Consider the following 104,126-nt stretch of genomic DNA (forward strand, 5'->3'; position numbering starts at 1 on the left):
TGCAACACTCAAGGACTTCAGAATACAGCCCTATCAGACTCTGAATGGGCTGGTTTTTGCACATCAAAGGAAATGGCTTTGGCTAAAAGAAAAAAACATAGTTTCCTAAACTTGAAAAGGAGGCACGGATGCCATGCTAAAATGCTAATGTCACCTTTATTAAAATGCTAATCATAAACCCTAAAATTCCAGATAATTACAGGCACAAGGAGGAGAGAAGGGGGAAGGAAACAAAGCCTCCATTAAAGAAGCAGCATCTTCACTGGTGAGGGAGAGGGCCAGGCTTTATTTTTCCTAGTTTTATCCACGCTATGTCACCCTTTCACTCAGATCCTGTAAATCTCACATCTACCAATCCTTTATTTAATATGGAGTGGGTTATTCTGCCATCCTCTGTGGAGAATTCCCTCTATCCAGGAAAGCAGCTACACTTTTTAGAAAGTAAAAAAAAAAGTGTGTAAACATTCTAGAGGAGGAAACTGGTTTATTTCACACCTCTTATGGTGGTGTTAGAAGATGACGCTGTTCTGAGGGTGTATTTCAGCTATTTGATACACAGGACAGGTGCTTGAAGTCGTTAGGATGTATGGAGTACAAACATATGAGATAGTTTAAAGCCGGTTCTTGTATTTGAAAACAGCTTTTACTGTCTTTTGGAGCTGGGCGGCCTAACAAATTCAGTGGGCAAATAAAGTATACATTCGCCGTACGGTAAATATCACTTAATTTAATTCTACGTGGACAATCGTGTTTCCTTTGACTCAGGGAAATATTTAGAAGCGTTTTGGATTATCCCAAAAACCAATTATTAACGTCCCTGTTGTCATATACAGTATACCTATAAAACACAAAGGACGCTTAAGAATGAGACGTTCGTATTAAACACCATTGCGAGGAAACCAGCGCAACCGCGAGGAATCCTGGGAAACCCCTTCGGGCCCGCCCACTTTCCATTCGCCTCAGGAGCGACGCCGCCTCCTCAGGTTTCCCGCTCTTATTAATATTAAACAGCCCTCGTGACTCGCTCTTCCCATTAAAGGAAGATGAGTAGGGGGAAGAGGTGGGAACACCACTATCCCCGCCTCACAGACCGAGTCTGTGTGACCGTCGCCCTCCGTGACGTCATCGGTCGGGGCCGCGGCCTTTTGCACAAGGGAAGGGAAACCTGGGAATAGGATGGCGGCGGGGCCGACGCGGCCCCCTCGGCCCCGGAAGGAGCCGCAGCCGCTGGTCATCCCGCGGAGCGCAGCAGAGGAACAGCGCCTCAAGCTAGAGAGACTAATGAGGAATCCGGTGAGGGGGCGGGATATGTGTTGGTGGGCGTGGCTCCCTGCCCCTTGGATCTCCCCAGCCTTCGGAGGGTGAGAAATGAGTCCTGGCTGGCCTAAACCAGCTGGGGGCACTTAGTTCTTTGTTACGATCATCTTTTGTTAGCCTGTTTGAACTGAACAGAGAGGGAGATTTCCCCTCGTCATCCAAATCGGTCCCGTTTTTCTTACGATTGCGAATGGGTATCCCCTCCTTCAGATACTTCTATTACGTCCCTGAGTAGGAAGGTTAGATGCTTCCCTCTCCTCAGCAGGATGATTAGTGTCACTAATTCTGCCCATCTCGCTGCTGGTTGGTGGAATATGGGACTGGATCTGTCAAGGCGGTCTGATGTCTGTGCATTCAGTATTACGATGTTTTGGATTCTCTCTCTGTAGTTAAGCATGGAATACATGCATGGGTTAAAATTAGTCGTCTTTCTTTCCACTGTTAGAATCTTTCTACATTTTAATAGCTCTGAACAATTGCTCTCTTTAGAAGCATCAGAATGTTACTCATTTCTCACTGCAGGATAAGACAGTTCCAATTCCTGAAAAGCTCAATGAATGGGCACCCCGCCCACCTCCAGAATTTGTCAGAGATGTTATGGGTAAGTTGCGGGTTTTTAGTTTTGGTTTTTGTTTGTTATTTCTAAAGAACAGGAGGGAAAATAGGCTTGGATTTTGAGGAGTAGGGTTGATGGTGTCAAGCAAAAAAGTTTGAAACATGTTTCAGAGGTAATTCTTGGTACCATTTTGCACTTTGCTGTTGGCCTTAACAAAATACATTGGATTTCTCTGATCCATGGACGTTATTGTAGTGAGTTACCTACAACTCTGAATCCCCTGTTTTTTAAGTAATGTTTCAACTTTATAATCCTAAATGGAGAGATTTTGAAGAGTGACTTATTCATACCTCTATATGTGTTGTGAGAAATTCTGGTGTCCAGTGATGACAATTCATAGTATAATTTTAATAGGATGCTGCTTTCTCAGAATCTTGCCCTTTACTTAAAAGCAAAGATAAGCCTCTAGCCCTTATGGCAAAGCTACAAAATGGATGAGAAATGCCTGCTATATGAGCAGCCAAAAGTATTTGCTGAATAAGATGACTGGGGCTTTGCTTTGCATGATTTACTTCAATGCTTCACATAATCGAACTTCTATGTACCTAACAAATTTGTATCAGTTATACAAAATTATTTTTAAGTGTATAATTTCACATTATTTAATGCACAGTCTTCTGCCTGTGATGAAACCCAAAACTTTTTCCATTGGTGCTAGGGAATATTAACAGCCTCTGTCAAGACAAAGACTAATCATTACAACAAAATCAGGGAACATAACTGATCACATTTGTTCTTTTCTAGCTAGAGGAGGGATAAGAAGAGAGGTAGAGCAGAGGAGAAGTAGAGTAGAGAAGGGAGGGAACAGTTTTTCTAGATGTCCACAGAAGTCCATAGTAAGCTGGTATTAGCAAAGTGAGGAATCCCTCTTATATTTGCATTTGTTTTTAATTTTTAATAAAGTAAGTAGCCACATGCTTTGTAGAAGATCTGCTAATGTCTAAAGGTCTTAGGGTTCACATGACTGTTTTATTCAGTCTCTAATTAATTTTAAATTCATAAAATGTAATGAATTCACTTTTTAAGTTGCCATGGGGATTGCTGTAGGCAACATTTAACACTGGGGACATTTAACATTGGATAGTGGGACCCTAGCAAGTAGGGTGATCATACAAGTAAGTCTAGCCAGGATTTAAAAAAAAAAAATTCCTGAATTTTGAGCTCTTTCATAGTTTCAATTATATTAAGTCTGTTTAAGGATTATGTTGGAATTTTCATGTATTTCCTGTGGTCAAAATGGTGTTAAACTACATCAGTGATTCTTGGCAGTTGAGCTTGGGGTGAGCTATGTGGATTGCAGATAAAAATTTCAGTGTTTCAGATCCAACAGAGTTGGGACCCTTGAACTGTTGGGGATTGAGATGGAATATTTTACTTCTGTCATATCTGTTCTTGCCCTTTTTTTTTTGGGCAGGTTCCAGTGCTGGGGCTGGGAGTGGGGAATTTCATGTCTATCGGCATCTGCGGCGGCGGGAGTATCAGAGGCAAGATTTTATGGATGCCATGGCTGAGAAGGTAAAGTGACTTTTCCCCAAAAGCTTTGGTATTGATATTGAATACCCTGAGGAACCTCGCTAGGCTGAATCTACACAGTGAAACAAAAATTGTATTCGATTGATTGTATGTCCCTAAGTTGGTATCAACTCTTTTTTTATATATGTCAAGTTTATTTACTTATCTTAATAATTTTTACAAAAAAGAATATAGAAAAACAGAAAAAAGAAAACATAACAACAACAAAAGAAAACAACCAACCTAGCAAAAAAGGGGAAACCCATCTCTTTCTTTCTCTTTCTCTCCCCATCAAATATCAACAATACTTAAATGTTTCTAAATCTAAATTAAAGAAAATAAATGATGATTCTGATTCTCTAACGTTACAAAATGTCATAAAATCAATACCAAACAGAACATATTGCATTACTTTTTGATTAGTAGCAACCTAACTTTCCCCAATATATATTCAGCATATATACATAGCAGTCCAGCCTTCCTCAGTATATGTTCAGCATACAGACTGAGTATATAAGAAGAGAATATACAATTTTGTCTTGCTTCTTTGCTGACCTGGACATAGTCTGTTTTGCTGTGTTCTGTCTGGACTGTGACTTCCTGTCTTAATTATAGGTTTTTCATGTAGACAATGAGTTGTTCTGGGATTCCTGTTTTTCTAAACACATTCCACAGGTTGACAAGATCAACACAATCAAAGGGCTTTCTGTAATCAATGAAGCAAGAACTCACATCTTTGGTATTCTTCGGCTTTCTCAATTATCCAGTGTGCAGGAATATATCTCATATTTCTCAGCCTTTTCTAAGGTCAATTTGAACTTTTGGCATCTCCCTTTCCATGTAAGCTCTAATCTATGTTGGATAATTCTAAGCATTATATTGCTAGGATGTGAAATTAAGGATATTGTATGATAGTTTTCAGACTCTGTTAAGTTTCCTTTCTTTAATTGGTATGTAGATTGACCTCTTCCAGTCTATTCTCCAGTTTTGCTAGCATGGTTTTATTAGAATCTTTACTGATTCTTCTTCTGCTTGTTACATTTCTGTAGATATTCCATCAGTTCCTAGTCTCCAACTTGGTAATGACCGGAATGCTGATTTAACTTTATCTTCCAGTAGTTCTTGTAAGTAGGAATATCTTCTAAGGTTTCTTGGATATTGACATCCCTACTGTACAGAATTTCAGTATGCTCCTTCCACTTGGTTTGTTCTCCTTTGAATCAGTTACTACCTGTCCAGAGGTATCCTTTAGCATACCAATTCAAGGTTGGAACCTCCTGAATTTAGAGATCTTTTGGAAGACTTTCCTTGTTTTTCTATTTTTCTGTTTCCATCTTCAATCTTCTAACAGCTCTCTGAAATTCTTTGTTAAGTTCCTTCCTAAGATCTTGGCCTTTCCTGGCTTTGAGTTCTCTTCTCTCCTTGGCAATTTCCACTATTTGTTCTGACATCTAGTTAGCCTTTTTCTTTTTCTTGGGCTTTGGCAGTTTGTTCTCATTCATCCTTAGCAATTTATTTGATTTCACTCCTCTGATTTTCTGTCAATGAGGTTTAGGACTTCAAAGTGATTTTTGACATTTCTCTTGTTTGTACATACTCAAGTTAATATCTGGCTGGCTCTCTTCTTCCACTTTAGCATCACTTGAAACTTACACATGAGTAGTTTATGATCTCTTTCACAGTCAGCCCCTGGCCATGTTTTGCTGTTGTAACTGAGCTCTTCCACTTCTTATACCAATAATATAGTCAATTTAATTGCTGTGTTCTCCATCTTATGATATATATGCATAATTTTGGTTGTTTGAAGAATGTGTTAGCAATGAAGAAACATTGTACTGGCAGAAACATATAAGTTGGGTCCTGCTTCATTTTGGTTTCCTGGGTCATACAGTCCAACTATGCTTTCTTTCCTTTGGCATTTCAGTCTCCAACCTTAAGTAGCACATCTTGCTTGCGTGTTCTGTCAATTTCAGATTGAACTTGATAAAACTCATTAACTTCCTCTTCTGCATGATCGGAGCATATAATATTGGATAATCATCATATTAAAGGGTGATTTGAGAAATTTAATTAATATTATTTGGTCATCATTATAGCCAAGCACTGTCTTTGCTTTTTCTTTCCTGACTATGAAAACAATACCATTCCTTCTTTGTTTTCCATGTCCTCAGTAGTAAATAATATGATCTTCTGACTGAAAGTGTCCAATTATGGTCTACTTCAATTTGCTGATGCCTAAGATATTAATGTATATTCAATTCATTTCATCTTTAACTGTGTGGAGCTTTCCCATGTTCATGTTTCTTACCTTCCATGTTCTCATGTAGTTTTGTCTTTGCATCTTCAGATTTTCTTTTTTTAGATGGCAACATCAACCATTAGGCATCCCAAAGGCTTTAATCTAGCCATACTGTAAACACCATTAATACTCTGAAATATAATACTCCACTCTTCTTCTGCAGCATGTTCAGTGTCATCCAGCCTGAGGGGCTTATCATCCAGCACCATCATCAGTCACTTTATATTTTCTGTCCACATGGTTTTCTTGGTAAATTCAGGAGTGGTTTACCATTACCTTCTCCTGAGCAGTATGAAATGATGCCTTTGCCATTGTCACTGAAGTGATCATCTGCCTCCAGAATCTTCCTGTATCTCTGCTGCCCAGTATAGATGCCTGCTTGCTTTAGCAAGGATTACCTTCAAGCCATTGCTGGGAATATTTACTCTTGGAATACACTCCTAGTGTTCTTCACTCATCTGTCCCAAGGAATACTCCCACACACGCATACCCTGGTGCCATGATGAAGCAGCATAGCAGGACTTGAGGGGAGGCAACAACTGTATGCCAAATATAAATTCATATTGACATAGTCTGTGTTAAAGTGCAAATCTGTAAGAAAATATTGTAGCATATCTGGACTCCTCGAGTGTTTTTATTCAGGGCTATGGTATTTTTTTTAGTAATCTTGGAATTCAGTTTTGGGCTTGCAGGAAAAGTTAAAGTTTGCAAACTGGGGAAGCAATAAACTGTTCTGTAAGCTACAAAGAGGTCTATTGTCTCTCCTCTCTCCCCTTCCCTCTTTGATCCTCTCCAAAAATAAGTTACTAAATACTCAGATTATTTATACCTTTTCTCTCCCCTTCATTTTCCTTCGTTTGCTCTTTTTTTCTCACCAGAATACTTTACTGATATTGTTCCTTTTCAACCCATTTTTTCTTCAGAATCTTTTAAACTTAAATTTACAAGCTAACAGTCTCCTGGGTACTCATATTCTGAATGTGCAGAAAAATACAGTTCCTTATTTTTGGATGATCACGTTGCCCTTACATAACATATGCAGCCTTCTGTTCCCAAAGCAGCCAGCTGGGTGTCTCTGGGAAATCCAGAAGCAGGACATGAATCAATAGCATCCTCCTGCTCATGGCTCTGTAGCAGCAGCTGAAAGAGAGCCTGTCTTCAGCCCAAAAGACAGAGAAAACATGGGAAAGAGAATGAATGATCATAATTAGTAATTGTCTGAAATGATGTATTCCTCTCTTAAGGTAGTCAAAATTACTGACCTTTGCCACTTCTTCTGGTAGTAAATATTCTCCACTGCATGGTACTAAATATTTTGTCTTGTATCTCTCACCAGTCATTTGATTAGGTGACTTCAGGTTCTAAAATTAGGGGAGGGAGGAAAATCTCATCCCCTATTTACTTTCTCTACATCATAAATACATTTATATGTAACTATGTTAATAAGACCCTTGTTTTTAGAACCTTGGCAGGAAACAAGTCTGAGGTTTATCAAGCCATTAAATAGCTACTATGGCTGGCAGATAGAATGTGTCCTCTGGGTATCAGTAGACTCATCCTAGTTCAGACGTAGAACTATGAAGTCTTGGAAAAAGAAATAGAAAAGCAGAAGGCTTTTTGAGACATTGAATTTGCTTATTCAGAAAGTTATTTATTTTTACTATGGTTTGTTGAATAAGCCATAAAGGTCTGGTTCATACAAACTATACTGCCTGTGTTCATGTGTTATAAATCAAAACTAAAGACACCATGTTATAGATTAGTATCTGAATGGAGCTATTGTATAGCAGGAAGGTTTTTATATAAAACAAACTACAACATTGGAGTAGTGATTTTGATGTAACTACTAAGTGGAAGTGTATGTTTTCAGTGTTTTAAAACCGTCTTTCCAACTTGGCACCCTCTGCATATTGTAGTTTATCTCCCATAATCTCCAGCAAGTTTCAGATTGTAACTAGCTTTTTTAGATGAGATATAATCACAGCTATGCTTAATTAGATTGGAACATTCATACTTTCAAAGCTACAACTTAATGCAAATCCATTTAGCATCATGGTAAATAAGGTGGCTTTTTTGAATAAATGTGCATTTTTCTGGTAAGTTTTATAAATTTACTTTAATAGAATTGTTTACAATTTTAGATTTAATTTATTGTATCTATTTCTTTTGATTCTAGCAAAAACTAGATGAAGAATATCAGAAGAAGCTCGAAAAGAACAAGATAGCTGCAGAAGAACAGACAGCCAAGCGTAGAAAGAAGCGGTAAGATCAAGCTGTTCTTGGTGGCTGATACCGAAACTCTAAAGGGCTTCTGTATTATCCACAGCAGAGCTATTTTTCCAATCCGTTCTCATGGGCTTTCCCATCAGCTTCTGCACTGCCCTGATTTGAGGGACATGCCTCATTTCATACTTGTCTTTTCTTTGTTTTTGGCCAGGAATATGAGTTACTTAAGTCCTAAGCTGTACAATTTTTCTTGGCCCATCTCCCTTTGCTTCCATTTTCAAAGTGCTGTTAATGGCGGCATTGTTTGCCTAATTGTGCAAGGTGAGGGATAAGAGTTTTTGTCCACTCATAATTAGAGCAGTTACAGTATAGCAGGGATCGGCAACATTTTCTAGCTCCCAGATGCAATGGCCTGTGCGCAAAAACAAGTAAGCATACTAAAAATCTCATAATGTTGCAAAGTATTTGATTTGCAAAAATTTGAGTGAAGAATTTATTTCAGTGGGAGCCAAAAAGAGAAATGGAGTTGTTTTGTGTATAGGCCCCCAGTTATAAACAGAACCAATATTGACTGATTATGGTAGATATGTGGAGTTTGAAGCTACTTCACATGGGACCAAGACTCTGATAATGGGAATTTATGCTCCAAATGAGGATAAAGTAACATTTTATAAAGAACTTATGGATAAACTAATGGATTTACTATATGAAAATTGGTGTTTAATGGGAGATTGGAATGGGGTAATTTGTCCACCAGAAGGGTAGAATTTCTGAGAAAGATATTAAAATGACAGGGTAAACTACCAAAAGTTGTTTTTTTTTAAATATATGATGGACAATTTACTGCTTGTAGATGGATGGAAATACAAAAATGGTGATGCAAAAGTATATACTTATTTTTCTGAAAGACACAGATCTTTTTCAAGAATTGATATGCCTTGCATATTTAAGAATTTGGTCACTAGTATTCACAAAGTGGAGTTACTGCCAAAAACCGCTTCAGACCACAACCCAGTGACTTTAGCATTAAAAGGAAAATCACTTCCTTCAGATGGAGGTTAAATGAAACATTGTTACAGAAAGAAAAAGGAGTTGAAATAATTTTTTGACAATAATCTTAATAAAGATACAAATATAAGGATGGTTTGGGATGCAAGTAAAGTTTTATGAGGGGACATTTTATATAATAGCAAGCTCAAAAAACAGACAAGAGAAAACACAAGCGATTTTAGATGAAATAAAAACAAAAGAAGAATTAAAGAAATCCTTAGAAAAGAAAATTATTTCACAACAAATTAAACTTTACCATGACAATTGTCCATGTTCACAGTAAGAGAAATGGAAGTAAAAATGAACTATGCAAAACAAATGAATTTTGAATTTGCAAATAAGCCAGGGAAATGGTTGGCATATAAATTGAGGAAAGAAAGGGAGAGAAAAATGATATTAAAAGTGCAAGATGGAAAGATAATAACAGATAATTAAAAGATGCAAAAATATTTCATCAATATTGTTCTAAATTATGTAAAGGAGAAGAGGTTTCCCTGGGAATGGTTGATGAATATTTAAAGAAACAAAATTTACCGAAGATCACAGAAAAACAGAAACAATTAACGAATGGGTCTATAACAATAAGGGAAGTGTGAAGCCATAAAAAAGGCAAAAGTAGGGAAAGCACCTGGACCATTGCAAAAAATGATGAATTCTATTTTACAGACTGGAAAGATAACGGACAGTTGGATAGAAGCAATTATAGCATCAATATCTAAAGAAGATCAAGATTTGACTTCACCAAAAAAATTACCACCCAATATCATGATTGAATAATGAGCATAAATTATTTGCGATGATTTTAGCTGAGAGGATGAAAATGGTCTTACAGGACTTACAGGAAATACTTCATGAAGATCAGTGTGGGTTTTTACCCAAAAGACAGTTGAGAGATAATAGAAATGTGTTAGATATTTTGGAACACTTAGAACAACATAATGAAAAACAAACTGCATTGATCTTTCTAGATGCAGAAAAGGCCTTTGACAATTTGAACGGACTTTCTTGTTTAAAATTTTGGAAATTATGGACTTTGGTGGAATTTTATTAAATGGGTAAAATCAATTTATACTCAGAAAAGGCACAGATAAGTGTAAATGGAGAATTAACAAAATCTTGTGAGATACAGAAAAGGACAAGACAAGGATGCTATGTGTCACCATTGTTATTCGTCTTAGCTCTGGAAGTATTAAATAGAAACATAAGATGAAAGAATTGCTGGAGTGAGGATTAAAAGGGAAACAGAAATTACAGGTATTTGCTGCTGATTTTGTGATAATTCTGGAAAATCCTTTGGAAGGAATAGAAATATTAATGGAAAAATTAATAGATTTTGGTGTGTTAGCTGGATTTAAAATTAATAATGAGAAAACAAAGATACTAACAAAAAGCATGAGGATAGAAGAGCAAAAAGAATTGAGGGGAAAAAACTGGTTTTAAGACTGACAAGCGAAATACTTGGGTATTACTATGACTAATATGAATTGTATGATATTTCAGAACAATTATGTTAAAACATGGAATGAAATTAAGAAGGATATACAGTACTAAGATGAGAGAAATTACAATTGTCATTGTTGGGGAGAATTTCTGTGATAAAAAATGAATGTATTGCCTAGAATGATGTTTTGTTTCAAACAATATCTATTTTGACAACTGATGTACCATTTAAGCAATGGCAGAAAGATATATCTAGGTTTGTATGGCAAGGGAAAAACCAAGGGTTAAATATAAAATGCTCCAAGGCGCAAAGGAATGAGGAGGATTGGAACTGCCTGATTTGAAATTGTATTTTGCAGCCTGTTGCTTGGTTTGGATGTGGAAGTGCGGGGTGCTGAGAAATAAGAGAATTTTAAAACTAGAAGGGCATTTCTTGAGGTTTGAATGGCATGGATTTCTGTGGTACAATAAAGTTAAAGTTAATGTAGCTTTTAAAAATCACTGTATTAGAAGTGCCATATTGAGAGTATGGAATAGATATAAACCCAGATTGTGCCTGAAAATGCCTTTATGGGTCTCAGCACAAGAAGCCTTTTATAGGAAAGAGACAGCAGGCAAAGAGAGATGGTTCACCTATTGCGAGCCGTTAGAACAAGAGCATGGAGAATATAAGATGAAATCAAGAAATCAACTGACTACAGAGTGACTTAGTTTTCAGTGGTTTTCATATTAAGATGAAGACTTAAGGTAGATAACAGTACATTTGGAACTGAACAGCACAAGACCGAATTTGAAATTGAACTGTGTAGAAATGATGAACATGTAATTGCTAAAATATATAAACTTGTGTTGAAATTTGAAACGGAAGAAGAACAAGTGAGAGTATATGATAAAATTTATGTTGGAAATGTGGAAAACATTAATGGTCTTTATCATGCCTGGTGGACTTGCAAAAAAGCCAGAAAATTTGGGGTTCAAATTCAGTGGGGCAAAAAAGTATTTAGTCAGCCACCAATTGTGCAAGTTCTCCCACTTAAAAAGATGAGAGAGGCCTGTAATTTTCATCATAGGTATACCTCAACTATGAGAGACAAAATGGGGGAAAAAATCCAGAAAATCACATTGTCTGATTTTTAAAGAATTTATTTGCAAATCATGGTGGAAAATAAGTATTTGGTCAATATCAAAAGTTCATCTCAATACTTTGTTATATATCCTTTGTTGGCAATGACAGAGGTCAAACGTTTTCTGTAAGTCTTCACAAGGTTTTCACACACTGTTGCTGGTATTTTGACCCATTCCTCCATGCAGATCTCCTCTAGAGCAGTGATGTTTTGGGGCTGTCGCTGGGCAACACGGACTTTCAACTCCCTCCAAAGGTTTTCCATGGGGTTGAGATCTGGAGACTGGCTAGGCCACTCCAGGACCTTGAAATGCTTCTTACGAAGCCACTCCTTCGTTGCCCGGGCGGTGTGTTTGGGATCATTGTCATGCTGAAAGACCCAGCCACGTTTCATCTTCAATGCCCTTGCTGATGGAAGGAGGTGTTCACTCAAAATCTCACGATACATGGCCCCATTCATTCTTTCCTTTACACAGATCAGTCGTCCTGGTCCCTTTGCAGAAAAACAGCCCCAAAGCATGATGTTTCCACCCCCATGCTTCACAGTAGGTATGGTGTTCTTTGGATGCAACTCAGCATTCTCTCTCCTCCAAACACAACAAGTTGAGTTTAGACCAAAACATTCTACTTTGGTTTCATCTGACCATATGACATTCTCCCAATCCTTTTCTGGATCATCCAAATGCTCTCTAGCAAACTTCAGACAGGCCCAGACATGTACTGGCTTAAGCAGGGGGACACATCTGGCACTGCAGGATTTGAGTCCCTGGCGGCGTAGTGTGTTACTGATGGTAGCCTTTGTTACTTTGGTCCCAGCTCTCTGCAGGTCATTCACTAGGTCCCCCCATGTGGTTCTGGGATTTTTGCTCACCATTCTTGGGATCATTTTGACCCCACAGGGTGAGATCTTGCATGGAGCCCCAGATCGAGGGAGATTATCAGTGGTCTTGTATGTCTTCCATTTTCTAATTATTGCTCCCACAGTTGATTTCTTCACACCAAGCTGCTTGCCTATTGCAGATTCAGTCTTCCCAGCCTGGTGCAGGTCTACAATTTTGTTTCTGGTGTCCTTCGACAGCTCTTTGGTCTTGGCCATAGTGGAGTTTGGAGTGTGACTGTTTGAGGTTGTGGACAGGTGTCTTTTATACTGATAACAAGGTCAAACAGGTGCCATTACTACAGGTAACGAGTGGAGGACAGAGGAGCCTCTTAAAGAAGTAGTTCCAGGTCTGTGAGAGCCAGACATCTTGCTTGTTTGTAGGTGACCAAATACTTATTTTCCACCATGATTTGCAAATAAATTCTTTAAAAATCACACAATGTGATTTTCTTTATTTTTTCCCCCATTTTGTCTCTCATAGTTGAGGTATACCTATGATGAAAATTACAGGCCTCTCTCATCTTTCTAAGTGGGAGAACTTGCACAATTGGTGGCTGACTAAATACTTTTTTGCTCCACTGTATATACAGTGATACAAAGAATTTTAAAGATTAATACTCAATTGAAACCAGAACTCTTCTTGTGGGACTAATGGATAGACAATTAGAAAAGAGTCATGGAAGATTGTTTTTATATATGATAACAGCTGCAAGATTATTATATGCACAAAAATCTAAAGTCTCTGAAGGTACCCACAACAGGAATGGCTGGTGAAGATGACAGAATTAGCAGAGATTGCAAAATTGACTTGTTTGATTAGAGAAAGGACAATAACTACATTTATTAGTGACTGGAAACCCCTTATGGACTTTTTGCTGAAAAAAGAAAAAAATGAACTTGTGATTTATGGGTTTGATAATTAGAAAGAGTAGACAGACTATGGAAAGAAGGAAATTATGTTATAATATTAGAGAGGGTAAAAGTTTCTTTAATAAAATATATATATATATATATATATATATATAATCTTATGATGTTGCAAAATCCCATTATAAGATTTTTAGCATGCTTACTTCCTAAGTTATTGCATATGACTGCCCAAACTCACTGGATTTCAGCATTCTAAATCCTTTATTTGGGAGGGTTTGAGAACCTTGTGGTTTATTTTATAGCTATTCCTGATGTTTGCTTCCTGATGTGGCTTAGAATTGGAAAGGCAAAAATTATGATCCCACTCATTTTTCTTTTTTCTTGTCTGTTTCTTTGGTATCTCACTCCAGTTTCTCCAATTAATGAGATACACAGTGTTAGCCATTAGAAGGGAGTTGACTCCTTGCGTCCTTGGCAGGAAGAACATGTTCCAAAGGCTGTTCTTTTAGAAATGTCATTGTATAAGAGGCAAAGTCAGTAGCAGTATTTATGATTTCTTAGATATCATTGAGAGTAGTGTTTTAGTGGCCAAATTTAGATACAGAAAAGGACGGAAAGAGTGTTCTTCACATGAGTCTTTGGATGCCAGCTTAGGCATCTTTTTCTAATGATAATGTCAAAATGACAAAAACTGCATCATGGCATCACAGCACAAGCTCTGTCTTTTCATATTTTCTCCACAGTGTCATGCCTAGGAGCAGAGTTTGCATTACAAAGTCATGATGCATATTTTGTCCCTTGCCCCTCTTGATGCCTGTGGGTACCAGGTCTTTACTAAGGAGAAGAAAGTGGGGAGGGAAGTAGGGAGCCAGTACCTGGAAGCAGGTAATTAACCGAGCCCCACGTAGATGAGCAAAAATAGATGGTTGGGACCTAAATTGGTGGCTCATTGAGACAATGTAAATCACTGAATGAGTAAAGAGGAAGTATGTGATCTATGAAAATGTAGGAATAATGGGTGTTACAAATCATGGAGAAGGCTGCTGAACATGAGGAAATTAGGCAACTTTATGATACAAATGACTATTCTGTGATGCAGTTCCTATATTTTTCTGTAGGTGGCCACAAGTCTTTGCAACTGTTAGAAACAGTTCCCTAACTGCAGCTAATTTATAGCCCAGTCTTGCCCAGTCTAGCATGTAGATGGAGGCTGAAAAGAATAAGATGTAGCCCAGTATTTTGGATTTTGGGCCACTGGGTAGAGAAGGCTTCTCTAATATAAGAAAGGGTAAAGGAGATGGAAGGAGAAAATATTTAATTGCTATTTGCATCTATTCCCTTTAAGGATGAACTTGTTTGCAACATTAAGGGTTATATTTGAACCTTACCTCTTTACCAGCATTGGTGTTGGAAACTAAAGTTTGAAAGGGGGGGGTTGTTCATTTGAGTATTTAGTTTCTCTTTTGCTTTATTTACAGCCAGAAATTGAAAGAAAAGAAATTGCTGGCAAAGAAGAGTAAACTTGAACAAAAGAATGAGCATGCAGGTAACATGAACAGCTGTAATCTTGAGATCAGCCTATGAGAAAATTCCTTTTCTCAATCTCAGCTTCTGTGCAATTCAACAGAAATTGAATGTCTGCAGAGTATGGGCACACAATGTAGCATATACATTAGTGTGGATGTCTTTCAAAGTGGTCTTCCCCAGCCAAGTGCCTGTAAGTGTTGGACCCAGAAGCCTCAGACTTTTTGGGCAGTGTTCATATTAATACAGTACATTGGGGACTACATGCTGGAGAAGGTGGGTCTTAGAGAGAAAAATCCCTTGGAAATTTTTCAGGATTGTTAAGAACAAAAGGCTACATGTCTTCCAATGAGGGAAAGAAGGGCAAGTGATCATGGAAAGATGTTTCCACGAAGGCCGTAGGAAGTACAGTTCGTGTTTGTATTGTAGTAAGCAGGCCTGAAATGGTGGAAGGAAAAGATTTTCCTTAATAGGGAAAGTAGGCTTGTCCTTGACATGGGAAGAACGTGTCCTACACACTGTTGCCCAGTGGTAAACACAACTGGGGAGGCAGGAGAGTCCCCTCCCTCTGCAGGTACAGCAAGGGGGAAAAGAACAGCTCTTCATTAACTCATCCTTCCTTAAGCTGGTGCCCTTGGAAGAGTTGGGACTAACTCCCAGAATTCTGGCTGCCAGGTTTGGGGGGGGGGGGGCAGATGTTGACTAGATCCAAGGCTGCCAAGCTGAGGAAGGAAGACTAATCCAGTTTGAGGAAGACTAGGGACTAAATCTAAGAAGTCTGCAGAGGTTTCTGGTATTTCTACAGCGATCATAAAGAGGATAGCCTTCTTGTTTTCTTTATCCTAAGTAAATACTCAGATGCAGTATGCTCCTGAATGTGAAATTCCACTTGGCTCTGATGGCTAATGAATGCGAATATAGCAAACTTCCATTAGTTTAACCAGATCTTCTTTCCCCTTATATTTATCTTCTACAGCTGCAGATTCTGACCATTCCCCCAAACAGCAGACCAGTGAAGATGAGGCTTCTGAGGAAGAGGAGAAAGATGATGTGGAGGAACCCAGCTTTGTGATGAAGAGATGATGGTGTTGGTGCTCTAGTTAATATCCAGCTAGTGTCAAGGAGCTGAAACCCGAGTTGAACAAGAGGGTTTTTCTGCTCTTTTGGACTTCACTGTGGCAGCAATATGGCCATAATAGTCCCATGGGATATCATTGCTGGATCCAAGTCAGATGAAAGCTGATTTCAAACTTTCTTGTATAACTGCTGTGCAGGGTTTCAGGGAAAAGTGTCAGCATCATATAATGCTCTAGTTCCTCTGCTATTGGTCCAAAGTGACATTTCTTTCTCAGTCTATGTCTTTAAGTAGATCTTCTCCTGAGAGACCTAAATATACAAAATGGGTTTATGTGGCTGAGAGATGGACTTGACTTTGAGGCAGGAAATAGTCTGTACTTTCCTGCAGGAAAAAAAGTTAATTTCTTGAGTATTTATTTCTTGCATTTCTGCTGCAAGATAAGATTTTCAGGAGCATTCATTACATTCAGGAGCATACTGCATCTGAGTATTTACTTAGGATAAAGAAAAGACAAAGGCTATCCTCTTTATTTTCCAACAACTAAGATGATCTAGTGTTTCACTTTAGAAGTGTGTTGTTAATTTTTATTATAAACATTTCTGAATAAAAAAGAGGATATCCAACTGTTTTTGTTTTCCTGCCTCTGAAGGATACACACTGTGCATTTTATATTGGACTTTTCATCTGTGAATTTGTCTACCAAAAACATTTAGCTGTTTAAGATAAATGGAACTTCCATATTCAGTGGACTATACCTTTGAGCACCAACTGTTAGGAAATAGCAGTTCATGAGTTTTTTAGGGTTATCTGGCTGATCAGTATGAGAAACGAGATGCTCAGTTAGATACGTCATTCTCAGTTTTAATTTTTGTATAATTGTTAAGTGTTCTGTTCTTGAAATACAGTTGCCACATTCCCACAGAGTGGCAAGCCAGTATTCTTTCTTCTGTTCGCTGGGGAAGAGAGGTGTGTTTGTATATACGGTCTGCCAATATCAGAAATTATGTCTTCGCCCAATGTGTGAATTTTGCAGTCAAGACCTATGCAAAAATAGGGGCTTCTGTATGACTCCCACTTTACTTGATTCATCTACAAAATTGAAATAGAAAAAAGTGATACTGATAAAAATTTCTAATAAAGGTTTTAACTTTGCAACAGAGCATACATTAGTATCTGCTTCCTGTCTGATGAAATTGTTTTGTGACTCATAAACCTAGAAGTGTGTTGATGTAGAAACTGATTGCCAGGATGTTCATCCTTTCAGCACTAGGAAGAGGAAGCAAATGCCTTTCTTCAGTTTATAGGCCAACCATGCCTAAATTCTCATGTTGAATATAGTTTGAATAAAAATAAATCTGTCCAAGCCAGAACTGGGTTCCTTTGAGAGCCTATCAGCTATGTATCTTTAGAGACAAGTTCTGTGAAAAAGCAAAATAAATGGTATTGCTTGGGAACCAAGATCATTGGGGACCAATTAATGCCAATTTTAGAATAGCTGTCCATGCCAAGCTCCGGAAAAGTAGGACTTGTTGCAATTCAGTTAAATGTTGACTGATTAGTTGCGGGGGAGGGGGATGCTCTTGCCTCCAGACTAATTTTGGGTTAGAGTCAAGTTCTTTATTCCAAATCGAAAAGGAGACACATTTTCCACATGCTCAGATTAATATGAGCCTGCATCCTTGGAGAGCAAGTGCCAAACCCCCTTTTCTGAGGGAGGGAGGGATGGTTTGCTGGTAACGCAGTGTCTGCTTCACTGAAAAAAGGGACAGAAGAGAGATGCTCAAAGAACTCAAAACATTCTGGTCCCAGCTGGGGAGGGGGGGACGGCTCAAAACGAGCCCATTTCCCAATTAAAAGGAAATATTCGCAAAGGGGCTTGGCGGCCCCACCCGCCACCTCATTCCCCCGAACGGTTCGGCGGGAGAAAGTCTGCAGGGGCAGGAGAAGGAAAGGCGAAGGATCCCTCCGTCACATGCTCGCTACTATCGTGAGGTCACGTGGCAAGGCCCTGGCGTTGCCTTGGCAGCACCGCAGGCGACCGCACTGGCGTTCCTGCAGCTGCCGCCGCCGCCGCCGCCGCCGCCGCCGCCCGTCGTCCATGGGGTAAGTCGGCGGGAGGGCTGTGGGAGGGGGAGGGCTCGTTTGCATATTCGCATATTCATAGATGCATAAAGAGATAAGAGCGGGCGGTAGGCTCTGCTCGCCCCAACGCAAAAAGCGAGGCGAAGCGTGGGAGGGTTCCGACGAGCTTCCTCCCCTTCGCGGCGAGGTTGTGTTCGCTGATACGCTTAACCGGCTCAAGGAAAGACTCAGCGGATGGCACAATATGCATAACCTGGTCAGCATTAAGCCTGCTTTCTTGTCTCGTGGCTTAGCGTGTGCTGCGAATCCAGAACCCTTGTGTTCCGCGTATTGTGCGGAAGGGTTAACCCAGGAACCGTGTTGTGCGAACGGAGCCGTAGAATCTTAACTGTAGGCTTGTAACTGGAGGTCGGCCTGCAACGTATCTCTATGGTGTAATGCAATATATAATAATTGATAATGAAGTGCTATCAAATTATTTTTTTAGAAACTGCCTTGCCTGGAAGGATCAACATAGATGTTACATCTGCATATTGTACTTTTTGGGAATATTTTTCAAATAATTGCAGCCACAATAGGGGCATTTTCATAGTATTCTTAATCTGCTGCTGAATTCATTTTCTTGGTTTGTGGAAGACAACAATTAACTAGATTGGATTTGCACAAGATGCTAAGGCGCAAGGAACCTAACAAAAGTCAATACTAACCAAGCTTAATATATTGCGCAAATGCAGCTGTAGCTCTTTAAATGATCTAGCAAAAGAAGTTATACTGTAGTGTTACAGTAGTGCATTCCTGCTTTGGACAGAGGGTTGGACTAGATTATCACTAAGGTCCCTTTCAACCCTTACCTTCCATAATTTCATGTAAATACAGCCGTTCTGTTCCCAGAAATCTAAATATATATGTTTGTAGGAGTAGAAGAATATAGACTTGTCTGTGTATTTTGGGGCAGCAATCCAGTATTGCCTATCTGGATTGACCATATTTTTTGAAAGATTCAGACCAAATTCTTCTGCAGCCCTATGTGAAGAAGTAGGATTGAATGTGGCAGAGAGCTATGGCTTATTTCCAACACGCTGCCATTTACTTCCACCTAAGAGCCTACTGTAAAATTGTAGCCTCCTGTTTTGGTTTATCTAATCTCTGAGGTTCCATTATTGTATGCAAATACATGTGAACATCTCTCTGTCATTTCTAAGGGCCAGCAATATTCATTATTGCTTTATAGAGTTTTATAAGCAAAAGGAGAGGTCCATGCCTGCCAAGAGGCTACTATCTGAAATAGGCAGTGAGAAAGCAGTATTGGGTGGGGAACGTTAGGAATATTCAGCGTTTGCAATAAAGGAGCAAGCTGAAGGCCACTAACAAAATATGTACTTTGAGCGAGGCTTTGAAGCAAAGGAGCAGGCGCCTCACATGTGCTTAAAGAAGCAGTTCCCAGTGGCAGGATGTGTCTGGAGTGAGCACCTTTTGAAAGCCAGAAGAACTGAAGCCCCTCACTTGGTGGTATAGAGTGTGCACGCGCGCGTGCCTGGAAGGTTTCAGAATATCAGCCTGACACGATGCAGATGTGAGCTCCATTTGAGTACTATGGATTTCAATGGGTGAGTGTTCGGTGCCTGAAACATTCTCTGCTGAAATCTCTGAAATCTTATTTTAGCTGGATCAGACCCCCAAAGGTGATTCATGTGAAAATAGATTGGGTGAGTTATGTGCCTGAGAGATTATAGAGTGGTTATCCAATCCTGATTGAGGAGAGGTGCTCTATTTTTAATGGAAAAGAATATATTTTCTGATTGGGGTGCGTATGGTGTGTGTGTGTGCATGTATGTGTATGAAAGGTCTAGCTCTGTATGTGTATGTATATGTTGTGTGTGTGTGTGTGTGTATGAAAGGTCCAGCTGTTTTTCCCGCACTGCTTGGTATGTGTTACTAGCCTTCCAGTTCAACTTCAGTATGTGTTTGTAAATGTTGCATTAAACATTCTCTCTTGCTCTCTGGGGATGGGGTGGGGTGTAATTTTGTTTCTTGTTTGCTGCCTTTTGGATGGCATAAAAGTGAGATGGAAAATAAGCAGCCTTTTGAGATTTACTCCTAGGCAAGTGAGTACAGACTTGCATGCCTGATCATTAAATTGAAAGCAAGGTGATGCAACTGTGTGAGAAGTGTAAGGCACACCCTATTCTCTGCATGGAAGCAGTGTGTTTCACACCCAGCAAGATGCCCCACCCAGAAGTGCTCTGGTATTGACAAGATAAGGAGTCCAATGCAAGAATTTGCAACAGAGGGAGGGATAGGTAAAGTCGGAGGGTAATATTAATCACAATAACTCCACCAGGGAGAGTTGGAAACACAAAAGAGTCTATTGGGCAGTGGTTTATTTGCCTCAGTCTAATGGAATAATTTTCATAGCTATATGCGAGCAGCTTACCTGATTGATGTATTTCTAGCAAGAAAAAAAATGTTGTCTTTGAGATTGATTTATTATGCACCATCATGTCAGTGCTGGCTTCTAGCGACCTCATAGATAGATTTTCTCCACGATGATCTGTCCCTAACCTGGTCTTTCAGGTCTTCCAATGGTACATTCATCGCCACTGTAACTGAGTCCATCCAAGTTGCGGCTGGTCATCCTCTTCTTTTTCCTTCCCCCTTTCTCAGCTTTCGAGCCTTTTCCAGAGAACTGGGTCTTTGCATAATGTGTTCAAAGCAGGAAAATTTGAGCCTGGTCATTTGTGCCTTGAGTGAGAACTCTGGGTTAATTTGGTTGATGATCCATTTGTTTCCTTTTTTGGCTGTCCAGAGTATTCTCAGGAGTGAGACATTAGAATATATGTATTTCTTTGCGTAGAGTGGTGCGGGGCTACAAATTACCAGTGTGGACACTAGATGGTGGCAAAGTGATGCAGAAATCGCTTCCTCTTGGTCACCTAATGGTCATCCAGTTGTTTGCAGTCCAGATATGTCAATCCTGGAGTAGTTACCCTCCCTTGCATAAATTAACTGTGCCAAAAAGAAAAAAAAATCCTGCACATGTGAAGCATCCCATGAAGACATTAGAATAAGACTGATTTATTTATTTATTAAATTTATCCCTGCCCATCTCCCCCTAATGGGGGACTCTGGGCGGCTTACAACTCATTAAAACAATAAATAAAAATACAATTACATAAAACCTGAAAGCTATATAAAACAGTTACTAAAAAAGAAAGAGTCCAGGAGGCCAATCTCACCTCTGGGGGCAAGATATTCCAAAGAGCGGGGGCTACAGCAGAGAAGGCCCGCCTTCTGGACCCAGCTAGGTGGAGCTCTTTTACCAAGGGGGTCCGGAGCATGCCCTCTCTGTGTGATCAGGTGGGAAGGGTTGAAATCATGGGGAAGAGGCGGTCCCTCAGGTAATCTGGTCCCATGCCATGTAGGGCTTTAAAGGTGATAACCAACACCTTGAATTGGACCCGGAAGCAAACTGGTACCCAATGCAGCTTGCGGAGAAACGGCATTACATGGTCCCTTCTCGGGGCTCCAAAAATAGCCTGCGCGGCTGCATTCTGGACCAGCTGTAGCTTCCGGATACTCTTCAAGGGTACCCCCACATAGAGCGCATTGCAACAGTCTAGCCGAGAGGTGACCAGGGCATGAGTGACTGAAGGGCATCCTGATCCAGGAAAGGGCGTAACTGATGCAGAACCTGAAGTTGTGCAAAGACCCTCCTGGCCACGGCTGCCACCTGCTCTTCAAGCAGGAGGCGTGAGTCCAGGAGGACCCCCAAATTACACACTGGGTCTGTCTGGGGCAGTGCTACCCCATCCAGCACCAAAGATGACAAAGTCCCGGATACAGAGGAGCCATTAACCCACAGCCACTCCGTCTTACCAGGGTTCAGCCAAAGCCTGTCGTTCCCCATCCAGACCCTTACAGCCTCCAGGCACCGCAAAAGGGCAGTCATGGCATCGCTTACCTCACCTGGGGTGGAGATGTATAATTATACCTCATCCCATGATGATGGATGATCTCACCCAGCGGTTTCATGTAGATGTTGAAAAGGAGCGGAGAGAGAACTGAACCCTGCAGCACCCCACAGAGGAGGGGCCGAGGATGGGACCCCTCGCTCCCTATCACCACCAACTGGGACCGGCCCTGAAGAAAGGAGGTGAACCAGCACAAGACCGTGCCGCCCACCCTGAGTCGTCCCAACAGGATACCGTGGTTGATGGTATCAAAAGCCGCCGAGATATCAAGGACAGCAGGGTGGTTGCACTTCCACCATCCTGCTCCCGCCAGAGGTCATCCATAAGTGCAACAAATGCTGTTTCCATTCCATATCCGGGCCTGAAACCTGACTGGAAGGGGTCCAGATAATCTCTTTCCTCCAGAATCCTTTGGAGCTGTGATGCCACCCCTTTCTCAAAAAGGGGAGGTGGGAGACTGGATGGAAATTGTCCAGTACGGTAGGATCTAGGTAGGGTTTCTTGAGGAGGGGGTGCACCAACACCTCTTTAAAGGCAGATGGAAACACTCCTTCCCTCAAGGATGTATTAACTATCCCCTGGATCCAACCCCATGTCACCTCCCAAGCTGCTTTCACCAGCCAGGAGGGGAACAAGTTCAGATGGCAAGTGGTGACCTTCACAGTCTGGAGGATCCTGTCCACTTCCTCAGGAACAACAGGATCAAACTGTTCCCAGGCAACTGGGTAAGAACGATCCCCTGGTATCTCCCCAGCCCCTGCCCCACGCTCAGAGGCTAACTTGGAACATGGATTTATGTTGAAGGGAAGAGTCTGGAACCAAGATTGCCCCCAACAGTTGCTCTGAGAGAAAAAAGAAGCTAGTCTCCTAGGGCCAGTGTGGGTGTGAAGACAAGAGCGGGAAGACCTGTCTCATGTGATAGTAAATGCTCTCAGATGAGAAATCCATTGAGCGTCCCTGGGGAAATGCCACATTTTAGTCTCTCCCTCCCTTCTTTTCAGTAACTCTGCGAATTGTAGATGTGTTAGAGAAAATTTACTTCGAGGAAATAACAGCTCAGCTCTGTCTGAGACAGTGTTTCTCAACCTCGGCAGCTTTCAGATGTATGGACTCCAACTCTCAGAATTCCCCGACTGGGGAAGGTTGAGAAACGAAGATGTTTTCTTCCATTCTTTGTCGCTTGTTGCTCAGGAGCCTTTGACACCTCTAGGAAGGCTCCTGAGATCTGAAGCTTTCCCCTTCTGCCTTTAAAGGGAGGTGACAACTAAGACCAAACCTGGTATCAGTGCTGTGGTGTTCCCGAAATGCTTCCTGTCTTGAGTGCCTTGCTGGCATGACTCGTGGTAAAAGCAAATGCTCTGTTCCAGGCAAAGCCCATGAAGCCAGAGATGTACCTAAACTAACGTGGCATTGTCAAGATCTCAGTAAGCTGCTGTTGCAAGTCCTCTAGCAGTTAGTAAGAAATGGTCTGCTTCTCAATTTCTTTTCTTTTTCCCTCCCAAAGGTTTAGGTGGTTATTTAAAATCACTACTTGGTGGGGAGGGGCCAGGAGGGGAAGGAGTATTTCTATTCAATATAATTGTGGTCCAAGAGTGAATACTTTGTCAATGTTATTGAAGTTGATTGTTCATTTATTCCATGCTCAGAAGCTAGATTATCTGAGTTGCAGTAGCTTTAAAAGAGTGTACAACCTGCTTGGGCCACACTTGGCCTCTGAGTCATGCGTGCAAGAGTCTGTCTCCAATATGTGGGCAAGGCCAGGATAAAGAGATAGTTGGATTTAATTGACCTTAAATTTAATTTATATAAAATCAATTACATACAATAAATAAGATTCCTTCCCGTGTATTTATTAATCTCCCCTTTCAATCATGTTAAAATTTTAAATTTTGGAAAGACTCTAAAGGCCTCCCTCCAAAGGTATTGGGAAGAACATGTAGTCCTATGGCTGCAGATTGGACCTGGGCTGGGAAGACCAGAATTAGGATAGACTATATTGGTATTCTTTGAATTGCTCCTGAAAGAGGACAGTAAGTCAGTGATTGGTATAATCTTTAAAGGTAGGAACCTAAAAGATAAGTCAATATTATTAATATAATTGAAGGCTGTTCTTAACACCTGACTCCTCCAAATATATGCATTTGTTGGGTTGGCATAGTGGCATCCTAAAGTGATAGACTGATGAAGATTGTTTTGCTAGGCTTCTGTCAGGTCTAGCCCAAGGAACTCCAAGAGACAATGCAAAATCAGTTTAGCTATGTTTATTAGCTACAACCTCTAGCAAGAATCTTCCCAGACTGAAACCCCAGGTCCCAAGTCAGCCAGCCACAACAGTGTGAATTCCTCAGGGAGGTGCCAGTCTCATCCTCTTGTAGTTCCCACGCTCATGCAGCGAGCTAAGAAAATGCTTATCTCCCTGAGCCTGGCCTTTATAATTCCATTCCATCACAGCTTCCTGTCAACTGAGAGGTCCCCACCATAAAATGTTAACACAGCATACTGTGTTATGCTGTTATGAATACTGCTGCTACATAGTTGGGCAAAGAGGGTCCCAAACATCTTGGTGCCTAGATACCTATCAGGTGCAGGGCTCTAGCAATTCTGAAATTAAAAATTATAAGCCACCTTGAGTATTCATTTCCAACAGAAAAGTAGCATATACTGTAAATTAAATAAATAAAAATATCTTACCTAATGCAAGTAATAGTTCCTTCAAGTCTCTTATTTTGTCAGATCACCTTCTGTGGAACTACAACATCAACTTCTTACTGGCACTTTTCAACATCTTAGAGGTGGGTAACACTCTGGATTTTTTTATAGCACAGAGGGATGGTGGTCTGAAAGTGGGAGATATTTCATTGTCAGATCCCTTCTTGTTGGTATTTTGACTGTGCAGGGATGAGGGACCAAGGAAGAGATTACTTGTACAGGTAGTCCTTGTTAAGCAACCGTTCACAGTTACAACAGTGATGAAAAAGTAATTTTGCAACCAGTCTGTAAAGCAAAGGAAAGCTGAAGTAAAATCATGATGTTTCACTTAGTGACTCCTTCACTTAACAACCATGTTGTTGGTCCCAATTGTGGTAGCTAAAAGAGGACTACCTGTATCCCCTTGAAGCCCAGAAAGTAGTTCTGGTGCTATTCATTCTTTTTTATCCTGAGACTCAGGTGTGTGGAAACAAATGCAGATATACATCTTTTATTCATTTTCTGAACAAAAAGTTCTACTCATTTATATCTTCTCAGTTCAAAATCTAGCTGGCTAAGCTAGGTTTGAGTTCCAGAAGAACTCCCAGTAGTTTTAATACCAATTTCAATTTCAGCATTTTTCATTATGTATTCTGCTTATAACTTAAATAAGCTGTGTATAACCTTGATGCATGCCGTTATCAATTCTGGATGATTTAGTTGCTTCATATTCTGTCCTAACTGTTGTTTCCTGGTATCAAAGAACTTCTTCAACAGAGAGCTGCTTCTGGTAGGCCCATATTTTTAAGGGCTATGCACAATTCGTTGTCATCTACATGGTCAAAAGCCTTAGTATAATCAATAAAACAGAATTACAGTAGATTGATTGATTGATATCCTTTTTCCCATTAGATGTTAGCAATTTGTTTTCAGATGCTCTCCCTTTTTTGAATCCAGTTTATGCAGTTGGCAGTTCTCATTCCATGTATTGTTGGATTGCAGAATCTGGAGCATTATCATACTAGTGTAATATTTTAAATATAAAAATATTTTAAAAGGTTATCTGAGGAGCCGTCTTCCCCCGTTTATATCAGCCTGCCTTGCTCGGTACAGCAGAAGGGGCATGTTGCAGACCCTACCAGTCAAGGAATTTCGATTGGTGGGATCTAGGAAGAGGGTCTTTTCTGCAGTGGCCCCCGCTCTGTGGAACAACCTACCTCCCGAGGTGCGGTGTGCCCCCACTCTCATGGCCTTCAGGAAAGGCAAGAAAACCTGGCTATGCCAGAAGGCCTGGGGGCCAGATGGGGGCTCCCACCAGTGGAAGTGGCTTGTGGGGTAATTGACCTTGCCCTCCCGTCATCTTGAATTTTTTTTTTTTTAGTATTTATGTATAGGGTTGTTTTATAGTCGGATTTTATAGTCGGATTTTAATTGATTAATTAATTTTAATTATTTATATGGTATTGTTTTTTAATGGCTTGGGTTTTTGGTTTTAATTGTGAGCTGCCCAGAGTCACCCATTGGGGGAGATGGGCGGCATACAAATTAAATAAGTAAGTAAGTAAATAAGTGAGGTTCACCAAACGCTACTGTATGAACCTGGCTGTTCTTCAACATTTTAACTGATACTACTGTAGTATCAAATACATTAGGATCAGGTCTATTTCTGTAGTGGTTCCCAGTTCGTTAAATTATCTTTCTGGAAATGCTTACCCTGTATGTTGTTGCTTTCTTTTAGGCACCAGAACAATTTCTTCCTATCTGGTGCATCAGCTTCTGACTTAGTTAGATGTTGGCAGCTGCTGGTTATATTCTAACAGTGAGCTACTGAATTTTCCAGATTAGCCCAATACTTTGAATCCTAAACTAACCAAACTAAGCCATATATTGGGCAAATGCAATTGCTAGGTCTTTAATAGATCTAGTTGTGTAATAGATCTATTAAAGCTATGCTTTATTAGCATAGCTATAAAGCAGAGTTTCTCAGTCTTGGCAACTTTAAGACATGTGGACTTCAACTCCCCATGGCTGGCTGGGGAATTCTGGGAGTTGAAGTCCACACATCTTAAAGTTGCCAAGATTGAGAAACATTGCATTAGTATGATTTAGAAACAGGGCTCTGAAGCTCTGCAAATTGCCAGGCGACTGTAACACATCAGTCACTTGTAGCTTGAATGGTGCGATACACACTCAGAACAGTGGCTTGGGGAGTGTAGCAGGTAAGTAAGGTATTCCTTCTGTTGTCTCCAAATCAGCCGGTGAAAAGTGGCTTGCAGTGAGGCTGGGTCCAAGTCAGCTTTTGGGGTGCTTCAAGGAGCTGTTTTATGTTAGCCGTTGACATTGTCGTCTTTATTTTTAATGGGTTGGATCCAGATGTGGACAAACTTCAAGGAAATCCACTGGAATCAATGGAAATTTCCTAAGACAAAAATTGCCAGCATCCCATTTGATTGATTTTTGAAAGTATAAAAGTATTCAACCAGATGATTTATTTGGGTGAAGTATTTTGAATTTTCTTCAACTGAAAAAATGAATGAATGGCCTAAGGTCGTATAAGTGGTTAGTGATTGAGTACAGGGTTATCCCTGCACAGTGTCCTCTGTGTAAGAAAAACGACAGATTCGAAATTCTAAGCTGGAATGCAAATAGGATTGTTTGCACGTGCCCGTCGGAATGCTTTCATATTCTGCAAAATCAGTCACAGTGCATCTCTCTGGTTTCTGAAGTCTTAGGCTGTCTTGTAAATAATTGCTGTATTGTGAACTATTTTGCCTAATGGGGTCCTTTTTACTGTATGTTTTGTTTCCCTAAAATGCTGTTGCCCAAAGGTTTCTGCCTTTATTCTCCCAAGCAAGAGAGAAGAGGAGTTTTTTCTCTTCCCTTTGCTTCCTTCCATCCTCTTTTAGGAAATGGCTGAGGAATGTTAACAGCCTCTATTTTCTGGGGGTCTTATTCTTTTAGAGTATGGAGTACATGCCTTGAATAGGTCAAATACTGACATTTTTAGGACCAAACATCACATTTTTAAGAATTCAGCAGTGCACAGTGGTGTGGGATCCCCATGGGTGGAGATCAATGGTCTTTGTTCCAGTGTCATATTGCTAAGCGACTTTTCCATAGCTGGAGTAGAATGGCGAAGAGGAACAGTGCTAGAGAGTTTTACTCATGAAACTAAGGATTTAATAAGCTCTCTCTTTTCCTTTTTTATGAATCCTTCCAGACTCACATTCTGTTTTCAGAGTAAGTTATGCAACAGTGTTGTTTGGCTCAGAGCCACGTTTACATCCTTCCTAGCTGAAGCGCTTGCAGAATGTGAAGGCGTTTGGCTGCTCTGCATGACTCAAGAATCGTAAAAGAAAAATGAGTCTGGTTGAGATGGAGCAAGAGGCAGCTGCTAAGAGTCAGAGGAAATGAAAGATAGCCAGGGGGGTTAGGCGAGATTGGTCACCGTGACCATTGCTGGATCCGAGAGCTAAAGCAGGCTAAGAAAACATGCTTCACTTACTTCACCTTAAACTCTCGGGAAAACTCTAATCTCCCATTACTTCAGAAGGCTGGTTGATCCAGGTTTGGGTTCCACGTTCCCAAAACGTTTATTGGAGCTACAGATGTAATAAAATGGCAGGGCAAACGATCTGAGGGTTGCCCGCAGGGAAAATTTTTAAAAATTAAAATATTGGAATCTTTTCCTTTAGGAAAAAAAAAGTTTTAAAGAGGGGCAAGGTAGAGATTGATAAACCTTATCTTATGGTAGCTAAATAGATCATAGAAGCATCAAGTAGGAAGGGACCTCAGAGGTCAACTGATCCATATTCAAAGATTGAATACCAGTTGTTTGTTGCGCCATTAGGGTGGGAGAGCAATTGATTTTGGAATTCCCAGGAATATTTGAATAGCTGCTATGGGAAGTTGGGTACTAGTCTAGAAGCACATTTGCTGCATCAGGGCTCTTCTTCTGTTATTTATTTATTTATTTATTTATTCATTCATTCATTCATTCATTCATTCATTCATTCATTCATTCATTCATTCATTTATTTATTTATTTAATCTCCGACCATCTCCCCCTAATGGGGGACTAAATTATTATTTATTAAACTTGTATGCAGCCTGATTCTCGACAACTCTGGGTGTTATCTCCAGAAAATGTTGTTTAAGAGACAAAGGATGCTTCCACACAGCCACTGGCTTCTTCCCTCTAATTCTCATAGCCGCTTTGCTAGTTTTCCCATTTCCTATGTTCCTTCCAGCTGGCCAACTGGAGGGCACAAATAGGAGCAACCAGCTGGTGCTCCATCCTGTCCCTGCTGTAGCTTCTTTTCATGGAGAAGGACAAATTTTAAAAACCACGACTGGCCACTATGCTGCCCGTTGGTGCGATTGTGGGGAATGGAGGCATGATGCCAAACACCAAGCCCATAGCGGGTGGGGGGAATCCCAGCAGGCAGGAGGTGGAAGGAGGCAGGAATTTTAGCTGTTGGGAATACCCCACCCTAGAACTCCAAAGAAATTACTACAAAACTGTCTTTGCAAAGTTTCCTGTGAAGCCTAAACTGAGCCAATAGTTAATCATCTCAGCTTCCCAAGCTTCTTGGAAACTCTACAACATTGTGGTGGCACAACGCATCTCAGATCAGTTCAGGTGGAAGTGATCTGTGTCAAACTGGGTAGCTTAATGGAGCTTGCCTGGAAGAACTTCATAATGGATTCTGCCTCCAGGACTAGATCTGTCTGGCTCCCACATGCTATCCTTCATGGCAGTGAAGATCATCACTTCTCATGTTGGATTATTATCTGAAATAAAAGGTTCAGGTAGTCCCCAGCTTAAGAACAAGTTCTGTTCCCAAGATCTGTCCTTAACTCAAATGTGTATGTAAGCTGGAACAGTATTATCGAATAATACTGTATAAGTAGTGTTGTGTAATAAACTCGAACCATTGTGTATTTAACTCGAATTTTGCTACAGTAGGCTCCATTCTTAACTATGGGTCATCTGTAACCCAGGTGTTCTTAACCTGGGGATACCTGAACAGGATTTGTGTTTTGCTCTAAATTGTCACTTTTGCTTTTTTTCTCTCTTTCAACTAGAAATATTTTTGGTTTCTTGAGAAGCTAAGAGTTTATCTTTTATCCTTTTCTTTTTTCTCAGGCTCACATTTTGTTTTGTTGATTTGGTTTTTCTTTCACAAACACATATACATACACAAACAATTTAAATTTCAGGAAATGCTGATAGAAAAACTTGAAATATATATAATGTTTACTTTTAAGTACTTTTTATAAATATGAAGTCATATGATTATTTTACAAAATGTATTGTGTATAACTTGATTTGTCCATAAAAATGTATTTGGTGCATAATGGTGAAAAATGTAGTTTAAAGCAATAATTATGAACATACTGTTTAAATTTACTTTAAAATACTTTTTTTTTGTTGCAAATGAAACTGCGAGGTGCTAAGCACTAAGAAATGTATCACCCTTTATGCCTGTTTAAAAGAAGTAGATGGGCCAAAAGTTAAACTTGAAAACAGAAGAAATAATAAATATTGTATTGAACAACACGAACACAAAATGTTATGTATCAAGTAGCCTCAACTAGCACTACTTTCTGGGAAAAAAAGCTAAAAAGGGTGGGGAGGAACCAAGGACCAAAATGTGCATTTTGCCATATCAACCATTGTTGAAAGTACAAATAGTTCTCGCTTAACGACCATTCATTTAGTGACCGTTCAAAGTTATGATGGCACTTAAACCTACTTACAACTGATCCTCACACTTATGATTATTGCAATGCCCCTGCAATCATATGATCGCCATTTGCGACCTTCCCAGCCAGCTTCCAGCAAGCAAAAACAGTGGGGAACTGTGTGATTCGCTTAATGACCATGTGATTTGCTTAATGACCACCACAAAAAATGTCATAAAATTGGGTGCGATCATGTGATGCCTTGCTTAATGACTGTCCCAGTTAACGATGAATTTTCCAGTCCCTATTGTGGTTGTTAAGCAAAGACTACCTGTAATAGGTATTGTTGTATAGTCCATTTTTTCTTTTAAAAAATAGAGGAAAAGAACCTATCCCTTGAAAACTGGAAAAATGTTTGTTTCCCAATTTTTTTCAAGTCTTTTCCTAGGTGCTTTATGCTGTTTTGTAAATGTGCTATGTGGCTCATCTAATTACTATATTCTTATGCTTTTTTTTTCATAATTTCACTTTCTACCAACCAACTTCTGCAATTTTACCTTTTGGTCACTTTTTTTTCTGTTTCATTTTTCTTCCCAGGGCAATGGCCTGTGCTTTAAACAGCTGTAAACTAGATAGTTTTATGCAGTTTTTTATTCCATAATTTTAACTAATTTTACTCCAAAGAGTAAAAGAATGACTATGCTACAGTATTGTTAAAGAGAAATACTGAAAATCACCTTTGAGCACAATGGCTGCATTCAGAAGATGTCAGTTTAATTTAATATTCCCTATTCCTACATGCACCAGAGGTGGTCTTCCTTCAGAATATTGTTGATTTTGCACAGTGCCAGAATTTTAATGGTACACTTATCATAACATTGGTCAGCTTTGCTCTAATCAGGGGCACGTTCATTTGTATTCCTTTTATCACACTTTTTCAGCAGTTTCTTTTAGTTTGGTTTTACTGATTGGAGTTTCAGTGTGTCAAGATTGTCTTTTCCTTGCTAGCCTAGGCTCATTCCTAAATATTAATCTTAATCCTGTAATTGTCACTCCAGTTGACCTCTTTCCCATACTTCCCTTCTCTATTACTTTAGTTTTTAGTTTTGCTTCTGCCTCCTGTGACTAAAATGCTTGTGCTGAATTAAAATGCATTAACCAATGCATTTATGCAGGTTGTACTGGGAATCCTTTAAATGAATGCTTTTATTTAATCATGGAATAAAAGTTGTGATCAGTGAATATATGTGTGTGTATAGAAATTAGTATAAATCAAGTAATTATAGAAACACTAATCTTAGTTGCCAAAATTATTGTGTAGGTGTTTGATCACACTAACTTATATTTTATTTATAAACAGTGGCTAACAGTTGGATTTTTAAAAATTTCCGTAGCTTGACTTTCATCATGAGTTCTGAGTTGAATGTCCCTGTTGACCCTCCGCCTTCCACCTGCTGTGCTGAGCCCACTGGCAAGGGCATGGATTACAGAGACTGGGTCCGTCGTAGTTATCTGGAGCTAGTCACCTCCAACCATCACTCCGTTCAGGCTCTTTCCTGGAGGAAATTATACCTGAGCCGAGCCAAGTTGAAAGCTTCCAGCCGTACCTCTGCCCTCCTCTCTGGATTTGCCATGGTATGTCTTTATAGCAGCTTGATTGCCACGTCTTTGAGATCCGTGAACTGTTTCTATTATGGTTGAATTGGAAATTCCATGGGATCCTCAATGGGTTCTCTAACAGCCAGATGGAACAAAGCTTGACCTGGGATCAGACGTAACCGGAGGGAGCAGTAAAGAGTTTGCAATCTACATATAAAGCCAATCCTTGCATGGGGAGTTATGATAAGCAAATGCTTATTTTTAAATGATAATGCACCTCTCCATTCCAATGCTTCCACACCCTGTTTGTCCATTTTCTTTCTGGTAAAAAGTACAAAAAATGTGCAGTGACATCTTTTTAAAGCACCTCCAGTGGCTTTCCTGAAGGGTACTTTTCAAATACCTTAAGAACTGTCACATAGATGTAGATTAGGCGTATTCTGTATCATCTCAGAGTGCAGAACGCCAGGTAATAGATTTAAATTAAAGGAAGGCAGATTCTGATTGACTATTACAAAAATGTTCCTACCAACAAGAGTAAATGAAATCATTTATGCCAAGAGGTAATGAGCTCCCTTTCACTGCATGTGTTCAGAGGCTAGAAAATTGTTGTTTGGATTCACTTGTCTTGGTTTCTGTATACAGCAAGTTGTCCTTGATGGCCTAAATGCCTCTTTCCTGATTCCTGCTACATCTGAGTGGCAACCTAAAAACTACATCCCCAACCTTCAGAGTCCTGAAGCTCTCTGGTATCGCAACACTAACATTTAGCAGCAAAGGAAGTTTCTTGATTTTAAAAAATAAATAAGGATAAAAATAGGTGTGTTATTGATCATATTTATATGGCTGCCCATCTCACAAAATGTGACTCTGAATGGTATACAATAAAAACCATTTGGAAGGCAGGCAGGAAGGAAGAAAGAGAGGGAGGGAGAGAAAAAGGGAAAGGAGGAAGAGGCAGGCAGGCCAGCAGGCCAGGCTTGCACCATTTAGTGTGCTCAGTGACATCATTGTGTCACTACCACACTTGGACTAGAAAAAAAATGCAATCCTCAGGTGCAAAAAATTCTGCCATTGTTCTCCATCATCTTGAATGGGTTTAGAATGCAGCTCCATTGAAGAAACCAATTACATGAGAATGTTGGCAGGGTGGGAGGGAGGATGGCAATCAAATGGAGAGAAGTCATCCACTTAATGCCATCTTTTTAAACAATGATAGACCCATTTATACTGAAATTTGTTTTAATCCATAGCTGTGGTGTTAACATATTTTACAGTTTTACTTTTTATGGTTTATCTGATGTTAAGTGAATGATTTGAAAACCTCTATGCATTAGGCTCAGGAAATCTAGGGGAGATAGGTTAATAGAGTTGAAGGAGACCTGAGTAGGTAATTTACTCCAATCCCTGCTCAATGCAGGATCTGCTAAAGCATTTTAACAGATGGCTATCCAGCCTCTGAAGATCTCGTTTTATTCATGTGAAAATACCTACGTCTAAAATAAGACCAAGGTTCAGCACCATGAATGAATGGAATTGTGATGAAGTGAATTTACAGCAAAAGGAGCACACTTTAAATTGAGTATTTTATTATTCTAATTATTTTCTCTAAAATACCACAAAAATATTCTTACCTGTGCTTACCAGCTAAAACATTTCAAGTAGAAATCATCGGCATACTTTTTTAGAAAAAAATTCTTATCCCAACATATAAGGAAACTTTTAATTTTTAGTGTCAACAATCCAAGTACTTTGAGGGACACAGAAAAGGAGCCTGGGCATCAGGTTGCCTACTCTACACTAGGAGAATGGCCCCTCAAGCTAGGTAAATTTGAGGGGGGAAATCTGAGAGCAGGACAGTTACATATAGGTACACACATTTTAATTTAATATCTTAAAGATTTGGCTGGCTGCCCACTAGCTGAAGTACTCAGTAGAAGCATTCAACAGTTCAACATATGTTGCAATTCCTTCTTGGAATACATAATAATATGTATTTTGTATTTGGGAATGGAGATTTCAGATAGTCACCCTTGATATAAACATGCTGTACCCTGTATTAATTTGATCTCTTTTTAGAACACCAGCTAAGCCCATAGACATTGTAACGGAATGGAATCCCATGTATTTTGTAACAGTGACATCTTCAGAAAATCTCAGTGATGCCAAAATAACAGCATGTAGGCAGTTAAGTGACATCATTGCACAAATGCCACCATTATGTATTTGCAAGTACATAAAATGTGACAGTGTCATCATGCACATTTTACCACTTGCCCCTCCCCCTCTCCCTGCTGTGAACATCTTGTTTTGTGCAATGTCACACTGCTAGATCACCAAAATGATTTTAAAATCTAAGTTTTATTTTTAAACATTGTTTTTCATCCAAATTGTTCTCCTGGGTTAGCAGTGGGTCTTCATATCAATTTATGGAGGATAGGTGTATGAAGAGCTGTAACTTTTGAAGATTCAAGGTTACTTCAGAGTGGGGGGTAGCATTCCTCCAAATACCAGCTGCAAGTGAGCAGTGATGAAAGAGAATATCTCCTGCTTGCAAGTCCTCAGAGGCATCTAGTTGGCTCCTATGAGAAACAAAATGCTGAACTAAGAGATGCCTTGGTGTGATCTGGCAGGGCTGTTCTTACCTAGGTTCACTAGGGAGCCAAGCAGATTGATTGATTGATTGATTGATTGATTGATTGATTGATTGATTATGTACCATCAAGTCGGTGTTGACTTTTAGCAACCACATAGATAGATTTTCTCCATGATGATCTGTCCTCAGCCTGGTCTTTCAGGCCAAGCAAATAGTCATCTCTTCACATGTTATTTTTCAGGTGGCAATGGTTGAAGTCCAGCTTGAGATGCAGTACCAGTATCCCCAAATGCTGCTGATTGCCTTCAGCGCTTGCACCACCATTTTAGTTGCTGTTCATCTCTTTGCTCTACTTATCAGCACTTGCATCTTGCCCAACGTGGAAGCAGTGAGTAACATCCACAACCTGAACTCCATCAGTGAGTCTCCCCATGAACGTATGCATCCTTATATAGAGTTGGCATGGGGCTTCTCCACTGTTTTGGGCATCCTTCTCTTTCTTGCTGAGGTTGTTCTCCTATGCTGGATCAAATTTCTGCCAGTGGACTCCGTGTTGAGAAATGATAATACTGTTATCCAGAAGAGCAGCCAGCATACAGGCTGGCATGCAGCCCTCATCTCTACTATAATTATGGTTCCTGTGGGGATCATCTTTGTTGTCTTCACGATCCATTTCTACCGGTCGCTTGTCCGCCACAAAACAGAGCGCCACAACCGAGAGATTGAAGAGCTCCACAAACTGAAAGTGCAGCTAGATGGGCATGACAGGGGTTTGCAGGTTGTGTGACAAATGGATGTCTTTATGTCCCTATGTTCATGTCAGGCTGAGGGTTTTCCTAGCAGAAGCTAATGGAAAGAGGCATGATAGGCTGTTTAGAGGCCTGTCCTTCTCTGATGCCAAACATTTTTTATTTGGTTACTTTTCACTGAGGCCCAGACCTCTCTTTGATCCTTCAAACTGCAGCCAACATAACCATGTTTATAAAACTGAAGGCTACTTACACCTGGGCAGTTATTCTTTCCGCTTCCAGAACTTGAAAACAGACTAAATAGCTGGATAGTTGTAATGTATTTCATTGCTGTTCATTTTAGTATTTTTTGAGGGAATGCATGGAATAAGGGAAAAGTCTGTTTGCCACTGCTCCCTTACTGGCAAGGTTTACAAACATTACTTTGGAAATGAGTTTGTACATCGCAACATGTTATGGAAATTGTGAAATGTGTCTGCTTCGTGATCTCTTACACAGGGAGTATTTCTGGACTAATGGCAAGGATCAATTCAATCTGAGCCAAGACCTTTCCTCTGCCTGCTTTTGTTTTCCTGTTCATTTCTCATTTCATAGGGTTAGGAAGGTGGATTTTTCTCACTGAAAAAAAAAAAACCACTTAGCCCAGAAGTCCCAGTGCTTTTGGATAATGGGGATTCTTTGGAAAGGATATCACTACTTTTCCTTCTAAATACTAATAAAAGAAAGGTTTTAAAGAGCCATATACAGTATGTTATATTTAGAAATCTCTCTTGATTGCATAACCACTTGGTCACTCATGCCCTGGGCTTCTCCCACATGGACTATTACAATGCACTCTACGTGGGGCTACCCTTGAGAAGTATCTGGAAGCTGCAGCTGGTACAGAATGCAGTGGCACAGGCAGTTTTGGGCAACCCTAGGGTTGTGCATGTAACACCTCTGCTGCGTGAACCGCATTGGGTGCCTGTTTGCTTCTGGGTCCAATTCAAGATGTTGGTTATGACCTTTAAAGCCATTTACGGCATGACCCCAGGTTACCTGAGGAACTGCCTCACCCTGCTTACATTGGCCTGTCCCACCCGGTCCGGGAGGAAGGGCATGTTGCAGACCCCATTGGTTAGAGAATTTCAACTGGCGGTGTCTAGGAGGAGAACCTTTTCTGCCATCACCCCCGCCCTGTGGAATATCTTGCCCCCCGAGGTGAGATTGGCCCCCAGTCTTCTGACCTTCTGGAATAGCCTTAAGACCTGGCTCTGCCACCTAGCTTGGGGATCCAATGGGGGCTCCCAACATTGGAGATGGCTGGCGCCTTGAGGATGCTCTCTCCATCTTTTAACTTTGTCTGTAGTCTTTTAATGTGTTCTGTAGTTTTTAAATGTTTTTATGTTTTTTACTTGTGAGCCACCTAGAGTCACTGATAGTGAGATGGGTGGCGTATACATTTGATTTATAAATAAATAACAAATTTGTGTGTGTAAGGTGGTAGCTTAAAAACACCACTGCCCTGGAGACATTTGATTTGTTATGCTGCACAAGGTCTCCAAGCTGATATGGTTCTCCACTAACAGAAGACAGCTGGCATATGAGGTCCGAATTCCGCTTGACGCACAAAGTCATTTTACGATATAGAAATAGTGGTGACATAGTGTGGATAGGATTTGGAAAGGGATCTTGCCTTTCTACAAGTCCAAGAATTCTTGTTCATACCACAATTCTGCATGTCCAAAGAATTCTAGCTCAGTGAAATGTGGATGATCCCAACTGACTACATTCAGTCTGGGAAAACTAAATTCTATGTAATGCACCCTAATTTATTAATAAGGGTTGATCCTATAAGTAAACATGCATAATATTCAGGTGCCTTTCAAAACACTTGCCCTACTCACTATTCAGATGAGACATAATGTCCTATTTCACAGATCTTATGTATAATCAGAATTGGCGTATCTTGCAGAGGATAACTGTATGATGGATTAAAAACATGCTTCCCAAAACTCTTTTCTTATGAAAAATAGGGATACTTTGAAAAGGAAAAATAACATGTAATCATAAAATGTAATCACTACTGCTAAATTGTTCAATGGTAATATGTACCTAATGGTTATACCTCATCCCTTCTTTTCCATGCTGTTTGCCTACAGGATATATTAATTTTAGTATAATTAATATATACATTGTTTGTGCATTTTCTCTTACACTTCTCTTCAAACACATACTAGTTGTGAAGCTGCATAAAATGCTAGTTATTAAATACTTCAAAACCACTTTTGTACTGCTTTTTAAAAGAAAATCTCTTAAGTCATTTACTGGTTTGAATAATATGTGCATTTGAGATGGTATGAGTATTTGAGTTTCTCCAAATTAGGTCTAAATCACAAGTCTGATACATAGTTGACAACTGAGAATCTCTGAAAACTCCAGTGCAACAAATAGTTTAAGTGCAAATGTTAGAATTTTATTTCTTATCAAGTTCGTTTCTGAGCCGGGATCAAAGAGACAACAGGCAGTTGCATGAATTAAGTTCTTTATTCTTCATCCAAAAGTGATGACAGGAAGCTGCGCAGGACCCTCCCCCTACAGCACATTATATACATTCCATTCAGCCCCTCCTGTAGAATAGCACCTCTTACTCCAGTGCTTCTCAACCTTGGCCGTTTTAAGTGTGGACTTCAATTCCCAGAATTCCCCAGCCAGCCATGCTGGCTGGGGAATTCTGGGAGTTGAAATCCACACAGCTTAAAGTGGCCAAGGTTGAGAAACACTGCCTAACTCAGTTACTCATACCTCACCTCAGCATCATTTCATATAACGGCCAGCTGGCCGGCCTGCCTTCCTTCTGTCCCTTGACTATTAACTTTTCCCTAGGAAAAAAACTACCCTTGGAACGTGCACCTTATCTTGTTTCTATGGGGACAGCTTCTCATCAAGGTTAGTGAAAAGGGCCTCCAAGCTTACAAACTTGAAGAAAAGAATAAAACAGGATTCAGAAAACCCTTAATGAAAGTCTAAATGTTTCAGTACTAAATATAAGAAATTATATATGCGTATAAATATTGAATATTAAATATATTTGTATGTATTTATATAAAATCTTCTATCACAAGATTTACATGGCAATTGAAGACCCATATACTCCTGGAGTTTAAAAAAATCCTTAGGAGCAGCTGGTTGAATCCAGACATAGTTTCACTTTGGTTTCATGAAAATAATTGGGACAAGTTAACCACAATTTAACCTCATTTCCTTTGGTATCAGCTGGGCTAAAACCTAGCAGTCTGTTCTATATGCAGTCCAGTGTAATCAGCAAAGTAACTGTAAACTCCAACTTAGGCTTGAGTCAAATATTGCCCAAGATGATGGCTATCAAACTTGGTATATTTTTAAATCTGCAAGTGACTCAGTTCAGATGGAATAAGATGAAAAGAAAAATATAAAAATACTTGATTTTCTATTTCTAGCGTGGAGAGGAAAAGGAGGGGAGGACACTGGCTGATGTATATCTCAGTAAACTATGGTTTATTAAATACCAAAATATTTTTTAATTCTTTACAGCACATTAACTTAACAAATTCATCTGGCTCAGCCTAGGCACCAAAGGTTCTATTATTTTACAGTTTATAGCTAGTAGAATATTAGAAAAGATTAAAGGAAGGACAGGAGGAGCCAACTAAGATGTAGAAATGGAATGGAATTTTTATCTTGTTCTGGGGTTTCTAAATTGATCAGAGATAGCACCAGATTCTGGTCACTACTTCAATGAAGAAAACCCTCTGTTTTCTCCTTTTACAAAGATGTACATTCTGCCATTTGGTTAAGTACTGAATTCCTGAACTTTCTGGAAAATAAAGTATGATTAATTGCAGTTTATGTCCCATGATGAAACCTCCACTTTTATCTTGTGTCCATCTCTCCTCCATTCCCCAGTCTGATTTGCTCTCTGATCTAGAGCTGTATTCTTCTAGTAGAAGACATTAAACAGATGTTCAATGTTCTATCAACTTAGGCAACTATTCCAGAGATGCATAACTTGAGGCACAAGGGTCTCATGCAGAATTCCTGAAAGCATTGCATGCAAACTCAGCAGGATTACCAGAATGCAGGATCAAGCTAGGAGGCCGGCAAAACTAAAATCCCAGCAAGGTGAGCTGCAGATTCAGGAAATAAGATGCAGGGGGGCTGCGGAAAGGGTGAACACGTGTCAAAGCTGTTATGCTAATGGAAACCCTGACTCCTTGTCCAAAATACAGTTGATCTTATCAGCGTCCAGGCTGCAGATTCCAGCTTCCCCTCTTATTGACTCATTAATTTGTCTGTTTTTAACCTTCAGTCTCAGATTTGCATCCCTAACCCCCAGTTTCAACTGTGGATCCATTGGTATATACTTTGCATACTGCAGCCACCTCATGCAAATGACAAAGCAAATTAACCTCAACCACCACCGCAGGATCCACCTCAAAGGCCAACATATCCAGTCCTCCCAAGTGCAATAAGATAGATAATTTCATCATCTATCAAAGACCTGCACTTAGAGCCTTGTTAAAGTAGTTATGTAAACACAGATGCTACCTGCTCTATGAAGATATTACACCTTAGTTAAGAAATAAACCCTAGAGGAGGGATTTTCAATCTTTGTAGTGCCATGACCTTCTGAAATGATAAATGATGTTGGAAATGTCACAACAAAGAAGGAACATTTTATCATATGTGGTGGCTATCTAAAAAACCTCAAAAGTACTGGAAAGAAATGTACCAAAGCATTCAGTAATTTCTTAAAAATAAAATTTGAATTAAAACCACAAATATTTTTATTAGGTATGATCCCAGAGAACATAAATGAAAGGTATCATAATTTATGAAGATACATGCTGACAGTGGCAATAATCAATCGGCACAACATTGGGGGGGGGGGACTGGCCATCAGTACAGGATTGGAAGACTAAAATTGAAGAATATGCAGCAATGGAAAAACTTACTGTATATATACGCACCAGAAATCTAATGAAATTCAAGCAGGAATGGTTCCCTTATATACAACTCACCACATAGCTATGCAAGCTAAGACACTTACAGTACTGTGTGGTTTTTGAAGAAATAGAGAATCTGCTTTAATAATACTATAATAAAATATTAAAATGATCCAAACAGAAATGAGTAATAATGTTCAAAGTATAAAAGTATTCAGGTAGCAATTAGCGGCTCGGACAAATAATGGGGAGAAGCGGGGCTCACAAATGCTATATGTATAGTATCCAGTTTTATTTATTTATTTATTTATATATATATATATATATATATATATATATATAAAAATAAAATAATATAAAATAAAATAAAAATAAATCTAAAATTCCTTGAATATGTATATGTATTTTTCCTTTGTTTTTCTTGCATGTTTTACTTAATCAATTTAAAATTATGTTTAAAAAAACCCCAAAAATTTCAGCAGATTTTTAGATTACATCCTGTTCATCAAGAAAAAATATTTTAGAAATGACCTCACTGCATTTATGTTGTTGGGGATGCAGTGAAATTAATGCTTTAGTTTTTTACTTCTGGAGAAAGAAAATGGACTTAAAACTAAAAGACCTACTGTTCAGCATCAGAAAGACAAACATATGCCTCCAGGTTTCAGTGGTTTACAGAATTGATTAATATAGATCAGCTATGGATGTCTGTAATGAATTATGGCATCAATTTATTAATATATGTATGTCTGTAAAAGGGATCCAGTTTGGTGTAGTGGTCAAGGCACCAGGCTAGAAACCAGGAGACTGTGAGTTCTAGTCCCACCTTAGGCATAAAGCCAGCTGGGTGATCTTGGGCCAGTCCCTCTCTCTCAGCCCTAGGAAGAAGTTAGTGGCAAACTACTTCTAAAATCTTGCCAAGAAAACTGCAAGGACTAGTCCAGGCAGTTGGCAGAAGTCAACATTGACTCGAAGGCACCCAAAAAAAAAAAAAAAGTCTATAAGCATATGTTTTGTATTTTTATTTTTTTCCAGCTTTTTTCTCTGTTTTATAATTTTGTGTATTTTTTTTATTTAGTTAATTAAAAAGGCTATATAAGGACATCTGTATTATAGGGATTGGAAGGTAAAGATAAAAAAATGAATACCCTGGTATTTACACATATGTAAATTAATTAGAGTCTTTTTGTTTATTATCGAGAAGGAAAAAAACAGTGCTTTAACAAAAAAGTGAAAGAAATAGAAGAAAAAAACCAATTCATTGTAGTCTTTAAAAATCAGCTTAGATACTGCTCTCTGTCTTGTGATTAATAGATATTCTATTGGTAGATACCAAGCATGGGGTCTTTGGGGAAATGCCATAATTGTAGAATCCTCACTGAAAGGTTAATAAACTCCTGTTTTATCATTTATTTCTCTTACATTAAAGTTTTTGTTTGAGTTAAATAAAATAAAAAGACAAATGATTTTATTAGGGTTAGGGGTGGACAAGAAATTTAACACTTTTAATTAATATATTTTGACATATAATCTATGGCCTCCCAGATGGTGAATTATAACTCCCAGTAACCCCAACTAGTTAGCTAAGGATGAGAACTGTTGGGTGCTATAGCTTAACATTGTCACATAGGCCACAGGCTATGTGCTGCAAACAGACTTTCAAAGGAAATCTTCAGTTTCAAGGAAGATACATTTATTCGCTCCACTGTTAATATAAATTAATTAAATTCAGAGACATCTGGAGAGCCACACAATATAGATTAAAAAATTAATTCAAACCATTTTAATAATAGTGGAGAAGTAAGACATTCTAGAATATAACACCAAGAACCACCCTCAGAAGAACAATGAATACAACTTTGCTCTGGGGAGGAAAAAAAAAGAAGCAAGTTTATGAAATCCCCGAACATTAATATCCAACAGCCAAAGAAGAGTCTCAGTTCTTTTCCCTCAGGGTTTATACAGGTGATCCCTTGAATGTCAGAGCAATTTCCAAAAGATTTTTACCCAGCTCTTCCTGTTCTCCTCCAAGACTGAACTCAGTGGTCAATTCTCTGAAGGTGATACATACGCGGCGGCTTTTAATATGGTTGCGATAAATGGCATGCTTCCACTGATAGCGAGCGGGCCCACTGAGAACTACTAGTGATCTCCGAGGTAAGTAAATAGCAACAATGATTTCTCTGAATGGAACTAACTTTGTGGATGAACATTCAGTGCTTCCTAGTCTTTCTAGAAGAGTAGGATCGTTATACTGATACTCTTGAGAAATATCAGGAGATTGATAACTCTGTATCTGCTTGTTTTCTTGAAGAAATAGAGGCAATAACTGGAGACTGTCCTCTGAGTCACAGGACATGGAAAGTACTGTTTCTGAAAGCAAGTTTAAGCTCACCAGCCGTTCCCCCCAAAGCCACCAGTCATCCCAATGTGGGTCAATAGCAGATCCTCTCTCAGGGTCATAATCTAAATTGCACTGCTCAACAGGAGAAAAACCCTCAAGCACTGTATAGCTTCTCATTCGTGCCACAATCTCCTTGCTGAAGCTGGGCAACCCAGAAAAATTACCAGCTTTCAATTTCTGCTTCTTAAAGTTGACTTTGGGGCCGTAGTCCTATTGAAAAAGAACAAAGAATATTTGAGGTGGGGTAAAATAAAAATGAAGACTGTCAGCAATTAAATCCCCAATTCAAATCTCATCTCTTACAAAGGCAGGCTTAGATAAGCTGCTATTCTTAGTCCACCACCTGCAATAACAGGGTAAGAATATTAACAGATCTGAGCGGAGATCCTTAAGATATATGGTCAAACAGGGCTACTTCCTGAAGGACAAACTCTTGGTTATAATTTCAATTAAAATTATATGTACCTAAAACAAATTTTGAAGACAAATCTGTTTAAAACATTTAGTTTCTGTATACACTGTAGTGGATATCATCTTAAAAGAGGCAACTTAAGTGATCTTCAAAAATAAAATCCACCATAAATGTTTATGCAAGTAAACTCAGTTTCAATATAAGAATTTATAACTGGTTTGCACCTGACATAAAAAGCTTTGAATGGTCTAAAATGTAACACAAATGTCACATCATCAATAACTTTTGGTCAATATGGCAGTGTAGTCAGACAAGCATCAACATATTCCAGCACTCCCTGCAGGTTATTATCCTGATGATTAATTGTGCTTTAATTGCTACTATTGGAATCTGAAACATAATATTTTCTGTTTAACAACTGGAGAATATCTATTGTTTGGCTGGTTGGTACCCAAGAAATGCCTGCCCTCAATTTCCTTCCTTAAGAAATCTGCTACTGTTAGTATGAAATATGATGTCTATTCTTGTACAGCTAAAGTTACTAAAGTTACTGTTAATATTGTAGGTAGCAATATTAGCAAATTAGATATGGCAAATAACAGAATAGTTCAGAAAATTATGAGAAATCTGTTTATACTTCTATAACTGAATCACTGAAATTTAACGATCTTCAGGACAAAATAATGTTCTCAGAATCTAGTTGCATTATTCCAATTTATTAATGACTGGAATTTTAGAATAGGTGGAGAAGGACCAGCCTGTTCTCTTTATGGAAGCCCTAATATGTTAAGTATTAACCCTGCTATGTGAACATTGGCTAGATAACGAAAGAGCTCAATGGTGCATCAGTGGTTGGCATAAACTTGAATAAGTGTCATACTGAAGGGTTGTCCATGAAATCCAATTGACATTACTTGGTCACTGACTGCATTTTACCCAAGTACTAGTTTTACTATAACATTCCTGACTTAGAAAGCAACACCATTCCTTGTTTTTCATGTCCTGAGTAGTAAATGGTATGATCTGACTGACAGTGTCCAGTCCATTTCAACTACCTGATGCTATGTTAATGTGTAGATCCATTTCATCTTTGCCATTTTCATGCTTCCCGTGCTCAGTATCTCTACTATAATTCTGTAATTAACTTCTATAATGCAGTTTCAGATTTTTTCCTGCATAGTAACATCAGCAAATAGACACTGTTAACATCTCAGTGAAGTTTATCAAATTGAAAAAAAGATTTAATGCAAAGAGAATGCACCATCTGAACAATTAAGTGGTAAGAAAATGTCCTACACAACATTCTTCCAGATTACACCAAAGAGCTCCAACAATGTAAAAAGGTGTTTGGTACTGCAAGAATCATGGCTTATGAAAAGAATGTTCAATATTTGTTTTCAGCTATTTGGCGTTGGAGAAAATTTCTGAGAATACCATAGACAGCCAAGAAAACAAACAAATGGATCATCAAACAAATCAACCTAGAGTTCTCACTCAAGGCACAAATAACCAGGCTCAAATTATCATACTTGGGACACATTATGTGAAGACTTAGCTCTCTGGAGAAATCTATAAATGTGGGGAAAGGTGGAAGAAGAGAAGAGGATGACCAGCAGCAAGGTGGATGGACTTAGTTACAGTGATAATGGGTGTACATTGCTTTTTTGTAGTGATTGTGGTTCACTTTTCCTTTCCAACCCCTTTGCTCTTTATTTTTTTTCTCATTTGGTTTTAAGATACATAATTTTAATAGGTCAAATGACAAGAAAAAAAGACTTAAGAATGTCTAGAGAATTTGTGACAGATGAGATTTGAATTATGTACTTATAGCTCAGTTTTGTTCCCCTTTCTTTTTCCTCCTTCCCAGTGTAGCTACTCTTTCACCTCAAGTCATCATCATTCTGGTTTTTTCCCTCTTTTCTGCTGTTTTGGTTAAAAGAAGGGGAAGTACATATATACTTATGTACTTCTATATGAAAAAGTGGTTTGCGTAACACATTGCATCACAAACCATTCAACCATGTTATGCAGACAGAGTTATGGTTGTGTTCATAATTCACTGTATCACATAAACCAAAAGAACTGGACTGAGTAAACCCTGATTAAATAAGCCAAGTGTTTATCATCATCAAAACAGAATGAAAGCAGTTGCACCAGAGGTACCACTAACATTTCTCTGCTGTTTTAACTTTTTATATTGAAAAAAATCACAGGGAGAGAGAATAGAAGGAAAAAACTAACACATTAAACACAGATATCCAAAGGTTGGAAGAGAACCCCATCCCCACCTCCCAGATCTGAGCAAGGAGGGACTTTAGCTTGAGACAAGACCTGTTTTCTTCGGCCAGATTGTGATGGCTTCCACGCGCTTTGATCCATCAGCTCAACCATCTCACATTCCTCATCTGTGCTGATAAAGTCTTCCAGCAAAAACACTCCTGGAAACTGGAAAGCCCAGCCTTCAAATTCTGATCGTTTCTCTCCCACAGCAAAGCCGGTCAGTGGGCAGTAAACAAAGTTTGCGCTTTTCTGAGAAGAAAAGGGAATGTGGGATGGAGAGAAGTAGTAACTAAATTTGATTGTCACATTTGCAATTTGTCAAATGCAGCCTTCTAACCATTTGCTTGAATAAATGCTGCTATCTTTTAGGCAGAAATCTTGCATGTTATATTAGGTAGTATTAGATTCTGAAGATGGAGGGTTTGATCATTTGGCTTTATCCCATCATTTTGTTGAATACAATTTCCAAATGTTTCTTTTAAAATATCTGGTTTCCTATTCTTTTTTTAAAAAAAACAACTTATTCTTTATAACTATTATTAATAAATGTGAAAATAATACAGTTGTATTGGATGCTTACCTCTAATTGGATAGGGCCCTGAACTGACTTGTCTGTGTGAACAGTGTGATCTACCGCCTCAGATTTCGTATTTCATCCTCTCGTCCTAAAGTTTCCTAATGAATCTCTCATCCAGAGGATTGTCCTATGCCTCCCTGAAATAAGCATTTTATTTTAAAACCTCAACATGCTGCTCCAAACTCTATACTAGAATCTGAAGTAAGAACATTAAAGCAGCTGTTTTCTTTTTCAACTGGCTTAGGTTCAACACAGTATCCTTGAACTAATTGCTGCAGCCATTGATTTACTTCAAGCAAGCCACACATTTTTCCCTGGCTCCCTGGATAGATTTTCCACAGATTTTAGTGTTTTTTTTCCTTATTTCCTTACTGCTTAGCAATATAGAAAGAATGCTTTGTTTTAGTATGAAATTCCTTGCCCTTTTGCCACAAAGCTATAGTGAGAGTTAGTTCTTTTATCTAGGCACGGTTGTTCCAAGAATCAAGTACTGACCCCTCCTTCCTTAGAACCCTGCTATCAAACAAAGCAGAAAAGTTATCAGGACAACAGAGATCCTTGCTCTGTCTTCTACCTTCTGATAAACAATGTGGTCAGCAAGACAGCACAGGAATTTGTTGGGCCTCTGACCCTTGGCAGAGTAAGATTTATAGTAGGTGTCAGGGTAGTTAAGATATCCCATTGTCACCGTTGTGTGCCTCATTGAAAGTTTGGTCGTTTGTCACAGAAAAGCCTCATTCATATCTTCTCCCTATCCAGGTGGTCTATAACAAGCTTCTGCAATAATATCTACTCAAAGGCCACTATGACATTTTTACAAGAGTCTTAGAACTGCTTGCAATTCCTTGGACTTGGATACCACATAGAGTGCGGTGAGATGACTTGGGCAACTTCCTGCAAGATCAAATGTGATTATTCTGAGCATGGAAAAGACATTAGGATTCCAGCTACAGAGGATCTGGATGGAGTGTATCAATTCTGGTCTTACTGGCCCTTGGTTCTTCCTTTTTTTTTTATAAGATTTTATTAAGATTTTAAAGATACATATTTAAAAATTAGAAATGAAAAAGAAAAGTTGAAATACAAAATATGAAGAAAAGGAAAAGAAAAAGTGAGGTAAAGTAAAAGAAAAGGCCCTTGGTTCTTCCAATGTGTGATATACAGGTCCTCTCTCTCTCTCTCTCTCTCTCTCTGCTCTTTAACATCTGCATGAAACTGTTGAGAGAAGTAATCTATTGGTTCAGGATGGGGTATCATCAGTATGCTGATAATACCCAGCCATACATCACCATCCCAGGCCAGGGCTGCTATGGAGATCTGAATCAGTGCTTAGCAGCTGTAAAGAGTTGGACTGATCACAAAAAATTAAATTAAAACACATGGGGCAGAATTGATCTTCATAAGTGAATATCTGGCTCAATCCCAGTTCCTAAATTTGCTCTGGATGGGGTTGCCCTCCCCTGAAAAAGCAGTTTTGTGACATCCCTCAACTCAATAACTAACATCTTTATTACAGTACAGTCATAGACCAGCATAGTACCTTGATAATCTACTCTTTGAGTAGCAGGATGATGCTGTGGCCAGATATCAGACTTCTCTAACAATGAATAGGACTTGAAATGATAAATCCAAAGAACCAGCCTCTCTCGGCTCAAATTAGCAAACATTTATTAGGAAAAAGTGAGAGTGACAACACATGAATTCTGGTCAGTACTTTTATTTTCAAATGAGAAATCTATATAGAAGCAATCCAAAGCAACTAGAACCAAGTTTTCTTTCTCACCTTTTTAATGTAAAGGAGAGGATACCTGTTTCTTTTGAGAAAGAGGGATAGCTTATACCAGCAAATGATTTTGGAAATGGCCACCAGCTTCCTTATCGTTGTGTGAACAAGCTTCACGCATGGAGGATCTGCCACCCTCTGGTGGGTGAACCAGTTGAAGGCCTTTTTGGAATGGGATGTCCTTGCAACAGCAACATGCTTTAAGTTGGGCATCCATTGAAGATATCTCAGAAGCTGCAATTGGCCCAAGATGCTGTTGTGTAGCGTGTAGTTTATTTTGTTATTTTGTAACTCTTAACAGATGCAACAATACATGTACTGAATGTGATACATGCTGAGTTTTTTGCTTTGGTTATCAACAGGCTCGTGGGCCTAATTCAAGATGATGGTTTTAACTTGAATTTAAACCCCTACAGGGCTTGGTACCCTTGTATTTGTGGAATCCTTTCTCCTGATCAGAATTAGCCTACCTTTCCTATGTGTCCTTTTCACAAGGGGTTGCCCTGGGTTCCCAGCCTATATGATTAAATGAGTGGGGCCCAAAAGCATCCCTCTGGAGTAGCAGTCTCAGTGTTCCCTGAGAAGGATTTTACAAAATCATGAAAACCATTCTTTACCAATGGGCTTTTGGTGCAAATGGTAGATCTAGGCCACTTGTGTAATTTGTCCTTTTTATTTGTATTGCTTATTTTTTAAAAACCATCCTGACTTGTGAGAAGTTAGAACAGTATATTGTAATAAAAAATGTTAATCTGCCCTCTCCCCTCCACCATTTTATCTTTACAACTAATTGACCAAGTTGATGAATCTGACATAGAATGGTCCAATGTCTAACCTGGGAAATTCATGGCCCAAGAGAGGTTTCTAATCTATATCTCTTTGGTACTAATTTAAAATTCTGATAAAGCTGATTCTTAAAACAGTGGGCAGACTGCTGGCTTCAGGAACAAGGCAAGATACATGTTGTATGCTAGGTCCACTGTAGATATCAGAAGTAACAATATCTACATCATGGCTGTATGTTTTATGAGCCCAAGATAGCAAGAGCAACTATCTTGGGATGGTAAGACAGAATGCAGGATAATCCTAGCATTACTCTGACAAGTTATATGCTACTGAACATGATTGTTGCTCAGATGCTTGTGCTTGAAAGAACAATGTTCTCCAAACAAAACAAGAAGTTTAAGACAAGAATAAATCTAGTTTACAATAATGGCCTCCTAATCCAGACAAAACACAATTATTTTACTTATAATTATGTTCACAGTTATTTCAGATAATCCAGAATTGGATTTGCACAGAGATAATCAGTGTAGATAAAATCATCAAAAGGAAATGATCTGACAACTTTTGTATTCACTAACCTCATGCTGTAAATATATTTTGTTATCGAACAGATGCCTAAGAAGTTTGAGCTTCTGGGCTGAGTTCACACAATCTGCCAAACCATAAATCAGGGTTAGGCAATCTGTTGATGGCTGGGGCCGCACCTAACATTTGCAGGGATGGGAGAAACTAACATCATAATGGCCAGGGCAATGCTGGAAAGTAGATTCATCTGTGTGGAGCAGAATTTTCTGGATATTAGAATCTGGGAAATTTTCTTTGGTGGGTTTCCATCTCTCCTCCATTGCTCACAATTTCCCTGCATGAAATTGCCATATGTCCTTTTGAGCTTTTCTATTGTAACAGTAAAATGGATTACAAAAGATATAAAAATGATAATTAAAAATACGAGAGCCACCCAATCCTCAGCCTGAAGTGGGAAGTTCTTCCCTCTGTGGGAAGCGTGGCTAGGATTCTTCCTCCCTCTCCTTGAGGGACGAGCACTCTGCACGTCCTCAGAGGCGCTCTTCCGCCGAAGCTTCTCAAGATGAGCTTAGACGCTTCCTCCTTCCCCGACGACCCCCTTCCTCAAATCTTCCTCCTCCCACCCCCCCAATTCCCACCCCCTTTCCCACCCCCCACTCCTCCTATGAGGCCGCGTGGGTTACCTGCGGGGGCGGGGCGGCCTCGCAGCGCAGGCAGGAGCGGATCCCCTTGCACCCGCAACCCTTGGCCCCGCCGAGGCCAGCTCCAGCTCCTCCTCCTCGCGTTTCAGCAGCTTCCATCCTACCCGACCCCGGTAGCTTTTGCCGCCGCTACCGCCGTCGGCCCCCCTCCGCGCTTCCGGTTCGCCGAGCGCCGGCGGTGGCAGCAGAAGCAGTACCAGAAGGTTCCTGCGCCCGCCTGAGGTAAGGCTCAGGCCGCGAACGGCAAGGATCGACTGGCGCGGAGGCCGGGGGCGTGGGGATGAGGGCCGGCGACCGGTGGGGCGTTAAGCGAGCGCGCGCCCGGCGGGAAATGCTGAGGCGAGCCGCCTCCCTCTTCGGACTTTTCTCCTCAAGGCCCTACCGGGTTTCTTAACTGGAGGAGCGGCGTTGTGGCGGGAAACTCGTCTTCCCAGCAGCGCTTTGCGCGGCTCGTCTGTAAGAAAGGCATCCTCGGGTTCTGCCGGGGCGTGATGGGAATTGTGGTCTCGACGCCGGTTGAGCATTTAAAGATGCCGCTGCTCCTGTCTTACCCTCCCCTCTCCAGTTTTCCTCATCGCCGTCACACGGCGCCTCTTTCTCTGCGGGGTCGGCTTTATAAAATCTCTGCCTCCGTAGCGAGGTGGGACGTGTAATTTTTTTACGTGTGTGTAGATATGTATCTATCTGGGGACAGAGATTTTTTTCCTTGGGGGGTTGGGAAGACGAGGCGGCAACCTGACCCCTAAAGCCCGCTCATCTTCATTTTGAAACAATAACCCCCTTTTGAAAAAGACCCATGCAGTCTTTCCCTGTCCCCCTCTTCCGTCTCACTTCAGACTGAGGTTTCCCTCAGAGAGAAGACTGGATCGATTTTCCTTTTTCAGCATTTCCCTGCCGTTCCCCCATCCCCACGCATGTCGTTGGAGTTGAAAACTGCTCTTAAAAATTAATTCTACTCCTCCAAGATCCTTAGGCAAGTTCTGTTTCTTCCAAGACCCTTAGAACTGCCTACTGCCCTGATTTAGTTAGTTTCAGTAATAATACAAACAAAGCACTTTTCTTTTTCGGGGGGGAGAGGGTGGGGGGAGTCAAAGATGCTCATCATTTGATATCAGTCAGCTACTATAAATGACTCAGAAATCAAAACACACTAATACGATGATGATAATAACGCTTCCCCGAAGTTGAAAAGCTCACTCAATTTAACCCAAATTCTATTCATTCCCTGCTGCTCTGTCTTTTGATGGCTTTCGTGTATGTTGCTATCCCACTGTAAGATTGCTAGAGCTGAGATTGGCTTTTTTAAAGGTTCATAATATAGGGATGGTGCTATATGATATATGTATGTATAAATAAATAATATATTTGTTTCAGCCATCCATTTCTGGAAATCTATACAAGGAACTGTAAAAGGGGGTAAAAAAAATTTAGAATCAAAGAGTTGGGAGGGGCTGTTCAGCCCCTGTTAACATCAAATCCTTGCTCAGTTTAGGAATCTGAATTAAAATATCCCTGAGAGATGGCCCCATCCTGTGAATAGAAGCCCACCACTTTTTTGGATAATAATTTTTACTGTCAAACTGCTCTTACATTAAGTTTTTCCTAACATTTAATCTAAATACACCTTGCTATTGTTTAAAGATTCTTATTCCATGTTTCACACTGTGAACAATTAGGTTCTAACCGATTTTTGACCAACCTTCATTCTGATTCTTGATAATTTCTGTCAGATCCCCTTTCAATTGTTTTTTGTCAGGAATAAACATACAGATTTCCCTTACACTGTAAGTCTAAATTTCCAGTCCTTTGATCATTCTTGTTGCCTTTCTTTCTATTTGTTTCAGTTTCTCTGAATCTTCTCAAAATATAGTACCTGCAACTGGACACAGTACTTGAGATAGAGTTTGAAGAAGACAGAATATAGTTGCTTTGGCAACTGCATCTGTTGATATAGTCTAAATTGCATTTCCCTGTGGGGCTGTATCAGTTGATTCATATATAATGTACAATTAACATTCCCAAATCATTTTCACATGTTCTGCTATGAAGCCAGGGATCATGTATGTGTGCATTTGATTTTTTTTCTTGAGTGAAGAACTTTGCATTAATCTCTTAAATTTCATTCTGGTTAAAGCCCACTTCTGTAGCCTGTCAAGATAATTTTGAATTATGCTTCTTTCTTCTATAATATTAGCTATCCCACTTGGTTTTGTGTTAGCTGTTGTAGATTCTTCTGATTCCTTAAATGAAAGTGAGGGTCAGATAAAATACATAGCCTGCTGTGGAAAAAAGGGGTAGTAGTACTTTTTTACAAGTAGTAAACAGAAACTTGTTTCCCCAGCCGGAGCTCTGAACAGCTGCCAGTTCAAGGAAAGCATTTCTCTCTCTGATAGAAAATGAAATATTGGAAAATGTTGGCAGAAAATTAAAGAAAGCATCTTAGAAGGTTTAGGAAGATCCTTGTGAATGTTAGAAAAGGTATGCCTTCTGGCCTTGGAAGGAATTAGGTCAGAGTTAGGACTTGATATCTGTTTATGTAGATTAGAAATGAATTAACAATCCTGAGCTCTGAGACAACAGTTTTTCTGTTTGGATTATATTTATCTGTAGTCTGAACTTAATTTGATTTCAGTGACTGATATAGCTTCAGATCTTGATCTGGGTTCCAGATTCCTTGTATATCATTATTGTGATTTAAGATTCCTTAATAGAATATACAAACTCATTGATGTGGAAAAAGAACATTCCATTCTCCCTCCATGCTGTACTTTTACTGTACTTTAATCCAAAAATGGATTTTAATTTTAAAAATAGGTTGAAAAGAAAAATCTACCTTTAAAATTTGTTTCATTCTATTATAAATCATTTTCCAAAATTGTTGGGCTTTACAGCATTGCCACCAAATATGAAAAAATGATCCTGATTATTGCATTTTCAACCATTTTTAGAGAATGCGTTATCTATTTGGCAGTCAACACTGGGTAATACACCATCAATAGAACATCTTATGCCACTTTTCTCTAGGTGTAATATTGATGGTAACTTTGATACTTTTTTTTCCTTTGTTATTCCCATTGTTGCATATTTATTGTTCTGTTTAGATTCTGCATTCATTTAACCATACGGTCTTCGACTTGTTCACTTTCTGAATCATACTTCATCAGCAATTTCTAGATAAGCCCCATTATATTATCTGAATTTTGTATATTAAGTTTTGTTAAATTCAGTCAACTCTTTAAGTGTCCCACCTAGATTCACTTATATTCAGTTCTGGATGAAAAAGTCAAATAATCTTATGCTGATTAACACTGACATCCTAAATTGTAAATAAAAATTGATATAGTACTACTTTTTTTATCCCCAACAGTCTAAGTTATCTAAACATTAGTTAATAATCTTCAGTCAATACTGTATAAATGTCACTGTATTGAAACTATATAATATATTAAGATTTACAAGAACATAATAAAAATAAAGATGACAGGAAAAACGATCGTTTGAGGCCCATCGGTTGCTGTCAGGTATAGAATGAGTTTAATTATTTATTTAGTAAATTTTTAGGCCACCCATCTCATACAGATGACTCTGGGTGGCTCACAATTAAAACAGAATAAAAAACAGTAAAAAATAACCAGTTAAAAACAACAAAAGTTCATACAACATGTTGTTAAATCAAAATGTAGTTTGATTCTTTGTGGATTAGCATGCTGTTTAAACTTAGGCAGCATTCTTTGCAAATCTCAATTTAGGCTTTGTGGCATGTCATGACCTGCAAAAAGGAATGGGTAGCCAAAGTGTTTTAATTTACTTGTTAAAGTCTTGAAATAGTAAATATGATTATTCTTCAATCATGAAAAAAAGTCTCCCACTTTATTTTTGTAAGTCCTTTTCAACTGTTACTATTTGTAAATACTGAAGCCAGTGTGGTGGTTCTGACCATTCTAAAGAGATAGTCTCAAATGATTTCACTCTTGTCTTATTAATAATTAAGGCTTGCAATCTGTACCAATTATTATCCCTCTACTGATCTTTTTTTTTTTGCATATTCTCCTTCATGAAAATAAATATTTGGTATTGAAGCAAGAGGCAATGGACTAATTCTTTTTCTATGTTTATCCCATACTTTCAGAGCAATACAGGTAGTCCTTGGCTTACAATCATTAGTTTAGCGACCATTCAAAGTTATGACTGCACTGAAAAAAGTGACTTACAACTGGTCCTCGCACTTACGACTGTTGCAGTCATGTGATCAAAATTTGGGTGCTTGACAACCAGCATGTATTTACAATGGTTGCAGCATCCTGGGGTCACGTGATTGCCATTTGCAACATTCCCAACCAGTTTCTGACAAGCAAAGTCAATGGGGAACCGCACAATTCACTAAATCACCGCTTGATTTGCTTAACAACTGTGGTGATTTGCTTAATGACTGCTGCAAAAAATGTAAAATTGGATGTGGTCACGTGACACCTCGTTTAACAACTGCACCGCTTAACAATGAATTTTCCAGTCCCTATTGTGGTCGTAGTCGAGGACTACCTGTACTTATTACTGAATGATCTGCTGTAGATTGCATTTTTCCACATGCCTCAGACCAGAGATTTGTGCAACCTATCTGGAAGTCTTCCTCCTTCCATAGAAGCAATCCAACCATAAGGTTTTATAATCCAATCTGTTACCCAAGTTAATCAAGTAGCTTGGTTACATAACTTACATTTTGGTATTGCTAGTCCGCCTTGTTCTTTCGAGATTTGGAAAATCTGACAGTTTTAACTTAAATGCTCTCCATTATATTTTCCAAATCTGATAATTCTTAAATAAAATTTTATTACCTTTTGTTAAATAATTTTGTTAAATAATTTCCATTATTTTCTTCTTCAGCTAAGTTCCAGATCATCATTTGAGTCTTTTTATTCATCCAGTATCCTGATAATAAATACTGCTATGTATGTACCATTATCAATTCCCTAGAATCCTTTGGGTGAAGTACAGCATCTTCTGCATATAATTTTAATTTATGTTCTTGATTTGATAATTTGATTTTTGAGATTCTATTTTCTTGTCTTATCTTTTTTGCTGGTGGTTCTAATGCCAATAGAAATAAAGGAGAGAGTGGGCAACCTTGTTCCCTTCATTATAGCACATTTTGTGATAAATACCCATTTAGAATTATCTTGGCTGTTTGTTCTTTGTAGATACTCTGTATCTATGTAAGAAATTTCATTCCATAGTTCATCTTGTTCAGAGTCATAATATGAAGGGCCATTCAAGTTATCAAAGGCTTTCTCCACATCTAGGACAATTGTGGCTGATTTCTTATATTTCCGGCTTATATAATCAATAGCATTCAAAATGTATCTTACATTATCCCTATGAATCTCTGGAACAAATCCAGCATGATCAGGATGTATCAATTCAATTAAAAGGCCATTTACTCTGTTTGCAGATATTGTCATAAAGAGGTTATAATTTACATTAAATAATGAAATGGGTCTGTACAACTCTTCTTTATAAATCAGATACTATGATGGAATGTATCTACAAGGAGGACAGTGATGTGGGAGATCAAGGCTATCAGGAGGGAGGGGGTACATTCCAGCTGGGGAAAGGAGACAAAAGACAATTCAGTCCACAAGAGGAGCATGGGAAGGGTAAGAGGTTCGGGATAGCCACTCCCTAGAATCTCCCAGGGTATATCCACTAGTTGCTGTAGTATAAATTTAGTTTGGCAAGATTCTGTCTATAAAGTATGAGCAAATAAAGAAACTATACTCAACTGGACTGTTTCACTGTTGTTCTTGGGCTGGGCCTGACAGATACAGGTAGTTCTTATTTAACAACCACTTGTTCAATGACCATTCAAACTTAGAATGGTGCTGAATGAGTGATACTTACGACTGGTCCTCATAGTTGCGGCTATCACAGTGCCCCCATGGTCACGTGATCGTGATTCAGGCACTCAGCGACTTGCCCACAATTACAACAGTCACAGCATCCCATGGTCATGGGATCACGATTTGGGACCTTCCCTGCTGACTTCCCACAAGCAAAGTCAATGGGGAAGCCAGCAGGAAGTCCGAAGTTGTGGTCATGTGAAGTCCTTGCTTAATCACCCATGCAGTCCTCGCTTAACGATGGCTGCCGGAACAGCCATAGCTAAGCACTGTGGTCATATGATGTCGCACTTTACGATTGCATCACTTAGCAATGGAAATTCCAGTTCCAATTACCTTTGTTAAATGCCTACCTGTAAATTAAAGCTTCCTTCTAAGAGGACATTGCTAAGTGTCATCATTACCTGTGTTAATAGTTTGATCAGAATTTCCTGGAAAGTCTTATACTATATTGCAGAAAATCCATCAGGTTCTAGAGATTTCTTCAGTTTCAGTGTTTATATTGTTTCTTTTATTTCCTCTTCATTACTGGTTTTTTAAGAGTTTTGTTTTGTTATTCTGTGATAATAACCTGCCTTGGATCTTCAGACTGTTCTAAATGTAATATCTGTTTACTGTATAATCTGGAATAATGTTTAAGAAATTGATTTATTTTCTATTGTTGAAACATATCTGTTGCCATCTCAAATAGTCATGATAAGAATTTTCTCTTGTTCCTTTCATAATTGCTAAGCCAGCAGTTTATCTGGTTTATTGCCTTTTTCAAAATATTTTTGTTTGGCAAAGTTCAGCTTCTTAAAGTGTCATTTACTGCTATTAAGATGTTTACAGGTAGCTTTAATATTTCGTTCTAAATCAAAATCTTAGTTCTAGTTGCTTCAGTTCAATCATCAGGTTGTTGGTTTGTGTTGTATAGCTTTCTGTTTGATGCTAAAGAAATCAACAGTCTCATCTTAAATTGAATTCGATACTGTAAATAAACATCAGAAGTTAAATTAGTTTAGAAGTTCTTTAGTCTGTATTGACCCTTCAGTGTAATATTCTCTTTTAGCATTAATAATAAATAATCTACCACTCTAAAGATTCCTCTATAAACTTACAAGTATTAGATTATGATCAGCATAGGTAAGAGGTCCAACTTCCATATCTATATGTTTGGTTAGGAATTAACTAGAACATGTTAATCCTTGAACAGTTTTTATGAATGGAAGAATAATAAGTATATTCCTTTTCTATGTAAGGCTTACTCCATTCGTCTCAGAGAAACTCTCGTGACACGTGTGTCGCCGTGCCGTGCTCTGCTGAATCTGACATACTGCCCCCCTGAAGACAAACTCTCCCCCCCCCCTTTACCTTGGCTTCCCGGAGTGCCCTCTGTAAAAGTCCTGGACCAGTTCGGGCACCCTAACGTGGGCTCTGTTCACCCATTCGCTGTGTGATTTTGGAAAATGCTTCCATTGCACCAACAATTGGATTTGTCCCTTGTTTTCTAGCATCCCGTATTTGCTTCACTTCAAAGTGCCACTCCCCGTTGACCATAATCAGGGCTGGGACTGGCTCTTCCCTGTACCAATTGTTATCCGGTTGGTGTGGTTTCAACAAGCTGCAATGGAAGACCGGATGGATCTTCCTTTGTGCCTTGGGGAGCATCAACCTGACGGTCACCGGATTAATTATTTCCGCAATGGGAAACGGCCCCACAAACCATGGGCTGAGTTTCTTTGAGGCTTGGTGGGTCTTTAGGTTTTTTGTTGAGAGGCATACTTGGTCTCCTACCTTCCACTGCCACTCAGGGAGCCGCTTGCGATCGGTGTGTTTCTTGTAGTCTGCTCTGGCCTCTTGCAGCACCGTTCGTACTGCCTGCCTCGTGGCGTCTATCCGGGCAAACCAAGCGTCCAACGAGTCTATCCGGGATGCCGATTGGGGTAGCTCCGGCATGGGGACAAAGTCTTGTCTGGTAGCCACCTTAAGCGGGGTGAAGCCGGTGGTTTTATGGACTGTGTTGTTATATGCTACCTCCCCAAACGGTAGCAGCTCTGCCCAGTCGTCTTGCTGGTATCCCACATAGCACCGCAGGTACTGCTCCACGCCCCCGTTAAGGCGTTCCGTGGCCCTGTCCGTTTGTGGATGTGCCGCTGAAGAGAGGGCTTGCTGAGTTCTCACCCGTTTTAGGAACTCTTGCCAGAAGCACGCGATGAAGTTCCCGCCCTGATCACTGACAACTTGTCGGGGTGTGCCGTGCAAACGGTAAATGTGCTGCACAAACAGCCGCGCCAGCCTCTCCGCCGTGGGGACTTGCCGACAAGCTACGAAATGCGCTTGTTTGGAGAACAAGTCTGTCACGACCCAAATATCAGTTTTCCCCTTGCTCTCGGGCAGCTCCACAATGAAATCCATGGCGATTTCCTGCCACGGACCATCGGGCGTCACAACCGGCTGGAGTAGTCCCTGGGGCTTGCCTCTACTCCCTTTTGCCGTTGCGCAGATTGGGCAGCCTCCCGTGTATGGTTCCATGTCTTTTCGGAGCATCGGCCACCAAAACTGCCTCCGGATCAGATGGAGAGTTTTTAGAAATCCGTAATGCCCCACGTTCTTGTTATCGTGAGCTCTCTCCATCACCTCCCTCCAGCACCCTTTAGGCACATACAGTTTGTCCTTGTGCCACCACAAGCCCCCCTGGCCCATCAATGAGTCTTGGTTCTCTGTGAGCCAAGTGTCCTGCTCCCCAGCTTCTAGGAAAGTCTGTTTGAGCCCCAGTTCTGTGTCCCTCACCCTCTTCTTTGTTTGGCTCCGGGTGACTCCTTTTGTGGCCAGTCAGTTCGTGGGGATGATCGAATCTACAATTTCCTCCCACTGGCTGGTATGCTAGGGCATTCGGGACAGCCCATCCACCAAGAAATTCCTCTTCCCCGGGATGTGTTTGAGGGTGAAATCAAACCTCCCGAAGTATTGGGACCAGCGTGCCTGCTTGGGCAAAAGCTTCCACGGAGCTTTCAGCGCTTCGAGGTTCTTGTGATCAGTCCACACCTCGAATGGCTGGGCTGCCCCCTCCAACAGATGCCTCCAGGTGGATAGGGCCCACTTGACCGCAAATGCCTCTTTCTCCCACACCATCCACCTCCTCTCCATTTCGGTGAACTTCCGGGAGGCGTAGGCGCATGGGTGGAGGGGCCCCTCAGGTCCAGGTTGCAACAGGACTGCTCCCGCCACCACGTCAGAAGCGTCCACCTGAATCACGAACCGCCGGTCCAGGTTGGGGTGGCGTAGGATGGGCTCAGCCGTGAACCCGCGCTTCAGATCCCCAAACGCCTCTTGGCACTCTGGGGTCCACACAAGAGGCATGCTGGGTTTGGGGGGCTTCCCGCTGCCCCGAGTCTTGAGCAGGTCCATTAACGGGAGGACAACCTGGGCGAAGTTCGGAATGAACTGCCTGTAGAAGTTCGCAAACCCCAAGAAGCTTTGGAGTTGCCTCCAGGTCCGCAGCGCTTCCCACCCCAGTATATCCTTCACTTTCACCAGGTCCATCTCGATGCCTCAGCTGGATATTCGATAGCTGAGATAGTCCAATTGCTCTCGATGGAATTCACACTTCAAGAGCTTGGCGTACAGCTGTGATTTTAGTAGTCTCTGGAGCACCGTGCATACTAATTTCACGTGCTCGGTCAGGTTCTCAGAATATATCAGGATGTCGTCCAAGTAGACCAGGATGCCCTGGTAAAGTAGGTCATGCAGCACCTCGTTTATTAACTGCATGAACACCCCCGGGGCCTGTCAGGGAAAAAAACACGTTAAACATGGGAGGCAGACACACCATAAAACAAGTCACCTTAAAGTTCTAAGTTCTTCTAAAGCTTTATTGAAAATTAGTTCAGCAAGAAAGTAAAGTGCAATCAAAACATACAAGGTACTTACTTAGAGACACATTGCAATGTCGACCAGCTTGACAGAGCTGTCAGGAAGACAGCTTGACCAAGTGGCGTCATTTACATGGATGCAACCCTTTTTATCCCTTTAAACCGCAAACCACAATCATGACTCTCAGAACATTCATAACGTTCCCAGAACAAGTTTCATAGCAGGTTCTGGTGCCCTGTCCCTGTCACTTCTGTTCCCATCAACAAGTTTGCAATTTCCTTCATTTTGCAAGTTCCTCTTATTTCCTGTCATTGCCATACAGGTCACATTTCAGATAACTTGGCTTTATTAAATGCATTTAAAACTAACATTAAAACATATAGAAGGCTACTAATAATTTTCCTCTCACAGCCCCCTTTTAACCCGAACGGCATCACACGGAATTGGAAACTTCCAAGCGGGCAATTGAAAGCCGTCTTCCATTCATCTCCAGCGCGGATCCTGACCCTGAAGTACGCCTCTCGCAAGTCCAGTTTCGTGAATATCTTCCCCTTGGACAGGTGGGATAACAAGTCCTTCATCAAGGGGAGAGGGTAGTTGTATTCTGTACTTATGGTGTTCAGCCCCTGAAAGCCTACGCACATTCGGAGCGAGCCGTCCTTCTTTTCCCGGAACAACACCGGGGCCGCCAGTGGGAACTTCGCAGGCTGGATAAAACCCCGCGCTAAATTCTTGTCCACAAACTCCCAAAGGGCGCCCATCTCCTTCCCGAGAGGGAGTACATCTTCAGCTTGGGTAACTTGGCCCCCAGCGCTAGCTCGATGGCACAGTCACTAGGTCTGTGGGGTGGGAGTTGATCCGACTCCTCACCAAATGCTACTGTCAAGTCCTGGTACTGGTGAGGGATGCTCTCGACGCTCTCTGGCTCCGCCGGCTCCCCCGTCGCGGAACCGCCCACTGCAGCTGCCTTGTGGGTTGCCGCTGTGTTAGGGCCCCTCAGGTCCGATGCCACCACTGCCTTGTGAGGCCCCAGGATCGCCACTGCCACTGCTGTGGCTCCCATCATGGTTCGCTCACCTCCCCGCGCTGGATGTTCCAGCTCCTCTGATTTCTCCTCCGTGACTACTCCTCCCCTCGTCGTCACCCATAGTCGCTTCTGGCAGTCTCGCTCCCGCTCCTCCGCGTCTCTGAATCGCAGCGCCTCCGACACCCAGTCAACGAGGGGGTTCCATCGTCTCAGCCACACCAGGCCAAGTATCATCGCGTAGTTGGCTATCGGGACCACCATGAACCGCAGCTCTTCTTGATGGTCCCCGATCGTCATTTGGACTGGCTTGGTGTAGTACTGAGCCGCCCCCCCCCCCGCAAGTGAGCTGTCAACCTGACTGAAAGCAATGGGCTCCCTGAGTCTCCGCACCTGGAGACCCAGCCCCGATACTAGCGCCGGGTGTATCAGGCAGTGGATGCACCCGGAGTCTAGTAGCACCTGCAATCGTGCGTCAGCCCCTGACCTCACCCCAAGGATATGTACCCTCACCTGCATGGGATGGCAATCCTCGTCTGCTATTGGATCTGCACGTCTTAGCTCCTCTGCACGTACTGGGACGCCATTCAATGCGGGCGCCACTCGTTTCCTGCCGGCGCCGCCTCTTACCCTGATGACACCGTCTCAGGAGTGGACCAACCGGTCCCACTGCGCTCTGCTGCCACTGCCCCGACCCCTTTTCGTGGTCAGTCAGGGGCATGCCGTCCCGGGGTCTTCAGGGCCCCAGCATCTACCCGGGGTGGGGCCCCATCCCGCTCCATTGGGCATTGCGCTGCCTGATGGCCTCACCCCCCGCACCAGAAACAGAGGCTAGATTTCTTCGGAGCCTCCCGTCCTCCCGCGGGTTGCCGTCAGCTGCTCCGCTTCTCCTCCGCAGCCGCCTCACCTGACTCGTCTTTACTTGGCTTCAGGTTCCTCGTTCTCCGCTTGATCTGCTGCCACGCCGCCTCTGCCGTCCCGGCCAGGCAGATCCACTCTTTTAGTGTGGTCGGGTTGTCCCAACCAAACGCCCTCGCAAGGACCTCCAAATTGAGGCCGTTTTTGAAGTAGTCTACCCTCAGAGACTCTGGCCAATTGGTAAGTTTTTCTGCGAGGCGCGGAACTCTAGGGCATACTCGGCCACCAACTTTTCCCTCTGCCTCAGGCGTTGGATGTCGTCTCTGGCCCACCTGGCGCTCAGTGTGTCCTTGAATCTATCCTGGAGTGCCTGCATGAACTCCGGGAAACTCTTTAGCTCTGCCACGTCGGTATCGTATAGGCAGATGACCCAACTGGCTGCTTGACCCTCCAACAATTCAGCCGCGTAGGCGACTCGCCCCTCATTGTCAGCGAATAGGTGGCCACTCCGCTTCATGAAGTTCCGCACCTGCGTCAGGAAGCAGGGTAGTTGTTCAGGGTCCCCTGAGAATTTCCCGGCCAGACCCCGGAGCCTCAGTGCGTCTGCCGCCCATCAATCTCCTGCTCCGAGGTATGTCCCCGGAGTCAGCTGGGCCACAGGACCGCCGCTGGCATCGCCTGATTCCTCCTCTGCCTGCGTCTCTGCTGTAGGGGCCTCGCCCCCCCGAAGTATGGCCTGCAGCATCATCTGGATGGCGTCCATTCGCTACTCGAAATTGGCCTCCAGCCGGGTTAGAGGTTCCTCCAGCTCCCGGGTCTTGGATCCCGAGCCACAGCTTGTCGTGACCCCCCCCATCCTGCTGACCTGTCAGGGCCCATGCCCACGTCAAACGACCACCTGGCGTCCTCTGGCACCCTCTCGGCTGCGTCCCTGTGCCCCTCACTCTGGGCCGGTCCCGCCATCGCGCCTTCGGGTCTGGGCTCCTCATTGCCCCGCTGACTCGCACCTTCTCCATTGCTGGCCATCTCCTGGTGCCGTCAATCGGGTCCTCTCAGGTTCTGGCTACAAGGGAAAAGGTGAGCACTCCTCGGTGTGTACCGGGTAGCGTTCAAAGGTGAATCTTGGCTTTATGTAAGGTTTACCCCGTTCGTCTCAGAGAAACTCTCATGACACATGTGTTCAGCAAAGAAGTTTACTCAAGCATAACGTAGTAAGTACAGACAAAGCCAGGATTGGCTTGGCACATGTTACAGCACAATTTATAGTTCCCCCCCAGCACAATTTATAGTTCCCCCCGTTCCCGTGCTTAGCCCCCGTTGCTTGGTACAGATTACCCGCAGTAATCCCTCCCTCACTCAAATGGCAGATTCAGTCTAGTTCTTTTGTGTTCTTGATTGCTTTTTATCGATGGCGTGGTTGTTGTCTTCGTTGGGTCTTTCTGTTGCACGCAAAGCTGGGAGTTCTCAATTACATGCTGATTGCTTTGCCTCTGAGCCGCTGCGCTCCCCTTTGTCTGCAGCGCCCAAGGCAAATTGGCATTGACACAAAATATCTTCTTGTGGTTTAATTAAGTGGCGCCAGCTGGCCCATTAATCAGTTCACAGTTTCTCACTTACCCTTTTCCTCTGCTAGCGCTCGGGCAGTGAAACTGACTAAGCGTGGCTGGGCAAGTCCCTAGCCGTGCCGCGCCGGTTGAATCTGACATTCTATAGGGTGCTTGTGGCTCTGTGCATCTAAGAGGGAGAACGATGACATGTAATCTAGAACATTTTTGGACATTTACCAGAGATCTTTTTTCATAATCCAGGTTTGTCTAAGTTCAAAGAGAAAATTCCAAAAACTAGAACATCCTTTTCTGCAATTTCAAGAAGTGATTGGATTTTTTTTCATAAAATTTTGTTTTATTATCATTTGGAGCATAGATTGAGGCAATTGTTGTTTTCCCTTGTTCAATCATAAATTGCTTCTAGCTCACTGCAGGATCTCCACAAACTGGCAAAAAATAATGCAGCATAGGCAAAACAGCTCCTGATTCCTATGGTGCTCCTTACTGTCGTACTGTACTATTTACATTTTGCCTTGTTATAGGCAACTGTGTGTGCTTCAAAACAAGATATTGAAGTGCAGTCACATAAAAAAAAATGAATTAGAAGCATTCATGGAAATATGACACTGGAGGCAGTATTTACATTGCCTCCCAGATAAATATATACATAAAAATACTAATGACTTTTAAAGAATGCATTAAGTCTGGTGTGTGCCAAGGGCGATATCTATTGATGTTGAGGATCCCTGCTTATGTACACAAGAAAATTAACTAAATGGTTTTTATAGAATTCACATTTTCAGCATGGAAATAAGCTACATGTGTAATAAAGAACTCTTTAATGTTTTTATGTATCAGACATTTCAGCCTTTGTCTTGAATAACTGAGAGCTCTTTTCCTTCTGGCAGTGCAGCTTGTCTAAAATGGGGAAGATACAAATGATCTAGAATAAATAAATAAAAACATAAAAACACAATAGTGGTGTTTTTTCAGTAACTTACTACTTTGTGTTTTCAGTGAAAATCAAAATCAGCGTTGCTCAGTTTTGTAAGATGCCAACTGTGTATCCAAGGAACATCAAATGATAACACCAGGTGAGGAAATCCACCTGTTGGCCACTCTTGACTCCCAGCATCCCTTTGATGGCTTTACAACTCCCCCAGCTTAACCATTTGGCCACTATAGGGGGATTAAGGAACAAATGAGTATCTTTAAGTCTCTGCAAAGCTTAAAGGACCTATTTCCCCCTTATCCACCCCACCAACAATATCTATTAAAAGGGATAGAAATTTTTTTAAAAGTCCTTGCCTGATCATTAAAAGTTTGGCTGGCTGAACTTTTTGTATGCCAAGGAGCACACTGAAATTGTAAGTGTGGTTATGGCTTAAAATTAGTGGGGCAAGGAAGAAATAATATCCCTTTCCGCACCCCCATGACAGTTGGGAGTAATTGGGAGTAGTGCTGAAAGGGAAGTAATATGCTTTTAGGTTCAGCCTGTTTTCACAGGACTGGATAAGGTTTTTGCTCCTGAAGTGAAGATCTGTTTATCCCTCTCTGGGATATTCTCTTTGGAATATATCTTTCCTTTTTTCCTTCTGGCTATTGCTCTGCTTTGAAGACCTAATTTACTTACTGGCAGCCAGATGATTATGGCCTGACACAGTGGGACTGAATGAATTCTTCCACACAAAGAAAGAACTCATGAACAAGGCTTAATATTGACAATAAGTAATACTGAAAGAAATCTTAGTAAGTGAATGATTATCCTTCCCTATTTCATATGGGGGGGGGGGGACAACAGTAAACAGCAGCTGTATGATGGCCCTTACCAGATCTGAGTATAACAGAGCCAGAGGTGCCTGGGTATAATTTAGCCTCTGAGTTAGCTGAACTTCCTGATATAATACCTTTGATATTGATGTCATGCCTCTTATAATATGCCCAAGACTCCAGCTGATGATAGCCTGGAAGCTATAACAACAGAGTTAACTCCCTTGAGAATGATTTACTGTCCAGTTCTTCCCACCAGTCAGCAACTTACTAGAATCCAACAAGCTAACATTAGGAAGCTGATCAAAATTGGAATACTGAAATGCCCTTAATTTAGGGCTTATATGGCTGAATGTGAGTTCAGCTTTTTTGGGGGGGAGGGATGTGAATGAAACTGTTTTATTATCCTCTCAGAAGCAGCCCTTATAAAGAAGCAATCCCAGGAGGGAGGGGAGAGAAACTTTGTTTATAGGTGACAAACCCTAAAGCAGTTCAGAGAGATTCTCAGTTTAGCACCAATACCAAAATGCTTACCCAAGAATACTGTGATCAACAAATGACTTAGAACAAATGGTAAACTGAATTTTTAAAAATTGAACTATCTAACAGAGATCTGAAATTGAGAAACCTAAAGAAAATAAAGAATTGGCATAAAGCATCTTAAGAAAGGCAGGAAAAAAAGAAGTAATGTAACTTGTCACAATAACTCTGAGGTAGAAGAGTGGTCAGAACTTCACGAAAACATAGCCAATAGGAGACCAACTGCTGGAGGAGACACCTTATTTCCTACGGGACGATTTTTCTCAAATAAAACTGCAAGTCAGAATCCCAAAATTAAATAAGAAATTGTTTGACGGATCTTGGCATCTTAAACTGGCATGTATAAATTACTCCATACCTCAGGGTCTTCCATCTCAGGAGAAACCCAAGCTACACTTTTTAGATTGCCTCCAACCTGCATTTCAGGCCAAGATTTCTAAAGAAGATAAGGAGATGGAATCCCTCTACTACAACTGTACCACTGCCTGAGCAATTATTTCCATGATCTGCAACATTGGAACAATGTCTAAACAATTCTCTTAACTGTTGTTCTTTTATTAGGAGCATTTCAGAAAGACTAAAGATACCTTTGGATCTACAGAACATTGGAAGGGAATAAATATGTCCAAAATAACTACAGAACTTCTGTTGGAAAGAGCAGTGCCCAAATCTACAAGGCTACGAAAGATCAAAACATTGAAGTAAGTGTGCGTATGTGTATATAGAACTCTACAAATCTGGCTTTTAAGAAGAAGAAAATCCATACAGCATTAATCTTAGTCACTTGGTTTTCTCAATCTTTACAGCAAATTCAGTTGTAATTCTAGCCGCCTCCTCTTTCCTCCCCAAAACCCCAACTACAGAGTAAAGTGCATGGAGTTAATCTAAATCACAGAAGTACAAAACTGAACATAATATTAGTCTTAAATTTTGTTGTTGGATATTAATTTTGTGTGCCACCCAGAATCACTGTGGTGAGGTATGCGGCCAAATAAATTATTTAAATAAACTTAAAGAAATATATAAAGAAATAACAGGACCAACAACAATCATGACAACTTTCAATGTGAGGCTGATACTACACTCTGTAACCAAATTTTACTCAACAACAGCAGTGCCACATCTAACCATCTCATTTCCCCATCTGTTTTCCAGACTAATTAGTGGGATGATTCAAAAAAAAAAAATGGACTTAAGTATAATTCTTATCCCACTCCTATTCCTGAAATTCCTCTGAAAAGCAACTGGAAGGTCTTCAAATTATAAAATGTAGATAATAGTCTATTATATCAACAGTGAATTATTAAATTAATAATGGATTTTAAATAAATATGTTAATTATGTATTCAATGAAAATTTATTATTGGAAATTTAGGATAGGATCCTGTCTAGTTACAAATTAACTGGTAAGTAAAATACAGGCAGTCCTTGGGTTAAGAACAAGTTCAGTTCCTAAGTCTAACTCAAATTTCTTTGTAAGTCGGAACTCGTACTTAAGAATGGGCTGCCTGTTATTAAAAATGGCAGATGTCGTTCTTCTTCCTCGAGCCAATGAGCCGCTGAAGATGCGCAATGTTTTCAGGAACCTCTGAAACAGGCTGTATATTAAAAATCTATGGCTTCAACGGTTCATGAAAACATCACATTGTTTGCCATTTTTAACAACAGGCAGCCTGTTTGTAAGTATGAGTTGTCTGTAACTCAGATGTTCTTAACCCAGGGACTGCCTGTATGAGTCTATGAGAGACAATACAGGTAGTCCTCCCTTAACAACCACTGACCATTAGAAATTATGACAGTGCTGAATGAGTGGTACCTACAACCGTTGCTCGCATGTACCACCATCACAGTGTCTCTGTGATCATGTGAATCGAAATTCGGGCGCTTGGTGACTGACCTGCATTTCCAACTGTTGCAGTGTCTTGCAGTCATATGTTCACCATTTGCGACCTTCCTTGCCAGCCTCCAACAAGCAAAGTCAATGGGGAAACCAGCAGGAAGTTGTGAGATGTGGTCATGTGAAGTCCTTGCTTAACAACTTATGTGGTCCTCACTAAACGACCACCAAAAAAATATTGTTGTAAGTCATTGCAATCATGTGGGGTCCTCACTTAATGACCGCATCACTCAGCAACAGAGTTTCTGGTCCCAATTAGTATTGTTAAGTGAGGACTACCTGTATATGTTTTTCATCTCAGAGAGCCTGATGTTTCTGTTCTTTGGATTTTTGATGTAGAACAAAATGTTTCAAAATATGGATGGTATGAGGATCAGTAGTATATGGAATCTTTTCCCCCTCCAGCCTGTCCAGATTGCAAATAACCACAGAAGATTTGGAACCACAGTTATTCTCTCATCTTCGCCATCTCCAGGAACTTGATCTCTCTGACAATCTCTTAGAACGGCTTCCTGACAATCTCAGTTTGCCAAACCTCCGCATCCTAAACTGTAACAACAATTACCTGGAAGATGTGACAGCCCTGCAGCAGTTTCCACAGCTGGAGGAGCTTACCTATACCAACAATACATACCTGACAGTGAGTATATCTGGCAGCCCGTAGAAGTTCTAGGTCTTGCAACCACTTCTTGGAACACTGTCATCCTCATACACCTGGAGGATTGCAGTAAGAATAGTGATAATTGTAATACCTTGATGTCCCAGAGTAAAGGAAATTCTGCCCAGTTTGGGGTTGTTGAACATTCTCTAGTTTCATCATATATCCTCAGTGAAATGTATGATTTATTTAAGATGCAGTGGCTCATCATTTATTCCTAACAACATTGCCATCACATTACAGAGTTGTAGCTCAAAATTTAAATAAAGAAAAAAATGGAATCTGATATATTACATTTGATTTCAAACATACAGTATGAAAGTATATGAATTGCCTGAAAATACAGATTTTAAAATGCAAGCTTAACTCAGTCCTGATTGATTTTCAATTGTACCCGTTCAGTTGCCTCTAAATATATATCTAAGTTAAGGTGAAAAGTTGAAGTCCCCATTCTCTCCTTGATGTGAAAGAAGTGAAGGTATGAAATGGCCACTTCCAGTTTTATCTGAACATAAGATCTCAGCGACCACTGCCTTCTCAAGACCCATTAAATTATTATTGTGAAATGTCATTTACTGATTTCAGGATGTAAATGAAGCTAAAACCACTGAAGTCACTGGTCTGAGACGGGCAACTATATAAACTGAATAAATAAATAATAAATAAATAAAACAGTTTAAACAATTAAAATACTTTTATCACTTTCTAAGAATAGCTGCTATATTAAGTTCTTTAAAAAGACTGAGAATTTTTCAGAGAAAGTTTTGAAATATCCAACACCAACTAATTTGAGAGTCTTTGATGAGTATACACTTAAATATGGATAATTTATATAAAATGTTTGATTTGAAAGGCAAGTTCTGATGGTTGAGGTCCTTTTTGTTATGATTCTGTAGAAAAAAGGTTATAACTGAAACAGAATCTGCAGGGAGGAGAGCTTTTTAAACCATCTCCTTCTAGGTTGATCCTACCTTCTTAACAGTCCTGAAATTTCTTCACTAAGGAACTAATCAATTCAGACCAACTGGATCATTGTAAATTCAGGGTGCTGAATCTAAGACGCTCTAGATGGCAGTAGATGGCAGTGTTGCACTGAGTTGGACTACAGGGCTTATCACATAAAGATTTTGGTTTCAAGGATTCTTTCAAGACAAGACTACTCTTTTCCTCTCTAGACCAATGATGATTATAAGGCTATGTTTCTTTTGCGAAATCTCCGTCAGTTGAATGGCAAAGACATCACTAAGCTGGCCAATCATGTCAGAGTCGTCAACAGTCGAGAGCTGACTAGTAGGGTAAGTGATGAGATAAGGATAATTTCTTAGATGCTAAATAAAAATTATATAGCATTTTTAAAGGAATTAGAAGAAATTAATGAAATGAAAGTGATTTTCATCTTTTACAAAATCTTGAAGCTTTTTTGATAGAAGAGTGGTATAACAGTGATTTAAATAAATATTATGCTCATCACTGATACAAAACAGAACTGTAGCTTTGACCTTCATAGGCATACTAGAACACTGCTGATCAGGAATATGTATAAAATAAGTAAGCAATTCCCATTTTCTTTCTATGCCTGTAGCAAGGTGGAAGCATGCTGGAAGCATGAAGAAACATGTTGACTGCTTTTGGTGTCTCATTTTTTATTTGGTGCATTTATGCAACTAACAATGTAATCCTTTGCACATCCACTTAGATATAAGTTTTAACCAATACAATGAAACTGAGTTCCAAGTGAACATTAGAATCGCAGCCTAACTCTCTAGTTCTCATGGTTGTTAAGAAAATATTGGCTGATGGATCTGGTTTTATTAATGTCATATGCTTTTTACTGAGATATGTTCTTTTTTTAGGTTTCAGTTAGATTAGTTGGGTGGCATATAATTCTAAATAAATAAAAGAATAGAATATACTTGATACTGATATTCTGAAAAACTCTTATGTACTTTCCACTGCATTTTGGTCTGGTATTATCATTACCATTTCTGGACTCTGTTGTTTGTTCCTGAGTCCCATGTGTTCATTTCCTTAAATACTCAGCAGGATTGTTCTTTTTATCTTATTTTAATGTTGCATTGTGGATTCTTTCCCAGAAGAAAATAATATTTATAGTAACAGTTACAAGCTGAATGTATGTAACACAAAAGGAAAAGTAATATGGTTGTAAAGTTATGAATTGTTCTGAAAGGTTTTATGTAAACATTCCTCTTGCTTTTTATGAAATTTATATACAGTGTTGGGGGATTGGTGGTCTTTCTAGTTCTTTAATGTATGGTTACTTCCTTCTTGGGCACCTATATCAGTTTTGCTGAGTATCCCTTTGTGTGAGGAGAATATCACTTATCCTACAGTCCATTCCTTTGTTATTAGGGCAACTTTACATGCCCATTAGGCACCTAGATGATTAGACACCTATGTGTTAATCAGATATTTTAAGAACATAGTGAGCAAGGATGTTATCATACCATAAGTAATATAAAACTAAGATGCAAGATTGGGGTATTAGAAAGCTGTCAGGAACTGATTAGGAACTGATTGTAAAGGAAAGAAAGGCATATGAAATGCAGGTATAGTGAGGCTAAAATAATTCAGCAATAGGGGTTTTGGATGAGAAACAGAAAAGTGGAGATTGTTGCAAAGTTAAAGATCAACATAATATAGTACCAACATAATAAATATGTAGCAATACAGTTCACTTTAAGTTGTACATTAAATTAGTTATCCTAAGAAATGTATATTTATGGCTATGCATATTCTTTGGAAATAAGCCTTACTGAATTTAATGAAACTCCTGAGTAAAGAGGTTGAAATGGTTTCTTGTTTCTTGGATTTATTACCTGCCACAATCCTAAGACTCTTGGTGGTTTATAGTAATGTAGACATAAAAATAAAATGTCCATGGTGAAAAAATTATATAGTTGTAAAATCATAAAAAGAACCATTTTGGTGTAGTGGTTTAAGGTGCCAAGCTAGAAACTGGGAGACTGTGTCTAGACATACTTTAGACACAAAGCCAGCTGGGTGACTGTGCATCAATTACTTCTCTCAGTCCTAGGAAAAAGGCAAGAGCAAACTAATTCTGAAAATCTTGCCCAGAAAACGCTATGGATTTGTCCAGGCTGTTTCCTGGGAGACAAGACTGACTTGAAGGCACCAAAAAAGCCAAGAAACATAAGACCATAGTTAAAGCCATCCATCCTAGACACTAAGCATTATTGTAGCCTTTCAAAACAACTCCATTTGCAATATAGGTAGTCCTCACTTACTGACTGTAATTGGGACCAGCAATGCCATCACTAAGGTCATGAGGTCATTAAGTGAAACATCTTGTGACCATGCCGGATTTATAACATCAACTCTGCTGCAGTAATTAAGCGAATCATTGTAGGTTGTTAAGTGAAACATGTGACCACGACTTGCAACTTACTGCTGGCATTCCTGTTGACTTTGCTTGTTGGAAGCCAGCAGGGAAGCTCACAAATGGCAATCACGTGATCGTGGGATGCTGCAACCGTTGTAATTTGCACCAGTTGCGAAGTGCCCAAATGGCGATCATGTGACCGCAGGGATGCTGTGATGGCCGCAGGTTCGAGGACCAGTAGTAAACCTACGTTTTCAGCACCATCGTAGCTTCAAATGGTTACTGAACAAGCGGTTGGTAAGCAAGGACTACCTGTAGTTTCCAGAAGACTGAAACTGTAGGAGCCCTTCAAATGGGAGGCTATTCCAAGGTATATGTGTTGCCAAAGAAACGCGGCACCTATGAGTCTCCATAGAATGTATCTTATGGCACTCAGTGGATGCCATTGTTGGGTTCAGAGGGCTTACAAAGGCATAATGGAGTTAAATAAGAATAAAATTGTGGCTCACAGGTAGGGTTATCTTTCCTTGAAAATAGCAAGATTTTTGCTGTGAAGAGTCTGAGGTGCAGAAAAAGATAGTTCTGCTGGAAAAAAATGGAACCTTGTAGAAGGAAGATAGATAATGAGTACTCCCTGTATCCAGCTATTTTGGTTAACCTTCATTTACCTCATAGGTATACAGGTACCCTGATAAGATGAGAACAAGTTCAGGTCCCTGAAAATAATGGAAAAGGGTTTGTGTAGTTTTCATCTTCTGACAGGATCGCTCACAAATCCAGAAACAAATTTTGTGACCAGAAGGGAGAAGGAAAAAGGCCCAGCAGAAGAGCTTGCAACAAAGCTGCCTCTGTCATCTAGCTGCCTTCCTCAAGTGCCTTTAAGCTCTCTTGTATATGGATTTGTTTATTGGAAAGAACAAAACCCTAGTTTTTCCAGGCACCTAAAATGCAATGCTTTAAGTTTGAAATAAGAAGTTGCCAAAGAAATGTGAAATGAATTATGAATTTTTTTAAAAGCTTGATATTGAGTGTGTGTATATTATTTCTTTTTACTTTTATAATTTTATTCTTGAGACATCAATTGTTTTCTTAATCTAAACACAATAACAATATTTGGGAAAATTTCTTAGAAATTTAGCCACACAAAAGCAGCACAACTGGTGCTTAAAAGATAGGAAGATAAACATTAGATTAATATGTACAGTGAGAAAATGCCCCATTTCCAGGGGCATCCATGGATGAGGTCAGAAAGTCAAGATGATGCCCACAACTGTTCAGTTGAAAACCACTGTGTTTTAAGATGTGACACATCCACAATACACATTTTAAAAAGATGGGACCTTGTTCGTGTGGTTGCAGCTGCTATCTTGAGTTTTTTGCTGCCCCCTGTGGATGCCCCTGCCTATTTCTTTCTTGCCACCTCATCTGCTGGAGGCAGCTTGTTCCATGGAAAGCTTTGTATACAACCATATATTGTTTCCCAGTTCAGTTCATTATGCTTCTCTCTTTTTTCTAGGTCTCTGCTCATTGGGGGAAAAATTTTCGGAACCAGATGCCTAAAACACTGTCTCCTGAACAACTGAAATCAATTAGAAAAAAGTTCATCAGGTCTGCACAAGCTCACGTAGCGTATGGTCCCAGCTCACTCAGCGATTTCACACGATGGAGGGTAAATTGGGACTATGAATCATTTGCAGTCTTTTGTCATGATGACTGTAAGGTAGAATTTTGATCCTTCCTAGTCAATGTGGGTTATAATGTTATATCTTCATCCAGCTGTAAAGATAAATGAATGAAATTTATAGGCCCAGAGGAGAACCAAGCACCTAAGTGACCGAGTTTTGCATATTTTGCATACTTTAAACCAAGGAAACTAAATGAAAATCAATTATATAGATGAAATGCTATGATGTAGAAAAGAGCACATCATTGACATCCTTTTGTGTTTAGCTGATTGCTACTTATGCACCTGATACTTGACAGTAAGTTTCATCCTGCAGAATTCTTGAAGTTGAAATAAGTAATATTTTTGGTAAAAAGCAAAGAAAACAGTCTTCAAAATGCATTTAGCCAGCAGTACTGGGTGTAAACTATTCTGGTGAAACAAATTTGTGTAACTTGAAATTTTAATTAAGAAGTATTGTGCTGCCTTGCCTTTCAGTCTCAGTATTCTCAGTGGGAATTTTGAGTACTGAAGGAATCAAAAATTCAAGGCCAATAGATATTTTTTTAAAAAGTGATTTTGTGCACATTAGACTAGTCCCTAAAACAGATCAGCACTGAGTTTTTTAAAATGTAGAATGCTTTAAACTGGTTTAGGATTATGTGAGTTTGAGGGGGGGGGTCTCAAAATTAGTATAACAAAGGAAAGCCTTTGGGTGCTCTTTGTCTCTTTCTTGTTTGCACATTCTCTCCTACAACTGAAGAAGGGTGGGGCTCCACAGCCACACTTTGGCTTTTGGAAATATTTCAGAGTAGGCAGTGAATGCAAAAGAAATACTTACGAAACTGTCCCTGCTTATTAAAGGGACCTGAAGTCTAGTATATCTGATCTGAAAACCAATTAAGAAGAAGGAGGTGTGTTTTAATCAGAGGATCTCCCAAGCCCAGCTGAGCTTGATGAAGAAGAACATAAAGAACATTTCTCATGTGTGGTTTCTTGAACCTCTGAATTGAAAAGTTGCTTCTGTATACAGAAGGCTTGCTTAATGGCCCTTTGTATTTCAAAGTATGTATATTTTGAATTTAAAAGCAGAAGAAATTTCATAACCAATTTCTCTTTAAAAATATGTATTTGGTGTAAAAGCCTTAATGATAAGACTCTTACTTTTAGATGACTTTTCTAAATGTGTAGTCATTCCGTGTAAGCTAGGTCTTTACATTTGCTTTCCTAACATGTTTTGCCTACTTCTTCATTTTGTAAATATGTTTTGTATGAGAGGATAAGGAGTTACAAATCCCAACCCCATACCACCCCTATAATGGTATTATAGAAGAGATGGAGCAATATAACTTTTTCCCATCTTATTTTTCCTATTCCTTTCTTTATTTTAGTGTTTCTAAGATAACCATCTGCTGTGACAAATAATTCATTTGTTATAATTGAAATTACAGTTGGTTTTGGATCCAAAGTTCATTCAGAAGAGGATTCGAAAGAGGCTGGAATCCAGTTTTCATAGCTTGGGAGACCATTATCATAGATTTAAGAGCCTTGTCTGGATTATTTGCAATGTTGGAGAGAGGATTTATCTTCCTAGCTTGTTGTTTTGCTCTCCTTATTCTAATACACATGATAACTATTGCAGTTATAAGTAACTAATTCCTGCTTGCCTAATGCATCAAAATTCCTGTCTGCAAGGAAATAGTGTCGGATGACCAGGGGAGGAACTATTTGCTGAGGCTCCTAAACGTAATAAAGCCTGATGCATTTCTAAACACAAAGATTTCCTTCCTGAAGGGCATTCTATAAGTAACAAGGCTTGCATTCTGAACTGCAAGTGGAAATTTAATGGGAGCAAGCTAATGTTCATAGTACATTCTTTTTTTAAAAAAATAATCATTTTTTAAAATATTTAAAAAACAGAATAAATGGCTACATAAAAGAAAAAAGGTAGAAAGAGACATAGTGATTTCTATTTGGGGTGGTTGTCTTTGAATTTGTTGGTTTTTGGAATGGGAAAAATGTGTATTGGCTTTTTTGTAAAGGAGATATGATCTCTTTGTCATGTTAAACTCTGGTTTTATTTTATAAATGGGTTTTGCTTACAATTAAGAGTTGAGATGTGGAATGTTGAGTTTTATATATGTTAATTCATGTTAATATTTTAGAAATTTTAGAGCTCTGAACTTTTTGCTGATAATTAGATTGGAGAGGACGTTACTTATTTGATTTGCCTATGTTGAGAGATGGGATGAAAAGTTATATATCTATTAACTAAGAGGAAGTGAAGAGATTATGAAATTGTTTATACTTGTCATGATGAGGGTGGGAAGTTGCTTTCTTGAGGGAAGGGGGAGTTCTTTTTCTTTTTGCTTTCTTGCACTTTTCCTTTTTTTTCTTTTTAGTTTGTATTATCTTTTATTGTTCTATCCAAAACTTTTAATAAATTACCAAAAAATCCAGAGAAACATAGTGATTAAAGAATAAAATATCAGTAAATAAATGGGTTTTATGATTATCATAAAATTTAAAATTCATTCTTTCACTCTTTCATTAATTAATTGAATGAATGTATAGAGCTCAGTTCATTATATCATCATAAAAAATAACTAAAACTCTATAAAACTCTAAACATAGTTTATTCTTTACCTCTCTTGGTAAATAAGTGAATAGCTGCATTTTGCATCTCTGAAAGTTTCCAATTTGTCTTTTATTTTTTCCTTCTCAGAATTAGAATTATTTAGGAGTAGTTACTTTAATCCAAAGAGTTTGCTAGAGCGTATATGATTGTATTTTTGTCATGTTATGACTAAATCAATAATAAATATACTTTAGGAAGCTTACCTTGCTCAGGAGATGTAGAGGGACAGTGAAGAAAACAATTGAATTGAGAGTGGGAGTGGTAACTTTATGGAGGCTAAAAACATAGGTGCTATGTGGGTGAAGAAATTCAGTCATTAATAAAATATTTACATTTTGAAGTTAACTTCTGCCCGTTCTCTGCTTGTATCTGGGATACAATACAAGTTTCTTTATAGTCTACATGTCAGGTTTAGCCCAAAGAACTCCAAGAGACAATGCAGATTCAGTTCTGCTGTGTTTATTAGCTACAACCTCTAGACAGAATCTCTCCAGACTGAACCCTAGTTCCCAAGCCAGCCAGCCACAACACCGTGAATTCCTTAGGGAGGTGCCAGCCTCATCCTCTTGAACTTCCCATGCTCCTGCGGAGAACTAAGAACACGCTTATCTCCCTGAGCCTGGCCTTCATAATTCCATTCCATCACACTACATGAAGTATAAATATGTGTGACTGGCTGAATATTCATGCTGAAATGAAATGCATTACCTAGCTGACCTCGGCTGATCTTCTATACAACCCCACTAGCCAGTCTTAAGGAAAAATTATCACGTTCTGCTCAGGACACCCACTACTAGATTCTTGAGCTGTCTCCTGAATAGTCCCAAGCTTTAGAGTGCTGGATGCATATTCCCAGTTGTCATTCCTGTCTTATTCACTTTAACTCATTAATGTATCTCTTTCTAAGATCACAAGTCTGCCCAACTATATTATCAGACTCCAGCCATCCTTCACAACAACATCTAAACATTTAAGCCAAGTTTCCATTATATCTAGTACTATATAGCAAAGGCAACGACAGAAAATGGAGAGTTAGCATTCTTCAGTCCTTGTTAAAGCAGCCAGTAGCACAAGAAACCAGAAAAGAAAAAAAACCCAATACAGACGTTTTCAGTGTTACACATGAATTACTGAGATAACCTGGATGGTCAATCTAGCTAAAATCCTAACAAATGGAGGTACAGGAAATAAGAAGCAGGCCTGCTGCTGAGAAAGCAAAACCTACATTGAAACTCTTGCAGTAATGGTTTGTCCAAAACACAGCTTCTGTCATCTAGGTGTCCAAGGTGATGCTCTTCCCTTCCTAGCTCATTGGCTCATGATTTGCCCACCTTTTGTCTTATTTTCTCTCAGACAGGCAGCCATAATTACCAGTCATATCTCAGGCTGGTTAATACAAGTTCTACAGCTTTTCCCCTTCCTAGGCAAATAATCCATTTCCAAGAACAACAGTAAAGCTGATATCAGAGGCTGCTTCATCCAGGAATCCATACTTTTCTTGATAACGTCATCCCTTGAGCCAGCAGTTCACCACCAGAATCCTCTGTTCATTCCTTAGCCTGTGACCATCAGTTGGAAGTATAGATGAAAACACCACCTGTCTTCAGAACACATTTGCCTTTCCAGGTTCTTTCTGGTAGTGTCGTTTGTTCCAACGTGAAACAGAAGAAAGGGATAATGGTCAGTAGGTTTGATTACTTGGATCAGCCTCTCTATCATTTTTTGGATCTTCACACCTGGGAGGCAACTTACTTCCCTTCCCTCTAACAAAATCATGATGTTGCTTTCATTGTGTTCTCAGTCAATGCATGAGGCAGTCTATGTAGTTTGTAGATGTACCAGTGTTAAAGTAGTATTTTGCCTTTAAGCCAACAGCAACCAGAGCAGCTTCAAAGTGTATCAAATCTGACCTGCTTCATCATCCATGCAGTGCAGTCATATGACCCATGAGGGCAGGATCAGCCCCACCCATGTTGGCCCCTTTGGGCTAGTATGGGTATGTACCCTCTCTTTTAGTCCTTGGGTGCTCTCTACTGCCATTCATATTTTTGTCCTTTCAACCAAAAGAGGTGGACACAACTGCTGGGTTGGTGCTGAGTTTTAAAAAGCTGGGCTTTACCAAATGCATGATAAAACAGGAGAATGTGGCTCTTTCAAAACTCAGCACCTTGGCAAGGATGCTGTGTGATCAGCAGACCTGGGGAGTACTGGGTTTGACAGATGAGTAAACCTATGGAGCTGGCCATTTGTGAAAAACATATGACAATCACAGCAGGCAACATTTAGAAAAGAGTAGGGCAGCAGAGCCAGAGGATTTAACCAATAGCTTGATTGGACATACCTTCACACATGAAATCAGGACATCACTAACGGTGGCAAGCCAGAACACAGCTTAGCGTTAGCGTTAGGCAGGAGAGGGCTCAGCAGTGTAGAAAGGAGATTTTATGTTGGTAGTTTTCTGTTGGTTCAAGGACAGGCTGATAGTATATTCACTGACCTGTGGGAAAAGGCTGAAAGTACTCAATAGTTTTGATTGTCTTTATCTGTTTTAGCTGTTTTCAAATATTTTAACTGTTTCAAATTATTTTATTGGGTTTTCCTGATAAGAAACTGAGACAAATGATAGGTGGGGGAAGGGAAGGGAAGGCAGATTAGGAACTGAATTTAAATGGAGGAAAGGATTATGTATAATTAGAGTTCAGTTGCTGCCCTCCTTCTATACCTCTCGATATTGTATTCTCTCATTTTGATGAACTACACATTTGGCAGGTATCAGGTTGGGGAAATTGGCTTTAAACTTTGAGGTGGAATGGAAGTAAATGTGGACTGGCAGAGGATTGGAAAGAAGATTGAACCAAAGAAAATCTAACAGTTTACCCAGTGCCTGTTCCTTGCCTTCAGTTTATCCCATGTCTCCACTTGCATTCCATAATGAAATATGCAGCAATGCAAAGGATGAATTTCATGGAAAGAAGCATTTCTTGTAACATGAAGAGATGTTTTCAGAAATAGTTTCATGATTGCATATAACACCCATCTTTAAATAATTGCAAGTAAGATATTCTAGGAACTCTGTCAGAAAAAATAACGCAAATAGTCTGTCAACAGAGTCTTTCACTAAGAGTGAAAACAGATTCAGAAAATATTTTATATTTGGGGTGTCCTGGAATGAAACTTTCAGAAAATGCAAAACCACTGTATAATACTTTTTAAATCAGTCCAAATATTAAGAATTGATATATGTGTACTGTATGATATGTATACTGTAAATAATCTTGTTTGGTGGTGTTGATAAAAGAAATATCCATAGTGGATATTAGGGATATGCAAAGCATTCAAAAGAGATGCTTCAAACAAGAGGAGGGGGGCACTTACTGGGCATCTCTTTTGTAATAATTAACAGTTCCATTGTTGTAAAGTTTGTGTGGCTGCTCTTGGCTGTTTTGTGGCCACATGAATCCTGCAAACATTGTACTCTCTTTTTGGATGCTTTGCACAGTCCTAGTAGTTATTTCTGATGTAATTTTAAAAGAATTCATTTTAATTCATGTGCCAGTTTTCTGAAATTACTTTTGTGTAAAGATAATAAATGCAATAAACCAATTAAAATGCAGGAATATACACTAATTAACTGGTCAATATGAAAGAATTAGTAAAAATTAAAACATAAGAAAATTGTCTCAGTTTCTACTAAATTTTGCCAATGAATGAGTGATTTTCAGCTTGATTAAATCAGCTGGGATGGTCAGCAGTGATTTTCTAAACAGTGATTCTCAACGTCAACAGTTTTAAGATGTGTAGACTTTAACTCTTGGAAGTTCTGGGAGTTGAAATCCACACATCTTAACAGTTGCTGAGGTTGAGAAACAATGTTCTAAATTCCCTTCCTATGATAACAATTTGACAAATCTCTATTCTCTTATTCTGTTAGGTGAAAATGATTGCTGAGGAATTCCTGACTTCACTGATTAATCAGGAACATAAGCCTGCTACAGAAGCAGCAGAATCAATGGAGGAGCAAGAGGAGGAGGAGGAAAAAGAAGAGGAGGGAGGAGAGGAGGGAGAAGAAGAGGGAGAAGAAATTAAAAAAAATACCACAGATGCTGAGAACAAAGTTACTGCTAAGGTCAGAACTCAAGAGACTTCTCTGTTGGACCACCTCAGTCAAATTCAGAGAACTTCCATCATTAGTTCTGGATGGGAATGTATTGCCCCAGATGGAACTGGTGCAGAATTTGGGAGATTTCCTGTCCATGAACCATTTAAACCATTTTTGCCCAATGTAAGCAGTACAATAACATGTCCTCTCTTTGCCTTTTAATGTCCCCTTTTAATAGTGTCTTTCCATCATTCAGAAAGCAATCCCCATCAAACACAGGGAAAAGTGTGTGGCAATATTGCTTCACATGTTATGCTAAGCCACCCTGTTAGAAAACATGGCTTAATGCAGTAAATGAAGCTGTGTGTCTTGCTCCAGGAAAGGATTGTGTGTATACCTGAGCATGGAAAACTCATTCTGGGGGAAAAGTTATAGTACCTTTTTTTCAGTGCCCAGTAAGAAAGATTTTTGCAGTCACCAAAACAGAATGGATTATTTTCCATTAATTTCATTAGGAAAGGTATCAGTGGATGGCACTGTCTCAAACGTGTGACGGTAATGCTCATCTGATTGGGGGACATTATAGATCTGAGCAGAAGTTCAAGCAAATCTCTCTGTTGAGAAAGTCACCTTGTACAATAGATATTACTCTAACAACATCATGTTGAACATTGCTGATCTTTATTTTCAATAGGGCACAGTAACTCCCAGCAAGAGGAAAGGGGCTCGTTCCAAAGGAAGAGCAAGGAGCAAGAGATCCCGTTCCCAAAGCAGCTCCAAGGAAGAAGCATTGCCCAGCCCCAAGAAGCTCAGCCGCTTGCAGGACGAGCGCAATACTGAGGGGACAAGAGCCTCTCGCCCACAGGCCAAGGAGTCCCAGACCCCGCCGGATTCTGATGGAGCCCATCGGAATGGAGGTCGGCTTCCAAAAGCACAAAGCCACAAAAAGCTCACTCAGCAGAAAGAAGAGCACAAAGAGGAAGAGGAGGATGCAAGAGATGTTTGTAGCACTCCAGTTAAGGACTTGGAATGTGAGGTAACCAAGAGACCTTTCCAGTGGAGGATTTACTACTGCCAGGGAATCATAGGCTAATACTAACAAGTTTTAATAAAGAGTTTGTGGGCCTGAAAAACGTAAAGATTGCCATTAAAAAGGAGAGCTTTATCAACAAAAATATGTAGAAAACTCAAAATGATGAAACATGATTTATTGAATGGGATGTGTCAATGACCTGACATGCTTATTAAATTATAAAGAAGTCTTTACTATGAAAGCAGCTTATTCAATATACACATCTACATGTGGTTTGGAAACACAGTAATGTGTGTAAGCCAGGGGGTTGTGATTAAAGGTTGAACTAGGAGACCCAGCTTCAAATCCACACTCAGCCATGGAAGTTCACTTGGAGGACTTTGAGTCCATCATTCTCTCTCAGCCCAATCTACATCACAGGATTGTTGTGTGTGGGGGTGGAATTGGAGGAGGGAGTGTTATATATGCTGCCAAGCTCATGGAAGAACAGCAGGCTATAAATGTAAGAAATAATAAATATAATAAACTTGGGTTAAAAATGATAATGAGCTAAAAGATCTAGACAAAAAGATTCCAGAAGCGCGTCTGATAAAAAGGTAAACATTCTTGGAAAAGAGATTTCCAAAGTTGAAGCATCAATACAGAAAAGATACTTCTGAAGATGACCTGTAAATAAGGTATTTTGAACCTAAAGGCTATATTAGGTTCTGTACAATATTCCAAGAATCACAGGCCACAATACAGGGATAGGAATCAAGCCTTTGCAGGATTAAATGAACATATTCTCCCTCCCTCTCTCTCTCCCTCCCTCCCTCTCTCTCTCACACACACATGGAATCATAGAATGTAAGGACCTTGGAGCTCATCTAAACCAACATCCTATCCAGTACAAGAATCTGTTATTAGACCAACTTCTCTCTTTTTCCCTTTTTTCTGTCACACTCACACACTTATACACACAATGTTCTGAGGGACCAAGTGGAAAGTAAGTCATCTGAAGTGAATGTACAGGAAGAGATCAGATTTTTCCTGTATCACTGGATTTCTGCAGAAGACAGACATTTGGGCAGCAGGAGGGATAATTGACAGGAAGATGGGGTGGTAGAAGAGGGGAGTGGGTAAGCAGGACAGGAAGGCCAGAGAGATTAGAAACTTCCCTCCACTATCAAGGATATATGTAAACTCTGTGAGTCAGGCTGTTATGTAATGATTTGTCAAAGGGCTACTTTAAAGGGCTTGACTATAAAACATGGGTGTTGCATACCCAACTGTAGGTTTTATCTCCATCCAGAAAACCTACATTCTGTTCCATGTATAACGGGACATTTTGTGTTCAAAGCTTTTTGCCTTTTTACAGGAGACAATCAGCCTGGAACCTGTCCATTTTCTACAGTGTCATAGTAAGGGCAACAACAGGGATGACTTCAAGACCCAGTTATGGGCCTGTGTTTTTGAGCCACCACTAGACTGTGGGACGAGAAAAGGTGAGCATGACTAAGTGGCCTGGGCAGTCCTAGAAGAAAAATGCCAGTCAATAAATCTGATTATAGCATTCCCCACGAACTCTTATTCCTCTTGTGGATTCTGAATTTTTATGCACACTGTTCTATATTTTTTACGTGTTTGCTTTCTCCAGCAAATTGCCTATTTGCATCCCAAATATGCAGGGGAGTAATGATAATTTTAAATAAACAGGAACTGCTATTTTCAGTACACTCATAATTCAAGGCATGACAGTAGTAAAGAAGTTGCAGTCTAACATGTGGAGACCATGCCCAGCCCACTCCTAATTTCTTAATAAAAATGGAGAGGCACAGGAAAGAATGAGGATTTTGATCAAAGGGCCTAATCCTAGTGTTATATGTTAAAAAAAAGTATGGGGCTTGTCCTGGGAAATTTACTCTTGCAGTACAGGTAGTCCTCACTTAACAACCACAGTTGGTATTGGCAACTCCGTTGCTAAGTGACATGGTCATTAAGCGAGACATCACATGACCACGACATGCAATTTCACTATCAGCTTCTCTATTAACTCTGCTTGTCAGAAGCTGGTTGTGAAGCATGCAAAAGGTGATCACGTGAGCATGGGATGCTGTGATGATTGTAAATGCCTGCTGGTTACAAAGTGTCTGACTGTTGATCACATGGCTGTGGGGATACTGTGCAGGTTGTAAATGTGAGGACTGGTCGTAAAATTACTTTTTCAGTGCCATCATAACTTCAAACAGTCGCTAAATGGGGCAGTTGTTAAGTCTACCTGTGTGAAAAAGAAACTGTGGCTATCAAATTTAGTGTAGTAATCATTATTTCACACTCATAAGAATATTGCACAGATAATAGGTATGGAATACACACATTATAAATATTTAAATATCTGTTTCACTTCTGTAGCAGTTGAATGTCTAGTCAAATGAAAACAGGAGGCTTGTGATGACAAGAGGATTACGGTCACTGTGCTCTTAATCTTTCAGACCCTGTGGTGAGCTCCTCTAGGACAGCAGCTACCTGTGGCGGAGATTCTGTTTGTTTGGTTGACTGTGAAACAGGCATTGTTTTGAAAAAGTACAAAGTGACTGGGGAGGTAAGGGAAACACAAATGCTCTTCTCTTTCTGCTTTTTATTTAATGGGACATTGAACAAAAGCTTTATTTGTGCAGTGATGTACCCCATGACTCAACATTGGTGCTGTGTTGAATTCTGTTCTTCAAAATACCTGAATTCTATAACTATACAGTGGTACCTCAGTTCACAAACGCTTCTGTTCACGAACAATTCGGTTCACGAACAGCTTTGGCCGCAAAATTTTGCCTCCGTTCGCGAACGCCGGATCGGGTTACGAACAGGATCCGCCGCCATTTTCCCTCCCGTGACACGTGGTCGCGGCTTCCTGTAGGGAGGGGGACTCTCCCTCCAAGCAATATCCGCCTCCCCACCCGCCTTCCTGTCCTCCACGCCAGAAGTCGCGTCGAGCAAGGTTAGCTTTCTCTCTCTTCGTGCTGTACTTTGTGTCATATTTTTGCGGTTTTAAAAAAAAAAAACATATGGTTCAGAACGGATTAACCGTAATTACATTGAACCTTATGGGGAAATTTGATTCGGGACGCGATCAAAAATCGGCGACCAAATTCGGAGGGGTCAGGACGGATTAACCGTATTTACATTGAACCTTATGGGAAAATTTGATTCTGTTCATGACCAGTTCAGTTCGCGACTAGAGTCGCGGAACGAATTAAGTTCGTGAACCGAGGTACCACTGTACATCTTTCTGTTGGACTGAAACTTGCAGGGAGAGGTCATGAGAAGAGTGAGGCAGGATTTTGCTGCCTCTCTTCACCCTAACTGTAATCAGAAATGTTAGCTTACTTTCCAGGTTGTTAATAATCACTCTTCTAAAATCCTCTTAAATATATCTTCCATTTCTTGTTGTTTATCATTAAATCTTAAATTAAGCTTAATTAAAACTTAATATACACTGCCATCTAATTCCAGAGTTTACTTCTTTAGATGTTTAGCTTTATATGAATGAGTAATCTTCATTGCAGCGTACTGTGATTTACATTAATCATAATTTTAGAATCTAAACCAAGCATCCCAGATATGCAAGCAAATAGGTGTGGGGGCTGCTTGCCAGCTTTTGATCTATCTGTAAGACAATTCTGGTTTTTCATGGTACAAAGCCATAGCTCTTGAGGTTGACCGGAAAGGTTTAGCTCATTTCTTCCATGAGAATGAAGCTTGTTGGGTTTTTTGGTTAGATATGCTGGGTATGAAATGCCCATACAAAAATCAACACAGTGAAAATAACAGTGGCCTTTTTTATTTATTTAAAAGGATTTATATGGCTGCCCAATTCAAAAAACTGACTTCGGATGGCATATAGCAATAAACAATTTAAACATTCCCAATAAGACAAAACAACCAGATATCAACAACAAGACAAGTAGTCAGAGCACACTAACATACTATACCTTGCAGGACAAACTTATCTAACATCCTGGTCCCAATGCCAGAGGGAACAGCCAGGCCTTCAAAGCCTTCCTGAAGACTAACAGGGTTGGGGCCCGTCAAATCTCATAAATCTCTTATTTTATTTTATTTTATTTTATTATTTTATTTATTATATTTATGTAGCTGCCCATCTCACAAAATGTGACTCTGGGCGGCAACAGATATATATAACTGATAGCAATTAAAACCAGAGAAGGCACATGAGCTGAAATAGGAAATAGATTTTTTACACATCTGCTTAGTTCCTGCATCTAGTGCCAAGTTCAAACAGGGCAGATTTAGTAGGACTTGGAACAACTATCAGTAGCGGCATAATGCCACCAAAGGGCAACGTGCGTATGGCAATGTCATCACAAAAATATGGTCTTTTTGTACTTATGTCCCAATATTTGACCCAAATACATAAGTCACACATTTGCATTATGATGTTTTCACCTGTTTTAACATTCTCTGACCCCTCCTGGAGAAGCTCATTGCTGTCAGATGATTCAGGAGCTGTTTAAAAAAGGAACTGCGAGTAAACTGGAGACTATTGGAGCTGAAATCTAGTCTATGTTGAATGCTACCATATGATATCATGCAGAGCCAGCTATTGTGGTACTTCCATAATAATTATCACATACTTAATCTGGTCATGGTATCTGGGCCCAGATTTTTATTTAAAAAAATACTGATCACTGTTGTGCTTTCCCCTTATAAGTTTCAGTGCAGTTTTTAACAGGTTTGTACATAAGTTGAATGTTTGGACTTCCAGGGAAGAATTGGCGAACTGAAGACAGCTCCACTAAAAATGGAGCCGACAACTACAGCACAATGAAGAGCCAGTGAGTAGACCGGCTCTTTGTATTTCCTCTCTGGATAAGGAGAGGACTTCAGATCACCCACAAGTGCTCCAACAGTTACTCCTCGTGAGGAGACCACAAGACAGCGGTCTCTGATGGGTTTAGAGCTCTGAGAGACAAGGGAATAGGCATCTTGCTCAACTCACAGTTGGCGCCTTTGAAAGGCCACATACTTCCTTTTCTAATCACTTTCAGAAAATGTTTGTTAACTGCTTTTCAGCTATTAGGAGCCTTTGGATCAACAAGTCTGAAAACACTGGGTGTGTTTCCTTCAATCCGTAGTGAAAGAAGTTTTAAATACAAGTTTAAGAATTTTAAAAAACAATTTTTTTTGAATAAACAGCAAAAGGGAGATTAGAGCTTTGCTTTTGGAAAGTTACAAACAGACTAAGGGCCCAGATGGATTTGAAATACAATTGTGGAATTATAAGAATCTTTCCTATGGGAAAATGCTTTTGTTTTGAATTTAAAAAAAACATGATAGGATGGGACTTTGAAGGTTGGACACTACAGGGAACTAGAAAGAACTAAAGATTACAATTAAAGGAGAAGAACAATTAAACACTTAACACTTTTTTTTTGCACCTTCTATTTTTTCTTTTTCTTTTACCTTTTTTTAGTTTGTATTAGTTTTTTATCATTGTAAGTACAATTTTTAATAAAATTAATATTAAAAAAGCAAGAATGTTCGGTGGACTTGGTTGTTCTTATCCAAGTCTACCCAAACCTCTGGTCTTGTATGGCTGCTCCACCTGATACCTTGCCTTTTTCTCCAGGAGTTTTACACTGTCACATGGACAACCCTGACAATGGTAACCAGCGATGGGAGAAAGAAAAGACACAATGTTCTGGCTGCTGCTGGGAGAAGAGGAATCGTGAAGCTAATTCATGTGACTGCTGATTACTGTTATGGAGAGATCAAGGCTCACAAGAAGCCCATTGCTACTGCCTGCTTCAGTCCAACCTGTGAAACGCACCTTTTCAGTAAGACTTCTTATCCTCTCCAGTCACTCATTTCTTCTCAGAGGTGCTCCTTTTTTGAGCCAAGGCAAGAGCAGACAGCCCTTGTCTGCTCTGTGAGAGTTCTCTTGGTCTGTTGTAGTCCCAGTTCCACAAAGGTAAAGAGCTAAACCTCATTTTGTTATGTTTGGAACCAGCTGCAACGTTCTGGGGCTCTTTGAGGGAAGGTTGAATTTGAAGGAGGTAGGTCACCAGGCAAGTTTTTTTGTTAGATTTTTTTTTATCCCACCTTTATTATTTTTAAAATAACTCAAGGCGGCGAACATACCTAATACTCCTTCCTCCTCCTATTTTCCCCACAACCACAACCCTGTGAGGTGAACTGGGCTAAGAGAGAGGGACTGGTTCAAAGTCATGCAGATAGCTTTCATGCCTAAGGCGGGACTAGAATTCACAGTCTCCTGCTTTTAGCCTTGTGCCTTAACCACTAGACCAGTGTTTCTCAACCTTAACAACTTTAAGATATGTGGACTTCGACTGTCAGAATTCCCTGGGAGTTGAAGTCCACATATCTTAATGTTGCCAAGCTTGAGAAACATGGCACTAGACCAAACTGGCTCTTAGGTTTTCCTAATTTGTTATTTGGAAGCCTATCTTTTTGTTTTAATACCATTTCATTACAGTATATATCTTCTCTGTCTCCCAACAGCTGCCTCCTATGATAAGAAAATATGTGTATGGGACATTGGAATTCCAGACTGTGACTATAATTTCAAAGAAAGGTAATGATACAGGAGTCCATATTTCAAGTCTGCAAAGGGGTGTTTACCATTAATAGAAGGGAGGAACTGAAATGCGTTTCATTTGTCAGGCAGCTGATGATACTAGAGACCATTGCTACACCTTTACGTATCGCCCTAGTGCCCTCTTGCCCAGATCGGTTCTTGGTGGCTGGTTGTGAACAGGGCTGCTTTGCCTGGGATATTAGACTGGATGATAAGCTACAGAAAAACAGGTGAGTGGCTGGTGTCTTCCTGGAGAAAATCTATCTGTGTGGTCACTAAGAGTCGATACCAATTTTATGGCATTTAATCAGCTCATGTCTAGTATTGGAAAGATAATTAATCCATTACAAAAACAGTTGCTGTTTCTCAGCCAAGTGAGCATATTTGTGTGGAAAGCTCTTAAAAAACTTTCTAAGGAGTCATTTAGAAGCCTTCCTTGCCAGCTAAGACAATCTTTAAAAAATCCTTCAACTGAACATAATGTTTATATTTTTTCCATAATTATAAAAATATTAATTTTACTGCAAAATAAAAAATCAGAGGTAAAACTTTTGAAGAATAATAATAACAACAACAACAACAACAATAATAATAATAATATACATAGCAATGACCTTGGGGTACCATAATCAAAACCAGCCAGTGGATGCTTGTAGGATGGCTAGAACTCCCACTTCGATAGTTTATAGAAGTTGAGTGATTGTAATTGGGACATAAATAATTCATTAAAAGAAGAGTACAACTCTTTTTTGCCCATTCCTTATAAACAATTGGTGATTTTTTGGACAATGGATCTCTTTGGAATCAAACTTTTCAGGATGTTTTAGCTGAGCAAAATATAAAAAAATAGGCAAAAATAAAAATAGAAGATAAAACTGAAATTGGAGTTTAAAATTGGAGTTGGAAAAAATAAGTAACATTAGTTTCAGAGAACTCTAAAAACTGCATTTTTTCTTGATACTTCTGCAACCCATCTCTGGCTAGGGCTCTGAACAGCAAGCCAGTTACAATGTAGCTCTGAATTGTAGTTAGTTACAGTATGCCAAATTTAATGATTTCTAAATTCTCCTCAAATGCAAAAATGATTAGCCGGTAATGGTAATGGATGTGAATGTTTCCAGTGTTCTACTATTTTCCTGTCAGTGGTTGTTCAGGTCTTAGGAAATATTTTTCCTTCATCTAAATACTGGTTTATCTAGATAGAGATTCCAGGGATTCATCCCAATGCTCAACCACTGAGCTGTGGTCCCACTTCAGTAGAGATTTACAGTGTAACAGCTACAGTCTCTTTTGAAGATGTCCACCTATTATAAGGATTAAAGGATTAAAACCAATATCTTTAATATTTGAGCAAATGGTTACTGTAAGTTAAAGTTACAGTAATTGCTCAATAGGTTGGTTGGTTATCTTGTTTTCCAACATTTCAGAGCTTTTGAAGTTGAATTTCAGTTCCCAGATGATGAAGGGAATGAAACATCTTCCCATCGGGTGGATGGCCTGGCCTTTTTGAATGAAGACATTGTGGGTAAGAAATAAACATTCAGATATGTCTAAAAAAGTATCATTTTCATACATATTAGAGTGTTTTTCTTTTTCTTCCTTTTTTTGCATGCTCAATTCTCACAAAGAACCTGTCCCAGGCAAAACAGCAACACATATTCTCAGAATATCTTTTGGGTTAACATTCACATTTAGAGAATGGGGTGGAAGAGGATGGAATGGAAAAGCTAAGAGATTAGTATTCCCTCACAGCTGCTGACCTTGAGCGTAAGAGCAGAATGCTGACTCCCTCCTCATCTACACTTACAAAGAGGAACAATAGATAAGGGAAATGTTACAGTTCTGCATTACTTCAGTCTATTTTTCCAGAAAGAATAAGGAGGCTTTGTCCAAACAAGGCCTGCATGGAGTTTTTTTCAGGCTGTTTCATGCTTAGTCCAGACAGAAAATTCTAATGCCCCTACTATCCATTAAAACTCTTCCATTTTGATACGTTTTAATTTAGAATAATAAATGATACCTGACAAGAACTTATTCATTATTTTATGTTATATGCACTTTGGACCAAATCCCACTGAATTCAATTAACTTACTTAATTGTAAGGAGGGATTGTATAGGATGTGTTGTAGGTTATGAGCTTATAGGTATAGCTGTATTATTAGTGGCCTTATTTTTAGTTTAAGATTGCACCATAATTGCCAGAAAGTAGATGTTGGGATGCCACTGATACCATGCACCTGTACAGAACCTGTACAGAGCCTGCCATGATAATTGCCTTAATAACCATTGCCTTAACCAGTAACCAGTATAGGAAGAAATGCTATCTGGCAGTAAACCCACTGTTTAGTAAGGTTACTGTTTTTTTTTTCCTCTTCAGTTACCAAGAGTTCAAAGAGAGCATCTATAAACCTCTGGAGCTGGAGTCGCTCTTTCAAACAAGGCAAAGGAGGGCGGAGGACAGTGCAGGCTGTCATTCTGGCTGAACTGGAGTGGTCTTCAACTGATCTCCCTTACCTCACTCTCAGCACATGCCCAAGTAAATGCTGGTATCATATTTGAACAGCCATAGATACTGTTGCTCCTGTTTTCCCATCAGATAAGCTTGACCAGTGGGGCTGGCAATTCGGTAAAGCTTGTAAGTAGTAACAAATGGCCATCAATGTCTTATATTGTATGGAATGCAGTAGCCCCATGGGGTTAATACGGGGTTACCTTTGGGACAGTAGAAGATGTTAGCTCCCCAGTTTCAAACCCCAACATGCCAGGACTCCAGACAAACATTGGGGGCGAGGTGGAGTAAGGATATCGTTGGTAGGTGGTTTGTATGATGGTGAGTGAACTGAGAAGGAGCCCCTAAGAAGATGAGCTTCAGATGTGGAATTGAAGCCTGGTCTAGAAGCATTTGAACAATGCAATTTGATGTTACTTGTGTTACTCTTGCAGCAGAAGAATATGTGTTCTGTGGTGATGAGAAAGGAAGCGTCTGGATGTATGACCTCAGCAACCATTTGTCAGCTCTCTGTGCCACCAAGGAAGATTGTTCAACTGAGAGAATAGGGCCTTCCCAGGTACTCAAGAATGTAGAGTATAGGTCCTAATCACAGTGGTCCAATGTTGGTTGATTGAGTTGCAATAACAAACAAGTATTTTCATTTATTTATTGGATTTGAGGCCGCCCAACTCCAAAATGCTCTGGGCAGCTTACAATTTTTAAAAGAATGCATACAGGTAGTCCTCGACTTACAACGGCAATTGGGACCAGTATTTCTGTCGCTAAGTGATGTGGTCATAAAGTGTGAAGGCATTGCTTAGTGACAGCAATCCCTGCAGTCCTGGTTGCCATTGTTAACCGAATCCCACTGTTGTTAGGCGAGGCAACTTCCTGCTGGCTTCCCACAACCAAGTCAGTAGGGAAGCCGGTAGGAAGTTGTAAGTCCCAAGCAGCTCACAAGCAGGCCAGCAGGCAGGTAAGTGGCTGCTGCGAGGTGGGAAAGAGAGCAGGGGGTGTGCAAAGATGCAAGGGAGGTGTGGCGAGAGTCAGGGAAGGTATGTGAGGGAGGTGTGGCAAGGCTTGGCGAGGGTGCACAGGGGTGTGCGAGTGGCTGGTGCAGTGTGAGTGCAGAGGGGCTGGGGGAGGGTCCATGGGTGGGGGAGACTTACCCGAGCAATTTGCAATCTTCCCTGCCAGCTTCCCCATTGACTTTCTGGAGAAGCTGGCAGGGAAGGTCGCAAATGGTAATCACATGATCATGGGGCACTGTAACAGGTCATAAGTGCAAGCTGGTTGCCAAGTGCCCAGAGCCTGATCATGTGACTGCAGGAACGCTGGGACAGCTGGAACTCCAACCACCAAAAGGTTCAGCGCTGTCGTAACTTTGAATGGTTGCTGAACTGATGTAAGTCGGGGACTACCTGTAATTTAAAAGAGGAACATGACCTCCTGAACAAAACCACATGAATAACATCCAAAAAATCACCAAGGACTCCACAAACAACCTAACCCCAGGCCTGGGTACAGAGCCAGGTCTTAAGAAACTTGCAGAACATTTGAAGGACAAGAGCCATACATAACTCTGGGGGAATGTTTTTCCAGAGGGTGGGTGCCAAGATAGAGAAGTTATACTTCCTCAGTCCCACAAGATGACAGCATTTAACCAAAGAGATCTGGAGCACACCCATTCTGCCCAGTCATACCAGACAGGCAGAAAAAATTGGAGACGGGCTCCCTCAGCTATCCAAGCCATATGCCATGAAGGCCATTATTGGTGATGATCATCACCTTGAATTGCACCCAGAAGCCACCTGGTAACCAATGCAGCTTGCGAAGCAGCAATAACATGTGGACATAGCAAGAAGTGCCCATTATGGCCCACACTGCTGGATTTTGAACTAGCTGTAGCTCCTAGATGGTTTTCAAGGGCAGCCCCATGCACACTGCATTGCAGTACTCCAGTTGTGAGGTGACTAGAGCATAAGTGATCATCTGAAGGGCGTCTGAAAAAGGTGCAACTGGAGCATAAGATGTACCATGTAAAAACCCTTCCAGCCACAGCTGCCACTTGCTCTTCAAGCAGTAGCTGCAAGTCCAGGAGGACCCCCCAATTCCATACTACTTGAATGGGAAAATGCAACCCCATCCAAGGCTAAAGGTAAAAGTGTCCCAGATCTAGGGGGCCCAAACAGCCACAGCCACTCAGTTTTGTCAGGATTGAGCCTGTTCCTCCCCATCCAGATCTGAACAGCTTTCAAACACTGGCCCAGTACGTTGACAATTTCACCTGCACAACCAGGGGTTGACATGTACAATTGGGTATCATCGGCATACTGATGATACTAGGCCCTGAATTGACAGGGAACTCAGAGCAGCTGGTTCCTCCTAAGGCCCTCAGCCCCTGCCAGCTGGTGTGCTCCTGGCCCTTTGCAGCTATGAGGCGCTCGGTTCCATAAGGGAGCTTCTGCAGCCAGGCTATAGACTGCCACCCCCAGTCCCCCTGTATCTTCTGGCCCAAACTACTGGGCTGCTGACAAAGGCTCAAGCCCCCTGGGCCTGAGGGAGGGGACTTGACAGGGTGATGCCTCCAAACCCAGCCCCAGGGCAGCAAGTTGGAATTGCTGGAGCCCTCCTAAAGATAAAGAAAGCCACTAGCTTGACTAAGTGGCCAGCTCAGTGCTCCTACCAGCACCCTGGCTCGCTTCTGCTCCTGGTCAGGGCACCACCCCCAGCACTTCAGCTTCAAACCAAAGGCACCCCAAGAGATGGTAGTTATCCTGCCTCCACCAAAGGCCCAGGGGAGCTCAAGACGGCTCACTGCCAAGTCCATATCAATATAGGTAGGTAGTGCATTTAATGTATTCCACGAAATGGTTACATTATTTGAATTCGCACTATTCAAAGTGATATTTCTATGGGAAATGGGGTAATGGTTCCAGCTCGAGGGAAATAGACAATGAAAATTTTTAAACATAAATGTTTATATGTATATTAATCAGATATTACAGTAAAGGATAAAAAATATATACTTAGAATTTAAATTTATGTTTAACAAGGTCACAGAGCAGTTATAGAAAGCAAAATAAAAACAAAAACATTCTACCGTAGATTCAGGCATTCCAACATCTCATCCTATTTTAGCGTTGCTATGACCAAGTTCATGTCATTCAATTGCATCAAAATTTTTGCTCTAATGTAATAACAAGCTTCTTCTTTTTTAAACTTGTACTGTTTTCCTCTGACGGAATCGTCCTTTTCTCCATTTTGCACACACGGAGATTAGCGGTGTCTAAAACCCCAACCGCTACTACACACGTGTATGTGCTAGCCTCAATTGCACACGCGCTAGCCTCACATTAACTGAACTCTGTGTCGCATTAAACATAACCTGGTATCAATTTACAGTTTGCACTAAATTGAATATTGCACTATTCAAATATCACACTAATTGCACCCTACCTGTATCAATAGCAGCCCTTGTCTCTTTAGCCACCAGTCCTATCATGCAGGTCTCGCCAGCCACTGGTCTTGCCACACTGAAATCAGCATTATCTAACAGGTACACTGCCACACTGAAATCAGCAACATTTATCTAAATGTAGTACAGGGTGCTGTACTACCTTTAGCTGAAAGAGTGATAATCCCTTAAACTTAAAAAACTCCCCCTCACCCTCAGAAAGAAAATTAGAAAAAGAACTCATTCCCTGCAGAGTTTCTTCCCATGAATTAGAGGGAGGGACGTGAGATCTCCGCACAGGAGGATATGCTTCAGCTTCAATCTAGAACAGTTTGTCAACCTTAGCAACTTTAAGATGTGTGGACTTCAACTCCCAGAATTCCCCAGCCAGCATACTGAGCTTGACAAACGCTGATCTAGAAGATGGTGCCCACCCATGTAAATTTGCCAGGATTCATATAATTAGAGAAGACTCTTTGTTTTTGACAAACATCAATTGCAATTTCAAATAAAATGTTTAAAAGGCAGGGATAAAAAGGTCCAAAAAGATAAGCTTCAGAAGTAGAAATCTGAAGGTTGAGACTCAGAACCAAATAGCAGTATAGTAATCAGATGCTGTAATTGATTTGCTGAATACAAATATTCTTATGCCAGTTAAGAGTTCAGATCTATTAGGCTTGCTTAATCCAATCTGGTCAGGAAAGGAGATTCTGTTTCTTATTCCATCAGAAATATAATAGGCAGATATGGAGGAAAGCATCTTATCTCGGGCAGCATTTAAGTTAGGACACTATCCACTCCAGGGAACCCATATGCAAACAGAAATCCTTATTCTATCGGGTCTGTAGTATTACTGACCTTTGCATTCCCTTGATTCCCTTGTGGCCTTTTAAATATTTTTGTCTGGTATTATTATATTTTATGATTTAGCCTTACATTAATTTTTCTTCCAACCTTAGTACAAGGGACTTGGGGGAGGGGGATATACAAACATGTATTTCGTGCACATTAATTGATCTTACTTGCTTGTGTGAATCCTTATGTAGCTGAAATTACATTAATCCATCAAGTGTCATATCAGACCCAGAGGAACTCCAAAAAACAGGAGACAGAAAATTCAAACAATCCAAGTGGGGAAGATTTTTTAAAGGATGATTTAAACTGGATAACCAGTCCCTGTCCTCTGTAAGCAGCTTTCAGATAGAGAATATGCAATATCCCAAACATTCTACAGTGCAATAAAATAATTTTGTGAATCCTGTGAGTTTCTGGCTAAATTCATCCTTTTTCCCATTTAGGTTCTAAAGTGGCCAGAACTGAAGGCAAATGGCGAGTTGCTGACAGACGTCTTGGTGAACAACGTGGTCACAGATCCCACTTTCACATACCTGGTCGCGCTGACTGATGTCAATATTGCCGCAATATGGAAGAAGGCCTAGCTGTGCTGGCCTGGCCTGGAAGAAGCAGCCCCATTTTCTCAACCCCATTTCAGTAGTGCAGTATTTGTGACTGTTCGGAGAATAATCAGGGTGGGGTGGGGGAGGGATGGGGATTGGTGGGGATGAAATTCATATATATCAATGCAAGAAAATCAACCAAAGGTATTGGCTGGAACTCCGTGTTGTTATTGCCAATGCCGACATCTCTTAACTGTGACTTTGCTTTATTGGTGTCTTAAGTGTATTTGTTTTATAGGACAGTATTTAATAAAACTTGATACAACACAACTGAAGCACTTTTTAAAAAATTATGTTAAATGCATTTACTTAGGTCCATACCTTGAAGGATCAGGAGAAAATTGCCTTTCCAAGGTTGCAATATGCAGGCAGGGCTATTGAACTCATTGAGAAGAAATATTCATGGTTTGAATGTAAAGTAGCATGGACTTGACAAGGATAGTTTCATTCTGGCAATTGCCATAAGAAAGCAGATTACCCTTAGAACAAATTGCAAGAATGGGTGGGAAGACTGAGAACCTCATTGAGCAGACGTGCTGTTTCATAAGGTAGGAACATAAGTAAATTCAAGTTCATGTTTTCTTCATAGTCTCACCCCTGGCATGATTAACTTTGTCTACTTTATCTACACTTAAGAAATAATGGCAGTTCTGCAATGCATCTCCTACTCCTTCCTCCAGGGATACGCTGAGGCACAGACTTGGGAAAGCATGGTGCATCAACTTGAAGTGGCTGCCAAGGGAGTAGGCTGAAGGATTCACACATCAACATTTTTTTTAAAAAATGACCAGAATATTTTATCATCCTGCCCACATTTGCAGAACATATAATAATCAGTACTACTGTCTAAGCTAGAAAAGGCACTTCATAATCAATGTAGCCGTTTAATTTGGATGACTGGATGATTTTTCTTGTGGGGAGGAGTTCTGAGTAGATACATTACCCCTCAACAATCACCATTTTAATAAGAATTTTCTTCCAAAGTTTTGCCCTCCTTCAACAGAAAGGCAAGTGGTAAGTGCAAAAATTAAACATGCATAATGTGAATTTGAACCAGCAGTACAGTATGGCTGCTAAAGGGGAAAAAAAAAACCCCAAACCTCACTCAATTCAGAGCTGCATGAAGAGAGGTAATGTGAGAAGTAAGACTTTCTTACTCATCTGAGTGAGTTTCTGGTACTGCATCTAATATAGAATGCTATGTTTTAAAAGAGGTTCGGCAGACTAGAGCCTGTGATGGGGGCAATTAGAACGCTTGTGGTTTTGCAACCACTTAAACATTAATATAGGATTTAATTTATGAGAGACAATTTCTGTGCCAACAAATACTGAAAACTGTCCCACTCTAAGCTAAAGAAAACTTCAGTAGGAAATTGTACATACACATAGAGCTTTCCCTTTATAGTTTAAAAAGCGCAGTCTTAACAGTGAGGCAAAGAAGGATTATAACTTCAGGAAGGGGAGTGAAAACAATCATACATCTGAGGAAAAATCAAGTATTTCTAATTAAAATGGAAAGCACACAGTTTTATAGGAAGTAATTCTCAACACCAACTATTTTAACATGTTTCTGCTGACGTTATGAATCACTTCAAAAGAGCAACACAATTAAAAAGTATAATTTATTAGCTATCACGTAAGCCAATATGATCTTTCATGTAAGTGACTTATACTGAAATTTCTTAGAGGCTGTGAAGTAACAAAGTCATCATAAATACATTTCTTGTAGACTAGTACAATGAAAAATGAATTTTATTTACAAATATATTTGATAAACATAACTACTACTCAATTCCTTCTTGTTTGTCTTTGATGGCAACCTAAGAGAAAAATAAACACATGGTAACTGAAAAGTAAAAAAATAAAAGTCTGACAATTTCATTTAAGGTTTGATTATAAAAATACAGTTCAGCGATAAGTAGAGTTTCCCTTCTTGTTGCAGAAAAGAGCTGCCATTACTCCAGGTCTATCTGAACTTCAAACTAGCTAATCCTAGCCAGACTGAATCAATTATCCCACCACCATAAATGGACACATTGGTGCATTCAGAATTATCAAAGAAGATGCAGAACTTGTCTTATACATGTGATTTCTCTCACCCTTCACAGCAAACCAAGCCAGCTGAAAGGTCAACATAACTTTAAAAATGCCGTCTTTCTCTGTACCTAATTATTCAATGGCAAGCCCCATTACCACCAGAAACACAATTTGATGGAAATGTCACAAAGGACATTCTTGGTTAGGGTAACCAGAATATAAAACTCCCTACCATAGAAGATCCAGAAGATTTCCACACTAGTTTCTGATGTTTGACAACTATGTGACTTTATTTGCCCAGAACTCACATATTAGAGGTGGGGACAGATGATGAATCTTGGAACCTATTCAGATTGAAAAGTATTAACAAGCAATTTTCTTGATCTCTTATTATTCTCTAACAACTACATACCTGAATATCTAATAGGTGATAATTTCCAGCTTCTGCCTCCCCAGAAGGATGCTTAACCTGCCTCAATTTCAAGTTTCAATTTCTAGTCTTTTTTCCCCACCATCTTTATTCCACTGTTACAGTATTAAGCACCAAACTCCACCTTGCTCTAAGGGAAGTTGCACAGTTAACGCACCCAATGAAACTAAACATATATTTAAAAGAGCTGAAATGTCTCACCTAATTCATAGACACAGGCTTTAGGCTTTATCACTTTGCCTTTGACAAGCAGCCCGCTGCCCCCAAAACCGCATGACTGTTAGGATGTGCTGACTTACCCGGAATCTCTCCTCAAGGAGAGAAAGCTCACTGATAAGATCTGTGATTGCATTGGTGAAAGCTTCTTGGGGGCTGTAATCAGGAGTGGTCTGAACACGAATGATTATTTTATGTTCAAGGGGATGGGGGACTTTGTATCCTGCAAATAGCACTTGAGGATCTTTCAACAATTGCCTGGGGAAAAACAAACAGATTTATTGTTAAAATTATAACTGGGTGAATATTATAAATTATAGCTGGATGACTAAGGTCCAATTAATCTAGTTCATTTCCAGGACAGCTTTGGAACCATACAAAAAGAATATGAAGACATCTATTTCTTGTTGCTTGTTTTTAACAACTAGAAAAGAAAGTTTCTGTTTAGTAACTGGCCAATGGCAATTGATTGAGCTCTTTCCTATATGTTACTTACACTGTGCATATGTTTGCACTGAGCACTGACTCCTTCATAGCCAAAATAGCTCCATCTATCCATTAGGAAAAGATAACCACTAGTACTGAAAAATCCCAGCAACTTACAACAGTCTACAAAATTTCAGGGGGAAAAATCCATGTAGAAAAGAAAAAGAGAGACAAAACCACTCAATAAGGTTATGCTCAATGTGGTGATTAAACATGAAAGGTTTTATCATATTATGGAATGGAGAATTCTGGAAAGGAAATTAAGCTAGCGGGAAGTTTAAATATACTATACCCTGCATCTCTGTGTTGTAGATTTAAATTACACCACCTCCCCCTAAAATGGTCTGTTAAACCAAGGGGTTACTTGCGAGTAGACTGGGTAGGGATACTGAAAACCTTACCATCTTTTCTGCATTTTCTTGGCAGTTAACCAATTTAATCATATTGCTTTCTTAAATCAACTCATCAACTTTGTTTTGTAAGAACAAGAGTCACTGCTACTCACGACTTAATTATATTCCCAAGAGTGTGATCTTCTTTGTTGATTGTAAACAGACAAGCATTTGGCACTTTTGTGTCCTTATTTATTGTAATCCTGGAATGAGAAAGACCAGAAAAAAAAAGGAGGGTGTTCATATTAACACCAGCTTGTAGAGTCTTCCCTTATAAGAACGTTACAACTGTCTTATATAAACCTAGAACATTATGTTAATCCAGCCCTAAACAGCTCATGCTAGCAGATCACAACTTCCAAGGACTTTGACAGGAACTTTTGAAGACTTACCTAGAAATTAAACATGGCCCTTTTCCATGGAAACCCTAATTCTAATCCTCTCTTTATTATGAGTACATAAAGCTACCTTAACACCAACCTGAATTTGCTTTACAGCTATTTCAGAGTGGAAGCAGCTCTTAGAGTCTGTCGAAAATCTTTTATTCATTAGATACATATCTACTTTTCAGTGTTTTCAATCACTGCAGCTTTTCAAGGCAGTGTCCATGGCATTCCTTCCTCCATTTTTTCTCTGCAACCCTCCCTATGTGATAGGCTGGCTGAGAAAGAGGAACTGGCCCAAAGTCTCCCAAGGAGCTTCCATGGCTGAGGGGGATTAGAACCTGGGTCTCCTCACTCTGAGTCCAACATTTTAATCACTATATCACAATGGCTCTCTTTTAAATAAAGATAAGGAAATAGACACTGTGCTTGGTTGCAAAGATGTGACGAATTCGTTTATAATATTTTTTACCCCAATTTCCTACTAGAAAGTACTCTAATTAAAAGGTATGATCCTTAGTACATAGGAAACTGCCTTAGAGGAGGTCAATCTATATGTTTATTTGGGGACAAACAAAATCCAGCAGGTCCTAAAACCTGGCCAAAATAAATCAACATACACCAAGCCATAATACACAAATTATACTCCAAAACACACACAACAGAATTACAAAATTAGAATAGTCATGCCAAATATGTAACAAAGGAGGAAATCAGAAAGATATGCAAAAGAAATACACGTGTTCACAAATCACCAAGAAGCTAATGGATGAAATAAATATGAAGGAATGAAATAAATATGGAAAATAATTACACATATAAATCTCCAAGAGGCCGTGTGCCAGTGAGCAAGTTGATGAGCTCTTAGATTTGTATATGTGTTTTCATACCCCAGTATCTCTAGTCAGGTGACAGCATGTAGCTAAGCTTGCCTGCTCACAAAAAATTAAGTGGGGCTGGACCCGATTAGCATTTGATGAGAGAAATTTTAGAGCTACCGGCTAGACTGGCAAGTGAAAGAAAATAAAAGTTCTGGAAGAATTCAATGACAAAACATCTGTACTGTTTGAAGAACATTATACAGGTGGGCTCACGAAGTCAACAGGAGATGAGATCGACTCTGAAAGCTTTTTAAAAAACCTAGTATGATCGTATTCACAGGCAGTGATCTTTCAAGATCTCGATTAGTTTAACTCAGAAGTGCCAAAAGTGAAGCTTGGGGGCTCCTTCTGGCAAAAAAAAACAAACAAACACGGCCTAGTATTTTTGGTTAGATTTCTATCCCACCTAGAGGCAGGCGGTTGTTGCGAGCCGCCTCGGATCCCTGGGTGGGAAGGGCGGCCACGTAAGTTCTTCAAATGAATGAAGAAAATCTTTCTTCAGGAGCTCATGGCAGCACGAACAGCCCTCCCGCTCCATTTGCTTTCCCCATAACCACCACCCTAGGCGGCAGGTTAGACTGAGACGCAGGAACCGGCCTAGATTGTCGCCCGCCCTCCCAACCAGGAGGATCGGTTTTGACTGCCCCCCCCCACCCCTCTTCCCTCTCCCACTGACTTTTTCTCCCCCTCGAAAAGCAAAAAGGACTCGAAGGCCGGAGGGGCGTTCATCCTCCCCACTTCCTCCTCGCGGGCCCCGCTTCAGCGAAGCAGCCACTTCCGGGAGAAAGACATTTCCGGTGTCAAATTTATTCTTCTCTTTCCGAGTTCAGGTTCCCTCTGCTCGAAGCTGACAATGAGGCGCCCGTGCGCCACCCAGCGGCAAGGAGGAAGAAGTGCTCCGTCGCGCTTCCAGCAGCTCTTTGACTTCTCCCAAGAGTCAAGTGGGCCTTAGGAAGCATTACTAACAACAAAGCTAGTGGAGATGACAGTATTCCAGCTGAGTTATTTAAAATACTAAAAGGTGATGCTGTTAAAGTGCTGCACTCAATATGCCAGCAAGTTTGGAAAACGCAACAGTGGCCACGGGATTGGAAAAGGTCAGTTTATGTTCCAATTCCAAAGAAGGGCAATGCCAAAGAATGCTCAAACTATCGCACAATTGCATTCATTTCACATACTAGCAAGGTTATGCTCAAAATCCTACAAGCTAGGCTTCAGCAATACATGAACCGAGAACTACCGGATGTACAAGCTGGGTTTCGAAGAGGCAGAGGAACTAGAGATCAAATCGCCAACATTCGCTGGATCATGGAGAAAGCACGAGAGTTCCAGAAAAACATCTACTTCTGCTTCATTGACTATGCAAAAGCCTTTGATTGTGCGGATCACAACAAACTCTGGCAAATTCTTAAAGAGATGGGGGTAGCAGACCATCTTACCTGTCTCCTGAGAAATCTGTATGTGGGCCAAGAAGCAACAGTTAGAACCGGTCATGGAACAACCGATTGGTTCAAAATGGGAAAGGAGTACGACAAGGCTGTATACTGTCACCCTGCTTATTTAACCTATATGCAGAGTACATCATGAGAAATGCCAGGCTGGAAGAATCACAAGCCGGAATTAAGATTGCAGGGAGAAACATCAACAACCTCAGATATGCAGATGATACCACCCTAATGGCAGAACGTGAAGAAGAACTAAAGACCTCTTGATGAGGGTGAAAGAGGAGAGTGCAGAAGCTGGCTTGAAACTCAACATTAAAAAAACTAAGATCATGGCATCTGGGCCCATCAATTCCTGGCAAATAGAAGGGGTAGAAATGGAAGCAGTAACAGACTTCATTTATTTGGGCTCCAAGATCACCGCAGACGGAGACTGCAGCCATGAAATTAAAAGACGCTTACTCCTTGGGAGGAAAGCTATGGCAGACCTAGATAGCATATTAAAAAGCAAAGACGTCACCTTGCCGACAAAGATCCGCATAGTCAAAGCTATGGTTTTTCCAGTAGTAATGTATGGCTGTGAGAGCTGGACCATAAGGAAGGCTGAGCGCCGAAGAATTGATGCCTTTGAACTGTGGTGCTGGAGAAGACTCTTAAGAGTCCCCTGGACTGCTAGGAGGTCAAACCAGTCAATCTTAAAGGAAATCAACCCTGACTGCTCATTGGAAGGATTGATACTGAAGCTCAGGCTCAGATACTTTGGTCACCTAATGCGAAGAGAGATCTCTTTGGAGAAGACCCTGATGCTGGGAAAGATTGAAGGCAAAAGGAGAAGAGGAAGGCAGAGGATGAGATAGTTAGATAGCATCACTGAAGCAATGAGCATGAAACTGAGCAAACTCAGGGAGGCAGTGAAGGACAGGAAGGCTTGGTGCAATATGGTTCATGCGGTCACGAAGAGTCGGCCACGACTTAACGACTGAACAACAACAACAAGAGGCTGTGTTTTGGGACCCCCTAGTGGGAATCTATGAGAGCCGCTTTGGTGTGCAGCAGTGGTTAAGGCACTGGGCTGGAAACCAGGAGGGCGGGAGTTCTAGTCCTGCTTTAGGCACGGAGCCGGCTGGGTGACTTTGGACCAGTCACTCTCTCTTTCAGCCCTAGGAAGGAGGCAAGGATAGACTACTTCTGAAATCTTGCTAAAAAAGCCTGCAGGGACTAGGCCAGATAAATAAAGTGGGAATCTAGCAGTATCTCAGGTTTCTGCCACTAACTCTGTTAACCACTCAATGAAAAGGGTGAGATTTTGCAACTAGCATGGATTTTGGTTGAATATTTAACTTCCATCCTTCACGGGGACCAGGGTCCAAGTCAAGATGGGTTAGAATGAAATGGAAGCCTACAGACCCTTACTTAGCAAACCCCATTGAAAGTTGGGTTTGTCTCTAACTAAACCTATGTGGTAAGGAACTGTAGAACTGCCATTTTATCAGGAGAACCTGATTTTGAGAAAACACGGGGAGGACGATCACAGGGGCTTGCAGTCACCAACCTTATTGCTAGATTTCTGAGTGCACAATACTGTAGACTGAACTGTGTTGGGTATGTTTTGCCCGGGGAAGAGAACGCTGCGGGATGCCATTATAGCTGTTTTCAAGTATCTGAAGAGCTGCCTTGTAAAAAAATGGGGCAGAATAATTCAGAGTTCTTCCAAAAGATAGGATGAGAAACGGTGGGTTTAAATGACAAGGATGTAGATTTTGATTGGGTATCAGGGAGAATTCCTAATGAGAAGAACTGTGCAACAATGCAACAGGTTACCGCAAAAGGCAGTAGGCTCCTCTGTCCTGGAGGTGTTTAAACAGAGGCCAGATGATTGGACTAGATCAGTGTTTCTCAACCTTGGCAACTTTAAGATGCATGGACTTCAACTCCCAGAATTCCCCAGCCAGCATGCTCAAAGATCCCTTCCATTTTATGATTCCATTTAACTAATTGGCTGAGTTTGGCCAAATACTAAGCAACACAAAACTAGCCAAGGTTGACAGTAAACAAGCTTAACATGGGACCCATCTGCGAAGTTGCAACTAATCTGGATAAGCTTTTAGTGCAATCCCAGCTAGAAGTGTGGGCTGTTGCACCAGAAACAAAAAATGCTGTTGCTGAAGGCTGAGTTGCTGGGTTGAGTGTGTGTTACAGTCTTCTGCCTAAGCCAGGGGAGGGGTTTCCCATGTTCTTTGGGGGGTGACAGTGTATCCATGATCACTTCCCCAAGCACTGATAGTCTCTCTGTCCATTTGACTTTTAAACATTAGAAAAAAATATATTTTAATGTTTTGTGAAAGAAAGGGACACCCAGCATTCTTCAAAGCAAAGCATCATTCTCTAATCTGATGGCAGCAACATTGGAGTTAATTGATAGAGTTAGAGACAGACTGGGGTCATAAACTATTGAACTTGCACCCCTCAACAGAACATGCCAACAAGCTCTGTGGTTAAGTTTGCAAAAGAGTTGAAACAGGAAGATATTGATCAAGTGTGAAGTTAGCTAGCAGAAGAACAGGAGCAGAGATGTAGATGTGTATTCAGATAAAGCCTAAAATAAAGATGTTCTAAAACCACTGTGTCAGATACAGAAAATCACCAGTTGTCATGGACACAGATATATATGGTTTGAAAATGTGCTATATTATGGGATGTTAGCTATTACGTACACATGCTCAACTATGTGACCAATCATGTAACCTTTGATTATGATGCTGTTTTTGAAAAGGTATAAAAGATGTATGCTTTCTATTTTTGGGGCTCTCTTCTTGGGAAGGAGTCCTCAATTACTAAGGTGCCTTAATAAATGAGTAACTGAGTTTCTCGAGTCCAGTCTTTCATTGGGTTAAAGGGCTGGGCTGAAAACCACGATTTGTGGCCAACAAATCCTGTGGTTTCCAGCAATGATTCTGGTTCCAGAACTGTCATAGAGTATAAAAAGAAGGCGGAAAATACCCAACCATCCTCAAAAGGAACACTGTTAAGCAGGGGAAGGAAGAATATCCCATGTTGTAAGAGGTAAGACTTTTATGAATTGGTGCTTAGTAACTAGTTTCCCTCACGTGGCAGCTATTTTTGTGAATACAGTAGCTCAGCAGACATTTTGCAAAAATGCCAAAAACATGTTTCCAAAATTCCAAATGTGCCCATCAGCCCCAAAGGTTGGGGACTCCTAAGCATTGATCATGCAGAGACCCTTAACCAGCAGTATCCACAGCACACTACAATGGCAAAGT

General features: G+C 40.2%; 5 protein-coding genes across 9 annotated transcripts; 3 read left to right on the forward strand and 2 right to left on the reverse strand.

Moving 5' to 3' along the window:
• The first annotated feature begins 1,118 nt into the window (after positions 1 to 1,118).
• On the forward strand, positions 1,119 to 17,091 carry PRKRIP1 (PRKR interacting protein 1). Its single transcript, XM_007421776.4, has 6 exons — positions 1,119 to 1,293; positions 1,840 to 1,918; positions 3,348 to 3,448; positions 7,921 to 8,006; positions 14,812 to 14,879; positions 15,834 to 17,091. Exons 1-6 carry the CDS (start codon positions 1,177 to 1,179, stop codon positions 15,938 to 15,940), a joined length of 558 nt encoding a protein of 185 aa, XP_007421838.1. The 5' UTR covers positions 1,119 to 1,176; the 3' UTR covers positions 15,941 to 17,091.
• Positions 17,092 to 17,961: 870 nt separating this feature from the next.
• Positions 17,962 to 40,544, forward strand: ORAI2 (ORAI calcium release-activated calcium modulator 2). Its single transcript, XM_007421777.4, has 3 exons — positions 17,962 to 18,038; positions 31,759 to 31,999; positions 34,801 to 40,544. Exons 1-3 carry the CDS (start codon positions 18,034 to 18,036, stop codon positions 35,344 to 35,346), a joined length of 792 nt encoding a protein of 263 aa, XP_007421839.2. The 5' UTR covers positions 17,962 to 18,033; the 3' UTR covers positions 35,347 to 40,544.
• A 629-nt stretch (positions 40,545 to 41,173) lies between these two features.
• On the reverse strand, positions 41,174 to 49,856 carry ALKBH4 (alkB homolog 4, lysine demethylase). The gene is made up of 3 exons (XM_007421779.4): positions 49,723 to 49,856; positions 45,420 to 45,617; positions 41,174 to 42,886 (listed from the first exon to the last, which is right to left on the reverse strand). The coding sequence occupies exons 1-3, from the start codon at positions 49,837 to 49,839 to the stop codon at positions 42,230 to 42,232; spliced, it is 972 nt and encodes a 323-aa protein (XP_007421841.2). The 5' UTR covers positions 49,840 to 49,856; the 3' UTR covers positions 41,174 to 42,229.
• Positions 49,829 to 94,693, forward strand: LRWD1 (leucine rich repeats and WD repeat domain containing 1). Of its 4 annotated transcripts, XM_025174155.2 has the most exons (19): positions 49,874 to 49,962; positions 59,901 to 60,049; positions 61,446 to 61,611; positions 63,936 to 64,012; positions 65,790 to 65,929; positions 67,531 to 67,765; positions 68,959 to 69,078; positions 72,661 to 72,813; positions 79,377 to 79,571; positions 80,239 to 80,580; positions 81,935 to 82,061; positions 83,049 to 83,158; positions 86,204 to 86,411; positions 87,097 to 87,169; positions 87,259 to 87,402; positions 88,600 to 88,697; positions 89,551 to 89,709; positions 90,117 to 90,241; positions 94,420 to 94,693. In XM_025174155.2, the coding sequence occupies exons 5-19, from the start codon at positions 65,850 to 65,852 to the stop codon at positions 94,558 to 94,560; spliced, it is 2,310 nt and encodes a 769-aa protein (XP_025029923.1). In that variant the 5' UTR covers positions 49,874 to 49,962; positions 59,901 to 60,049; positions 61,446 to 61,611; positions 63,936 to 64,012; positions 65,790 to 65,849; the 3' UTR covers positions 94,561 to 94,693. The 4 variants fall into 4 exon arrangements, with proteins under 4 accessions (XP_007421840.1, XP_025029923.1, XP_025029931.1 ...); XM_025174163.2 differs by lacking the exon at positions 63,936 to 64,012; XM_025174166.2 differs by lacking the exons at positions 59,901 to 60,049; positions 61,446 to 61,611 and having other exon boundaries at positions 49,894 to 49,962.
• A 1,619-nt stretch (positions 94,694 to 96,312) lies between these two features.
• Positions 96,313 to 100,199, reverse strand: POLR2J (RNA polymerase II subunit J). Of its 2 annotated transcripts, none has more exons than XM_007421780.4 (4): positions 100,080 to 100,199; positions 98,253 to 98,342; positions 97,345 to 97,519; positions 96,313 to 96,398 (listed from the first exon to the last, which is right to left on the reverse strand). In XM_007421780.4, the coding sequence occupies exons 1-4, from the start codon at positions 100,130 to 100,132 to the stop codon at positions 96,363 to 96,365; spliced, it is 354 nt and encodes a 117-aa protein (XP_007421842.1). In that variant the 5' UTR covers positions 100,133 to 100,199; the 3' UTR covers positions 96,313 to 96,362. The 2 variants fall into 2 exon arrangements, with proteins under 2 accessions (XP_007421842.1, XP_025029947.1); XM_025174179.2 differs by having other exon boundaries at positions 96,313 to 96,959.
• Positions 100,200 to 104,126: the final 3,927 nt, after the last annotated feature.

This window comes from Python bivittatus, unplaced genomic scaffold (assembly GCF_059951505.1).
Source record: "Python bivittatus isolate LINGU-HERP-01145 unplaced genomic scaffold, Pbiv_v1 ctg000690_np1212, whole genome shotgun sequence".
NCBI classification, from domain to species: Eukaryota; Metazoa; Chordata; class Lepidosauria; order Squamata; family Pythonidae; genus Python; species Python bivittatus.

What these genes read in the sequence shown, in the direction of transcription:
- PRKRIP1 (XM_007421776.4), top strand. Translation starts at nt 1,177, where the DNA reads ATGGCGGCGGGGCCGACGCGGCCCCCTCGGCCCCGGAAGGAGCCGCAG. An exon ending in ATTTGTCAGAGATGTTATGG is followed by an intron (nt 1,919 to 3,347) that starts GTAAGTTGCGGG and finishes TTTTTTGGGCAG; the next exon opens with GTTCCAGTGCTGGGGCTGGG. An exon ending in TGGATGCCATGGCTGAGAAG is followed by an intron (nt 3,449 to 7,920) that starts GTAAAGTGACTT and finishes TTTTGATTCTAG; the next exon opens with CAAAAACTAGATGAAGAATA.
- ORAI2 (XM_007421777.4), top strand. An exon ending in TCCTCTCTGGATTTGCCATG is followed by an intron (nt 32,000 to 34,800) that starts GTATGTCTTTAT and finishes GTTATTTTTCAG; the next exon opens with GTGGCAATGGTTGAAGTCCA.
- ALKBH4 (XM_007421779.4), bottom strand. Translation starts at nt 49,839, where the DNA reads ATGGAAGCTGCTGAAACGCGAGGAGGAGGAGCTGGAGCTGGCCTCGGC. An exon ending in AGGCCGCCCCGCCCCCGCAG is followed by an intron (nt 45,618 to 49,722) that starts GTAACCCACGCG and finishes TTTTCTTCTCAG; the next exon opens with AAAAGCGCAAACTTTGTTTA. An exon ending in AATCTGGCCGAAGAAAACAG is followed by an intron (nt 42,887 to 45,419) that starts GTCTTGTCTCAA and finishes CTTTTTCAATAG; the next exon opens with GACTACGGCCCCAAAGTCAA.
- LRWD1 (XM_007421778.4), top strand. Translation starts at nt 65,850, where the DNA reads ATGTCCAAAATAACTACAGAACTTCTGTTGGAAAGAGCAGTGCCCAAA. An exon ending in TTAAGGACTTGGAATGTGAG is followed by an intron (nt 80,581 to 81,934) that starts GTAACCAAGAGA and finishes GCCTTTTTACAG; the next exon opens with GAGACAATCAGCCTGGAACC. An exon ending in AGACTGTGGGACGAGAAAAG is followed by an intron (nt 82,062 to 83,048) that starts GTGAGCATGACT and finishes TTAATCTTTCAG; the next exon opens with ACCCTGTGGTGAGCTCCTCT.
- POLR2J (XM_007421780.4), bottom strand. Translation starts at nt 100,132, where the DNA reads ATGAACGCCCCTCCGGCCTTCGAGTCCTTTTTGCTTTTCGAGGGGGAG. An exon ending in CTTTTCGAGGGGGAGAAAAA is followed by an intron (nt 98,343 to 100,079) that starts GTCAGTGGGAGA and finishes TTCTCATTCCAG; the next exon opens with GATTACAATAAATAAGGACA. An exon ending in TCCTTGAGGAGAGATTCCGG is followed by an intron (nt 96,399 to 97,344) that starts GTAAGTCAGCAC and finishes TTTTTCTCTTAG; the next exon opens with GTTGCCATCAAAGACAAACA.